This window comes from Astatotilapia calliptera, chromosome 3, assembly GCF_964374335.1.
Source record: "Astatotilapia calliptera chromosome 3, fAstCal68.1, whole genome shotgun sequence".
NCBI lineage: Eukaryota > Metazoa > Chordata > Actinopteri > Cichliformes > Cichlidae > Astatotilapia > Astatotilapia calliptera.
In genome coordinates, this window is record NC_137424.1 from 56,229,442 (window position 1) to 56,370,070 (window position 140,629).

At 40.3% G+C, this 140,629-nt stretch overlaps 16 protein-coding genes and 5 long non-coding RNA genes across 27 annotated transcripts in view; 11 read left to right on the forward strand and 10 right to left on the reverse strand.

The window, feature by feature from the left end:
* Positions 1-7,449: 7,449 nt before the first annotated feature.
* Positions 7,450-12,986, reverse strand: LOC113018206 (uncharacterized). Of its 2 annotated transcripts, XM_080298587.1 has the most exons (4): positions 12,754-12,986; positions 9,540-12,435; positions 9,113-9,395; positions 7,450-8,985 (listed from the first exon to the last, which is right to left on the reverse strand). In XM_080298587.1, exons 2-4 carry the CDS (start codon positions 10,025-10,027, stop codon positions 8,806-8,808), a joined length of 951 nt encoding a protein of 316 aa, XP_080154713.1. In that variant the 5' UTR covers positions 10,028-12,435; positions 12,754-12,986; the 3' UTR covers positions 7,450-8,805. The 2 variants fall into 2 exon arrangements, with proteins under 2 accessions (XP_080154713.1, XP_080154714.1); XM_080298588.1 differs by lacking the exon at positions 12,754-12,986 and having other exon boundaries at positions 9,540-12,742.
* Positions 12,987-31,908: 18,922 nt separating this feature from the next.
* On the reverse strand, positions 31,909-44,196 carry LOC113018198 (polymeric immunoglobulin receptor-like). Its single transcript, XM_026161260.2, has 6 exons — positions 43,578-44,196; positions 36,305-36,419; positions 35,840-36,175; positions 35,047-35,364; positions 33,869-34,134; positions 31,909-33,481 (listed from the first exon to the last, which is right to left on the reverse strand). Exons 2-6 carry the CDS (start codon positions 36,342-36,344, stop codon positions 33,398-33,400), a joined length of 1,044 nt encoding a protein of 347 aa, XP_026017045.2. The 5' UTR covers positions 36,345-36,419; positions 43,578-44,196; the 3' UTR covers positions 31,909-33,397.
* Positions 44,197-46,805: 2,609 nt separating this feature from the next.
* Positions 46,806-50,642, forward strand: LOC113018253 (programmed cell death 1 ligand 1-like). 2 transcript variants are annotated; one of them, XM_080298601.1, is made up of 4 exons: positions 46,806-47,019; positions 48,735-48,790; positions 48,898-49,248; positions 49,368-50,642. In XM_080298601.1, exons 2-4 carry the CDS (start codon positions 48,742-48,744, stop codon positions 49,625-49,627), a joined length of 660 nt encoding a protein of 219 aa, XP_080154727.1. In that variant the 5' UTR covers positions 46,806-47,019; positions 48,735-48,741; the 3' UTR covers positions 49,628-50,642. The 2 variants fall into 2 exon arrangements, with proteins under 2 accessions (XP_080154727.1, XP_080154728.1); XM_080298602.1 differs by having other exon boundaries at positions 46,815-47,019; positions 49,371-50,642.
* Positions 50,643-52,059: 1,417 nt separating this feature from the next.
* On the forward strand, positions 52,060-52,937 carry LOC113018227 (histone H2B 1/2). The gene has a single exon (XM_026161295.2). It carries the CDS (start codon positions 52,518-52,520, stop codon positions 52,890-52,892), a length of 375 nt encoding a protein of 124 aa, XP_026017080.1. The 5' UTR covers positions 52,060-52,517; the 3' UTR covers positions 52,893-52,937.
* A 1,069-nt stretch (positions 52,938-54,006) lies between these two features.
* Positions 54,007-61,515, reverse strand: LOC145425504 (uncharacterized). Of its 2 annotated transcripts, XM_080298608.1 has the most exons (6): positions 61,376-61,514; positions 60,275-60,320; positions 56,963-59,536; positions 56,762-56,876; positions 54,940-55,076; positions 54,007-54,792 (listed from the first exon to the last, which is right to left on the reverse strand). In XM_080298608.1, the coding sequence occupies exons 3-6, from the start codon at positions 57,062-57,064 to the stop codon at positions 54,532-54,534; spliced, it is 615 nt and encodes a 204-aa protein (XP_080154734.1). In that variant the 5' UTR covers positions 57,065-59,536; positions 60,275-60,320; positions 61,376-61,514; the 3' UTR covers positions 54,007-54,531. The 2 variants fall into 2 exon arrangements, with proteins under 2 accessions (XP_080154734.1, XP_080154735.1); XM_080298609.1 differs by lacking the exon at positions 60,275-60,320 and having other exon boundaries at positions 61,376-61,515.
* A 428-nt stretch (positions 61,516-61,943) lies between these two features.
* On the forward strand, positions 61,944-62,978 carry LOC113018228 (histone H4). Its single transcript, XM_026161296.2, has one exon. It carries the CDS (start codon positions 61,944-61,946, stop codon positions 62,253-62,255), a length of 312 nt encoding a protein of 103 aa, XP_026017081.1. The 3' UTR covers positions 62,256-62,978.
* Positions 62,979-64,464: 1,486 nt separating this feature from the next.
* Positions 64,465-65,914, reverse strand: LOC113018219 (histone H3). The gene has a single exon (XM_026161287.2). The coding sequence runs from the start codon at positions 65,794-65,796 to the stop codon at positions 65,386-65,388; it is 411 nt and encodes a 136-aa protein (XP_026017072.1). The 5' UTR covers positions 65,797-65,914; the 3' UTR covers positions 64,465-65,385.
* A 33-nt stretch (positions 65,915-65,947) lies between these two features.
* Positions 65,948-66,731, forward strand: LOC113018225 (histone H2A-like). The gene has a single exon (XM_026161293.2). It carries the CDS (start codon positions 66,122-66,124, stop codon positions 66,506-66,508), a length of 387 nt encoding a protein of 128 aa, XP_026017078.1. The 5' UTR covers positions 65,948-66,121; the 3' UTR covers positions 66,509-66,731.
* Positions 66,732-68,830: 2,099 nt separating this feature from the next.
* Positions 68,831-70,578, reverse strand: LOC113018201 (uncharacterized). Its single transcript, XM_026161265.2, has one exon. The coding sequence runs from the start codon at positions 69,753-69,755 to the stop codon at positions 68,970-68,972; it is 786 nt and encodes a 261-aa protein (XP_026017050.2). The 5' UTR covers positions 69,756-70,578; the 3' UTR covers positions 68,831-68,969.
* Positions 70,579-71,539: 961 nt separating this feature from the next.
* Positions 71,540-72,593, reverse strand: LOC113018226 (histone H2B 1/2). The gene has a single exon (XM_026161294.2). It carries the CDS (start codon positions 72,554-72,556, stop codon positions 72,182-72,184), a length of 375 nt encoding a protein of 124 aa, XP_026017079.1. The 5' UTR covers positions 72,557-72,593; the 3' UTR covers positions 71,540-72,181.
* A 10,520-nt stretch (positions 72,594-83,113) lies between these two features.
* LOC145425526 (uncharacterized) lies at positions 83,114-88,262 on the forward strand. Its single transcript, XR_013906242.1, has 4 exons — positions 83,114-83,236; positions 83,381-83,716; positions 83,966-84,286; positions 87,522-88,262. It is a non-coding gene; the product is annotated as an uncharacterized LOC145425526 (long non-coding RNA).
* Positions 88,263-102,849: 14,587 nt separating this feature from the next.
* LOC113018240 (protein NLRC3-like) lies at positions 102,850-113,577 on the reverse strand. 2 transcript variants are annotated; one of them, XM_080298581.1, is made up of 7 exons: positions 113,094-113,577; positions 107,277-107,328; positions 106,578-106,797; positions 104,817-106,480; positions 104,341-104,535; positions 104,176-104,252; positions 102,850-103,927 (listed from the first exon to the last, which is right to left on the reverse strand). In XM_080298581.1, exons 3-4 carry the CDS (start codon positions 106,795-106,797, stop codon positions 105,585-105,587), a joined length of 1,116 nt encoding a protein of 371 aa, XP_080154707.1. In that variant the 5' UTR covers positions 107,277-107,328; positions 113,094-113,577; the 3' UTR covers positions 102,850-103,927; positions 104,176-104,252; positions 104,341-104,535; positions 104,817-105,584. The 2 variants fall into 2 exon arrangements, 1 of the variants encoding a protein (XP_080154707.1); XR_003271736.2 differs by lacking the exons at positions 107,277-107,328; positions 113,094-113,577 and having other exon boundaries at positions 104,817-105,026; positions 106,578-106,684.
* LOC113018224 (histone H2A-like) lies at positions 107,685-108,439 on the reverse strand. The gene has a single exon (XM_026161292.2). The coding sequence runs from the start codon at positions 108,296-108,298 to the stop codon at positions 107,912-107,914; it is 387 nt and encodes a 128-aa protein (XP_026017077.1). The 5' UTR covers positions 108,299-108,439; the 3' UTR covers positions 107,685-107,911.
* LOC113018223 (histone H3) lies at positions 108,494-109,502 on the forward strand. Its single transcript, XM_026161290.2, has one exon. The coding sequence runs from the start codon at positions 108,624-108,626 to the stop codon at positions 109,032-109,034; it is 411 nt and encodes a 136-aa protein (XP_026017075.1). The 5' UTR covers positions 108,494-108,623; the 3' UTR covers positions 109,035-109,502.
* On the reverse strand, positions 111,415-113,103 carry LOC113018230 (histone H4). Its single transcript, XM_026161297.2, has one exon. It carries the CDS (start codon positions 112,449-112,451, stop codon positions 112,140-112,142), a length of 312 nt encoding a protein of 103 aa, XP_026017082.1. The 5' UTR covers positions 112,452-113,103; the 3' UTR covers positions 111,415-112,139.
* Positions 113,578-113,814: 237 nt separating the features above from the next.
* On the forward strand, positions 113,815-114,452 carry LOC145425525 (uncharacterized). Its single transcript, XR_013906240.1, has 2 exons — positions 113,815-114,018; positions 114,341-114,452. It is a non-coding gene; the product is annotated as an uncharacterized LOC145425525 (long non-coding RNA).
* Positions 114,453-117,399: 2,947 nt separating this feature from the next.
* On the forward strand, positions 117,400-121,101 carry LOC113018239 (uncharacterized). Its single transcript, XR_003271734.2, has 6 exons — positions 117,400-117,506; positions 118,625-118,772; positions 118,878-118,966; positions 119,137-119,444; positions 120,128-120,312; positions 120,406-121,101. It is a non-coding gene; the product is annotated as an uncharacterized LOC113018239 (long non-coding RNA).
* Positions 121,102-121,165: 64 nt separating this feature from the next.
* On the reverse strand, positions 121,166-131,253 carry LOC145425505 (programmed cell death 1 ligand 1-like). Of its 3 annotated transcripts, none has more exons than XM_080298612.1 (4): positions 131,042-131,253; positions 122,428-122,483; positions 121,961-122,320; positions 121,166-121,835 (listed from the first exon to the last, which is right to left on the reverse strand). In XM_080298612.1, coding segments are annotated over exons 1-4 (570 nt in total). In that variant the 5' UTR covers positions 131,044-131,253; the 3' UTR covers positions 121,166-121,683. The 3 variants fall into 3 exon arrangements, with proteins under 3 accessions (XP_080154738.1, XP_080154737.1, XP_080154736.1); XM_080298611.1 differs by lacking the exon at positions 131,042-131,253 and adding an exon at positions 123,072-123,224 and having other exon boundaries at positions 121,166-121,832; XM_080298610.1 differs by lacking the exon at positions 131,042-131,253 and adding an exon at positions 123,072-123,224.
* On the forward strand, positions 125,637-126,516 carry LOC113017488 (uncharacterized). The gene is made up of 2 exons (XR_013906241.1): positions 125,637-125,963; positions 126,145-126,516. It is a non-coding gene; the product is annotated as an uncharacterized LOC113017488 (long non-coding RNA).
* A 328-nt stretch (positions 131,254-131,581) lies between the features above and the next one.
* LOC145425506 (uncharacterized) lies at positions 131,582-134,169 on the forward strand. The gene is made up of 4 exons (XM_080298613.1): positions 131,582-131,828; positions 132,525-132,580; positions 132,688-133,047; positions 133,227-134,169. Exons 1-4 carry the CDS (start codon positions 131,776-131,778, stop codon positions 133,382-133,384), a joined length of 627 nt encoding a protein of 208 aa, XP_080154739.1. The 5' UTR covers positions 131,582-131,775; the 3' UTR covers positions 133,385-134,169.
* A 6,210-nt stretch (positions 134,170-140,379) lies between these two features.
* Positions 140,380-140,629, forward strand: part of LOC113018245 (uncharacterized) — a 3,026-nt gene continuing 2,776 nt past the window's right edge. The window contains exon 1 of the long non-coding RNA XR_013906249.1: positions 140,380-140,629. This exon is cut by the window's right edge and continues 356 nt beyond it. This is a non-coding gene — a long non-coding RNA (uncharacterized LOC113018245).

A 140,629-nucleotide genomic window follows, 5' to 3' on the forward strand; every position in this document is an offset into this window, starting at 1 on the left:
TTTTTACTCCCAGCCTCAAAATTTGGATGTGTTTGGCTGACTTTAACTTTTCATCAGGTTTGTACACACTGTCAAACTAAGCTAGAAGCTGGCACAGCAATAGGTTTTATTTTTTATTAATTTTAAATATATCTACATACAAATGAAAACAATTAATCAAATGTAATCTTTATAAAAGATCAAATTTTCCACTGGTGTGGGGTTTGTATCCTGTAACACTGACATGATGTTTTACTGCGTCTGGAGTTTGGGTGAACCTGCTGCCTGTTGTTTATGAGATATTCACACCTGAAGCATCAGTGAGAATAAAAAAGGGAAAAGAAAAAAACTCATCAAAACCCAGATGTGTTTTTCTATCATTTCTTTTAATAGCGGTGCAGTATTAGAGCAGCAGGTTACAGAGATGTTAATGTCACCTGATGCTGCAAATCACATTTTCGTTTGAAAGTAGAAAAATTACAAAACAGAGGAAGTCTGAGCTAAAAAACTCCTCGAGGTTTACTTCCTCCTTGCTTGCCAAAGTGTGTTAAAATATCTTGATGCATCATTTAAAATGACCACCTTATCATGACCGGATGCCATATCTCTATATCACTATCATAGTTAACTGTACACTGAATGTCCCTTATACATTTTATTTTTATATTTGTTTGTTGTTGTTTGTTTGTTTTTTGTTGTTTTGTAGGGGTTTCCTTGGTTTGTTTGTTTGTTTTCCTTCTCTATTTTTGTTATCTTTTGGGGTATTGTAAATACTGAACAGCAAACTACTGTATGTTCAATGTTTTGTTGTTAACATGCTGCTGTGACTGAAAATAAAATTTTTATATAAAAAAAATGTCTTGATGCATGCTCAATCATCCAGGTATTAAATCTTCAAAAGTTGATTCTGTTCATCTTTATGTAGCGATTAACTCTCTGTGAATGGTACTCATGGCCATTGATTAATGGGTTTTGATCAGTGGTCCTGAGAATTTGAATAATCATGATGGAGTAATTAACCTCCCAGCCCATTGTTCTTTCAGTCGGCTGGTTTCAGTCATTATGCAAATGTACTGTTTATAAGACTGGGGAAACCTGCAGTCAGCTGAGACTGAAGAAGTCACCTGGATGAGTGAAGAAACCTTTCTCCCACAAAACGCTACGTCCAGATGAACAGAATCAACTTTTGGAGGTTCCTTGGGGGTTTTTATTGAGACATTTTAAGGAGGTCACAGCTCAGTGTGCAGCTCTAACTCTACTGATATGAGTGAAAGGAGCGCATCCACCAGCCTGTGTCTCTCCCTTTCTCTCATTAGATATTAATATATTATTTATATCACATTTATTTAATTACACTTTAGGTTCCTGTCATGGTCCTGAGTCTGCCGACTAAGTGTTTTGTGTTTCTTTATGCTTTTGTTTATTCTGAGTATGTATTCTGTTATGATTTGCCATTTGTTAGGTTTCTGTTCTGTGCCTGCCCTGCTCCCACTTCTGTGTTCTGTCTGTCTATGGTGTCACACTGTCTGTTTGTGAATATGTCTGTTTAGTTCAGTGTCTTGTCTGGTTCTCTGTGTCTGAGTTTCCTGTTTTATTCTGAAGGTCCCCGTCTCATGTGAGACGTTTACATTTCCCCTGTCCCGTCAGCTCTGATTTCTCCCAGCTGTGTTGCCCTCCTGTCTCTCATCCCCTGATTACTGCTGTGTGTATTTAAGCCCTGTGTGTTCTCCTGCCTGTTGCTAGCTTGTCTGTGTTCCAGGCTGCTGTTTGCATCTCTCACGCACCCTGCTTCTTATTATTTTAGGTTTGTCATTTAGTTTTCCCACTTTAGGTTTTCCTGTCATTTCCTCACTGCCTCTTCTGTAAATAAATGTCACTCTCATCACCAGTCAGCTGCCTGCATTTTGGGTCCTTTTCCTCCTTCACCACACGGCTCGCCCCGGCAGCCTTGACAGTTCCAGTGTTTAAGTGACTGGATAGTGTAGAGTGGTCGACATCATGATGATGATGCTGATAATACTGAGTGAGGTTTTCGTAAATAGAAACGGTATAAGCTAAAATGATTTCTCCTTTATCGCACAAACATGTGGTCATAAGTATAAGGACGTTGAGTAGATGATGCAGAAAGCTGCATCTGGTATGACAGAAAAATACATCAGCTTAGAAGAGTGGATTTGCAGCACTTTAAGAGGTTTTTACGTCCTCTTTCTGCAACTTAAATCACTGAACTGCATTATGTGGTTTTTTTTGTTTGTTTCGTTTTTAAAAAAAAAAAAGCAATGAAGGGTTAAAGGAAACACACATATATCCAGTAAATGTATAAATCCATGAAGCCTATACAAACACACAGTTACAGGGAGCTTTGAAGTCTCCAGTTCTGTTAAATAATGGAGATCTAGACTGTCAACTTCTGCTTCAAAGATTCAGAGCAGCATGAATATAAAGCTGCAGACATCCAATCTGTCACGGCTGCGGCAGCAGTCGTGTGGTGTTGTGAAGAAGGGCCCAAAATGCTGGCACTGGCTGTGATGTGAGTGAGTTTTATTGCAGAATTTGAACACAACATAAGCGAGGGCAGAGCTAAAACATAACCCAAACTTGGGAAACACTAAAGAACAAACCTGAAACCATACAAACACGGGATGAAGAGCAGATATGGCACAGCTGAACTCAATTAGACACAAGAGACACAGACCTTCAAAGTAAAACAGGAAATTCACAAACACAAACTCAGGGACATGAACAGAGCACTGGGGGAGGACACAGGTAGGTATAACAACATTAAGTTTATCAGGAGTTTATCACTGATGAAGAGTTCACAGAGGATGTTGAGAGTTTTGGTGGATCTGTCAGCTTTGGTGGTGAACGTCCACTCCAGTGTGATGTTGTGGTTCTCCTCTGCCTGATAGCAGGTCTGTGTCACATTGACTACAAATGATCCTGTTGAGGAGACAGAGAGGGAAAGAGAGGAGCAGACACACTGAGAACTGCAACAAATCTGTTGTTGAGCTTTATTTGGAGTTCATAAAGTGAAGCTGTAAACTAACCAGAGACACATGAGGTGAGGATGATGAGCAGCAGGATCCTGCAGATCATCTTCTCCCTGTGAGAGGAGACAGAGGTGAAGAGTCATCAACACATGAGGTCAAAGGTCAGTCCGTACAGCTAGAAGAAGGACAATCTACAGTCTGACTTCATTCACTCATTACAGCATCTGATCCTGTTTGTGATCCCCACCACAACTACATGAACTACAACCACTACAAGGGAAGCAACCAGAAGAAAAGCCTGCACTTTGATTTACTCTGAAAATATTTTAGATTTTTCAAATTTTTCAAATTTTCAGACAAATTGAAATGTTTTTAATTTGACACAAGGTGGCGCCATGTGTCAAATGATAAGGAAATTATGAATACTTAATTATGAATACTTATGAATACTTAAACATTTTTTTACTGAACTTCTCCTACGAAAAGTAACATGTGTTAATGTTCATGTAAAGAGCATTAGTCCAGGGAAAAGTGAAGTCTGTAATTTGTAAATTTCACTCTCATATAATTTTCAGATCTTCAGCAACATTTCAAATGAAGCAGCGTCTCTGACAGATCACTGACAGTAAAACAGAATGAACAGACTGAAAAAGTGCCATTAACTGCTGTCCTTCCCAAAAAGGTGACCTCATGCCTGACATACATGCTGAAGATGTAACACAATTTTTACATTATTTATCACAAAGTCTAAATTTTTATATTCTAAAATTTACAATTGTCTCCCTGTCTGTTTGTTCGTAGTCCAGTGTCCACTGGTATCATTTTCAAATGTTGTGTGATGGCAGAAACCAAGAACAGCTCAGCTGATTTAATTTTGGTGCAAATCAGGTCAAGGTCACCTCAAATATGTAAATCAATAAAACTTTATATTACCCATAATTTTTCAAGAAACTTTAAAACTTTGTTTTAAAGTTTAGAGTAAAATGTCAGTCATAAATATTTCATCTTCTGGGTATTTAAACTGAGCTATTTCTTATATTTTGTAAACTTTGTAACATATTGTGTTACTTAATTTAGTTCAGTCTGTTACTGTTTGTATTTCATAACAGCTGTGTGAGGCAGGCACGAATGGACCCAAAATGCAGAATTCAAAGAGCCTAAAACTAAACCACAAAAGTAGCTTTTTTTTTTTTGCTACAATTAAAGATTACAAAATAAAACTGGGAGACACCAGAAACTAAACAGACTGGAAGAACACACAGAAGTGAGGGAGATGCAGACATTAAATACACACAAGAGCAAACGAGGGAACAGACCTCAGGTGGGAACACAGCAGAGCATGATCTAACTAATGAGACGAGCAAACAAAACACAACATGCTGCACACAAGACAAGTGACTATCAAAGTAAAACAGGAAGTACACAAAACGCACACAGAGACGCAGATGGACTCAGTACAGGTAACAGAGGGAGCGAGACAGGTGATAACACAACATGACCGACTAATTCAAAGGACTAATTAACACGGAGACAAGACTGAGGTCAAAGACAGGTCCTACCACAGGAACTAGACACAAGAGGACAGGCAACGAGAAGAGAAAACCTGAGGCTAGATAAAACAAAAGAGACACCAGGAGACAAACAGATCAAAACTATAATAAAATTCCTCAGGCATTAATAAAGTATTGTGACTATAAAAACAGCAGTAATATGGATGAACCTGCTTTTATCAAAGATGTTTTTAACAAACGTGACATAAAAATAAAGAAGACATAAATAAAGCTGCAGGAAGTAGAAATAGAGTCAAATGACAAAGCACATACATGATGCTGTTGTCTCCTCTTCTTTAGTTGATGGTTTGTTTTCTTCAGCCAGCTGTTTCATCAGGCCTCTCTCTCTCTCTCTCCTTTGACGTGACATCGGCAGTTTTTTTGTTTTAATAATAAAATATTTTGGAAGAGTTGATCATTCACGATCAGCTCAGCAGACAAAAACCAACACGTTCTCACTCCCAACTCGTCAAATGTGTGAAGCATGGTCAGGCTCCCTCTGCTCCACTTATCGACGCGCAGGGTACCCCTCTCGCTTCGAGAATTGATGTGCAGGGTCCTCTCATTGAATACTATAGAGCTCCCTAAACGTTACTTATTGACGACAAGAGATTGCCGCGGAAGAGCCTGTTGTCCATATATTTATACATTTCTGAAATCACATTGTAGTGACGTATATAGAATACAATAAATTATATAATGTAAACAACTACCCGAGAAACAGCATATACAGCAGATAAATTAATTATAGGCTATTACTTTTGTATCGTTTATTGCATTTATGGAGGGAGTGATGTATGCTGGGTAATGGCACAGCTAGCGACTGGGTGACTTTATTCACCCGCTTCGGATGACTGATAACAGACTCCAGAATCCACTCTGGCTGGAATCCGGTGGATATGCAGTGTGTACAGGTAAGACCATTTAATATAACAGCTTTAAGATGCATTTGTAGATATTATTACGTGTTTTACCGTCTTTATGGTGCTAGCTTAAAGTTGCGGTGTAAAATTATTGAGAAATTTAAAGCAGGCTTAGGCTACAAAAAGATTTCCCAAGCCTTGAACATCCCACGGAGCACTGTTTAAGCAATTATTCAGAAATGGAAGGAGTATGGTACAACTGTAAACCTACCAAGACAAGGCTGTCCACCTAAACTCACAGGCCGAACAAGGAGAGCGCTGATCAGAAATGCAGCTGAGAGGCCCATGGTGACTCAGGACGAGCTGCAGAGATCTACAGCTCAGGTGGGGGAATCTGTCCATAGGACAACTATTAGTCGTGCACTGCACAAAGTTGGCCTTTATGGAAGAGTGGCAAGAAGAAAGTTGTTAACAGAAAACCAAAAGAAGTCCCGTTTGCAGTTTGCCACAAGCCATGTGGGGGACACAGCAAACATGTGGAAGAAGGTGCTCTGGTCAGATGAGACCAACATGGAACTTTTTGGCCGAAATGCAAAAGACTGTGTGGCAGAAAACTAACACTGCACATCACTCTGAACACACCATCCCCACTGTCAAATATGGTGGTGGCAGCATCATGCTGTGGGGGTGCTTCTCTTCAGCAGGGACAGGGAAGCTGGTCAGAGTTGATGGGAAGATGGATGGAGCCAAATACAGGGCAATCTTGGAAGAAAACCTCTTGGAGTCTGCAAAAGATTTGAGGCGGAGGTTCACCTTCCAGCAGGACAACGACCCTAAACATAAAGCCAGGGCAACAGTGGAATGGTTTAAAACAAAACATATCCATGTGTTAGAATGGCCCAGTCAAAGTCCAGATCTAAAGCCAATCGAGAATCTGTGGCAAGATCTGAAAACTGCTGTTCACAGACGCTGTCCATCTAATCTGACTGAGCTGGAGCTGTTTTGCAAAGAAGAAGGCAAGGATTTCAGTCTGTAGATGTGCAAAGCTGGTAGAGACAGACCCTAAAAGACTGGCAGCTGTAATTGCAGCAAAAGGTGGTTCTACAAAGTATTGACTCAGGGGGCTGAATAATTACGCACACCCCACTTTGCAGTTATTTATTTGTAAAAAATGTTTGGAATCATGTATGATTTTGGTTCCACTTCTCACGTGTACACCACTTTGTGTTGGTCTTTCACGTGGAATTCCACTAAAATTGATTCATGTTTGTGGCTGTAATGTGAAAAAATGTGGGAAAATTCAAGGGGGGCGAATACTTTTGCAAGCCACTGTACGTTTCTCTGGTGTTTCTATTATATCATATATCATAATGTTCTGCATGATATTTGAAAACTTAACACTTGCTAAATTTGATAACATGATACAATCTTGCAAAAGTGGTTAGTTGCGTGGAAAAAATTTGCAAGATCACATGAGATTTTACATCTGGGGTTATAAGAGAAAGAAAAGCATATACACACCACATGTATGCTATCAATTTTTATTGTGGTGTAACACATCAAGGACAAAAAGTAAAGAAAATTGTGTATTAAGCCTTGCAATCTTGGCTTTCCTACTATTTTAAAAGATAAGCCTTGACAGCTCAGTGGTGCGGTGGTTGGTGCTGTTGCCTCACAGCAAGAAGTTCCTGAGTTTGATTCCATCACATGGCTGGGTCCTTGTTTTGTGGAGTTTTCATGTTCATGTTTGCATGGGTTCTCTTTGGTCCAACCAAAGTTGGAATAACAGAATTGTATAATGATTAATCACCTGGAAATTCTTTCCATCATGTTTTTTTCAGTGCTCATTCAAATGGTTAGGTTTTATAGCGTATATTTGGAGTCTTTCAATTTAAGAGAAAACTGGGTGAACCAAGTACATAAATATTGCTTCACCCTCTTTTGTCATTCAGAATCTGACATGTTTTTTTTATGGTGAGTTTCCAAACTTCAAGTGACATAAATGTGTCCTCGAGTCAACAGAAATAGCCAAATAATGGATTTGTGAATAAATTTAGACTGAATTGACTCTTGAATCTCTCCAACACATTTTTATTTGTATTTGAATAGTATTTGAATATATATGTATGTATGTACTCTCATAGTCTGAGAAATTCTGTAAATCACATGATGAATGAAATTAAGATGCTCCTAATCTATAATGAGAAAAAAATGTTAACAGTTTTATTCATTAAAAACCTGAAAAAATGATAGTTTATAAAATCTATACATGATTAATAAGCTGAAGCTGAACAACCCCAACAACATGATGTCCAGTCTGATGTAAGATAGTATATCCATAAGATGGTTATTCCCTGAAATCATGTTGTCCATTCATTTAACCATTTAGTGTTAATAATGGACCTCAGCCTATGACCCTAAACAGTTAAAGTATGAATTAATAATGTAAATGTAAAACAAGCCTAAAGTTCAAACAGACATATGACACAGGTCTGAAGTATGCATTCTACATGTATGGATTTCTATGATATCAAATATTACAGTTTTTCTCGATTGCTAAAACACATTTCTTGAAACTACGCCTCATATCCTCACAACAGTAAACACAAATCCATAACATCTCACTCAATTTCCCAAACATCCTATTTCCAGGTCAAAATGAAGCTCTACACCCAAAACTATTCACTCCTGCTGAAAAACCAAACTTTGCCCTCAGACATCAAACACAAGCCCTCAAAAACACACACACTACAACAGAGTTTTGCACACTGGTACAATTAATTCAAAACAATAGTTCCAAAACAAATAGGTTGCTTATGGTTCTCCCCTTCAAAACCCTTGTCACATGATAAACACAAAAGACGCAACCAATGTATGTACAGTGGCACATTGTCATTCATGTACTATACAGTACAACACACACCAGAAACATTATCCCACCTCAGCATCTTGTCTTTGGTCTGGGTCAGGCCAGAGAATCTCATCCACATCACAGGCTATATTGGCCCCAGCCAGGCAGCGGGGGTAAAATCCTCTTGCATGCCTGATCCACCCCTGGCATGCATCTACTGATATGTCTAGGCAGGCCTCTTCCATGGCCTGAAGGAGGTGAACACGGACATAAGGTTCTCGGTCATACACTTTCCACCGCCATGCCGAAAATAACTCCTCTATCGGGTTTAGAAAGGGAGAGTATGCAGGCAGAAAGATATTAGAAAACCTTGGGTTATTGGTAAACCAGTCACGAACCAGAGCAGCGCGATGGAAGCTGACGTTATCCCACACAACAACGTAGTGAGGCTGCTCTGGCTGTGCTGGTTCCCTGTAGTCCAGCTGGAACATATGTTGTCTTAAACCATCAAGAAAAGCAAGGAGAAGCATAGTGTTATAGGGTCCTAGTACGGCATGGTGGTGGAGTACCCCTCATTGGCTGATGGCTGCGCACATAGTGACATTCCCCCCACGCTGACCAGGGACATTTACAATAGCCCGATGGCCAATTATGTTCCTCCCCCCTTTCCTTCTTTTGGTCAGGTTAAAACCTGCCTCATCCACAAAGATTATTTCATGGGGAACAGGCCGTCCTTCAATCTCAAAGATTCTCTGCAAAACACATAACACAGTAGAGTCAATCGGTACCCTGAACCACAGTTCAAGAGTGCTGAAATGGCAGCATAAACTGCCATGCTGTGATGGTACACAATACTTTATACAGTATCAAAACTCATACCTGAACATATTCCACACGTTGGTTTTTCACTCTGTCAGAGTTTCGTTCGAAAGGGACTCGGTATGCCTGTTTCATCCGGAATTGATTCTTTCGGAGGATGCGGTCAATTGTGGAGAGGCTGATGGCATTTATGCCTCGAAAAAGATGATCATCCTCAATCACTCTCCTTTGAATCTCTTGCAGGCGGATTACATTATTTGCAATTACCATGTTTACAAGTTCCCTCTCTTGCTCCTCCGACAAAAGCCTTAACCTGCCTCCACCAGGTGGTCGTCTCTGTGTCCTACAAAAATAGAAGCACTCATTACTGTAACTGTCACACATTCTTTTTACAGGAAAATAATGGAAACATACTGAAACTCAAGACACATAAGTTCAGTAACTTAAACGTTACTGTACAAAGCAGTCTTACTGCAAGTACACCTACCTGTTTTCCTCCCTGAAGGTTCTGATGATGGAGGCAACAGTGAAGCGACTCAAATTTGGTTGTACTCGTTGCCCAGCCTCCCTCATAGTCATCCCATGGACAAGGACATGGTCAACTAAAGTGGCTCGAATTTCATCCGAGACTGACTGTCTTCTTGCCCTTGCTCTTCCCCTTCCTTGTCGCCGTCGTTCTCCACCTCCACCTCCTTCACCACGTCCTCCTCCTCCTCCACCTCTCCCTCCTCCTCCACCACCTTCCTGTTGTCCTAGACCACCTCCTCCTCCTCTTCCACCACGTCCTCCTCTTTCACCACACCCTCCTCTTTCACCATGTCCTCTTCCTCCACCACGTCCTCCTCCTTCACCACACCCTCCTCTTTCACCATGTCCTCTTCCTCCACCACGTCCTCCTCCTTCACCATGTCCTCCTCCTTCACCACGTCCTCTTTCTCCATCACGTCCTCTTCCTTTGCATCTCTTTGGATCCATTGTTTCAAACCTGAATGAGCTGACTTTGGCCCTTTTATCTATCCATCGCAGGTTCTGATTGGTGTGTGCTAAATTTTGACTCCTAGTGTTTCCACCTGGTTAATTGTGTGCTAATTGAGCTCAAGCTATGCTGACTTAAGTTACAGTTTTTTCTGATTGCTTAAGCACATTTTTTGTAACTATTGGCTAATTTTGCAAAACTCTTCACACAAATAAGAAAACCTGTCACCCAATAATCAAAACATTGTAGTTCTCTTGCAAAAGCAAACACAGCTAGATTAACTCTTCACACTTTCGTAAAAATGGTGTTTCCGTATCAAACAGTACACACAAGCCATCATCTACTAAGCACACAATGCGCCAACTGCACACTGATGGTATGAATACAAAACACATCTGGCTTTTGCTTTCTCTGTGCACAAGGTAGGCTATGTCAGTTTGAGCTCATACTTCTGTCATAGATCCATAAGCATAGAGGGATCCAAACTTCAAGTACTGGTGTTTATTCAAACACATCAAAACAAACACAAGTGTTCATTTCCAAGTATAGGATTATTTGCAATCGCCATAATGACTATATGGGTTACTTGGTCTGCAGTGAACATGCTTCCTCTGCCCCAGCATCTGGTCATCTAGCAATTCTGTAAAGTAACAATTTCAGTATTTTTACATCAATGGCATTGTTGTGCTTCTCATTGGCATATGGCAGTGCTACAAATCTTAGTGCAAAGTGACTGTGCTAACCGACTCTCATTTCAAAATGTCCTTATGATGCTTGCTACAGTGTAGCGGCTCGAGTTAGGCTGGACCCGTTGGCCAGCTACCCTCAGGGTCACTCCACGGTTGATTACATGGTCCACTATTGTAGCTCTGATGTCATCAGTAATTCTATTTCTTACTCTTCTTACCCTTCCTATCCCCCCTCCTCATCCTCCTCTCCCCCCTCCTCGTCCTCCTCTCCCCCCTCCTCGTCCTCCTGTTGCTCCTCCTTATCCTTGTCGTCCTCTTCATCCTACTTCTTCACCTCCACGTCCTCTTCCTCGGCCTCCTCTACTTCTCACTCTTCCTGCTCCCTCCATTGTACTCCGCACACACAGCTTACCTGTATTATAGTGCTTGGGCTGATTGCAAAGTGAACTAATTATCTAAGAAAGTTTTCACATGTGAAATTGTGCCAGACAGTTGGCAAATTAGTGTTAATGATAGCCATACATGTGTATACTTTTGCTAGGAGTGTGTTGGAAATTTGGTAATTGAGTGTTGTGCAGTGAATTGTGCCTACAGTTTTGCAAAGTGTGTGTTACAAAATTGCAAACTGAGTGCAAAGCAGTTTTTGTGCTTTTAGTTTTGCAAACTCAGTGAGTGGTTTTGCTATAAGTCTGAATAGTTTTAGAGATTGTGCTACAGGAATCACAGATAGGGTTTAAGCATTCAGAAAAAACTGTAACATTATTGCATGCTAGTGCTTTCTAAATGACTACATGGTGTAAGCACTGTAAAATGTAGGGATTTGTGTGTAGAGTTTTGCAGTAACAGTTCACCAAATTTGAGTCATGTGTCAAAGCAGGGAATAGTGTTTATAGTTCAGGGAAATGGGTGAGCTTTTTGAACAATAGCGTTACGGTTTTGAAATTTTAGTTTAGAGGCCTGGTTATAGTATTTAAGCAATCGAGAAAAACTGTAATATCAAAGGTACTGATAAAATGTTGTAACACATTCCTACTGCCGCACCACTCTAAATATTCCCAGTCCCAGTAGACTTACAAGAACACCAATGGTGAAACCGACCATAACATTTCCCAGATTGGGCTCTCTTTGCATCTCATCAGTGTAGTATTGTCCTCCATTTCTCTGAACCAGCATGTGTATCTTCCTCTGCAACTCTAAGACCTGAGTGAGATCCCCATCATTGTTATTTAAAACATGATATCCTCCATGACACTGATGAATGATAGAACGGAGAGATGGATTTTCACGGATTATTTCTTCAATGGAGCGCTCCTGAGCTTCCAGAATGTCTCCATGGGTGAACAAGAGCAAAGAGAAACGTGCTAGGTTTTCTCCAAATATCTGCCGAATGGTTCTCATTATTCTTCTATCATTTTCCGTGAATCTGTTTGGATTGATCACAACCAAGAACACGTGTGGACCCGGAGCAGCAAATGTGATGCAGTTGGTGATGTGCCTCTTCACCTCATCTTGATCTTGATTGGGATGGAGCAGGCCTGGAGTATCAACTAACACCAGTGTTTGTCCATAAAACTCTCCTGTTCTCCTCAGAGTTACTGGTGCCGCTACAGCAGGAAGCCTCATAGTTTCAAAAGCTCTTCTCCTTAAGATGGTGTTTCCTGCTGCACTCTTCCCAACTCTCGTTTTCCCAACAAGCACCATCCTGAGCTCAGCTTCATCTGTTGGAGAACATCACAGAGACATTATTCATGTCTGGTCTCATTAAAAAAAAATAAATTCATAACACTGACACTGTGCCCTCTGATTGTAAATTGGATATTAAGAAGATATAGATTTATCCTTCACCAAGAAGAAAATGTAATATGTCTACACTCCTGTATGCTAGATGTAGTAATAAAAGGTACATTCAGGGAATTAAATATAAGAACAACATTTAAAAAACAAAGTAAAACTGGGTTAGGTTCATATTAAAATCGGATTTATCACAGGGAAATGCATCTGAACATTAAATGAATATAAAAGATGAAAATACTTACTGGCCATGTCTGTCAACAATGAATAAGTTGAAAAGTCGTTACTTATTTGATGCTGCAGAATAATTCCCTTCCCTTATCAGCTTTTTTGTCTCCTCTTTTTCAACACATCACGGTCAGAAAGACATTACATTTATTTGCTGTTGAAAAAGGTGGTGCAGCAGCTTGATGTAGTTTCTGGTTGAATGTTTACAGCCTGACTGAAAGCAGGAAGTATTCCAGTAGGCCTAGAACACCAGAAATGAATTATTTGTAGAGCTCAAGCTCACAGTGACTCCATCAAAGTGACTTCCTCAAACCAACATAAGCCTCTAAATGATGATCATCTAAACAGTGTTGCCAACTCCTCAGTAAGGAAAATCGCTATTGGTTCGTCCTAAAAGTTGCTAGAAGTCAACAAATGACGCAATCGCCTAAATTACATAATTGATAATGCAAATTAAATGTATTTTAGCAATTTTTCTTTTTTAATGTCACAATTCCAACCCTGCTTCTTTACCGGCTTGGACCGGCAAAAGTGACCCGAAATAGACACTCTGGTGGAGTTACTTTGTGCGTGTGTTTATAAGTAGTTTTAAACTTTGTGATCTACAAAACAGCATAAGAGTAAAAAGAATTGAGTAACAGTCAGTGCGGGAGCAGCGGCTTCGCTCATGCGCGATTTATTTGCAGTTTGGACGCATAGGTGTGAACATCTTCTGCCCTGATAGCAGCTGGGGGAGGACTATCCTCCACCCGTGAGCACTTTGGAACGGGCGAGGTGCCCAAGGCAGCACCGCTGCTTATTGAGAGTAAGAGCGATACGCGCTTTCACGTCTAAAAGTCGTCATAAATAAGTCTCCAGTAACACCAAAAAAAGTCGTCAGATTTGTCGCTAGTCGCTTTTTAGAAAAAACGTCGCTAAGGGGGTCTGAAAACTCGCTACATATAGCGACAAAGTCGCTAAGTTGGCCAAATTGCATCTAAACAGCAGCAAAGATAATTTTAAAGGAATGTTACATTTGGTACTGATTGTGCTCATTCAGTCTTGATTGCAACAATATTTCAGGCGGAGAATATGAATTTGTCCCAGACCAATTTAGCTGACAAGTTATCAGACAAATCGTAAGCAAGGTTTTTGTAGGAGACAAAGATTTTGCTTATTACAGAAATCACTCAAAGATATGTAGGAAATCTTTAGGAAAATCTGTTAAAAGTCGTTAACTCTGTGTGTTTTGTCTTTTCTGGACGGAACCAGGATGAAAGAATGAACAAAGCTGGATAACACTTACGGCACTGAGACGAACAGCGGCTGCAGGTGTCAAGGTGTTGGAGCTCCTGACATGAGGGAAACGATGTCTGGAGGAGAACAGGTTTGTGGGTGGGATGTAAACCCAGTCCTCGTGGTCACATGACCAATACCTGACAGACTGGTTCTCTGCCAAAAGCTTTTGTTTTTTAATTAGCCAGTTTCACTTTCTTTATCCGTTCACCCATTCAGTTCACTTATATGTTTGCTTTTGTTTTCAAAGATCAGATCATGTTCACTTTGTATTTTGCTTATTTTGTTCTGTGGTGTTTGATTCAATGTCTTAAGATAAGTAAAACAGATTCTTATCAGGTAAAAAAAACACAAACTACAGACTATTAAATAAAAATTTCGTTCTCTGTAGAAATACTTTTGTTTTGTCTTTCCAGATCATAAAAAATAACCAAACATTGCAAACATTTACAAATATCTTCCTTTATTGAATGGTCTTTTCTCGTTTACTTCCACCTTGACCAGTGTCTGATCTAGAGGTGAATGTACTGTCTTTATGTATTTTAAACTTGTGTTTCAGAGTTAGCTTTCAGAAGTAGTCTATGGTGTCAAAATTCAGATTTACTATTCACCTTTTTTAGATGAAAACTAATTTGATTATAAACCATTTGTTTTATGCTGTGATAAATAAATATGGACTCATCGTGCCTATAGAGTTAGACAGCATCACATTTTCTGCTCCTGTAGCTCAAATTAAATGAATCAAAAGAAGAAAAAAACTATCAAAAACATTTGCTAATCTAAAAGTACCTACTACTAAATAAGTGATGCCAAACTCACTAAAAAACAGAAACAACAGGATAAATGAAGTGAAACCAAAGTAAACACAGAGACACATTGGCTGATGTAAGCTCGCTCCATTCTTAACAGGAAGCCAGGTGGGATAGTTGAGTTTGTTAATGCAACATGAAGAGTTAAACCACACTTAGCTGAGTATAAAAAATTATGAAACCAGAGAGTGAAGGACAGGTATTTTATTTGGTGGTGAAATCGGATAAAGATTTTAGTTAGTGGACATTATCAAGTGAAACTAAAACCAAACTAGCTGATTATAAACTTACCGTAAGTAATAAAAGTGACACTCGAAACTCATTTAACCAGTCCAACAACGTAGGTGTGTCACCCAAAGTCACGAGTATGACTATAGTCAAATTATAGTTGTCCAAGAGAAAAACAAGGCAATGAGCTGCAAAGTGAAACACATTCATGGTAGACATTTGGCAAGCTTTAAATTGGTTTCATTATAGAGAATGAATACAATGAATAAGAAGAAGGAACTTTACATGTAGTTGTTCAGTCTTGTCACTTTGTATATTTCAACTCAGTGGTCGCATTTACCTATTTTACACCCATTTTGCATTTTTTGTGCAAACACTTAAGGTGAGGCTTGGTTTCAAAAATTGTTTTGTTTTGACTGAGAACACCTTTTACCATTTTTAAATCTGAGTATACTTTGATTACTGAGACAGGTAGCAGTATCTGGTTCAGGAGGAAGTACAATAAGATTCTAGAATCATTTTTTTGTCTAAACTTGATGCTATAGAGGAAAAACTGCACCAAGTTGTTTTAGAGCAACATTTATATATTTGATTTTAAGAGCAAGTCTTGCTTATTTTTAAAATGTCAGAACACACTGAGCATATATTAAAACAGTTATAGTATCATGATCCCTGCCTCTTGAGTTTCACTGTGGGTTTGTGATTCCTTTTGTTATGAGAATAATTTGTGTTTAGATTGTGCTCAAACTGAGTACACTGAACACAGGACAAGATAAAATAAAACAGGAAACATGAGACACATGCTGAGACACAGGGACTGTGTACGAATACAAATGAGAACATATGACTGGGGAGAAAGAAAGAGAACATAGAAAACGGACACAGCCAATAAACGAACATAAAGAGAAGGATGACTAGAGGTGACGCATGGAACACAATGACCCAGAGAGAGAGAGGCAACTGGGAAACAGATGAATAAACATTAAGACAGAACTTAACATGACTACACATGGAATGTGAAAAAAATGGTAGGCAAGGAAACACAAGCATGGAAAGTACTAAATCAAATGATATAAATTAACCCAGAAGACACAAACACTGGCTCACAGACAAAGGAACATGACACAGAAGAGTTTTTATTGAGCTATTTTAATGAATTCGAAGCGCATATGCCGCTCTCTCTGCTGATCTGAGTAAATGGAACTCACCATCCAGCCTCTTTTTCTCACTTTCTCTCATCTGTGTAACAGGTATTATATGTTGAGATGACTATATATTATTGTTACGGCCCTGAGCCTTGGAAGTGAGAAATGCCTTTTAATTTTTATGCAAATCCAAGTGTGCTAGGACTCGTGGCTGATTGGTTAGATCACAATCAGAATTTTTCACTGGACAGCTGGACAGGTATGTTTATACAAAATTAGATTAGGCCAATTGTCCTATACATATTTTTGACCTAGGGGTAGGATTGATTGTGAACTAGAAAGGGAAAATGCTTAGGGGGCTGAGTACGGCTGGGTATCGTCACTGATTTGTAGAATCATTTTGATTCGATACAGGATCCGATTCAATTCGATTGGAATCTGGAAAGTTTTGCCTCAGACAGTCAGAATTATCAGTATATATCCATATTTTTGTATCTATTGAAAGAAAGCTGACACTTGTGAGACTTAATCAGAGATGTAAACAGAGAGATAAGAAACCTGCAGCTGCAGAAGCTAGCGAAAAAAAAAAGGCAAACACAGCGCGGACCCGCCGACACATCAAAATCTGATTCTTACGCGTCGGGTCCGCGCTATGTGTTTACATTTGTATGCAGAATCCGTAAACCTGCTCCCATTTACTGTTTTAGCTGTTTGGTGTTTGACGAAATGTTGTGAGGTTTAACCTGAGATGCTGGCGTTTCAGGCAAAATAACGTTTTATTTACAAATCGACTCAAGATTTTAATGAATCAATATCACTTTATTCAATTTAGAATCGATTGTAATCAGAAAATCGATAATCAAAACCCACCCCTAATCATGAACTTGCAAAGTAAAAACATGATTTATGTAAGGTAGCCCTTTTGTTATTTTTATTTAAAAAGAGGATTCGTTTTACTGGTCTGTTTCTTTTCCTAGAAATAATTCCTCCTGCCCTAAGAAAATCCTCTTGCATGGAACAGAAGAGGCTGGAGTGCAGAAACTGCACTGCAAGTTGGTAGATATGCGAGTATATGGTCTTGCGTCCTGCAGACTATCACCTAAAAACAATAAACAAAATGATTTTCTAAAATGTGCAGCAATGTAATTTACGTATAGTGTCAAATACTTTTTTTTTTAGTCTTTATTAGCTTTAATTCACATGGAAGTGTTTCAAAAGTCATATACTGTAATGATATTTACATTATGAAAATATGATTTTGGACATTTCAAGTTTTTCACTTCTGCAGATAAAATGAATTGAGCAAAATCAACTCAAAGTATTCCCACACGCCAGAACGTCTCTTCCTCGCTGGCTCCATATCTGTCAGTGGAATGATCACCTCTTCGCTATCTGTCACCATCAACACACTCCACAAATCCCGTGAATGATTCACTTCCTTATATCCATTTGAATCAGGTACCGAAGCAGTTACGTGCGTAATGAAGCTTCGGACGTCGCTGGTCACGTGACTTTTGCCAAACGAAGCAAGCCTCGACACAGTGCTTCTGAACCAGTGTGTTGTTTTTTTCGACACACGCTCCAGAGCGTCAGCTTCAAGCGGGCCATCACTAGCTAAACCTGTTCGCAGTGTTGCACTTTGTTTGTTAAACCTGGTATAAATCTGAACTTAGTAGTATTAGAGTCTTGTGTTGCTGGCTTGCTATAGGTAACCCTTAGTTTTTATTTTCTGACAATAGCTTACCTTAGTTTACCCTTCGCTTTTACTCTTGACTGTTTTTTGTTTTTTTTTGTTTTTTTTCTTTATCAATTGGTTGCCCGGTGGTCTGTTGAACAGCCCAGTCGGTTTTCTGTTTAAAGTTTGCAATAAAACCTTTTATTTTACTCAGTTTTCGTGTAGTGGGCTTGTGTTAGTGATGTGACGTTCTGTATCGAGGCTTCGGAGCGTGTGTCGAGTACTGGAGGGGGCGTTTCCGCGAAGCGCGTATCGAGGCTTGCTTCATTTATGGGAGGAGCTGAAAATGATGACGTCCGAAGCCTCGCTGCCCGGCTGTACCACGTGACTGGTTCATGAAGTGGTTCGAACTTTGCCGCGAGCTATGACTGCGATATAAACCCCTCAGACCCCATTCAAAATGTGGGTGTTTGATGGAGAGTTGCGGTTAGTGAGAGTTTGGAGACAGTTTGGAGGTTTATGAGAGTGAGGAGAGAAAGTCAGGAGAGAATGGAGCCAGCTAGGGTTGCCAACTCCCTGAAAAATAAATAAGGGACACCTCGTGGCCAGGGCCGGGCGACCCAGTTGTCTTCACCCTTCCCAGTGTGGTGAATTTTCTAGCTCTTTTTTTGTGTGTGAAATTATTTTTTTTTAACCCTTTGACTTGAATTTGATTAGATGTGTATTCTTTGTGATATGAACACATGTGAAACAAATGATCATTTAGCCATTTATTTTTAGCTCAAAATGACAACATTAACACATAAAACAGGTCTCTTTCTTAAACAGAAGCCTGTCATGCTTAACTTTTGAGAATATAAGTAAATCTTTCTTTAAAAGAACTCTGTCCTGCTTAACTTAAAATAATAGAAAACAATAGAAAGAAAAACATTCTTGTAACAGTGCACATTTAGTGCATTTAGTACAATTGGCTTCAGTTGAGGTATTATTTCAGCTTTTCTAATGCTAATCAGCTGCTCCTGTTGGTAAACCCGCTTGTTCCCATGATTACGCATCTTAACTCATCATCATTATTCATCTATGTATTACTTTTATGTATTAGTGATCTATTTGTTGTAATCATCTATCCTTGCAGTTGTTTATTACACAAAATAAATTATATTATCACACTTCTGGCCACATAGCGCTGATATTCACTGCACATGCCCATATTAACTTTTTCCAGCCAGGTGTTTTCCTTTTCCCATTCTTCCCTTTCTCTGATGGGAACAAACATTGCTGCTCTAATGCGGGGCTGACACTGTGCGGTTTTAGGCCCATTTTGAGACGATTTTTGAGTGATCGGACCGATTTTGGCCTTCATCGTGTAGTATACGTGGGGTAACGAGAAGCGATTAACACCTCACGACCAGCTCCCGATCATCAATCGCTCGTGAGCCGCTCACACTGCTCGCGCGCAAACACGTAAACGCCGTGAAAAAGACTGAGCAGCACGGCTGTGCAGCGTGTGATCTGGACACAAGCGATGGAGGCACAACTTGTAGAACTTTGGAAAGCTCATCCGAGCCTTTTCGATGTGGCATCACAAAATGATCACGACCACAACAACCTGAAAATAGTTGGATTTACATGCTGCTCAATTACAGCTGCCTGATCAATGTTTTTCATTAGCAATTTAGCAAAGTTGATGGTGGTGGTGTGTCTGTGTGAGTGAGAGACAGAGAGAGAGCGAGCGACAGATTTTCTGTTATAACCTTCATTTTATGGAGGCACAGTGTGAGCACTCAGGTCGCATCAGAGCATCGGGCGGTATAGTGTGAGACCCTGCATCGTGACCTACCAACTTCTAACCCCTGTGAGTCAATCGTGCAGTTTGAAAATCGCACAGTGTCTGTCCAGCTTTAGGTGTACTGTCGTCCGAGACTTGCACCGCAGTGTCGGCGTTTGTTTCCCTGTTGGCCATGCTTCTTGTTGTGGTCATCTGTTGTCTTCCGGTATTTTCTCCGCAAGCGACCTTTCCTCGACCAATGAGATGAGCGGTAATCTGAATTGTCATACTCGAATTGTCATAAGTGTGCTGTCAGCTCATTGGTCACAAAGCAGGAGAGGGTCTGGGAATTATGTTTTCAAACAAAGCGTTAATTCCATAAACATTTATAGACTACTTTTGATTCTCACTGTATTACGGGACAAAGTGCGTCCCTTATTAGCTCAATACGGGACGTGTACTTTTGTTTCGAAATACAGGACGATTCCGTATTTTAAGGGACGGTTGGCAACCCTAGAGCCAGCTAAGAAGAGGAGGATGTCCTCCCCTGTGTGGGAACATTTTGAGCTTATATCTCCCAACAAGGTATGTAAATTTCCACAGAAGATGTATTTTCATAATACTGATGGTGCAATAAAACCTATGTTAAGCTGTCTGTACTTTTGTACAAGGTGAGGTGTTTGCTATGTGCCAGGGAGCTGGGATATAACAACAACACCTCATCCATGCTTAGGCACTACAGAGCTTTGCATGAGAATAAGGGGGACACCGATTGTGGAGCAAGACCAGGTGAGCCATCAAATGCCATGATAATATAGCATGCAGTAATGTTACTAAATGATATAACCAGTGTTGGTCAAGTTACTTGAAAAAAGTAATCAGTAACTAATTACTGATTACTCCCCCCAAAAAGTAATCCCGTTACTTTACTGATTACTTATTTTCAAAAGTAATTAATTACTTAGTTACTTAGTTACTTAGTTACTTTTTAAAAACACGATTTACAACCTGAAGAGGTGATAAAGTGATAGATCTTTCAGCCCAATTCTACTTTTTCTACATAATCCATCATACAAAATGTAATCAAATGGAAAAGTCTCTTTTTAAAACTTGTTTTATTAGTTTTAATCTTTTAACTTTATGCATCAAGCAAAACATTTAATTATATGCAACATTCTCTGACTTGAATAAATTAGTTTAACATTTAAACCTATTTTCTACACATTCCAGCACATAAAATAAAATATTTTTTGTGTTTTCACTCACTCTTTCAAACAGATGCAAGTAAAACACAGCAGAAAATAAATAAAGTCAAAGACTCAGCGGTCCTTTTGCTCTATTTTCACCTGTAAAGCAGGAGCAGGGTAGGCGGAGGGTTACCCTGGTGTAGGTGTGCTGCGGTCAGTTGAAGAATCCGCGGGAGTGTCTCTGTGAGTTTCCCATCACGTCGTAGCTACTCGGTGCTTGCTCGGAAGTTTAGGGGTTTTTTTCGCTGTAAAAAGAAGTTTTCTTCCCACGCACGATGGACGCTAATGTTTTTGTCACTTTTTATGGAATCAAACTCAAAGTAAGGTCAGTACTTCCACACTTTAAACACTGCACGCTCATACTCTCTCCCGCACTCGATATATTATCCATTGTTGATCTGCACACAGCTGCTGTCACCAACGTCGCACTTGCTTACGTCACTGTCATGAGACATTCTCGCAAAAAAAATTACGGTTTTAGTAATGCAGTAACGCAGCGTTCCTACGGGAAAGTAACGGTAATCTAATTACCGATTTTGCAATAGTAATCCCTTACTTTACTCGTTACTTGAAAAAAGTAATCAGATTACAGTAACGCGTTACAAGTAACGCGTTACTGCCCATCTCTGGATATAACAATATCATACACTGCAATAAGTGACGTGTGTGATATTTATATTTGTGCTTTGTTTTATTGTCTTTACATTCTGCCAGCATAAATATACACAGTATGCTGCCATCACTACAATATAGATGTTTTACACACTCCTTTTGTTGTTGACATTTACAGGCTGTGTGCAAAATGCCACACTCTTCAAATTCATGCCAACTAATATTTTTACGTCCAGTAGGTGTCCTACTAGAGCAAATGAAGCTTCAAGAAGCTTCGCGTTGGGGTGAACCAATTGGATGAAAAGCTTCAGTGCTTCATGAAGCTTCATCTGCCCATCACTAGCTTGTGTATGTTACTCTCCTCCTGTCGCCTAGCAGAGGGGGTCGTAGCATTATTCATAATATATAGGCAGCACAGTGGGGCAGCACTGTTGCCTCACAGCAAGAAGGTCCTGAGTCAGGGGCGGAGCGTGGGGGTGGCTTACTGGGCTTAAGCCCGGGTCTTTTTGTCAGAAGCCCGGGGTCTTTTGGGGTGTAATTTTTTCATAGTTAGATGCTTGGCTGACAACTGTATAAAACAAAAAGTGCAAGCAATATTCGAAGCACATAGTGCACACTGTGGGAATTTACGACTGTGCGTGAATCCCCCCTGATATTGGTATGATCCGAGCTCAGACACTAAGGCTACGTTCACACTGCAGGTCTTAATGCTCAATTCCGATTTTTTGATCAAATCCGATTTTTTTGTCTCCTCGTTCACACTACAAATAAAATGCGACAGCAAACGCGCTCTAGTGTGAACGCTCAAAGCGGCCCGCATGCGCAAAAGAAGATGTCACACACAACGCGCTCTGTTTAGACCAAGAACAAACAGTATTGTTTGACTGATGGCCGTTAATATAAAGACTTCGGACTTTACGTTTCCCAATTTTTGCTTTAAGTTATTTTGTTATTTACATAATAATGTAAATAACCTAATAATGATCCTTATTGCTGTTTAAGAGAGGAGCGGTGCTTCAAAGGATAGCTGCAGATTTCTGTCAGAATCTGCAGATTATACAGTACAAATAAAATGTTTACGTTGTCTTCCCAACAGTTTCACTGACATCTACACTGGATGGCTAGGAAGCGTTCGCGATGTCTTCTCGGGCGCTGATAATTGGCTTCAGTCTTGTGTCGGTGACGTAAAAGGCGGATTTAATGCGACTTGACCGTTCAAACAGCAGTCGCTTTCTAAAACATCGGATATGTATCGGATTCAGTACCACATACGAAAGTGACCCAGATCGGATTTGAAAATATCGGATTTGCGCCGTTCACACTGTCATAGCATGATCGGATATGGGTCGCATAGGGTCAAAAAAATCGGATTTGATGCGCTTTCGCCTGCAGTGTGAACGTAGCCTAAGCGACTGAGCAAGAGGGCGGGGCAGCTGCTGCCTGTGAGTACGCTGTTGAAGAAACGGAGCCAGCCATAAGGAGAGCTTAAGTTTGACCAGGTACCAAAGCAAATCATTCATACCGTACAAATAATGTAAATATGACGGTGCATCACGAAAGATTGATATGAAACTGATCACTTGACCAATATTATTTTACTTGCTCTTCAAGTGAATCAACAAAAGGCGAAATGAAAAGCCGAACAAATGCTATTGTTTTTAGAGAGTCTTAGCTTACATGTGTTTATTTCATATTTTCAGTTCTTACCCTCCCCGACTAAATCGGTTTCAGTTATGTACTGAAATATAAGAATGGACATTAGAGGCTTCTTTCAAAGAAAAAACTCAGGTAAATGTTATTTTATATATTATGCTTTGTATGTTGTTCAGTATATTTCTATGCAAAACAAGAGGGGTTTCAGTACACAGCAGGATATTCACATTTGTAACCAGATATTTAAATACACTTTAGGGAGAAAACATAAAACATTTTTACTGTACAACATCAATTTAGAGTAAACTTTTGTTTTAGATAAATATTGAAACATCTTTTGAATTAGTTAAATGTCAGAATAAAGAGAGACAGAGCTGTCTATTTTTTATCACTTTCATCAAATGTAGGAGTACATGTACACTAAGTTTATTGTTAATTAATAAGAAACTCCAGACAATTCCATTCTGAGCTGAAGAAGCTTCTGACAGGTTAGTAGAGTCCATGTGAGTAAATTGGTGGCACAGCTGTGGATGCATATAAGGCAAAACACTGTTTGTGTGACATGGGAAAATCAAGAGATGTCAACCAAAACACCAGGAAAAGAACTGTGGAGCTCCATAAATGTGGCTCAATTTTGAATACAATTTGGTGCCATTTACAATTAAGAAATACAGATAGTTTCTCTCTTTACTCTTAAAGTTAACAAATATGTTTTTTATATTTATCAATCTAAAAAAATAAACATTTAGTCTGATTTGATGTTACAATTAAAAAAGTGTTTGTGTTTTGATCTGAAGAGTTTGTAAATATCTGGTTTCAACTGTATATTTGATGATTGTCAGCACAAAGAGGGAGAGAGAGGAGCAGAGAGGGAGATGGAGAATGAGGACAGAACAGAGGTGGAACAAGAGCAGGTGAGACACACATGTTAGTCAAATGGTTGTTTACCAAAAGTATCACCGTATCATAGGTCCTCATGTATCTCGTACCTAGTGTTTCTTTTTAGGTTTGCTATTTTTCAAATTCTACATTTAAGTTATGCAGGCTTTTTTGCGCAACAAGGCTAAATAATTATATAAACTTTTCTCAATCTAAATAGTGGACTTTTCTTAGAATTAAAAAAACAAGTGTAGTGCAGGTATATGATGATTTTTAGTACTACTATCATCTAGTTCTGATTCTGTAGTCCTGATTTTGAACTGTTGTAGTCCTGTTTTAATTCAGGATCAGTTCTGGGTCTGGTTGAATTGGGGTTTAGTCCTCGTGTCTTGATACAGCCCCGACTTTGTTCTGCCTTGCTGCTTAATTAAAAAACTAGTTTAAGGTGTCCTGCATATGTGATATATATTTTTCCCTCTGTGAAGTCATTCTTTTTTGAAACTCAAAACAGAGCCTATTAATCTTTCAGTCACTTCTAACACCCCCCCCCCCCCCCCCCCCAAAAAAAAAAAAAAAAAATCCCACATGCGCACTACCCTTTAGGGCTAAGCCCCGGGTGTTTCAAATGTCTGGCTCCGCCTCTGTCCTGAGTTCAATTCCACCATCAGGTCATGGTTTTTCTGTGCATGTTTAAGTCATGTGTTTGCATGGGTTCTCTCTGGGCACTCCAGCTTCCTCCCACAGTCCAAATACATGCAGTTAGTGGGGATAGGTTAATTGGGAACACTAAATTGCCCATAGGTGTGAATGTGAGCACAAATGTGTTGTCTCTGTCTTTCTGTTAGCCCTGCGACAGACTGGGGAACTGTCCAGGGTGTACCTTGCCTCTTGCCCTAAGACAGCTGGGATATGCTCCAGCGCCCCCCGCGACCCTGAAAAGGATAAGCGGAAGCGAATGGATGGATGGACACTTTGGATTAGGGATGGACCGATCTGATATATAGTATCGGTCTGATCCTGACCTGAACTGCTGGGTCAGATATCGGGGAGAAATTAAAAAACTGTAAGCTGATCCTTTAACCCTTTGTGGTCCACACCAAGAAAAAAGCAATGGAAACATTTTTGTTTGCATTTCTTATTGATTTGTGTGAGTAATTACCACAATCAATATTTTTAAAAATATTGATCTCTATCAAAGGGTTGAGATGTCACTTAATTTCATTTAGCATGAAATGTCATGCAAATACAAATACATTAGATAATACAGTTGAGAAAATCAAATAAAGGGCCAAACTATAATTAAATTAATAACAAAAACTATCCAGGGCATTGGATACAGTTTATTTCCAGCAGCATGCCAGTAAACATGTTTGTTCACTGGCATGCTGTTTTCATTCCATCAAAGGAAAGTAATATATGAAACAAGGAAATAATAGTTTTCTAATCTGCAAATGTGAAAAATGTGCTACAGCACAAAATACTCACATTCAGGCCACTTCCGATTTAATGCTACAGTGCAAAATCATTTTTGGTTTTTAAAAAACTAAAACATAAACAATACAAATCAAGCACATCTGCTTGTGGTTTTGGTCATTGGGGTCTTAGGGTGTAGCATTTATTCTGTGGTCTTGGAGAGCTGGATCATGGTTGTCCAACTCTAGATGCTGGCTTGTTAACTTGGTTCAGACACAGCCAGGTGGAAACCTTTTAAGAACCATCGGTTTCTGGTCCGGTAGGGCACAGTCCCTCTTGTAGACCAGTTATTCAAGTCAAGGATTTATCTGAACAGTGGAATATGCCATCTCCGTAACTTATAACTTGTCTTATACAGGTGTAATATCAGAAAGCTTAATTCCTCCCTTATGTTAATTATATACAGGGATGAGTGATGGGCATTGATCTTTGCATTGGACTCTTTGCTCCTCCGTTTCACCGATGAAAGACTCATGAACCCACAGCCGTTGTTTAGAAGGTTGACACATTTAGTGTCAAACCATTTTATTGCAAAATAAAATATCAGCCTGTAATAACAGGCTTCATGGCCCTTCTTCATCAGGTCTTTGTCTGCCATCAGGGGAGCTCCACCGGTGCAGTTTGGTCATACAGTACCAATGCACCTGACACCCAAGGAGGTGTGCAAGTTCTGGACCAAGCTGAAACTTGTGAAGAGCTGAGGTTCTTTTATGGGGTTGCATAGTGTTTTTTTTTTTTTTTAACTTTGGCCATTTAGAGGTAGCTTGGGTTCCTTTTCACTCAGTGGAGCATTGAAGAATGTAGACCCCCCTTGATACAGCAGCAAGTCGTGGATGATGCCAGATGAACTTGCTTGGCAGAACAATTTAAAGCCCCACTCATCTGGTTTGTTGGCAATATACTGGTGGAGAGTGCCAGCCCTGTTGGCTTCATATGAAACCATGACCTCAAACACACTGTGGTTGAAGGTGGATGGTATCATCAGTATCATGCCACAGGACCATGTGATTTTGAGCCATATATGTCATGGTCCCCGTGCCTGCCCAGCCGGCCTCACAAGGCTACACTTGTGTTTTTGCTTTCTCTCTCTCTCCCCTACCTCTCTGCCTGGGCGGAGCTCACAGCTGGCTCCCGCCCTTGGCTCACACAGCTGTTGGCGATCAGCTGATTACCCATCTACTATTTGAGGCTGGGTCACAGATCCTCTCATCGCTGGATGATTGCGCTACTGACGTTAGTCTTTCTTTCCAGCTCCCGTGGTCTTATACCTTTACGCCCTACCTTCGTGATTTGTGAGTGATTTCTCCCTTTCCTGTTCCATTTTATCTTCCCGGACCTGTGACCTCCTCGTGGTACGAACGTGTGTGAGTCGGTTGTGAGGACGTGAGCGAGCGTGAGAGAGAGCCTTCCCCTAATCCCCCGGAACCCTGAATTTTCCCCGTCACTGTATATATTATTGCACTGGTGTGTAAATAAATCGTGTTCTGAGACGTCAACCTGCTCTGCGCTTGAGTCCCTGCTTTCAGTTTGTGACAATATAATTGTTTAGTGTCCATATAGTACTTGTTAAACATGAAATTAAAATTTTTGACAACTTAGTAATATTAATTTACCAGCTACTGTAATTTGGTTAAAAGGTAATCAGTTGTGATATTTGTGATTTCCACGTGTTATTCTTCATTTTTACAATATTTACTAATATTAACTCAGAAAGTTACAAAAATGACTTACTGAGGAAATTATTTCAGCCTATTCTTGCTGTGCTAACACTTAATGTAATTTATCAATAGCAATGGATAAACAAAATGGGTCTAGTGGTCTGATTTTATGGCAAATAGTCAATTTTAATAACATTTAGGTTATGTTAGCATTAGCACCATAAAGGGACAAATAAACCACTTTGACCACTTTTTAAAAAAAATCATTAAACATTTAATTTCACTTTTTTAATGCTGTCAAGTGACATACATCTGTTTAGTGAGTCTTCTAACACTATCATATATCAAAAAAATTTGTCTTCCTGTCTTAGTTTCATCAAAAACACTCAAAATATGTTGGATGGTTTTTGGTTTCTGACTTCCTGGTTGGGAGAGGTATAAGAAGAGCCAACAGTTTCCATTCACAGTGCCTTCTGGTGGATATTTTTGGCATTACAGATGTAAACTAAATAATGTAGGTCGATAACCAATTGGTTCACAAAAGCACCTCACAAAATGTAACCCAGGAGGTGACATTAGTATGTCGGAGAAGTATGCGTCACATGATAGAGCGGCTGTGGTGTGTGAGACCTGTCGGCGGTCTGGAGTTACATCACACTGAAAGCATCTGGAGCCTTGCTAAGTGCTGCCAACCCGGCATTTCATCTCTGAGCTAGCTATCCCAGAGAAGTACAGCAAATGTGTAAGTTCATTTCTGAATGTTTGTAAAGCATTCCTATGTTAAGCTTAACAACTGATATATAACCGACGTGTGTAATAGAAGCAATAGTATCAAAAACATGAATTCAATAATTACAAGAATTACAAAACTGAAATCCTTGCAGCTGGAAAAAAATGTCACCTGCTGAAAACGGGGTGAAGCTCACCAGACAGAACTGTCACATGATATTAAACAAAAGTTGTCAGCTGAGCTCTTTTAAATGGAGAATCATGAAGTATTTCATTTTAATTGGTAGAATCAAGGTACTTTTCATATTTTTGGTCACAGGAGCCTTTTTTGATACAAGCTTAAATGCTTCTGAAGCTTTATTTGGCCATCACCACTCCTCACAAGAATATAGGGCACGTTATTCATTCAGAGCCTGCAGGCCTACATAAACAGTTCCAATATTGTGACTTACATTTCTCTGTAAAATGCTTCACATGTACAAGCAGCAATCGACTGTGAATCAGACCAAGCCTCAAACTGAGAGACCATCAGCATGGCTGACCTGGTTGTAACTGATCCAATATCGCTGGTACAGTGCGTGACTTCTCCCTTGTAGGCGGGCTGTTAAATAACATGTCTACATCTTAAGAGCAATACGTTTGAATTGATCTTATCTTATAATGAGTTTTACCCGCCTGAGAACTGAGTATTTTTGTTTTATTTTGTTCTCATTTTTACAAAGAAATTAATCTTTTATTTTTATATGTTGTCTTATTGAACTAGGAATAATCTTTTTTTGATATTTAGTCATTAACCATTAAATGACTTTATTAGTTGTAATCTTGCTCACTGATGTCATATATTTGTTGTTTTATTATAACCTGAGCCGAATAACTGAAACATAGTGAGCATTAGCGGAAAATATTCTGAGTTGTTACTAAAATTAATTTTACCTGTTACTACATCTGTGTCAAGTCAGTGACTGTTTTCACACACTGAGTGACTGATGAGACTCTTGTGTGTCTGATATGTATTAATGTTAAACATTAACTGTGTATCTTTATAATATATACTGTGTGTATGATGGATTTGTACGTTTTCTCCTCACATGTTGATGAGTCATTATGCAGAGACTTGAAAACCTGCAGATCCTGCAGTTTGGGGGAAATCAAATCCAACAATGACACACTTGTAATCATGCTCAAGTGTCAGTAAACGTGTCATAAATGTTTCCTGTGTTTTCTCTTTTGAGAGCGCTTCATCGATGTGATTTTTTTTTCACCTGAAAACCTAAAAATAATAAATAATAAAATGCACAAAATGCCCGATGTAGCAAATATTATGGGACTACAGATGAAAGTTGCCTTATGGCTGACTCTGGCATATTTACATATGATACATTTACATGATATATTTATTAATATTTATTGTTTCTTTGAAAATAAATAAATAAAAATTTCAAATCATACAATTTAAAAGTTATATTAAAATTGATATCTCATTCTTTTATGAAGAAGAAGAAGATTTAATAAACAAAATAAATAAACAATTTGACAATTGATGGTTCATGTAAGCGGACAGCTAATGTTATCACACACAGGTCTGTTTTTGATGTTGTTCTTTTAAATGTTTCATGGATATACAAGAGTCCACCTTTTGTTTTATGGTTGATACATTTGGTCAGGTGCAACTCATCAACAATCAGTGAATCATTTAAAATGAATAAACTGTCTTTTTTTTCAGTAAGTAGCCTTTGAGCTACAGTGTGGTCCAAAGCTTGTGCCAGTTTGTAATTGCAGATAAATACTCCCTTCTTTTTGGGCAAGTCATTTTCAAACAGGAAGCTCTGAAAGCCCTTTGGAGCTTAACAGGATAATAACATTATACCTAATGATAATGAGAGCAGAGATTTCACTTTAAACACTCTCAGAGACGTTTTGACATAAAAACAGAGTTACAGATAAAATACTTTCTGCTGCTGTCTGCTCTTCTTTAGACTCACATTCTGCACACACAAACATCCACGGACAGATTACAGATACACTGACTGAGCATGAGAGAGACACAGTGCTCAATTTATATTACCAAGCAGAACAAACAGAAACAATTTGTAACATCTTTGTGGTTTTACATGAACAACCACAAAGTTGTTCCGACATCAGTCGTTCATGTCAACCAGAGGCTTCTTCCTCCTCTGAGTCATTCACACTGCTGCAGACAATCACTTCGTTCAGAGCCTGAAAATAAGATCATGTCTGTAACAGAGCAAGAAAAAGTGAGCTTACAGTGCCACCATCTGGACAGACAGGCTCATTTCAGCTCTAACTGTAGCTGAGTGTTGATGTTCAAACTGCAGCATTTCTGTGAGAGTCTTTGAATGTTACTTTGTACATTTGGTGAAGCTGTTGCTGCTGTGATGCTCCTCCTCTATAACACTCATAAGTCAGTATATTACTGTGATATTTACACTGTTTGTACCTGTTCTATTTATTTCCTGTATTTAAACCTGTTCACACAGATGATTCCTGTGATGAGAAGCTGTTATCAAATGATTTATATATTCTATGAACTTTTCTGTGAGAGAAAATGATTCAAACTAAACGAAATAAAACACTTTCTAACTCTGTAAACACAAATGTGAATCTATTATTTCCTACAGTGCTAAAGTTGAATCAATCTTTATTTATATGCAGAAAGAGTTTGTCCTGAATCTGATATGTTTACATTACATTACAGTTTTTTCTGAATGCTTAAACCCTAACTGTGATTCTTATAGCACAATTTCTAAAACTATTAATACTTACAGCAAAACCACTCACTGAGTTTGCAAAACTAAAAACACAAACACTGCTTTGCACTCAGTTTGCCATTTTGTAACACACACTTTGCAAACCTGTAGCTACAATCCACTGCACAGCACTCTTTTTGCAGAACTGTAAACACAACTCACTGCTTTACACTCAATTTCCAAATGATCAACACACTCCTAGCAAAACTATACACATTTATGGCTATTATTTACACTATTTTGCCAACTGTCTGGCACACTTTCACATGTGAAAACTTTTTTAGATAATTAGTTCACTTTGCAATCAGCCTAAGCACTATAATACAGGTAAGCTGTGTGTGCGGAGTACAATGGCGGGAGCAGAAAGAGTGAGAAGTAGAGGAGGCCGAGGAAGAGGACGTGGAGGTGAAGAAGTAGGATGAAGAGGACGACAAGGACAAGGAGGAGCAAGAGGAAGACGAGGAGGGGGGAGAGGAAGATGAGGAGGGGGGAGAGGAAGGGTAGGAAGAGTAAGAAATAGAATTGCTGATGACATCAGAGCTACAATAGTGGACCATGTAATCAACCGTGGAATGACCCTGAGGGTAGCTGGCCAACGGGTCCAGCCTAACTCGAGCTGCTACACTGGAGCAAGCACCATAAGGACATCTTGAAATGAGAATCGGTTAGTACAGTCACTTCGCACAAAGATTTGTAGCACTGCCATTTGCCAATGAGAAACACACCAATACCATTGATGTAAAAATACTGAAATTGTTACTTTACAGAATTGCTAGATGACCAGATGCTGGGGGCAGAGGAAGCATGTTCACTGCAGACCAAGTAACCCATATAGTCATTATGGCGATTGCAAATAATCCTATACTTGGAAATAAACACTTGTGTTTGTTTTGATGTGTTTGAATAAACACCAGTACTTGAAGTTTGGATCCCTCTATGCTTATGGATCTATGACAGAAGTATGAGCTCAAACTGACATAGCCTACCTTGTGCACAGAGGAAGCAAAAGCCAGATGTGTTTTGTATTCATACCATCAGTGTGCAGTTGGCGCATTGTGTGCTTAGTAGATGATGGCTTGTGTGTACTGTTTGATACGGAAACACCATTTTTACGAAGGTGTGAAGAGTTAACCTAGCTGTGTTTGCTTTTGCAAGAGAACTACAATGTTTTGATTATTGGGTGACAGGTTTTCTTATTTGTGTGAAGAGTTTTGCAAAATAGTTACAAAAAATGTGCTTAAGCAATCAGAAAAAACTGTAACAGACGATTTAATCAAAAGGAGCAGCGCCCCCTGGCGTACACACATTCAGCTATAATGATGTATATACATAAACTTGTTTCTCTTATTGAGGCCGGTGTCTGACTGTAATGCATCCAGTCAGCTAAGCAGGAAAACGTCATGCTTCATTCATGAGGTCAAAGGTCAGTCAGCACAGCTAGAAGAAGGAAAATCTACAGTCTGACCTGATTCACTCATTACAGTGTATGCAAAACAAAGAGAATCACAACAACATAAGTCTTCTATATGAAACTTATATTATTTCACATTAATTTTTTTTGTTTCATAGAAAATACCAAATAAACAGAACCTGGAACAAAAATTAGAATCACTTGATTAAAAAAACCTTGGACATTACTTTGTGCTTAGTTTCATATTTAGTTCTGGGCTGTGACTGCCTGCAATACTCCACCTGAATGCCTCCTTTGAATACACACTTCTCAGTCTGTTTCCTTATGCTGAGCAACAACATGTTGTGTTGTGAATGACGTGTGCAGAGGGATCCAGCGGTAATTACAGTGTTTGTGATAAGCATTCAGAGGTTTTGGAGTGAGTCTGCCTTGATGTGCAACTGAGTTCCTCTTACAGAGAATAGATGTGCTGATGCTGAGTGACTGCTGTACTTGAGCCTGTTGAAACCATCATGCACCTGCTCCCATACACTGCACATCTAACCAAGTAAGTGTTTATTTGTTTATTCTGGTTTTCTTTGTTATGGATTCTAAGCAAACTGTGAATTGTCTCACCCACAACCTCCTCCAACTACCAAGTTTTTTTCCGCAACTGCTGAGGCCACAACACTTTGGCCCTCCCGTATCGGTCTGCTGCTTCAGACCAACCAAAGCCTTCTTCTTTAGTTTGACAACCTCCCTCACCACCACAATAAAGAACAGGACAAAGCTCCTCTGAGGGTGATGGTGAGGATGAGGAGAGGTAAAGTTTCTTAAGCTTTAATCAGGCTCAACTTCCTTTTTTTGGCCAGCTTGTGAACCATTTTATTGCATGTTAGAAAAAAGCTTTTGGTTTTCTGTTTCTGTCAATAAAACATATTTCTACTGATCTCTTCTTCAAATGTTTATAATGCAGCGTAATAAGCATGTTCTCAGTGTTACAAAGCTAAGATTGCATATTGAAGCTTTTTTGCTACCATGCTAAATATATGTGAAATGCTAAATAGGTCAATAAAAATGGAAAACATAATGGACTTTTCCTGATCTCCAGTAATTAAAAATCTTAGTACACTTACAGACTTTTCATTATTTTTAAATGTGGTACATGAATGTTTCATTCAGTCAGATTTATGGATAAAGAAAGAAGTCAAGAATACATAGAAAGTAACTGGAAAAAATAAGCTCAGTTCATATATATTTATATGTGTGTGAAACAAATTATATAAGATCTTAAACTTGCCCAAAGAGAAAAAAAAAGCATCAGAACATTAGCATTTTCAGACTTGTGCTTTTTACAAAGCAGAGTAGACGTGATCCTGGTCCTTACTGCCTTTATGTTGGGAGGGTGGACCCCAGTTCTCGTATGTGCCAGACAACTGAAAATAAAACATCAACAACATAAAAGCTGAGGTTTCAAAAACATTATGCATTATCAGTTTCATGCTATTAAAAATGAGAAGTACAGCAGTTTTGCTTCAGAGCAAAATACTGACAGGGCTAAATGTGATTTCACATATTTAGATATGGTGAACTGATGCTTGTCTGGGAAAGAAAAAAACATGCAAATACAGAAGAACCAACCTAATAACAATAACAATAAGAAGTACTAGAACAAAAAGAGAACATGTTTCTGTAACTTGGTCTGTTATTAATTTAAAAAAAATATTCATTTTTCACTACACTTCATTAAGAACATCACAGTGATTAAACTGTGGTCACTGAAACCTGTATAAACAGAAAGTAAACAAGTGACAGAAACTCACCTCCATGTTTTTGTTGCCTGCATTTTCTCTGATGTTCAGTGCAGTGTTCCTCCTTGTCTTATAAATGTAGAGGAGCAGGATGAAAACAGCCATCAGTAAAACACCAATCAGAGAGACACACACAACCAGACCCAAAGAGGAGTGAGGACAATCTGATGAAGACGTAGAAATCTTTGGAGTGAAACTCTGTCTCTGTGCTGTTGTTGTTGGTGGTGTTTGTGTTGTTTTAGTTGTTGCTTGTGGTGTCGAAGTATGTGGATTTGAACCTGTGAACAATACACAAATTTAAAAAAGTAGTGATGCTTGAAAATAAAAACATTTGCCAAATACAAAATGCATCATTAACATTATAATGAAATCTTTAAAGCAGATTAGAAAGTCATGGCCAGCCTCTCACTCAATCTCAGTGTCAATCCACATCACCTGATGAACTCAAACTCTTCAAAACATTAATTTGGAAACTTTTAGTGCACACTGAAAAAGTGAGGTTGGATGTTGGTGTGACAGATGGTTGTTTGGCACATGATTATATTATATTCTGCAGTGTATTGTACATTAACTGTAAAATTAGCAATCAACCGTAGCTTGACTATCACAAATAAAATTCTGTTCAGAATATAACACCATCATGCTTTTACACTAGAACTGATAACGGTCTGATTTTTTGAAATTCAGTTTGATTCATAATTTTCTCAAGCCACATTTGAGACACAGGTTTTGTCTGTCATTTGAACACAATGTCATCACCAACACAACTTGACTGTAACACTTTAATACATTTGGCCTCAGCTAGTGGCTATGCTTTTATATGTATGTGAACAGACATTTTTGAAGAAACAGAGAAAATTTAAAAGAACAACTCCCTCCAACAAAAGATTTAACATAGAGATTGTTTTGCACTTTTGCCAAATGTTCATTCATACAATTATGAGTCACAAATCTTCTGCTCAGGTTTTACTGCAGGATACAGGCATCTCATTAGAACTTAAATAAATTAAGGTGTTATTCAAAATAACAAAAGAAAAGATAATAAAAAAAGACACTGAAAAGAGACAATAGCCCCGACCGTGACAGTGAGTAACAGGAGTCCTCAGTTTTTATGTTATTTTATCCTACTGAATGACAAAGCATGCTATTGTTTTTTTTTTAAATCACATATTTCTTACCATCCTACTTACCAATGACAACAAGACTGGTACTGTAGTATGAATCTGGAGACAGAGGGTTTCCATAACCACACCTGTACCCTCCTGTATCTGACTTGGTCAGCTGTGTGATGGTCGCATGCAGTCCAAACGCAGATCCTGCTGTATATTCAATGCTGTATCTGCCACTCACAGATTTATCATTGCTTGTGTCAATGAGGATCTCCCCTTCATTCTTACACTCATTCTTACAAAAGAACTTCCTCTGTCCGTACACAGTATAGGCACATCCCAATGTGACTGCTTCTCCCTCAGTTTCTGTGCGAGTAAAACCAGAGGTTTTATCCAGATCTGTGAAGCAGAAGAACATGAATTAGTCTGTACTTCCTGTAAGCTGTTGTGTCGCATTTCCTGTAGCATGTAAGCATGATTGATGATATTCTGATTTTTATATAAAATCAGTGAAAATCTCAGAAAACACTCACCTGACCCTGGGCAGGATCAGTGACTACTCTACAATAATATTAGCATATTTAAAGAAGCCATTCAAAATGTTACATTCACATAATGAAGATTTGGAAGTACAGAGGGCTGACCTTTCATCTGCTATATTTAAATTTTCCCATAATATCAAATGTTTAGCCACTGTTCAATTTTGGCAAACAGAGCAAACTTCTTACTTCTATTATTCTTGATCAGAGATGTTAACTTGGGAGGGTTTTGCTGTTAAAACCAAGACACATCTGATAATGTGATGCTTGTAGGTGCAAGTACTTAGGCTAAAACACATGGACAGAAACACACACATACTTTAGTATAAACTCACCATTTGAAACTCTGACCACAAAGTCTGAGTATGAATCCGGAGCAGAAGATTTTCCCAAACCACACCTGTACATTCCTGCGTCAGACTTGATCATGTGTGTGAAGGTCACAGACACAATTCCTTTTCCTGAAGATCCATCTTTATAATTAATGCTGTATCTCCCACTCTGAGCTGTGCTTCCATCTGTTTTAATGAGGATATTTTCTGTTCGCTCACATTTTTCCTTACAGAAGAACTTTGTGCTTCCAGGTAAAGTTAAGTGGCAGTTAAGTGTAGCATTTCCTCCTTCAGCTGCAGAATAGATGTTGAGCCTTGCCATGACGAGCACAGCTGGATCTGTCAGATAAGAATAATAATAGTAAGATGAATATCAAATGCAAATATGTGCATTTTATAAAGTTCCCATAAAAAATAAAAATGAATAAAGAGCAGCATGAAAGAGACAATGAGGTAATCAGTCCTCACCTGACAAGAAAACAAAGAAGAGAAAATGGAGGATTTTCATTTTGGTTTTGATCCTGATGCAGAAAAGTTGTTAAACTTCAGAAGAACAGCGTCTGACACTTCACTCCGTCTGTGTCTGTCAGATTATAAGACAACTGTTTAGTCGCATGTTCCCTTTTTTTCACTTCCTTATATTTGTTCAGTTACACACAAAACATGCTAATGAGGATAGTGATGCGATGATACAGTGTACATGTGTACAAACATCAACATCATTAATCTACCTGTACGCAGTTTGTTCATCATGAAACATCTTTGATGCTGTGATTGTGAATGAACAAATTTCAGATTAAATTTGACTTTGTGACCTTAAAATACTGCTGATGCAGCTTTATGATGAAAGGGGAACAGAAAGCAGATAAAAAAATCTTTCATGCTTCTGGTAAATTAATTTTATTTGAGAGCTTTCCAGAGTTTCACTATAACTTATAAAACTCCTCGTTTCATTTTGGGGGTTTTTGTTTGTTTATTTGTAACTGAAGTTATTCGTACTGAGTCCTAATCAATCCGAGGTTACAAATATCAGTGCAATATCACAGTTAGATTAGGAATATGCAGGGGCCATAAAACAACTTCCTAATCCTTGTTCAATCTGAGGAACTTGTTTACTTTGTAACTAAAGGAGTTTCTGAATTTTGAATAATGCGTCTTGTTGAATATGGAGTTAAGGAGGTGCTTCACAATTGACTTTGACACAGCTGTTCTCTGTCTGACTGTCAGAATGACCCAAAGTACAACTTCCCCCATAACCTTTAATTTCTGAAAAATCCAGAGAGAGTGAAGAAACAGCAGGTCTCTGTCCAAATAATGGGACACAAGCTGAACTCATATCATGGCAGCTGAAAGTGTCCAAGCAGCCATTTGTATCGACAGGAGTGACATTCAAAATCTTTGAAACACTAAAATCAAGTAGCTTTATTAAGTGTGGTTTCAGCTTTACTGAGTCATTGGACAGTAGTTCTCTGCAAGTGATCTGTGAGATAAGCATATCATTTTGAGGAAGTCAGTTTATTTAAAGAACATTTTATGCTACCACAAAGATACTGCACTTTTATGCACAACTAAACTACCCAAAATATCCACTCAGCTATTAGACTGCTGTATGTGACAAGTTTACTCTTTGTAACATCAAAACAACACTTAAAGAAAATGGATACATATGAATTACATGTCATGCCATTGCACATGTGTCGCGAAATCAATCAATGTAAAGCAGTGTCACAAACCACGGAGGCCCCAGAAAAGTGCAATCAAACGATGAGTTTATTAACAGCCCGGAGAAAACATCAACATATGTCTTCTGACCAAAATACATGTTGTGGATACTTATAAAGCAGTGGGGTACACGCCCCCCCATGGCGTCAATGACAGATTAAAATAGGTTCCAGACATTAGTCACAGTTAATCGTACATCTTTAATAGCTATAAGCAGACATAGAACTTCTCTTTTCTATAACACCTTCCATACAAGGTAATAAACTTCAAGCCCTCAGGGTCTCTGAGGCTAATTATTGACTCTGATCGTCTGTTACCATCCATCCATCCATTCGCTTCCGCTTATCCTTTTCAGGGTCGCGGGGGGCGCTGGAGCCTATCCCAGCTGTCATAGGGCGAAAGGCGGGGTACACCCTGGACAGGTCGCCAGTCTGTCGCAGGGCTAACACATAGGGACAGACAACCATTCGCACTCACGTTCACTCGCACATTCACACCTAGTGACAATTTGGATTAATCAATTAACCTATCCCCACAAGCTGCATGTCTTTGGACGGTGGGAGGAAGCCGGAGTACCCGGAGAGAACCCACACAAACACGGGGAGAACATGCAAACTCCACACAGAAAGACCCTGGCCTGATGGTGGAATTGAACTCAGGACCTTCTTGCTGTGCGGCAACAGTGCTAACCACCGTGCCACCGTGCTGCCCTGTCTGTTACCAAGTAGAATAAAATATAGTAAGACACCTGAGTAAGACAAATGAGTTGAGGCCTCAGGCCGGACACATTCCTAGATTATATGTATTATATGTACTGTAAGCATGCATTGCAGTTATCCTTCTATGTTCTAGTTTCCCTCAGCATGTATCACCTGGATAGTCACGCCAGTGAAGCTTAAGACCCTTAATGAACCAAACATCAACTCAAACTAAGCGCAGACATGCAATGTGTATAAAATACTTCTAACCGTACTTGTAATAAAAGTTAACATAATGGAAGGATCCTCAAATGGACATCTTCAATAAATAACTGTAATGCAGTATCAATACTGTCAGAAATATTATTACATGAAATAATGCTGTAAAGAATGTTATTAATGCAGGTATAATGATTCAGATTATATGGCAGCAATAAAAGAATTTCTGTATCTCCACATTCCCTCTTTAGACATTCCAAAAAAGGAATGTCACCACACCTCGTGTTGTATCACTCCTCAGCCCACTCTATGGCATCTAAGTTCCTCGGGTAGATTGAATCCACCCGTCCAGAGTCCGCAACCCTAGCCATCGTTTTACCAAGAATCCTTTGACACAGGGAATGACACAACAACCACAGGTGACCAGTATCCCTAAAAGTGTAGCGAATGAAACCGTTGCTGACATAGCCAAACCTTTCCACCGTCCAAACACGGATACCACCCAGGACTCCACTGGGTTTCCGATACCTGAGTGCTCTTGCATCGTTTTAGACAAATTTTCCGGCCCTCCAGAGCTCGGGTTACTGAGCCATCTGGGGCAGTATTGTTGGGGATAAAGGTGCAGAACATGTCTCCGAACATAGCACAGACGCCCCCTTTTCTCCGCCAACAACATGTCAAGGGCCATTCGATTCTGCACTCCCATCAGCGAAGTCGGATTATTCTGCAAACCCTTCCATGGCGTCCCTGGTAAGGCTAGAGAGTCTCAGCCAGTTGTAATGAACGTAGTTAATGCGGTCATCATTCTTATTAGGCGTTATCCAAAGGAATATACTTTCCAACCCTGAAGCTACTGGGTCTGCCAGCTTATACTTGTTTGTAACTCCCCTGGGCACTCCTATGGAGTCTATCCTAGTCAGAGAGTTTAGCCGGGGGTCATATGCATGTATACCATGGGTCCCTCTTTTTGCCAAAATGTGTCTCTTATGTCTGGCTGCTAAGGTACGTGTGTTGTGTTGCTGAATAGTCTTTACCTGATTTCCAATCAGTATGAGTGGAGCGCCAGTCGCACCATCGCACATGTCCCTACGCTTCCCATTGGGACACGAACCAAAAGGGTGCTTTGCCCACAATAATAATACAACCCACTTCTTGCCCATGTTCCAATTAATGTGCTCGGGTCACTCACATTATTCGTGGTTCTTCCCGTGGGTGTGACGGCACACCAAGTAGGGTCGATTTCTCCCACCTGGTACTTTACATTATCTGTAGAAAACCTGAAACATGTATAGTTATCTTGTTTTGGCATAAATGAACTCGCATTCTCCGCTTGCCCTATCGTGTTTGGTGCCGAGATTATTAGTTTATCAGTTAGATTTGTCATTGAGTTTTTAAGTGTGACTCAGGCTTTGGGGTAAACTAAGTGTACCCTAATTACCCCAAACAAATCTGTTCCTGACATGTCCACCCTGATTACCAGATAGAATACGCCTCCCGGGCTCTCTGCTTTGGGCAGTATGTTCCATGGACCTAAGAAGATAGTGACAGGGTTATGAAAAACAGAATAAACCCTTTGAATTACTATTCCTTGCAGGCCTTCCGGCACATTTGGCTGCCATCCTACTCCTGTCCAACCTACCTCATTTTCCCAGGAGCACCACTGACCTGCTGTGTATGTATGGATGTGTTTGCCCCAGGAGGGGCTCCAATAAGCATAACATCATTCAACTCCTCACACTATCTATATGGACACCCTTTGGTCTTCCTTCTTAAAGATGGGAGCTACGACCGCAGATCTCCACACTATGTTGCAGAAAGGTGCCAACCAATACAACAACATCCAGATTCAACACAACAAAGTAATAATCAGTGTTGGGAAGGTTACTTTTAAAATGTATTCCATTACAGAATACAGAATACATGCCCCAAAATGTATTCTGTAACGTATTCCGTTACGTTACTCAATGACAGTAACGTATTCTGAATACTTTGGATTACTTAATATATTATCGTGCTTTTTACAACAACGTGAATGTACTATTGCTGTGTGATTTATTACTGTTACTGAAGGTCCGCGACTCCGAACTGTAGTAAAGGGACCTCTGACTAATACGGCGGGGTCCCTGTTGGCTTGTAGCCGAAAAATAGCTTTACTTTGTTGTGTGGGTCAACTTTTCTTGCGAGAGACAGAGAGAGGCGTTGAAAGACTGCTCCAACGAAACTTATTGTTTTCGGAGGAAAACACGAACACGGTGTACAGTCGAGTCTTAATACCTTACTTACAACTGGGCTCGTCAGGCACTCTTCTTGGCTGCAGTGGTTATTATTATATTTACATGCTTCCAGCTCCCGTTTTTCCTCGATGACAACTCGTACCTTTCCACTCCCCTTTTTCTCCCTCCTCGCGCTCACAGACACATAACGTGTATGGCAGTCCATTCTCCCTGCAACACGGACTACACTGCCCATGATGCTACATTCTTTAGAGCTATGCTTGTAGCATTCTGCCTGTTAGCTTAGCACAACAACAACAACAACGAAAAGGCGCTCTCTCACCCAGGAAACACACAGTCGCAGAGAGAGAGAGCGTCGCCCTGTAACCATGGCAACCGTAACGCTGCCGCCTGGAACAACAGATCGTAGCTGTCAAACAAAACCCAAACAGTCCTGACCCGCGACAAAATGAAACAGGAAAGTACTGCAGTGTAATCCATTTATTTCAACAAAGTAACTGTATTCTGAATACCACCTTTTTAAACGGTAACTGTAACGGAATACAGTTACTCATATTTTGTATTCTAAATACGTAACGGCGGTACATGTATTCCGTTACTCCCCAACACTGGTAATAATACATCAATTAATTAATCATCAGAGTACCTGATTTCGTGTTTTAGTAGACATAACCACTGCTGCAGATACTGACTCTGGATTTAAGGAAGGAAATGTGAGAAATAACTGACAATGATTCAGACTCTGAATATCCTGACAGCTGCACCTGATCAGAACCTGTTTGTTTAAACATCACGGATCATCGGGCAGTCTATCACTGATTAATGATGATGATGGTGATGACGTCAAAATAATTTGTTTTAAAATGAAACAAACTGTTCACCTCAAGTTCATGTCCTCAGTTTCATTTTTGAGGATTTAAAATTCAAATTCCAAATGTACCTTCTAAAACTAAATAGCTGATGGAACTCTCTACCCCCTGATATAAGAAACATTGCTTTTCTCTCCCAGTTTAAATCTTAACTCAAAACCCATCTGTTCATATTTCCATATTCACTGTGAACCCACTGTTTGTTTATTTTATGTTGTGCTTTTTATTTATTTTTATTGTTCTTTATTTTGTCATTGTCCTATTATGCATTTTATTCTATTGTTAAGTGTCTTTAGGTGTCTTGAAAGGTGCTTCTAAATAAAATGTATTATTAAAATTATTAATTATGTTGCTGTATCATCGCCACCACCACTATCATCATCATCATCATCATCATCACCATCTTCATCATACACATCACATGAACTGGAGATTTCCAACTGCTGAGTTTGTCTTCATTTCAAAAGAGTATCTCCTCTTGGCAGGGCCACAAAACAACAACAACATTGAATACTACTCAAACCGGAAACAACCAGTGCAAACACATGAACAGTGTGTCACATACCCCAGACCTTGACATAATTTAAAATTAATAAACTTGAGTTTTCAAGTTTAGAGTAAAATACAAATAATTATAAGCTTAGAATAAATTGTGAGTAAAAAAAGATAATTAGATTATTTCCAGAAATTCAGAAGTTTGATAACACATCCAAAGCTTTCAAATTACATGAAAACATTTCCCATTGCTTCTTATAACAAAATTTAACACCACATTGATTTAATATAGCTGAACTGATGACACTGAAAACATTCTGCAGTTTTTTTTTCACTTGCAGTAGAGAAGAGAAGCAAACTTATCTTTCTGACACTCAGTGAGATATCTTTAAACTGACACATGGGAATGAACCATGTACATCTACAGGTCGGACAGTTTGGTCGATCTGCTGTGTGCAGCAGGCAGTAACAGCACTTGGTGCCTGCTTACTAGTGATGGGCAAAGTGAGGCTTCGTGAAACACTGAAGCATTTGTGCAGGAATTATATTGAAGTGTCAAAACAATCTGAAACCATCTCCACAGTGACACCTGCTGGCCTCTGGCTATGAATACATCTTGATGACACTTTTCTGTGATACAATGACAAAGACAAGTCCTGCACAACTCCAAACAAAACTACTTTTTATACCAGACTGTCAGTAATCATGATCATCGCATGATTTGGGGAAATTCGCACACAAACAAGAAAAGAAAAACACTGAGACTGTTAAAGACAACAAGCTGTGACTGTAATGATCAGTGTGCCAAAACAAAATTTGCCCCCTGTTCAAATTTGTGTTGCTTACAATAAATCACTTTATGAAAAAATAAATAAATAAAGAGAAAAGACCGCTGTGTTTACTGTAATAACCACACAGGGTTGCAGCTGATTTTGGGCTCAGTCAGATTTGTTTTTTTTACTCCCAGCCTCAAAATTTGGATGTGTTTGGCTGACTTTAAGTTTTCATCAGGTTTGTTCTACACACTGTCAAACTAAGCTAGAAGCTGGCACAGCAAAAGGTTTTATTTTTTTTATTAATTTTAAATATATCTATATATAAACAAAAAAACAATTTGATCAAATGTAATCTTTATAAAAAGTTCAAGCTTCTTGTTTTAATTCTGACCAATGATAACATTTAAATCATCCTCTGCTGAGCGACCTTTGAACTATGAATGGACTTTCTTTAACTTTCCACTGCTGTGGAGTTTGTATCCTGTAACACTGACATGATGTTTTACTGAGTCTGGAGTTTGGGTCATAGTGAACCTGCTGCCTGTTGTTTATGAGATATTCACACCTGAAGCATCAGTGACAATAAAAAAGGGAAAAGAAAAAACTCATCACAACCTGGATGAACATTTCTTTTGACAGTATAACTGTCCGAAAGTCTCCTTATATTTCAGTCGCATAGTTATAACTGCACTGGTAATGTCTGCCGATAAGTTCCACTTTGTTCTTACTGTTTGCTGCGGTGATGACGTCACATGCTTTTACGACGGTCCTGCCGGGGAGCGGCATGTTTTAGTGCAGGGGAATAGCGATCTCCAGCCGTGTGCGTTCCTGCGCAAATGTGAGTCAAAATCCCTCCAGTTCTACGGGTCCATTTCCACTTATAGCACGGGTTGTACTTGTTGACGATAATTACAGGGGTTTAGGCCAGGAGATTTATCGAGCTTGGTAGAAACATGTGACTTACCACCGTAGCCTTTGTTGCGGGTTGGATCTGTGCACCGCAGTTGGGTTATTTAGCCACTAGAGGGCACTGAAGACCATGTAATTGTCGACTTTTCCTAATTTTGGGGCATTAGCTTTTCTGTTGCCTGAGATATGCAGGTATTCTTGTTTCCTGCCTGTTCAAATGGGATTGTGGGACTTTCTTATGTCAGAGCATTCACCTCTGAGCATTATCTGTGTTACAGTTCATTATATTGGTGTGATGTTGGGAAGTGATGATTGTTATATTTACATGTGATAATTGTTTCTCCTTGTTTCTTGTTATTCAGAACCACACGTCTGCCCACACTTGTTAAGTATGCCTACTGCTGTACTGTTGAGCTGCTGTTAACTTCGATTAAAGTATATCCGTGCCCCACTCTCTGACTGGAGTTTAAGTCCTGAGGGAGCTATCATCCCAGCATCCCAGAGATAACTCTCTAACAATAACTATTTTCTTTATGGCGGTGCAGTATTAGAGCAGCAGGTTACAGATATGTTGACGTCACCTGATGCTGCAAATGACATTTTCCTTTGAAAGTAGAAAAACTACAAAACAGAGGAACTCTGAGCTAAAAACTCCTTGAGGTTTACTTCCTCCTTGAGTTTTTTTTATTGAGACTTTTAAGGAGTTCACAGCTCAGTGTGCCGCTCTCTCTCTCTCTGCTGATATGAGTGAAAGGAGCTCGCTCACCAGTGTGTGTCTCTCCCTTTCTCTCATTAGATATTAATATATTATTTATATCACATTTATTTAATTGCACTTAAGGGTCCAGTGTTCAAGTGACTGGAGAGTCTAGATTGGTCTAGATAATAATAATAATGAGAGAGAAGATTATTTTCTTAAATAGAAGTAGTATAAGCTGAAATGATTTCTCCTTTATCGCACAAACATGTTGTGGTCATATGTATAAGAATGTTGAATAGATGATGCAGAGAGCTGCATCTGGTGTGACAAAAAAAGACATCAGCTTAGAAGAGTGGATTTGTAGCACTTTTTCTTTGAGAGATTTTTACGTCCTCTTTCTGTGACTTCAATTACTGAACTGCACTCCAGTGTCTACATTTGATCCTCCATGTTCAATTCTGTCACCTACTGTGTGTGAAAAAACAAACAAACAATGAAGGGTTAAAGAAAACACACATACTGTATCACAGTAATATGCTGACTTATGAGTGTTTCAGAGGAGCATCACAGCACCAACAGTTTCACCAAATGTACAAAGTAACATTCAAAGAATCTCACAGAAATGCTGCAGTTTGAACATCAACACTCAGCTACAGTTAGAGCTGAAATGAGCCTGTCTGTTCAGATGGTGGCGCTATAAACTCACTTTTTCCTGCTCCGTCACAGACACGATCTTATATTCAGAACGGATTATCTGCAGCTGCGACAGTAAGTGAGAATGGATGCGGAAGAAGCTGCTTGTTAGAAATGAATGACTGATCAGAAACACACCAGGTTAAACCAAAAGATGAACGGCTTTGAGTCACACCTAGTAAAGAGTCAATTCATCTCAAACTTTTTTTTTAGTCTGGAAAAGAAAAAAAATGTTAATAAATGACCGAATCGAGTTTTAAGCGAAAGACTGAAGCGTGCTTGTGAACAGAGGTTGAGAGGAGAAAACTCAACTGAACGAAAGTGTTAGATTTTCAGCGCTGTCTTCAGTGACTGTGCTGCAGATAACTGCGATGTTCTGCTTTATCATTGCAACAACTGCACCCTCGCCTGTCAACATTTTTTTTTCATGTTGGAGACAAAGCAATTCGTTCTCAATTGCTGTTGATTTCAGGAGACTTTCCAAACTGTTTTGGTTCAAAAGAGCTAAAGGAAAATCATCATCAATGTTGGCATAAAAACTAGATGCTTTTATTGTATGTGCACTGATAATGCTTACTGTCCTGTCATTGTCAACCAGTCAACATACGTAAATAACACATTGTGATCATGCTGAAGACCACAGACAGCATTCCAGGTGTCCGGTGGGATAAAGGAGCTGGAAACATCACCTGATTAAGAAAAAACAGACAACAGACTGAATAAATGAAAGAGGGCTTCTTCATTGCACATTTTTCACCAATCACAGGCCTCCTCTTTCACTCTAGACTTTGACCAATCACCGATCAGGATGAATTGCACTACTGTACTGTGCATTAGTGATGGTAAATTTGATTATTTTTACTGAATCGGGTGTTAATGAGTCACTCACCAAAGTGAATCGGATTTTTGAGTCATTTGATTCACTGAGTCAGTTGACCAGAGAGTGCAAAAATTTTACATTTTCACTCAAACTTAATTTGTTTCCCTTTTCATGTGAATCCCACTGCTAAGATGAATGATTAAAAAAACAACAACTATTTTATAGAGGAAAAAAAGAGCAAAAACATTTCTAAAATTAAGCAACTTCCTATCAAAATTGCTTAATAAACATTTATTTTGTTTATTTGTATTTTATTAGTATTTTCCTTAAGTGTGTCAAATATATATTTTCTCATCTAAATGTCCACTGCGCTGTGAGCCAGGGGGCGGTAATGCGCCTTAACATTGGTTGCCAACCAAGAAGAAGAAGAAGCTGCGAGCCAGGAGGGAGGGGGTGAGTGAGTGAGTGAGTGATTCGTTCGCTCGCTCTTTGATTCAGCACAGGAGGGAGGGGGTGAGTAGCTCAAATGTTAGCATGTTAGCAGCGCGATGCTACTCTGAACCAAGGAGCTATTTTCTTGATGTGAGCTTCTACTCAGGGTTTTTTCTTCCAGTTCAGAGCAGAAATGCTTTTGTTACGAAACTGGCTGTTGTTCCCCCCCCACAATTTTAATTATAAGCTACATATATTTCTACTAATGGAATTAGTTTGCTAACAGCAACAGGGATGAGTCAGTGAGTCAGTTGGGCTTGTGAATCATGATTCACGAGTCAGTAAAGTGATTCTCGAGTATTGAACGATTCGTTCACGAATCGAACATCACTACTGTGCATCCCCCAGGTGCGTGATTTTCTGTCAGACAGGTTTATCTCCTTGTTCCACTTTTCCCTCTTTCTATCGCTCTCTCTTTCTGCGTCTGTTGTATAAGGACACGCGGGGTTCATTTCCTCATTGATTGCTCCTTCAGCATTTCTGATCGTGGGAATCGGGCGTCAGTGCATTTTTGGGATGAACCAGGCGGTTTTGATCCGACTCTACAAAGTCACAGGTGTGCTTGCCATCCTTTATCCACTTAATTTGTTTAGTAAGTGTTTTAGTGGCTTGTTTGCGGCACTGTTTGCAGACTGCCCGATTCCTTATTTCCAGCTGTTGTGCAGAGGGCAGTTGTATTCCTTCAGGTGGATATAGCTTTCTTTCAATTCTGGGCTAAGCGGCATTTGCGCCATTTTGCCACCAACGGCAAATTACAAAACTAGGAGCTAAAGCTATTTTGTTATTTCTATGACTAGATGGCTGCCATGCAGAACTTCCATTCAGCGGTGAATGTTCAAGTGTATCGGCCCAGCCAGTGGAGGAAAACTGCTGCCTCCGTTTTTGCTCGTCCTTTGAGGATTTGCTCCAGTTGCCACAGAGTGCCGTATGGGCATCTTGTTTTGGAGTGTTTGCTCTATGATAAGTTGTTATAAGGACCATCACCGGCGCATTCACCCGTGGAGTGTATGCATTATGGTTTTATCGTGTCCTTTTAATCTTCTCATGATCCTCAGCCACTGAAGTCCAGCTCAGTATTTCTGTTTACCTAATTTATGGCACTACTACAGCAGGGGCGGAACTAAAGACATCCGATGGAGTGGCAAAGTCAAAGCCATTTCTTTACAAATATGCAGGCTTTATATTTTCTAATATGAATTATTTATAGTTAAAATACAACTAATGCACTAAGTATACACATGTTTTATATAAATATAGTTTATAACTTATTTTGTTAATGGACACATAATTAAACTTTTCAATTACAGAAAACATGTGAATGGCCCTGCAGCATTTAGGAATGTAAAGATAAGCTGGTGGACTTGTTGGGCTTAAAATGGTTAACACTATGAAATGTATTCAGTTTTAGAATTTATATTTAATATAATCTGCGGTTAGCTTCGAAGTGTAAATGCTAGCATATGTTAAACAACTCTTCACCTTTCATCATAACCCCCCCCCCCCCTCACTGAACTGCTGTTCTCTCAGCTCAGTCATGTGTTTGTTAGAGTGTGCAGAATGTGAGTGGGAAGACGAGCAGACACCAGCTGCTGTACTTTATCTCCTCCTTTTCTTCTCTCTCTCTTTAACCCATCGATCATCATTTTTTACAAAGCTAACCACGTGATGATGTGACTTCTAATTTCACTGTAATGTAAGAACTCACACAGGCACATTTTATGAATTACACTCTCAGGGGTGGACAACTCCAGGCCTCATGTTTTAGATGTGTACTTGATCCAACCCATCTGATTTAAATGGCTAAATGACCTCCTCCACATGTCCTGAACTTCTCCAGAGGCCTAACGAACTAATCATGTGATTTAGGTGTGTTGACCCAGAGTGAGATCTAAAACCTGCAGGACGCCGGCCTCCAAAGCCTGGAGTTGCCCACCCCTGCATCCCCAATAAACGGCTTACTCAGCAGAGAAGCAGCATAAAAAAAAAACTTAGAGCCCAGAACTAATCATGAAACTTAACCCAAGTTAATGTCCAACTTTGGAATCTGTCCAGTCTGACTTATAAATATAGAAATCAGATCAAACCAAGAGAAGTCAAATGATTTTGTTTTAATCCGCTTTTATTTGTTCACTCAGCGCACACATTTATTTATAACATGAACACATAAAAATCTACTTTTTTCTCCTGGTGGACAAACTCTGTAACTGCATCACTGCTTCTGACCTTTGACCTCATGTGTTGATGACTCTTCGCCTCTGTCTCCTCTTACAGGGAGAAGATGATCTGCAGGATCCTGCTGCTCATCATCCTCACCTCATGTGTCTCTGGTTAGTTTACAGCTTCACTTTATGAACTCCAAATAAAGCTTAACAACAGATTTGTTCCAGTTCTCAGTGTGTCTGCTCCTCTCTTTCCCTCTCTGTCTCCTCAACAGGATCATTTGTAGTCAATGTGACACAGACCTGCTATCAGGCAGAGGAGAACCACAACATCACACTGGAGTGGACGTTCACCACCAAACCTGACAGCTTCATCACTTCACTGAAGATCCGCTGCAGTCGTCCAGAACTCTCAGTCCTGTATCAGGTTCATGAAGGTGTTGAAGTGTCAGAGTCTCAGGATGCAAAGTTTTCAGGACGAGTCCAGAGTGACAAAGACGCCCTCAGAGAAGGACGAATCAGACTTCAACTGTCCGGACTCAGGACTGATGACTCGGGTCTGTACAGATGTGAAGTGAAGACAAATAGTGGCAGCAGCTTTCAAGATTGTAAACTCAGCGTCACTGGTAAGTTGATTGAGTAGAACTTTAAAAATGAGTGTCATATTTTAGTTGAACTTTAGGATAATAAACTTTGATGAATTGATTGAACTTTCAGGATAAAATAATATTTTCTGTCCTTCCAGCAGCTGCTGATGAGCCCAAACATCAAACTCCAACAATGAACCCACAGACAGAGAGTCGAGGAAGGATCGGCCTCTATGCTGCACTCATACTGACAGCAGCTGCTGCAGCTCTGCTCATCACACTGAGTTTAAAAGCAGAGAAAAGAAAATGTAAACATGTAAACAGTCACAGTCTGAGTAGTGTGGTCACCTCGACTTCTTCTTCTTCTGAGTCTCTTCCTGCTTCTTCATCAGAAGCTCCACCCATTAGCTTAATCTGACTGAGGACCTCACCTCCCTGAACTCTTAGAAGCTTACGTTAAAATGGAAGAAAACATTTCCCAAACTGTTAAAATTATTCAATAAGTCATCCAAAGCTTTCAGATTAAATTCATACATTTCCGGTTCCCTCTTATAGCATTCATATAGCAGAACTGATGACACTGGCAACATCCTGCAGGGTGTTGTTCAGTTTGCAGTATTGAACTTTTGTACCTTAACAGTATGGACTCGACTCAGGGAGAGGAATTGGGCAATGCAGTTTGATCGGTGGTCTGAGCCTGATGACTTTGTAGCCACTGCTGTTTCTCTGGCCTACGTTTAATCTGTGGGCTGTTGCTTTGCCTCGTTGTGTCCTCGTTGCTTTTTGACTTGTTTTCTTGTTTGATCCATCTGCAGAACTTAAAAGTATTTTTTTTTTTAATTTAATAAAGTATTCAGAATAAAAATTGTTAGTCTTATTCAGAGGAAGGCCTAAAGAGGAGGTGATTAGGGGGCCCTGGTGGTGGGTATTTATGTGTGCTGTGATTATTTATGAACCATGGTGTGTGCTTGGGACATCATCATTAGTTCCTTGCTCTTTTCCTCATTATTCCTGAGCACCTCATCCTGCCACACAGTCATAGTGGAGAACTTTCAAAGGGTTTATCCGTTAGTCCCTAATACTTCATTTGTAACTGGATCTGAATTTTCGCTGTTATATTATCAATTTACATTTTAACTAGTTAGGAATGAAGATGTGTCATTACAATGATACTCATTGTAGATTTCATTAGTGTCACAACAGTTAGGACCACATGGTTACAGGGTCATGTACTGCTGTTTTCAGTGTGAGTCACCTGTTAGTTAAAAAGTTACTGTTCAACTCCAGCTTTTAGGCAACAGTCAGTGAATAGATTGTTTATAAAAGGTTTATACACATATTCAATGACAGAAATGCAACATTTTAATAGACACGTTTAAAACACAAAACTGTAAATCGCCCTTTGATCAAAACAATAAAATCAGTCTCACATACTTCGAGTTGAGTTTTGGAGCTGATTCTATTTCTTGTTTTATACTTAGGTTATTCAACATTGTTGACTCACGTGAGAAAAATTCAGCTTTCTGTGTGATTTATTGCCTCATAATTTAAGACAGCTGAAAGCCAGAGCCAAGAGTTCTGCACAATAGTGTTGGGTTCAGTCTGACTGAAATTATCCATTTACAGATAAGTGTTTAAAAACCTCTTCATACATCCATGAATGCATCCTTCACCATTGTGTCCTGATATGTCTGGGTAGATAAGAAAGCTGCTGTATTGTTGTTATATCAGTTTCTCGTTGGTTCATGCCGCATTCCTTCTAAATTGTTTTTTACTACCTGTTCAACAGGTAATAAAGCGAGAAGTGCTTTTGATTTAAGAGAAGCACTTTCACGATGTAAACAAATTTCTTTGAGTTTCTTCCTCATTCACAAGCAGATAAAAGAACTCCAAGAACTTACACAGTTTTCTCCATTGCTGACACAAGCAGCTGTCCATCCATCCATCCACTCTCCTCTGCTTATATCGTAGGGTAAGGCCTGTAAAACTGCTCACTCATTCACTCTTAAACTGGAACAAATCTGTTGTTGAGCTTTGGAGTTCATAAAGTGAAGCTGTAAACTAACCAGAGACACATGAGGTGAGGATGATGAGCAGCAGGATCCTGCAGATCATCTTCTCCTTGTGAGAGGAGACAGAGGTGAAGAGTCATCAACACATGAGGTCAAAGGTCAGTCAGTACAGCTAGAAGAAGGACAATCTACAGTCTGACTTCATTCACTCATTAAAATATCTAAAGACAAAATGAAAGACTGCAGAAATATCAAAGCAAAGTTGTATCCAGACAAACAATAGCATCATTATATTTAAGAATAATTAGACTATTAATGTGTGTTTAAGACACTGATATGTTTTACAGTTTACAGTTCAAGAGTATTAATGCAGGAATCCACTAAGTGGAGTCAAAAATAAACTATTTAGTGCTGCTGGCTGTTTTTCACTGACATTCTGCAGCCATGAAGTAACAGTGTACTGTCACGTACCAACTGGCTATGCTCAGCTTTTTAAAGCTCTTCCTTAGTGTGATTGTCATCTTAAACAACCTGCTCATCGACATGCCTGAGGCGTTTATGATTCATACTGGTTGTACTCGTCCCAATAGCCCCTTGGGATATTCCAACAATCAAAGGCATGTGCTGCCTTTGATTTCCTTTCTTCTCTTAAAGAATTTACAACACTTTTATAATGCAGTTGTTACTAAAATAACTGAGAATAGATTTCACATTTATGAATGTATTTTTAACTGATATCATTAATAAAGGCCAGAGGTTCCCTACATCTTTTAAAAGACAAAGTCATTTTGTGCAAGAGTTTCCAGCAGGTCAACAGATTGCGCTGTTGACCTGCTGGAAAGCAGTGTAAGCAGTGTAAACTTGTGGAAACAGAAAGGAACTACATCGATATCTATTTTAATAATGGAAATCAACGGCTAAAAAAAACATATGAACACCAGATAATAAAAGAGTGAATGGTTCAGTGTCATGTGTGCAGTAGTGAGACATTGAACTTAACTAAAACTGTGCAGAGCCAAAGCGATGTGCTTAGTTGGAAATACATTTACTGCTCATTTAGAACAAATGACTGTCTCAGCAAACGAGGACACAATCACACAGCCCACTGTCTTTGTTAGATGCGCGCCTGTCTCAGCACAGTTCACAAACTCCCTCCAACACAACGTCCGGCCCACTGTGCGGCTCCACCAATGAGATCCGAGGGCCTGCGCAGTGGTATTAGCATACAGCCTGTATAAAAAGCGCTGCTCTCAGCCACGGAGCTCATTCGTTGCTGTAGAGTATTGAAGAGAGAAAATGCCTGAACCTGCGAAGTCGGCGCCCAAGAAGGGCTCCAAGAAAGCCGTGACCAAGACCGCCGGCAAGGGCGGCAAGAAGAAGAGAAAGACCAGGAAGGAGAGCTACGCCATCTACGTGTACAAGGTGCTGAAGCAGGTCCACCCCGACACCGGGATCTCCTCAAAGGCCATGAGCATCATGAACTCGTTTGTCAACGACATCTTCGAGCGCATCGCAGCCGAGGCATCTCGCCTGGCCCATTACAACAAGCGCTCCACCATCACCTCCAGGGAGATCCAGACCGCAGTGCGCCTGCTCCTCCCCGGTGAGCTGGCCAAGCACGCAGTGTCTGAGGGCACCAAGGCTGTGACAAAGTACACGAGCTCCAAATAAACTGGCATCAGACGCCAACACAACGGCTCTTTTCAGAGCCACACACTTTAAACTGACGAGCATACGTCCTATTATTCAACGTACAATTACTTTGTTGCCAACTACTGCACTTGAATCGCAGATGTTCGCCTGTGTCACTGCGTTGTCTCAATCCGCTGCAGTGACAGAGATGACCGAAATGGATTCCCGATTTTTTTTTTTTTTTTTTTAAATTGTAGAGGGATAAACGCAGAGTTACAGCAACTTAGTATCTGACCGTTCAAGCATACTTTTTATTTTATTCCTGATATGCGAAGTTGCGTCTTTTATTGCACTGTCTATATTAGTTAGGTCGTATAGATGACGCTTTATGAAGCTGTGAAGCTTTTCACCCCAGCACAAAGCGTCTTGAAGCTTCATTTGCTCTAGCAGGACACCTACTGGACATAAAAATATTAGTTGGCATGAATTTGAAAAGTGTGGCCTTTTGCACACAGCCTGTAAATGTCAACAACAAAAGGAGTGTGTAAAACATGTATATTGTAGTGATGGCAGCATACTGTGTATATTTATACTGGCAGAATGGAAAATGATTATTTGGAAATGCTTAAAATGGAAATGATCATTTACTGTGAGGTGTGGTTAGGGTGTGGACAGTGGTTGTGCTTTTGTAGCGTTGAGGTGTGGACCGTGATTAGTGTTCAGGGAACACGTCATTGGTTTTTATTTAAAAACAGTTTCTCCACTGTGGCAGGTCGTAGATTTTTTTTTTTTTTTTTTGGACAATAATTCCCCTGCTTTTGAAAATAGTCGGCTCACAGGGCACAGATGAGGCAGGGGTACACAGGTATGTCAGTGTTACCTTATATAAGTGAGGAAAGACATATTTTTGTCTCTCCCAGTATTTAAGGGGGTCCTCCAGCCTTCCAATATTTGGCTCCATCATGTACCGTTGGACCTCAATATCTGTTTATTTTATTAATAAAATATTATTTATTTATTTTTAATATTCAGTAATCATGTCTCACCTCTAGTCTTCTGTCTTAATTTCAGGTTTTCACCGTGTGTTGTAGATAGTTCAGGAGGTTGACTCAACCAAGCAGTCTACTTTCGGGTACAGTTTAGAATGCCAGAATAGGGAGGATGGTGTAGGTTTAAGTTTATTAGATTGATACACATATACCAACAAGACAGTGTACATCACTTGTGACAACAGCATTTGTTTTCATTCAAAGGCTTTATGGTTTTTCCTATAATACCTGGTGGGCCAGTCTCTAGTCAAAATGCCCAGGCCGATTTTTTTTTTTTGTCCCAGTCCAGCCCATGGTCGTTCCTGTATCACTGAAAGCCTCTCCTTACAAAATACAATTTAAAAAAAGCATACATTAGATTGTCAAGGGAGCAGAACTATAATTAATGTAATTAAGCCACTTAAGAAGTTAGTTTTGCAGGGGTACTGCTCCTGAAATATCCCGTGATCTTCCTGGACTTGGCTCGGATGTCAGAGAGCTCAGGATGTGAGAGCTCAGGGGTCTGGTCAAGGGCCTTCTTCACCACTAAGTTCAGGGTGTGAGCTATGCATATGGCATGTTTGAGTCGTAGTTCCCTTGCACAAGCCCTCATATTAGCAGCCCCATCTGTTACTAGGCATGTGACTTTGTCAGTAATTGCCCATTCTGTCATGAGTGAGCCTTTCACTTGTGTTTTCTTCAGTGTGTGCATTAGGAAAATACTGCACTCCTAAAACAACAGTATTTAATGTGCTGGACTCATCAACAAAATGGCAGGTGACTGAAAGATAGGCCTCTGTGTTGGAGGTCCATATATCTGATGTCAGACTCACAGCTGCTGCCTTCTCAATGCTGGCCTTAGCTTTCTCCTTCATCTTCTGGTACCTGGCCTCCACCATGACTTTCAGGGCCTAAAGGAAAGAAAAAAACATTTTGTTTAAAAGTACGACGTGGCTGTGAAGCAGTGTGTAGTGTAGCTACACACTTAGGCTTTGAGGTTCAGTCCTGCCTGTTCACATTTTATTCTGTAAAAACTAAATTTTCACTGCTGTTATGACCTTTTTAGTGGGGCGAACATAGCTAGGATTTAATGATTCAACAAATCTTTTAAATCCTTTGTCCTCCACAATGATAAATGGCTGGGAGTCCTCAATCACCATGCTAACCAGGTCTTCATCTATTTGAGATTGTTCTCCTGAGGAAAGACAATAAAAACAAAGCACAAATATAAATATCACACACGTAACTTATTGCACTTGTATAATATTGTTATATCATTTAGTAACATTACTGCATGCTAGTGATGGCCAAATGAAGCTTTCTGAAGCACTGACGCTTGTATTGAAAAACGGTTCATTACTCGAAGCTTTTCAACACAGTCCTCTCTGGTGACATTTGGTGGCCAAAAATATGAAGTGCAGCTTGAATCCACAAAATAAAACCAACCACTTCATTATGACTGCTCACTCTACAGAGTGGAATCCTGTCTGATATTGGGCCGCCGTTTTGTTGCTTTGAACGTGTATTTTTTGGTGGTTAAAAAAATGTGTTTTATTTGTTTAATAAATAGTTTTGATCAGTAAACTCTCCTTGTTTAAATATGCATCATGGTGTGGTCTGTCTTTGCTTGTGACTTCTTGATGTTGGTAAAATACAATAATTGAAAAATACCACGTTACATATAATATATACATATAATAATGTACAACACATTATGGAGTATGCTTCTGCTCTGAGGTCCTGCCTCCATGCACGTATGCATTTAATCGCCGGAGGGGTATATTTATAAATAATATTATATTAGGGAAATTTTCCCAGACATATTTTTGAGCTGGGGGTAGAATTGATTGTGAAATGGAAAAGGAAAATGCTTATGAACTTGCAAATTAAAAACATGATGCATTGACGGTAACCCTTTTTCATTTTTATTTAAAAAGAGAATTTGTTCTAGTGTGCGATGGCGGAAACTGTTCCTTTTCGTGGAGATAATTTCTCGTGCCTTAAGGAAAATCCCTTCACATGGCCCAGAGGAGGCTGGAGTGCACAGAAACTGGTAGAGATGCAGTTATACAGTCTACCTGGGCCCCACCAACTATCAGCTAAAGAGAATAAATACATTAAATTGCTGCACATTTGGCAGACTAACATTTTCAGATTAATTAAACAATAAAATATATATTTTTACAACATTACATGTAAAGAATCAAGTGGAAGTTTTTCTAAAGTTATTTAATGATATTTATATTATGGAAGCAGATGTTTGACATTTTACCTTTTTCCCGTTTTCAGATATAATAAACACGCACAAAACAAAATTTAAATTCAATTCAATTCAATTTTATTTATATAGCGCCAAATCACAACAAAAGTCGCCTCAAGGCGCTTCATAGATACAGAGAAAAACCCAACAATCATATGACCCCCTATGAGCAAGCACTTTGGCGACAGTGGGAAGGAAAAACTCCCTTTTAACAGGAAGAAACCTCCGGCAAACAACAAGAACACAAAGCTGGAAAACCCACCCGATTGACAAAAATCTACTCAAAATTCTCCCGCACAACAGAACCTCCTCTGTTCCTCGCTGGCTCCAAATCTCTCAGTAGAATGATCAGTGGTTCGCTATCTGTCACCATCAAAACACTCCACAAATCCCGCGAATGATTCACCTGCTTATAAACCATTGAATCAGACACCGAAGCAGTCACACTCTAAATGAAGCTTCGGACGTCACTGATCATGTGACTCTGGCCAAACGAATCAAGCTTCGACACAGTGCTTCTGAAGCAGTGTGTTGATTTTTTTGACACATGCACCGGAGCTTCAGCTTCAAGCGGGCCATCACTACTGCATGCTATATTATCATTGCATTTGATGGCTCACCTGGTCTTGCTCCACAATTGGTGTTCCTATTCTCATGCAAAGCTCTGTAGTGCCTAAGCATGGATGATGTGTTGTTGTTATATCCCAGCTCCCTGGCACATAGCAAACACTTCACCTTGTACAAAAGTAAAGACAGCTTAACATAAATTGTATTGCACGATCAGTATTATGAAAATACATCTTCTGTAGAAATTTACATACCTTGTTGGGAGGAATAGGATCAAAATGTTCCCACACAGGGGAGGACATCCTCCTCTTCTTAGCTGGCTCCATTCTCTCCTGACTTTCTCTCCTCACTCTCATAAACCTCCAAACTGTCTCCAAACTCTCACTAACCGCAACTCTCCATCAAACATCCACATTTTGAATGAAGTCTGAGGGGTTTATATCTCAGTCATAGCTCACGGCAAAGTTCGAACCACTTCCTGAAACAGTCACGTGGTACAGCCGGGCAGCGAGGCTTCAGACGTCATCATTTTCAGCTCCTCCCATGAATGAAGCAAGCCTTGTTATGCGCATCGCGGAAACGCCCCCTCCATTACTCGACAGAAGCTTCGAAGCCTCAATACAGAACGTCACATCACTACGTATATCTATTCGTTTTGTTGTAGTTTCTCCATATATGCAATTTTTGTGATCCTGTGTCTGTTATATGCAGCACTATGGTCTTACTTCACTGTGTACTGTACTGCACATGGTGGAAATGACAAACCCACCTGACTTGATGATGTGCACTTTAACTTTATAAACACACAACTAGACTAACTATAATACAAAAGGCTCATTTGTTGAACTATTATAGGGCAGAAAGTTGGCGACTAGATGCCAAAATTACGGTGGCCCCTAGAGACAAAGCACATACAAACTCCAAAACACTTGCAAACCCCAAAACACATGCAAATTCCAAAACACAACGGAAGTGCTCCAGGACGCTAGGGGCAGTGTTGGGCTTTTGTTACCTAGTAACTACACAAGCCAGGAAGTACCAATGACCAGATTTGGGGTCTGCAGCCTTACCTGCAGCATCACCTCATCCCCCATCACACTGAACACTGGTGCTCCACAGGGGTGTGTACTGAGCCCTCTCCTGTACTCACTCTACATCTACGACTGCACAGCCACTAACAATTCCAACATCAAAGTCAAAAAGTCAAAGTCAAAGTCAACTTTATTTGTCAATTCTGCCTTGTGAAGTTTGCGGACGACACTACAGTGGTGGGTCTTATCACCAACGGCGATGAGACGGCCTACAGGGAGGAAGTCAGCGCCCTGACCCACTGGTGTCAAGACAACCATCTCACCCTCAACGTCGCAAAGACAAAGGAGTTGATAGTGGACTTCCGGAGGTGCAGAGAAGTACACACCCCCATCACCATCAACGGCGCTGCTGTGGAGAGAGTGAGAAGCTTCCGGTTCCTTGGAGTACACCTGGCTGAGGATCTTACGTGGTCAGTACACACAAACAAAACAGTGAAGAAGGCGCAGCAGCGCCTCTTCTTTCTCAGGAGACTGAAAAGATTCGGCATGAGCCCCCGCATCCTCAGGACCTCCTATCACTGTTCCATTGAGAGCATCCTCACTGGATGCATCACCACCTGGTATGGCAACAGCACCGCCTACAACTGCAAAGCTCTCCAGAGAGTAGTGCGGTGCTCTGAACGGATAATTGGAGGTGAGCTTCCCTCCCTCCAAGACATCTACAGGAAGCGCTGCCTGAGGAAAGCGGGGAGGATCATCAAGGACTCCAGTCACCCCAGCCATAAACTGTTCAGACTACTTCCATCAGGAAGGAGGTTCTGCAGCATCTGGTCCCGTACCAGCAGACTGAGAGACAGCTTCTTCCACCAGGCCATCAGACTGCTGAACACGTCATAGACACCTCAGCTTCACTACTGGAACTTTAACATTATGCACTACACACTGTACAGTAATGCCACTGTTCTGCACATGTCTCAACTCTGTATATTTTTATATATTTTATTTTATTGTTTACTCTATTTAATTTGTAAAAATGTGTATACACACACGTAGAAAAACATTTAGTATACACATCCAGAAATGCATATACTATTATATATTGTACATATATTTATTAGTTTCAGATGTAGCCATTCTTGTATTTTGCTTGTTTACATTATTGTATTTTGCACAACTCTGTTGCTTGTGAAGCTCGCACACAAGAATTTCACTCACATGTGCTGTACCAATGTACCTGCACATGTGATGTGACAATAAAAGTGATTTGATTTGATTTGATTAAAGGCCGCATTTTAAGGCCGATTACGTCACAGCGACACGACGAAGGCTGTCCCAATTCAAAGGCTGCTCGAAATGCGGCCCTCAAATGCGTCCTTAATTTCCCTGAATTTTAAGGATGGGTTGGTGTAGCCTTCATAAGTACTGAATATTATGTCACTTATTTATGCACAAATGTTTTTATAATGAAGAACATTAAAACATTACTGTTGGCCACATGTCGGGTAAGTTATGTGACATTAGCGATGTTTGTACTAACTTGGTTTAAAAGCCTTTACTTCAAAATATACGCCGTTCAATAGTTGACTTTAATCTTACAGAGATTGTGATGATTTTATGGATAATTAAAGTCAGTCATATATCCACAAACACAACAAGCTGAAAGTCAGTGATGCTGCTCGGTTTAAATATCACGGCACAAGCCGATGTTTTACCTGATGGGTAAAATGTTGCTGTTGAGGGGTTCCTGCTGCTCCTGCTGCTGATAGTACTGGAGGGCAGGGCTGTGTTGATCTGAGACTGTAGACATTAAAAAGTCCATAGAGATGGTAGCTGATTAAACAAGTATCATGAGATAATAACAAAATGCAAAGATTGGTGACAGCGCTTGGAACCATAAAGCAACAAAAAACTGTAAGAAATAAATTAGGCTCTGCCTGTGAATCACTCTTTGCTTCTCTTCTTAATATAAATATAAATATGAAATAATGTCATTATGATGATTCCATTTGTTTCACTATCCACTCTGTGCAGGGGCAAAGCTTATTACATGTTTAAACTGTAGAGATACAATAATTTTACTGCTGTAAAATGCAAATTTTGTCTTATTTAAAATATAAATCTAATATAATCTGCTTCTTAATGTATGTTCTTTAAAATACAGTGTGTGTTTTTTTTTAAAATATTATAATAATGCATAATTATGTGGACATGCATATTAGATCGTTTTTTAGTGAAATATAATCCCTCCAGAAAGGCAGGAAAAGCCCAGAAACTTACTTTAAAACTAAATATGTTCCCTAAAACGGTGACAGAGCTACAGACCCATGAAAGCCTTACACAGGTAGCCAGCAGCTATGACCAGCACTACCTGTGCAGTTAATAAAAGGACAGGTAATGTTTGTCGCGCTGTTGCACACACAGCACGCTCGTTTGTTTCAGTTCGTCAGTTGCAACAAGACAGCTTACCAACGTGTACGTAATAAGCTAATACTCCTGTGTGCTACACACTACAGTGTACGCTGTACACCTACTTACTGGTTTTGTCGCATCAGTCTGTGTCTCTGAGTTAACTTGTGTTTCTCTATGGAAGAAATATAGTATCATCAGAATTCAAGTATTTTTAGACATTGAATTTATGACACTGAATTTTTATCCTCCAAATTTCCCTGCAAAAATATTCACCTGCAAAAATTCATCTGCAAAAATTCACCTGAAAAAAATTCACCTGCAAAATTTGCAAGCCAGAGCCTTTTATTTAGCAAAACTGTGATTAATAGTTAAATATTATTGTTGAGGGGCACAGACAGGACTCTGCACACACACATAAAAAATAAATAAATAAATAATTCTTTTTTTAAAAGTTGCCTCAACAAAAGGGCACTTTGGGCACCCATCAGGAAAGGTGCTCAAGCCCCTGCCCCTTTGATACCTGATTTATATGGAATATGGCTGAAGTAAACTAAAGTCTAAATTTCTTAGTCAGTCATTTGTTTAATGGTAATTTGACATTATATAATTTACATATAAAACTATGGATTGTAATTTTGAATGTGGTGTGCTGCCCAACATCCAGGCCAAGAAGCATGAGAAAGCTAAATAAAATCCTGCGACTGTCTTAGAGCAACTAACGGCTCTTGTAAGAGCCACTCACCTCTGAGAGTACACTTGGTTAAAGTAATGAAACTAAATCTTTAATCCATAGGTGTCAAACTCATGTTCACACTAGAACTGAAGTGGGACAGCCCTGTTAGTCTATCAGTATGTGCAACACATTTAGTTGTTTTAGTACATGAATAAAAATCTGACTGACTTGAATTGTAAAGTTATTACCCAGACTTTTCTTTTTTATAAACTTAATGTAAAAACAGAAATCTGTGTAGTAAGAACATAAACATTGTCTCATTGTTTGTTCCTTAAAGTACTTGCACTAAAACTTAAAAAAAGACAGCTGAGTAGATTAAAGAGGTTCAGACTTATAATTGTAAATCACTACAAACTCTCATTTAGGTCTAAGATTCATTTAGACCGACAGCAAACCACAGCTGTGAGCTACATGCAAACACTAGTGGTGTGGTGTATTTTCTGTAATTCTGATCCACTCCTTCAAAGGAGCTTTTTTTTTTTTTTTTTTTTTACCTGGAAGCACGTCAATGTAGACAACCTGGCAAAACTTCTTGTTTGCGATGTGGGTCGTTTCATCACAGAGCATTTACAGTTGCCTTTGATACTTACGTTTTAGTAGCCAGATTTTATGCACTTGAAATGCAACATGTCTGTTTAAACTGCAAACAATCTTGCTTGTATGAAGGTTATGTCAGGATTTTGAGAGTTGAAGATGATATTTCAGGCACACATCAGGAAGAGGTTTAAGAGGCTTCATTGGGGGTGGAGTGGCACTGGTTGTCTCCATCGCAGTTTACTGTACACAAGTAAATACACTTGTAGATTTCGAAAAACACTGACATGACATTGTGGGTGCGATTTGTTGTGAGCCTCCATTCGGTTTGATTTGATTTGTCATTAACAAAAGACAACATTTCCACATTTAGAGAAGAGAGGAGTGGGCGGAGCCACTGAGCTTCGAGTCGTCCAGCGAGCCTCGCACCGTCTGTTTCCTTTTACGTCCGCTGAGCACACATAATAAGACGGCTCCGTGGGATTGAACTTCATTCGACTTTGTTTGTTCAAAGAAGAAACTGTAACCATGAGTGGACGGGGCAAGGGTGGCAAAGGACTCGGCAAGGGAGGCGCCAAGCGTCACCGTAAAGTTCTCCGTGATAACATCCAGGGCATCACCAAACCCGCTATCCGTCGTCTGGCTCGCCGTGGCGGAGTGAAGCGTATCTCCGGCCTGATCTACGAGGAGACTCGTGGTGTGCTCAAGGTGTTCCTGGAGAACGTCATCCGTGATGCCGTCACCTACACTGAGCACGCCAAGAGGAAGACTGTGACCGCCATGGATGTGGTGTACGCTCTGAAGAGGCAGGGCCGCACTCTGTACGGCTTCGGCGGTTAAACTCATTCGCCCTAATCCATCAAACGGCTCTTTTAAGAGCCACCCACTTTCACTTTGAGAGTTTTGTTCCCTTATGACAGACTGACATTGCCTACATATTGTAACTGACTGGGTTACAAGTCCGTTGACTGTTGTGTTATCAGTGTATTGTGTTCATAGTTGGACCACATCCGCAGCATGGCGATTTACCGAGTGTCCTTGAATGTGCAGTAGTCGAGAGGCCGGTTAGCCTGTCAATCACATCAGCTACCAATGACAGTCTGGAGGAGAGCAGGTGTGTGGTTGGCTGACAGTGTTCGGGGGCGGGGATTAGAGTGGTTTGTGTGTGGCGGAAGACAGAAGAGTGTCGGGGGTTGTGCTGTTGCTGTAGAGCGCACTTTCCCCGTTGTGTTGGCGTTGGCTACGGCCCACAGTAGCCCGTGTTACTATTCTGAATAAACACCGGTAACCGGAACGCTGATCGTCTGTCGAGGGACGCTACAAGATTATATTGACTCTCCGTTTTGCTATAAGATTCAGCTGTAATGCGTGCTTTTCTCCACAACGTTACAATAACTGTCATGACCACAAACTGAACTTCACAGGTTACAGGCCTATTCAATACCACTGTTTATTAATACTCACTGAACAGTCATAGACCAAACAAAAGAAAAATAATAAATTTCACTTATTCATCAGTTTATTTGTAAATGTCTTCCTGCCATAAATCTGCTTGAAACAGAAGTGCTTGCTTAGTAGATTCTTTTTTTTTAATTTTTTTTTTTTTTTTTAGGTAACTAACCCACCTTTGATCTAGTAAAAAGGTGGACATGAGTGGCTGAAACCCAATGAAGCTTCTTAAACCTCTTCCTGATGTGTGCCTGAAATATCATCTTCACCAATCATATCAATATAACAGTTTTGATGTGATCTCCTTTCTGAAAGGCTTACTCACTCTCACAATCCTGACATAACCTTCATACAAGCAACATTGTCTAACATATGTTTTAGTACGCAGATTTTATGCACTTGAAATGCAACATGTCTGTTTAAACTGCAAACAAAGTATCAAAGGCAACTGTAAATGATCTGTGATGAAACGACCCACATCGCAAACAAGAAGTTTGCCAGGTTGTCTACATTTAGTTGACGTGCGTCCAGGTATAAATAATAATAATAATTTAAAAAAAGCTCCTTTGAAGGAGTGGATCAGAATGACAGAAAATACACCACACCACTAGTGTTTGCATGTAGCTCACAGCTGTGGTTCGCTTTCGGTCTAAATGAATCTTAGACCTAAATGAGAGTTTGTAGTGATTTACAATTATAAGTCTGAACCTCTTTAATCTGTTCAGCTGTCTTGTTTTTAAGTTTTAATGCAAGTACTTTAAGGAACAAACAATGAGACAATGTTTATGCTTCTGACAGCATAAACTCTGACAGCACTGAGCAGCTCCTTTAGTGGCAGGCTGCAGCACCCACGATGTGGGACAGAGAGATTACTCAGGTCTTTCCTCCCCACTGCTGTCAGACTCTACAACAAAGACTTGCAGCTGATCAAACACACACATCCACACAAGTGCAATAAGACTGCTATATGTGCAATTCTTTTTTTTCTGACAAAGTTGTACTTTTCTATTTTCTTACTCAGTTGTATATAGCATTTGTATTCTATTGCATACCAGTGTTTTCTAATTTCCGCTACATAACTTTGCACTTTTGCTGTAACGAAACAAATTTCCCACCTGTGGGACTAATCAAGGTCATCTTATCTTATGCACTTACGACACAGATCTCTGGTTTCAAAGCAAGTTTTTAAAAAGAAAAGTCTGGGTAATAACTTCACAGATTTCAGATTTTTATTCATGTACTAAAACAACTAAATGTGTTGCACATACTGATAGACTAACAGGGCTGTCCCACTTCAGTTCTAGTGTGAACATGAGTTTGACACCTATGGATTAAAGATTTAGTGTCATTACTTTAACCAAGTGTACTCTCAGAGGTGAGTGGCTCTTACAAGAGCTGTTAGTTGGTTGAGGAAAGTGGCTGGATTTTATTCAGCTTTCTCATTCTTCTTGGCCTGGATGTTGTCGGCCCAGCAGCTTGTTCAGCTCTTCGTCGTTGTGGACGGCCAGCTGCAGGTGGTGGGGGATGATCCTGACAAGGGCTTAGATTTGGTTTTGGCATTGGTGGGGATGGATGATTCAACCTCCAAACCCTGCCCTGCTTTTGTCTTTGTTTCTTGATTATTATTATTTATTTTATTTTTTTTAAAAAAGAGGAGAAATATACTTGCCTACATATGCTATTCTTCATGCTTTTAAACCATTTAAAATTACAATTCATAGTTTTATATGTGAATTACTTAATGTTAAATTACCATTAAACAAATGACTGAGTAAGTATTTTAGACTTTTGTTTACTTCAGCCATATTCCATATCAATCAGGTATCATACCAAAAAAAAGGAAGCTTCAAATACAGTCATGATAATAAAAGAATATGACTTTAAGGACTTAACATTACTTCAGTTATAGTACACAAACATCTCTTATATGCATTAGCACTAAGGGAACACTGAATGACCTGGTGGTTTTTGTCCATCTAAGATGACCACAAAGTAAAAGATCTCTCGGCAACATGATGCAACATTTTAGGCACTATTGCCCCGATCAAGTTAGTGAGCTGGGATGTTTTATTCTCAACATGAACTACTGTTACAGCAAAAGACATGGACTACATGCCCCACACAACAACTCACTGTCCACTATGTGAAGGGGCCACACACACATGCCTGCTCCTCTCGTTAAGTGAGATAAACTGCTGGCATATTTGTTTTACATCTATGAACAGAATCAACTTTTTGGAGATTTACTTTCCTGGATGACTGAGAATGCATGAAGACGTAAACAGGTCCGTGAAAGGCCCAGCCAATGACATTGGCCATAGTGAGGCAATTGTGAAAATAAAGTCAGTGAATTCCACGTTGATGCAAACTGTAATTTCTGGTATAGAAACAGCATTAAGATTGAAGTGAGCATAAAACTTGTGTTATAAAAAGAATACTAATAAAAAGAATAAAGGAGCGAGCTCTTGGTGTGAGTGAGGTGGCTCTGAAAAGAGCCGTTGTTTGTAGGAGAGCGTGCAGCTTAAGCTCTCTCTCCGCGGATGCGGCGAGCCAGCTGGATGTCTTTGGGCATGATGGTGACCCTTTTGGCGTGGATGGCGCACAGGTTGGTGTCCTCGAAGAGTCCGACCAGGTAAGCCTCGCTGGCCTCCTGCAGAGCCATGACTGCAGAGCTCTGGAAGCGCAGGTCGGTCTTGAAGTCCTGAGCGATCTCGCGGACCAGACGCTGGAAGGGCAGCTTGCGGATCAGCAGCTCGGTGGATTTCTGGTAACGGCGGATCTCGCGCAGAGCCACGGTACCGGGCCTATAACGGTGAGGCTTCTTGACGCCTCCGGTGGCCGGGGCGCTCTTACGAGCGGCCTTGGTGGCCAGCTGCTTTCTGGGGGCTTTGCCGCCAGTAGACTTGCGAGCAGTCTGCTTGGTTCGTGCCATTCTTCCTCACTTTTCTTTTCTTGTGATACGAGCAGAAAATGTAGCGAACAGAGGAGACTCGCTGCTCTTAAAGTGTGTGACTGGCTGTGACGCGGTGCCGCTCCGGCTCGTGATTGGTGACGGGCTCCACGTGGAGCATCGCCCCGCCTCGGTGTGTGCTGCTCATTGGAGAAAAGTGCATTGATGTTGCGCGCTGCCGCAAGCCTCTCTGCGATTGGTGCGTGACGAAGCTGCGCGCGCTCTGCGGAAATATAAGCGAGGCTTTGAGCTGATCGGACCACATTTTCTCTCAGTCTCGATACTACGAAGAAAAGAACCTGTCAAAATGAGTGGGCGCGGAAAGACCGGAGGCAAAGCCAGAGCTAAGGCCAAGACCCGCTCATCCCGTGCCGGGCTTCAGTTCCCCGTGGGTCGTGTCCACAGACTGCTGCGCAAAGGCAACTATGCCGAGCGTGTAGGAGCCGGCGCCCCCGTTTACCTGGCAGCTGTGCTCGAGTACCTGACCGCTGAGATCCTGGAGCTGGCAGGCAACGCAGCCCGCGACAACAAGAAGACTCGTATCATCCCACGTCACCTGCAGCTGGCTGTGCGCAACGACGAGGAGCTCAACAAGCTCCTGGGGGGAGTCACCATCGCTCAGGGTGGTGTGCTGCCCAACATCCAGGCTGTGCTGCTGCCCAAGAAGACCGAGAAGCCCGCCAAGGCCAAGTAAACGCAAAGCGCTCGGCTTCACCAACAACAAAGGCTCTTTTAAGAGCCACACACTTCTCTCTGAGCAAACATCCTTCTTGCTCTTACTCTGTAACAAGTTGTGTATTGGGAAATGTAGATTATGCATCTTGATTTACTTTGAAATGTACATTTATTCATGTCATCTTACAGAGTCGGGGACTGAAATCCACTTTCAAAGAAAAACTACTTTCATTAACTCCAAAGCTCTGTGTGTTTTTGTCAATGAAACTTACTTTAGGTCTTGATATAAAGCTAAAGCAAAAAGCTCTGCCTCCTGTGGTGTGGGGTCATATTCACCTCATTGCTCATCTTACTAATTAAGAGTGTAAATGCTGTTAAAATGTTATGTGTTGATTTCATGATGTCGATGACTGATTTATAATAAGTTACATAATTTCATGAATATATATAGTTTGCGTTGAAATGTCTTTATTTGAAATGTACATGTGTAAGGTGAGAGCTAGTGTCTCGTGAGAATACCCTTAACGAGAGCACACGAGACCTTTCATGGACTGCGAGGGAGCAGATGTCTCTCATGAAGCGATTTAAGCTAAAGGTTTACTAAAAGAAAGGGCAATACAAGGACTTAAGGACCTCTTTTCTGGACAAGCAGCCAACGAGGTATTTGTCATTTGAGAAATGTTTTTTTTTATTTGTGTTTGGACTTAATATGTGTACTGTAAAGTTGCTAATTGGTTTGTACTGTTCGCTCGTGACCAGTTCTCACGGCGTATCGGCGTACTGGTGATGGTGAAGCTGAGGAGAGAAGGCCCAAGTAATAAACGCCCGTTTCAAAGAACCGACCTGTGTCTGTGTTGTCGTGAAGAGAGCTACAAAGAGTAAATTGGATGTCACTAATTATTAGCTTCATAACTGACTGTGGACACTCATCGTGGTTCGCTTTATAATTAAAACAGTTTCTAAGCTCATGGAAACAGACAACACGCAGTTCAAACCTTGTTAAACACAGGAAAATATAACAACGTGAGGTGGAGAGGGACAGGTGGAGTTCTTTGCTACAGAGGGAGGAAAATGTGCAGCTGTTTGCGACGTGTTCAGCACTGCTGCTGAATTTGGGACATTTTGTCAAGTCACTTACATCTACGCTTAGGGTTTTGTGTCTATTGTGAGTAGAATAAAACTATTACAATAGAGTTTGCTTGGATAATAGGGGGCAGCTGGTGATCAGAAGAACAGGAAATGATTCCTAAGTGTGGCTTTTGTTAGAATGTCTTTGTCAACCCCTGTTTTAAGGACAATAGTGGATTTGTGTTCTCAAAGCATTTCATGCGACCTTAAAGCTCCCAAGAATGACATTAAGTTGCTGACCTCTGACGTGCCAAATCAGTTGGTTCAGCTATAAACTTTGGTGTGTAACTGTATAGTATGAAAAATGCATTGACAGTGGGGGTCTGCCTGTTATAAAGTGAGTGAAAGCTGCCTCAGCCAAGAACAAGAAGCCACAGTTACTAGTCTGGTTAGAGGACAGCCCCCCCAGACTGAACAATAGAATTAGTGGAAAACTGCTGTGGAGGGGGACACAGGGCAGCCCCGGACTCTTCTTCAGCTGGGATATCCAAAGAATGGGTGAGGTCAAGAAGTAAACCTCAAGGCTATATTTTAAAATAACGGATTTTCCTGCACCCTTAATGCTACAGAATTCCATTAGTTCAAATGTACATGAATCAAAATGGTTATAAAATGAGTAATGAAATTAATACATGGTAAAATAAATAGCTGTATGAGTTCAGCTTGGAATTATGTGTCCTTGAAATGACCGAATGTCAGTTCAACTGGCCTAGATTTAGCGAGGTAAGGTTGTAGATTAGAGCATTTTGCCTGGATAATATTATATTATTAGTTATCATTAAAATATACAGTACAACAGCCAGTGTAGGCTTTCAAAAAACAAAAGTAGAAGTGACACATATCTCATATATATATATATATATATATATCTATAGATCGATCTATCTATCTATATATATATATATATATATATATATATATATCTATAGATAGATAGATAGATAGATATAATAACATGCATCTATAAATGTAATATTTTCAGTCACAATTGATGTTTTTTTAATAAAATACTCTAAAAATGTAGGTGAAACTTTTAAAGGTGTATTTCTTGCATGATAGTGTCTCATAGAAAAATGGCAAGTGTCTGTACTATGAAGGTGTGATTGTAAATGTTGAGTTGTTAATATTTGTATTCTTGTAGTTGTAGACTTGCTTAGACAGCACTAATGTGCACCATGATAGTAATCCAAGTTGTAATTGTAATGAGGACAAATGAGGGGGAAAAAAGTGTTTTAATAACATGGACATTATTGTGAATGACAGAGTGGTGAGTGAGTGAGAGGAAGGAGCTCTTGTGTGTTGCTGTGGTGGCTCTGAGAAGAGCCGTTGTTGAGTGTGAGAGCGGTGTCAGCTCACTTCTTCTTGGCTGCTGTGGCCGCCTTCTTGACTTTGGGCTTGGCGGCCTTCTTGGCGGGGGATTTCTTTGTTGCGGGAGCCTTCTTGAGGACCTTCTTGGGGGTCTTTGCTGCTTTCTTGGGGCTTTTGGGCGCTTTCTTGGCCGCCGCTGCGGGCTTCTTGGCCTTCTTGGGCGACTTCTTAGCGGCTGCGGGCTTCTTAGCTGCTGCTGCTGCCTTCTTGGGCGACTTCTTGGCAGCTGCTGCTGCCGGTTTCTTGGCTTTGGCCGCGGCGGGCTTCTTGGCTTTAGGAGCGGCTTTCTTCGCGGGCTTCTTGGCTTTGCTCTCAGTAACCTTCTTGTTCATCTTGAAGGATCCGGAGGCCCCGGCGCCCTTGGTCTGCACCAAAGTGCCCTTCGCTACCAGGCTCTTGATGGCGGTCTTGACGCGGGCCTTGTTCTTGTCCACATCGTAGCCTCCGGCAGCCAGAGCCTTCTTGAGCGCGGCTGCGGACACGCCGCTGCGCTCCTTGGAAGCGGCCACGGTTTTCACAATCAGCTCGCCCACGCTGGGGCCGACCTTCTTGGGCTTAGAAGCCATCGTCTTCTTCTTCTTGGCCGCCTTGGCCGGGACGACAGCAGGTGCGGGAGCTTCCTCGGACATTTTCCTCTTTCGCGTCTGATCGAGATTCACGGTACAGTGATGGCAAGTCGGAAGCGCCACGCTGCACTTAAACGCATCATGAGAACCGTTGAGAGTGAAGGCAGCGCGCGCAGCTCTCGCGCGTGCCTCGCAATGCTTCATTTTGTGTTTCGTGTCTCGGGATCAAAGAGCTTAAAGTGAGTGTGTGAGCAGCACTGCAGGTCGACAGTGGAGCCGTCCACAGCGGGCTTGTGTCTCCTCGTGCAGGCCTCGTGTCGGGCTCTCGTGCTCTCTGCTCTCGGTTCGTGGAGCTCCCAAAGCTCAGTGACTCGGTGCGGAGCTCAGCGCTGCTCGGCGGCTTCTTGGGACTCTTCTCTCTGCTAAAACCGGTGGAGCCGCAGCAGAGCTCCGTAAAAAGCCTTTTCCAGCTGATACACATGTTTGTTCACACACTCAGAGTTAAAAGCAGCATCTGGTGAGCGCAGCTGTGGGACAAAGTGACGCTGCGAGCTCCCAGCAAACACACCGATGCTGCTGGAGGCCCACGGAGCAGCGAGACTTGTGTGACAGCTGCTCGCTTCTAACCAAAGCACAGTTTCACTCACATTGTTGTACATCAGAAGCTTCATTAGTGACCTTACAGCAGCTCGCTTCCACACTTTGGCTCTGATCTCTTAGTCTGCATTGACTCAGTTTCCTTCTACAGTTACTGACTCTACAATAAACAACAGCAGTGAATGAACACGTGACTACACACATCCACAAACTGATCACTGCGTATCTCAATGTGTAATACTCAATACCTGCTAAAAACATCCATCTTATCTCCCTGTTAAACCTTGACTTGTTGACTCTACTAGTCAAACATATTTAATCATTTTATTCATAGTAATATTGTTGTAATTGTTTATTTTATCCTGCTCTGCCCATGTTGGTGAATTTCTCAGCTGTGGGACTAATAAAGCTCATCTCATGTCCTGGATAGCGACCTCAGTTTAATCTAGTGTCTTTAGTTATGCCCAGTATATCTCTGCTCTTCTTTCTGGAGGATTCTGTGATTCTTCCACCTACTGAAAAATGTGTAACCACAATTTTCTGTCCAAGACAAGTAACATGCTTAACAGCAGTTAGATTGAAGATTGCTTTGATGGAAATTCCTCTTCGGACATATCTAGGAAAGCTTGAAGGACACAGCAGAGCCTGCCTGTGGCATAGGAAGTACAGGCAAATGCTAAAGATGTCATCCATCCATCCAACAAAACCCCACACACCACAAAAAGTGTATTAAGTAACGATACTAATTCATGCCTTTTTTAGTATACATTTTGGCACCAAATTAGCCAATTTTGGCGTTCCAATAGTCCAAACCACCCTTTATGTATCATAGTCTAGTTGTGTGTTTATAAAGTTAAAGTGCACATCATCAAGTCAGGTGGGTTTGTCATTTCCACCACGTGCAGTACAGTACACAGTGAAGCGAGAGCATGATGCTGCATGTAACTGAAACAGGACCACAAAAATTGCACGTATGGAGAAACTGCAACAAAACAAATACAGACGATTAAAACGATAGACCGTGCAATAGAAAGCTGCAACATCAATGTTAACAAGTTTTCTGTGCCACAGCATTTCAGTGTAATTAAGATAAGATAAGATAGAACTTTATTAATCTCTCGGGTGGGTTCCTCTGGGAAATTCGATTTCCAAAAAAAGCACAGCAACGACCGAAGTTACAGTTACAGAATTGATATATATATAGATATATACACACACACACACACATACACATATACACACACACACACACACACATATACACACACACATACATACATATACATACACATATATACATACACACACACAAATACAGAAACAAATATAAATAAAATATACAAAGGGGATAAATAGAATAAATAGGAATAAAAAATAAAAATACAAGTGAATTGCACATTTCAAGTATTGAGTCTATTGCACTGTTGACTATTTACAAAAAGTATTGCACAAGGTATTGTACAGTGAGGTGAAGAGGCACTACAGCTTAGTTGTTCCCCCCTCCTTTGTCCTCCTGTTTCCCCTCCCTCTCCCCTCCAGAGAGGAGTTAAACAGTCTGATGGCGTGTGGGACAAAGGAGTTTTTAAGTCTGTTAGTTCTTGTCTTGGGGAGAAGCAACCTGTCACTGAACAGACTCTTCTGGTTGTTAATGGCCGTGTGCAGAGGATGTCTGGCATTGTCCATTATGTCCATCAGTTTCTTTAATGTCCTTTTCTCTGCCACTGTCATTACTCAATTTTGCATATCAGGAACAATAGAGAAAGTGTGCTTGGAACTGTAACACAAGTGTCAAATACAAAGTCGCATTAATTCTGTTTGTAGCTAGTTTGTCTTTCCACAATCTGAAAACTGCAAAACATTTTAGTCGTCACGGTCAATGCAACAGATTAATACCACCCAGTGACACAAAGGTCCATATCCGCGATTCAAGCATTTGGCGACATATTAACTAGCGAGTGTGACAGGGAATTATGCTCGTCAGTTTAAAGTGTGTGGCTCTGAAAAGAGCCGTTGTGTTGGCGTCTGATGCCAGTTTATTTGGAGCTCGTGTACTTTGTCACAGCCTTGGTGCCCTCAGACACTGCGTGCTTGGCCAGCTCACCGGGGAGTAGGAGGCGCACTGCGGTCTGGATCTCCCTGGAAGTGATGGTGGAGCGCTTGTTGTAATGGGCCAGGCGAGATGCCTCGGCTGCGATGCGCTCGAAGATGTCGTTGACAAACGAGTTCATGATGCTCATGGCCTTTGAGGAGATCCCGGTGTCGGGGTGGACCTGCTTCAGCACCTTGTACACGTAGATGGCGTAGCTCTCCTTCCTGGTCTTTCTCTTCTTCTTGCCGCCCTTGCCGGCGGTCTTGGTCACGGCTTTCTTAGAGCCCTTCTTGGGCGCCGACTTCGCAGGTTCAGGCATTTTCTCTCCTCGATACTCTGCAGTAACGAATGAGCTCCGTGGCTGAGAGCAGCGCTTTTTATACAGGCGGTATGCTAATTCCCCTGCGCGGGCCCTCGGATCTCATTGGTGGAGCCGCACAGTGGGCCGGACGTTGTGATGGAGGGAGTTTGTGAACTGTGCTGAAACAGGCGCGCATCTAACAAAGACAGTGGGCTGTGTGATTGTGTCCTCGTTTGCTGAGACAGTCATTTGTTCTAAATGAGCAGTACATGTATTTCCAACTAAGCACATCGCTTTGGCTCTGCACAGTTTTAGTTAAGTTCAATGTCTCACTACTGCACACGTGAGACTGAACCATTCACTTTTTTAATTATCTGGTGTTCATATATTTTTTTAGCCGTTGATTTTGAATTTAAACTAACATTAAAAATCTTAAAAAGGAGGAAAAAGAAGGTGCACTTCCACCGGGAGGATCAGTGTCTGAAGCAGCATGTTGTTCGTGTAGGATCATTTTCTGTGGGAGAACACAGACATGACCCTTGAATTAGATTGGTAGATGACCGTTAGATTAGTTAATGCTGGCAACACTTTCACAACAACGAAATAGTTATGGTGTGACAACACATTCATTTAGTAGCCGAGTGTGTGTAAGTGTTACCGAAATGGTTTATGTATAAAAAAGATTAATATTTGCTTCCAGCAGTTAAAATATTTTTTTCGTTGTAATTTGATGTGGTTCATATTGTGATGCAGGGCTGAGCTGGCCATCGGGCATTTGCCCAGTGGGCTGCTCGTGATTTTTTGTTTTTATGGGCTTTTCTTCCTCATACTCTCAGGGTCTCTGGATTTTCCCATTTCTCTGGATTCTGCCCGATCACTTCTGTGATAAATACAGTATTGTGTGTGTATAGTTTCATTCAGTTTATTCAGTCTGCTTTTGGGTCCTGCCTTCATGCGAACGCTGGCTAATGGAGTTGTCAACGTCATCCTGATGTTTGTCAAGCCTAGAAGTCCATCTGATTTAGAAACTGAGGTAACTTGCACAATCCTTTGTCGTGGAATTTTCAGATAAAATAAAGTCTGCAACACAAAAAGTGCTGTGGTCAAGCTATTTATTACTGCATGCATATTGGAGAGGGAATTCATTGTTGTTCTTATTGTGATGGTGTAGTTTTTGTTGTGTATGAGATGCAATTATCTTGGCACAAAGAACCATTTTTTGTTGCATCGCTATTTTCATGATGTTTAGGTGTGATTATCAGCAGCTGTGAGGCCTGCTTTTGAAAACCACGCTGCTTAAGTCATAGACTGACTGTTATTAAAAATTTTCCCAAATTATATTACAGCGGGGAAAATAAGTATTTGACACATCAGCATTTTTATCAGTAAGGGGATTTCCAAGTGGACTATTGACACAACATTTCCACCAGATGTTGCCATCAAGCCAAATATTGAAGTCATACAATCAAATCAGAACATATAAGTATACAAGTTAAACCACAATAAATAAAGTGAAATGACACAGGGAATAAGTATTGAACACACTTTATTCAATACTTTGTAGAAAAGCCTTTGTTGGTGATTACAGCTTCTAGACGCCTCTTGTATGGATAGACCAGTCGTCTGCATTGCTCAGGAGTGATTCTGGCCCATTCTTCCACACAAACGGTCTTTAAATCTTGAAGGTTCCTTGGGCCTCTTTTATGAACTTTAATCTTCAGTTCTCTCCATAGATTTTCTATGGGATTTAGGTCAGGTGATTGACTGGGCCATTCAAGCAACTTGATTTTCTTTCTTTGAAACCACTTCATTGTTTCCTTGGCCTTGTGTTTGGGATCATTGTCTTGCTGAAATGTCCAACCTCTTTTCATTTTTAGCTTCCTGGTAGATGGCAGCAGATTTTTATCCAGAATGTCCCGGTACATCTCTCCATTCATCCTGCCTTCAATAATATGAAGTCTGCCAGTACCCCTTGCTGAAAAGCAGCCCCAAACCATGATGCTTCCACCCCCAAACTTGACTGTTGGTATGGTGTTTTTGGGGTGGTGAGCAGTGCCATTTCTTCTCCAAACATGGTGTGTAGAATGACTGCCAAAAAGTTCAATTTTGCTTTCATCTGACCATACTATAGTCGTCCAATAATCCACAGGCTTCTCCAAATGCTGTTGCGCAAATTTTAACCGAGCCTTGACATGCTTTTTGTTCAGCAATGGAGTCTTGCGTGGTGAGCGTGCATGGATGCCATGGCGGTTCAGTGCATTGCTTATAGTTTTCTTTGAAACAACAGTACCTGCTGATGCAAGGTCTTCCTGAAGTTCTGTCCGAGTGGTTCTTGGCTCTTGGAGAACCCTCCTGATTATTCTTTGGACTCCTCGGACAGGGATCTTGCGTGGAGCACCTGATCGTGGCAGGTTTATGGTGAACTGATGCACTTTCCATTTCCGGATAATGGCCCCCACAGTGCTCACAGGAACATTCAGCATTCTGGAAATGCACCTATAACCATTCCCATCAAAATGCTTTTCAACGATAAGCTTACGAAGATCTTGAGAGAGTTCTTTGCTTTTACCCATCATGAAGTCTTTCCTGTGTGCCTTCTGGGTAATGAGGAGCCTTTATAGGCCATCAATTAGGACTAAAGCAGCTGATATCAATTAGTACTGATAGGGGACAGGATTTCTCTATCAATACTGACAGATTTCAGGTGATCTCCTAGCTTTCTATGTCATTTTGCCCCTTGTTATCTCCATGTATTCAATACTTATTCCCTGTGTCATTTCACTTTATTTATTGTGGTTTAACTTGTATACTTATATGTTCTGATTTGTTTGTATGACGTCAATATTTGGCTTGATGGCAACATCTGGTGGAAATGTTGTGTCAATGGTCCACTTGGAAATCCCCTTACTGATAAAAATGCTGATGTGTCAAATACTTATTTTCCCCGCTGTATATATATTCAGATTCAGCCTCACTGTCTGAAGAAACATCCCTTCCCGTTATCAGACCCTTACATACTGAGCTGGACTAAAGTGAACTACGCCATTGCACTCCATCACCTTCTTTATGCCACAATGCATATTTGCACACCTGTCAATTAGCTTTCTTAACAGTGTGACAAAACATTACCTGTCCTTTTATTAACTGCACAAGTAGTGCTGGTCTGTAAGGACAAGAAGAGGATACAGTGACAAAAGGAGCTGTGTGAGGCTGCTAAAGGCAGCGGATCCCTCACCAGCTGGATTAAAAAGACCACAGGCAACAATAACACACATACCAGTTGTTGCATTGCAGAGGTATTCAAGTATAAAAACAATAATAAACACAATTGTAATGTTTTATTTTAATAACGTATTTTTATCATTGCTTTATTATGGGTCAGGTGCAAGAGTTTTCAAGTGTGGATAGTTAAATACTAAATTAACGCAACAGCAAATTGTGCCTTTTTCGGACAGACGGACAGGAGAGTGATAGATGAGATGAGGAGATGGAAGAGACGCAAAGACTGATTCACTGGCAGAGCCTAGTTTATTTCCCACAGTTTTTTTTTTAATTTTTTTTATCTGCTGCCTTATAAACACTGTCACCAATCTTTGCATTTTATTATTACCTCGGCACATCATTTTCAACCCCCTGCCTTCAAGGGTGCAGACCCTGAATTGGGATACAGCCAAAGTCTAATGAGTCAACAATGGAAGAAATAATTTCAGAATTGTAACATGGTGCCACCTTGTGACAAAAATAGAACATTTCTTCACCCGTGTACATTTTAAAACATGACATATGTTTTGAGCAAACTACAGTGCAGAGTTTTCTTTGTTTCCATTGCAGTGATTGTAGCTAATTACATTTTTCGGTTGGTTTGTAGTTTTTCAGCCGTCAGTGAGGTGTGAGTTGCATTCCTGGCAGTCAGGTCGAGCCTGCCCTGACTGCTGGAACAAAAGAGTTTAAATAGAAGATAAATGCTCACAGTTTGAGTTGAACTGTTGATCAATGACATGTCTTTGCTTACAGGTGAGGGTCACCATTGGCCTGCAGGATGCACTGTGAGAGCAGATACAGACATGCACACATGCATGCGCTAAAATTAAAAATATATTCTTTGTAAGATTTTTCTTCTGTATTTCCTCAGTATCTGCCATGGCCTCATTACTGTGTGCGCAGATGTTTACAGAGGTGGAAGTACAAATACTTTGTGACTGTGCTTAAGTACAATTTTCAATTGAGGTATGTCTACTCTTATTGAGTAGTTTTTTAATGAGTAATTTTTTACTTTCACTCTCTACATTTAAAAAGAATATATATCTATTATTTCTACTTCTTACATTTACATAACAAAACAGACTCATTACTTTTGCTTTAAAACATTCGAGGGGACCTTTTTCGTGTCACACTAAACCGATTTTAGCTTAAACAGAAACACATAAAAAGGAAATCCTGTTCCTGTATTAATCACTAGCGGATGCCATATAAAAAGAGATGATGTGTGGTAAAGTCAGGGCCTAAAAGTGGAACTTCTTTTTTCTTTTTGCGACAACATCGGAACAACTGCGGGTCTCCGTAACCAAACACAAACTGTTTCTGTGCAGTTTGTCTCACAGTGTATTGTGGCTGAAGGTCGAGCTGCTTGGTGGCGTCTCCACACACCTACTGTTGTTCATTTCTAATTTTAAAGCTCCACATTAGATCTCTTAAGCTTTAAAATGCATATGTTTAAACGTTACAGGTTACTCCGTGTATTCAGCTATGACGCTCAACCACAGCCTGAAAAGGAGACAAGGAAATCACTTTAGTTTGTTGTTAGATCATAGTGGAAATATTTTTTACTGGTTTAATAGAAATTCTTGGTGCTAAATAGCCTGTAAATGCTGCTCCTGCTTTTCCTGCATAAGGTTCCAGCATTACTAGATTTCAAACTACCACACCTACCTTCTTGGGTCTTCCCACACATTTATTCTGTTTTATTCTATTCTATATACTCTATCTCAGATTTAAACTGGGGGTGGGTGTAGTGTAACATAACTTAAGCAGCAAGTAAGGTGATAAGTAAATAACATTAGCAGATGATTGAAGACTCTACCATTGAAACAAATAGGTTGATTGAAGACTCTACCATTGAAACAAATAGGTCAGACCAAACAATACAATTCTAAACAAAGAACAGGAATAAGATTATGCATGAAATGGACAAACTCACTTACTCAGCTAAATGGTTTGTAAAGTAAAACACATACAATATAACTCAAAAGGCTACTTTAAAGAAAATAAACAATACTATACAAAATGAAAAACCCTCCATTTGGTTACACCCAATGATGCAATCATTGACCTCATGACCCTATATAAACAGGAAGTACTGGGCGGCCCTTCTCATATACCTGTCTTAAATATAGGACCTGAATAAACAACATGGACACCATGGTAAGTATAACCAAAGCAACGTGAAGAAACACAATTTACCAGACATTTGCCTGTGAACAGAAGAAAATTCAAATGACCTTATGGTTAGTAGTAGTGATGGCCAAATGAAGCTTTCTGAAGCACTGAAGCTTGTATTGAAAAACGGTTCATTACTCGAAGCTTTTTAACACAGTCCTCTCTGGTGACATTTGGTGGCCAGAAATATGAAGAGCAGCTTGAATCCACAAAATAAAACCAACTGCTTCATTATGACTGCTCACTCTACAGAGTGGAGTTCTGTATGATATTGGGCCGCCGTTGTGTTGCTTTGAACGTGTATTTTGGGGGGTTAAAAAATGTGGTTTATTTGTTTAATAAATAATTATGACCAGCAAATTTTCCTTGTTTAAACATCCACCATGGCGTGGTCTTTCTTTGCTTTTCACTTCTTGATGTTGGTAAATACAATAATTGAAAAATACCACGTTACATATAATATATACATATAATAATGTACAACACATTATGGAGTATGCTTCTGCTGTGAGGTCTTGCCTCCATGCACTTATGAAATTAATCGCAAGATGGGTGTATTTATCAATAATATTATATTAGGGAAACTTTCCTATACATATTTCTGACCTGGGGGTAGAATTGATTGTGAAAGGGAAAATGCTTATGAACTTGCAAATTAAAAACATGATGCATGTAAGGTAGCCCTTTTCCATTTTTATTTAAGAAGAAAATTCGTTCCACTGTGCGATGGCCGAAACTGTTACTTTTCGTGGAGATAATTTCTTCTGCATTAAGGAAAATCCCCTCACATGGCACAGAGGAGGCTGGAGTGCAGAGAAACTGGTAGAGATGCAATTATACAGTCTACCTGGGCCCCACAAACTATCAGCTAAAGAGAATAAATACATTAAATTGCTGCACATTTGGCAGACTAACATTTTCAGATTAATTAAACAATAAAATATATATTTTTACAACATTACATGTAAAGAATCAAGTGGAAATTTTTCTAAAGTTATTTGATGATATTTATATTATGAAAAACAGATTTTTGACATTTTGATTTTTTCCCGTTGTCAAATAAAATAAACACGCACAAAACAAAAGCAAACAACAAGAACACAAAGCTGGAAAACCCACCCGATTGACCAAAATCTACTCAAAATACTCCCGCACAACAGAACCTCCTCTATTCCTCGCTGGCTCCAAATCTCTCAGTAGAATGATCAGTGGTTCGCTATCTGTCACCATCAAAACACTCCACAAATCCCGCGAATGATTCGCTTCCTTATAAACCATTGAATCAGACACCGAAGCAGTCACACTCTAAATGAAGCTTCGGACGTCACTGATCACGTGACTCTGGTCAAACGAATCAAGCTTCGACACAGTGCTTCTGAAGCAGTGTGTTGATTTTTTTGACACACGCACCGGAGCGTCAGCTTCAAGCGGACCATCAGTAGTTAGTAGCGTTTGCTTTAAAACACATGCATGTATGTAATGGATGTAACTACTGCTACCACAAACAAAACCCGGGATAGTGTGAAAAGTTACACCAGCAATGTCTAAATTAAAGCATTATGGCTGACTGTAAAATAACAAAGAAATAAATTATCAATATGGTTAAGGGACAAGTGGTAAATGAGTTTCCACTTTTTTTTTTTCTTTTTTTTTTGTCCCGTTTGGATCTTTAGCCATCAGAATTGTTGTCTTAAGGCCAAGAAAGATGTCAAGCGGATTTATTTTACCAAGTGGATCATCATGGCCTTGCCATATTGGTCCATTTGATTGACCTTTATTATAATTATGAATTTATTTTATTTTCAGTTCCTACAAACGGGACAGACATGACTGTGGGATAGGACAGGGGGAAAGAATGAAAGAAAGAGAGGGAGAGAAAGAAAGAAAACCAAAGGGGAGAAGAGACGGTGAGAAGGGGGGGAAGAAAGAAAAAAACAAACAAACAAAAAAAAACAAAACTCCAGGGTCACCTGTATGGAGAAAAAAAAAACAGAGGAGAAAGCAAACAACAAAGAGCAACATAATAAGAAAAAAAAAAGCACCATCACAATAAACTAGCTAGCAGTAGATATCAATAGTTACGAAATAATAAACGATATTGTGCAGCACGCAAGATAGACAGCGCACAATGTGCTTTGAGGCAGCAGCCAAGAAAGCTGTAGTCCGCGTCTGTGAATACCCGTGTGTACACCTGTGTGCATACCTGTGTGGATCAGCATGCTTGCATTCCAAAGGTTCCTTCATGTAATGATCTGCTAGGGAGTGTGGGGAGCCACAGCCCCGTCCTCCAGGGTATGAAGCAGGTATGGAGGAGATCAAAACTCCAGACATCCAGAGGCCCCCAGAACACAAGAGACCAAGGAAGACCAACAGAGGGGCAGCCGCGCCACTGTCCCAGTAAGAGCTGAGGAGAGTCCCAGATGAGGGCTCATTCAGCAGCCGTGGAGCAGAAGCCAGGGGGAGTTGCAGTGACGCGCCCGTGAGCTCCGCCGGCAGCCAGCTGTGCCTGAGTGACCGAGCCCCAGGCCGAGAGGCCGGGGGCACCCCAAAGTGGCCCAAGCGAGCCCCAATAAGCGGCCGCCAAGGAGTGAGCCGGTGTGTACCCGGACGCCCATCCCCAGATACAAAGAACCACCAACGCACCGACACCTGAGGGAGTCCGCCACCGGCAGAGGAAGTGGTGATGGGTGGAGATAGGCCTCCAAACCTTGGAGGGCCCGAGATGTCCCCAGAGAGGTGGCGTCTGATACCCAACCTGACATATAGACACAGACATACAGGCACACACAGATACAAACATCCATTCCCACCCTCATGCTCTCATATGCACTTCACACTCAACCGACGTGGAGACAGACATAAAGAGACGCTGTACACACGATCACACTCCCCAAGCGTACTCTACAGGTGGTGTTACCCTTTTCCCTGCGGTGGGGAGAGGCAGACCGCCCCGACTCCGCAGGAGCAAGGAGGCCCCACACTCCAGACCGCAGTCGGACGGCCAACTCCTCCTAGCCCCCCCCGCTCCAGCAGGCCGCAGAGAATGGGGGTGAGAGAAGACTCCAAACCTCCCTCCACCCGCTCATTGTAGTGTTGATGCATGTGTGTTCTAAGGTGCAATTAAAACCCAGGAGGGCATGGAGCTACCTGCCAGAGAGCAGCAGGTAAGCGCATAGTCCCTCCTGCTAGCCCACAATGAGTTTCCACTTTGTCACAGTGGGAACACAGCAAATAGATGGCTCTAGCTGCATGGGTTCTTATGGGTCCTGGGTCTGTGACCCAGCATTTTGAGTTTATTTTGTATTTTTGATTTCTTATGTTAAATTGGAATTCTATTAAGTTCTTCTGTTGTTATCATTAGTTAGGATTTAGTTGATTGAGTCTCCTCGTTTATGAGTTTCTTCTGTTTGTTGTGTTATTTCCTCATCTATGTAGGTTCTCCTTGTGTCTCTCTCCTCTGTGTCCGTCTCCCTCTCTATGTCTCTTGTGTCGAGTTGCCTGTCTTAGTTCATGTCCCTCCGTGTTTTATTTTGAAGAGTCTCATGTTTCCATCTTCAGTGTGTTTAGTTTTATTTCTCCTTGTGGTGTCATGATCATTTGTGTCAGCTGTGTCTCCCTAGGTGATCCACCTCTGTGTCTTACTGTTCTTTGCCAGGTTCTCTGTTTGGTTTCATGTCTAGTCACAGCAAGTCTCAGAGTTCTTCCTTCTGTTCAGGTTCATGGTTGTTTTAGTTCAGTTCATAGTTCCATAGTTGCATGTTCCTGTTCATTTTCATGTTCTTGTCCATCGTCATTGTTTAGTTAGTTTAGTTCTGTCCCAGTTTAGGTTTCAGTTTAGTTTCACCCTTGTTTCATCTTGCATTATTCTCCTATTTTGTATCAGCTGCAATAAAGGCTTGCTTTTTGTTAAACTTTAGTTCGTTTCTCCCGTGTCTGTGTTCTGGGTCAGTTTCCTAAATACACTCGCGTATGATATTTTATTAATCAAGCTGGCAGTGATTTTTGAACATGTGGTGATTTTTTGTGTTTTAGATAGCAGAGTGCAGACAGTAGACAGGAGTTTGGGGAGAGTGTAAGGGGAAATGACACACAAGCAGTCAAGGCAGATTCAAAACCAGGCCCTGCAGCAAGGACTCTAGCCTAACATACATGTGTAACCTGCTCAACCAGGTTAAACATAACAACACTGTAAATTAAGTCTGGCAGTGAGTTAGTGAGAGTTAGTGACAGTGAGTCAAACCCACTCCTTCCTCCTCCAACTAGAGAAAGGCTTTGTGTACGCTTCTTTAGAGTTCTTAGACATTCTAAAGGTTCTGGTGAGTCGTTCCTACTTTATTAACCGGTAAATTTCACTGAAGTCCAAAACAACTCTCAAGCCACTGGGAAGGAGACAACAGATGTATTTTATTTAATACTGTATTGGAATAATCTCAAAATGCACATCAAAATTACAATTAATATTAATGAATTCATTTACAAATAAATAAATGAATTCATTAATATTCCTCTTAATTTCTAAGAAAACAGTCAGCTTTGGCATGTGGTGTTTTTTGTGGGTTTTAGATAGCACAGTGCAGAAAGTAGACAGAAGGGTGGGGAAAGTGTGAGTGGAAATGATGCAGGAAATGTGTCATTTCCTTTTTGTTCCTTCTCTCAAGCTCAGGAAATGGTCTGAGGCATATTCAAACCCAAGACCTGCAGTAAGGACTCTAATTTTTTCCATCTCCTAAGTTGCTGAGAGGTTGTTGCTGCTTATAAATTCAGTTTGTAAGATTTCTACGTGGTTTTATATCAACTGTGCCATTTCTTTCTGTATTTAGTATTGCATAATTTCAAAATGCAACAACACAATAATGAAGGTGATTTATAAATAAATAACTAAATAAATATTTCGTTATTTTTATTTTAATATTTTTAAAAATTTTCAGATGAGATGAAAATGCCAGGAATATTTTCAGTCAAATTTGGTCTGAAACTCTTTTCAAACAGGCAGATTCATAATTTTAGATATGCAATGTTTTGCACACATATATCTTTCATTATCACGCCATCAACCTTATTAGGGTGTGATGAATGCATCTAAAACATGTTGAAGGAAGTGATAAAACGGAAACAACTGATTAAGTAACTGCTGTTTTCTGATGATCTGACAGATGGAGTGAAGTGTCAGACGCTGTTCTTCTCAAGTTTAACAATTTTTCTGCATCAAGATCAAAGTCAGAATGAAAATTCTTCATTTTCTTTTCTTCTGCTTCTTGTCAGGTGAGGACTGATGATGTGATTTTTTTCCTTAATGCTGCTTTTTAATTTTGAAAACGTACCTTTGTAAAACACATATATTTACATAGAATAGATAATGTTGTGATTGTCTATCTTTATTTTACTTCACTTTTTTTCATCTGATAGACACAGCTGTGCTTGTCAAAGCAATACACAATATTTGGTCTGCAGCTGAAGGAGCAAATGGCACACTTAACTGCAACTTATATTTGTCTGGAAGCACAAAGTTCTTCTGTAGGGAAAAATGTGAGCGAGCAGAAGATATCCTCATTAAAACAGATGGAAGCTCAGCTCAGAATGGGAGATTCAGCACGAAGTATAAAGAAAGATTTTCAGGAAAAGGAACTCTATTTTTGTTCTTCACACACATGATCAAGTCTGACTCAGGAATGTACAGGTGTGGTTTGGGAAGCTCTTCTGTTCCAGATTCATACTATGACTTTGAGGTCAGAGTTTCAAATGGTGAGTTTGTAGTGAAGGTGACTGAAATTCAAAATGTGGAGATTTTCATAGTATGAAGGTAAAATTTTGCATGGCTTAATTTGTTATACAACAAAAAACTGTTGATTCTGAGAGGATCAGATCTTTTTCTACATTTGACTTATTTAATATGAAATGATAACTCTGTTTATATCTGATCTAGGAAATAAAAACATAATATCACAGCTTACAGGTCCAGTTTAGACTAATTAATGTTCTTCTATTTCACAGGTCTGAGTAAAATGGTTGGTTTTTATCACACAGAAACTGAAGGAAAAGAAATCACATTGGCATGTTCCAATAACACATATGGACACAGGAAGTTCTTTTGTAAGAATCAGTGTAAGAATGAAGGGGAGATTCTCATTGACACAACTAATAACAAATCTGAGAGTGGCAGATACAGCATTGAATACAGACCAGGATCTACATTTGGACTGTATGCAACCATCACACAGCTGACCAAGTCAGACACAGGAGAGTACATCTGTGGGTATGGAAACCCTCTGTCTCCAGATTCATACGGCGGTGATGATATTCTTGTCAATGATGGCAAGTATTTTTTTCAAAATGGCAAAAACATTTTTCAGATTTCATGTGCCTTAAATACTACTACTAATATTAATAGACGATTACAACTCGGAAAGTAAAATAAACGCAATAAATAAACAACACGACAACAATACATAAAATCATGAAACTTTTGGTGAGTTTGACAATATGAGTGTTTGACAACTACTCTTTCAAGGATTTTTGATATGAAAGGAAGGTTGGAGATTGGCCTATAATTAGCTAAGACTGCTGGGTCTAGAGATGGCTTTTTGAGTAAAGGTTTAACTACAGCCAGCTTGAAGGCCTGTGGTACATAGCCGATTATTAGAGATAGGTTGATCATATTTAAGATCGAAGAATTAATTAATGGCCGGACTTCTTTGAGCAGTTTTGTAGGAATGGGGTCTAAAAGACACGTTGATGTTTTGGAGGAAGTAATTATTGAAGTTAACTCAGAAAGATCAATTGGAGAAAAAGAGTCTAACTTAACATCAATGGTACTAAGAGCAGCTGTAGATAATATTACATCTGTGGGATGATTACTGGTAATTTTTTCTCTAATGATAAAAATTTTATTTGTGAAGAAGTTCATGAAGTCATTTCTAGTTAACGTTAAAGGGATTGTTGGCTCAAAAGAGCTCTGACTGTTTGTCAGCCTGGCTACAGTGCTGAAGAGAAACCTGGGGTTGTTCTTATTTACTTCAATCAGTGATGAATAGTAAGATGTTCTGGCTTTGCGGAGGGCTTTCTTATAAAGCAGCAAACTATTTCTCCAGGCTAAATGATGATCCTCTAGATTTGTGACACGCCATTTCCTCTCCAGATTACGAGTCATCTGCTTTAGGGTACGTGTTTGAGAATTATACCATGGAGTCAGGTACTTCTGATTTGAGGCCTTAGTTTTCACAGGAGCTACAGTATCCAGAGTCGTACATAGTGAGGAGGTGAAATTATTAACAAGATAATCGACCTCTGTTGGGGTAGCGTTCAGATAGCTGCTCTGCTCTATGTTGGTACAGGGCATTGGAGATGATAACAGTGGGTGGATTATATTCTTAAACTTAGTTACAGCGCTTTCAGAAAGACATCTACTTTGATAAAGTCTACTCTCCACCGCTGTGTAATCAATAATTGTAAAAGTAAATGTTATCAGGAAATGATCAGACAGGAGAGGGTTTTCAGGAAACACTGTTAAATGTTCAGGTTCGATGCCATATGTTAAAACAAGATCTAGAGTGTGATTAAAGTGGTGGGTGGGTTCTTTTACATTTTGAGAGAAACCAATTGAGTCTAATAACAGATTAAATGCCATGTTGAGGCTGTCATTTTTAGCATCTACATGGATGTTAAAATCACCCACAATAATTATTTTATCTGAGCTCAGAACTAAATTAGATATAAAGTTTAAGAAATCAGACAGAAACTCTGTGTAAGGCCCAGGTGGACGATAGATGATAACAAATAAGACTGGTTTCTAAAATTTTTCAGCTGGGGTGGACAATGCTAAGCATCAGGCTTTCAAATGAATTAAAAGTCTGTCTTGGTCTTTCATTAATTAATAGGCTGGTGTGAAAAATTGCTGCCACACCGCCCCCTCGGCCTGTGCTTCGAGATTTCTGGTAGTTAGAATGACTCGGGGGTGTTGATTCATTTAAACTAACATAATCATCCTGCTAAAACCAGGTTTCTGTAAGGCAGAGTAAATCGATTTGTTGATCAATTATTAAGTCATGTACTAACAGAGACTTGGAGGAGAGAGACCTAATATTTAATAATCCACATTTCACTGTTTTACTCTTTGGTTCAGATGTGGATACTGTATTGTTCTTTCTTTGTGATTGTTTATGTTTAAGTTGTTTGTTGCTGGTTTTTAGTTTGTTTTTTGTCTTTTTGGAAGCTGTGGAGATGGGTTTTTGGGGGGGTAGCAGGAGGAGAGAAGCTGCAGAGAGGCGTGTAACACTGCAACTCTGCTTCCTGGTCCCAACTCTGGATAGTCATATTTTGGGGGATTTAATAAATTTGTCCATATTTCTAGAAATGAGAGCTGCTCCATCCAAAGCGGGATGGATGCCGTCTCTCCTAACAAGACCAGGTTTCCTCCAGAAGGTTTGCCAATTATCTATGAAGCCCACATCGTTTCTGGGACACCACTCAGACAGCCAGCAATTTAAGGAGAACATGCGGCTAAACATGTCACTACTGGTCTGATTGGGGAGGGGACCAGAGAAAACTACATAGTCCGACATTGTTTTCGCAAAGTTGCACACCGATTCAATATTGATTTTAGTGACCTCCGATTGGTGTAACCGGGTGTCATTACTGCCGACGTGAATTATGATTTTACTGAATTTACGTTTACCCTTAGCCAGCAGTTTTAAATTTCCTTCAATGTCGCCTGCTCTGGCCCCTGGAAGACAATTGACTATGGTTGCCGGTGTCTCTAGCTTCACATGTCTGAGAACAGAATCGCCAATTACCAGAGTTTGACCCCCGGCGGGTGTGTCACCGAGTGGGAAAAAAACGGTTACACACATAAACAGGTTGGTGGTGTACCTTGGGATTCTGTTTAAGACTATGCTTCCTCCTCACCGTCACCCAGCTGCCCTCTTTCCCCAGCTGCTTGGGGTCTGCCGGGGAACAGCTAGAGGGGCCTGCGGTATCTTCGGCTGCACCAGCTACAGGGTCCTGGCTAGCTACGGGTGAATGAAGGGTGCGAAGCCGAGTCTCCAATTCAGCAATCCAGAGCTGCAAATATGCTACATTTGTTACAGATATCATTACTGCTAAAGGAGGCCGAGGAGTAACTAAACATCTGACACAATGAGCAAGAAAGTGCAGGACGGACAGGTGAAGTAGCCATGGTGCTAATGAGTCGGCTACGAGCTAAGCTAAGCTAGCAAGACAGTACAGAGACAGTGAGTGAATACTTTAGCTATAAATTAGGTAGTGAGTACACAGAAAGTGTGCTTCGGATGAAGCACGTGAAGATTATACTATGAAAGAAGAATGTATTTAAAAGTTGTTATTTAAATTGCTAAGCAAATAAGCTACTCAGAAACACCACTGTGTTTGAGCAGGAACAGGAAGTGATACTCTACCACAGAGCGAGCAAACACTAAGTGACAGCGCCACCAAGAGCGCCACCAAGTATTTGACAGTATGAGAGTATTTTAAATTATCATACTGTATTTGTCTGTATATTGATAACTTTTGTGTATGTGTTTATTGTTCACAGATTCAAACACACCTGTTTCCACACCACAAACAGCAACCCAAAGTAGAAGTGTCACTGCAGGAGTCTCTATACATTGTCCTGACTGCTCCTGGCTTCTGGTTGTGCGTGCGTCCTTGGCTGGTGTTTTGCTAATGGCTATTTTCCTCATGCTCTTCTACATTAGTAAGACAAGAGGAACTTTGGACTGAACACCAGAGAAAATGACACAAACATTTTCAAAGTGTAGATTGCATGAAACTGTGATGTTGCACGAGCTTATTGAAAATGAATTTTGCATCTCAAGTTTTAAGTTTTTCTGATCACTTTTAAAAATACCTTTGTAACTTGAGTAGCTGTATGTTAAATGTTAGCAATTGAGAGTGATTTTTTCATAAAGAACTGAGCTGATGTACTAGGTCACCTCCTTATCCACCATTGTTTAATTTTCATATTTTTAGCATATTTCTGTAATTTTATGATCATCTCCCATGTAATTTACATCCCTGTGTTCCTAGCTCAATAGTAGCTTAATATTAAATGTGGCAAGTAAAGCCATGACAGCAGCCTCGATCCAGAGGGGATTAAGTCAGGTGTAAAAACATGAACATGACTGAACATGTCACTGTCAAATAGCAGCCGATAGTGATTTATTACCCAGGCTGGTCTCATAGCAGGGCTTTTACATAAGAGCTTCTTTGTTGCTTCTTTGTTTTGTTTTTTTTGTTTTTTTGTTTTTTAATAAATGATTGTTATGTTCAGGTGTCCAATCAATCTGTATTCATTAAGGTAGCTGGTAATAAACTGTTCACACACCACATTTAGACCAGATTAAAAAAAATCTGAAATTAATTTGTGATTAATCGCAAGTTAATTATGGACAATCATGTTCTTAATTGCGATAAATAAATAATAGTCACATTTCTGTTTACTGTTTCAGCATTAAGTCTCACATAAATGCTGCATTTTTAACATCAACACTCAGCTACCAGTTAGAGCTGAAATGAGTCTGCCTGTCCAGATGGTGGCGCAGTATGACTTTTTCCTGCTCTGTTACAGAGAATACAAAACTCAAAAAGCTGTAGATCATCTTCTTCCTGTGATAAGAAACAGCTTCATTACTGGAAGAGTTGGAGGAAGAGTTGGAGGAACACAGCAAATCTTCATTTGCACACCGTTATTTATTTACTTGTGTGTGTGTGTGTGTGTGGGGGGGGGGTGTAAGGCATCAGCATTGTATAAAAAATGGTAAGAAACCAAGTAATATTTTGGCGACTCAGGCACAGAAAACACAAGAAACACTAGAAAAAAAAAAAACTAGAAGTCAACTAAGGGTTTAAATGCACAAAGGGCAAAAAAAAAGAGACAAAAATAAAACAGAGAACAAACACAGAGAAAGAGACACACAAACTTGACAGGGACAAAAAAGGAAAACAAACATGAAGATGAAACTGACTAAACATATGAGGGTACATAAGAACAACAGGCAAATTTTTACTCTAACACAGAGACATTCATGGCTCACCACAAAACAAATCATCCAGGTGAAGGACAAGGAGCCCAAAACAGTTAGCAGTTCATGTGTAATTCTGTTATTAGGCTATGTATTCCTTTATCCTTCTGTAGAGGTGAAGGGGCTGCTCTTGCGGCGACCAGCAGGCTGTCTCTGTCTGTCAGTGTCAGTGTTTTAACTTATTTTTCTTCATTCTTTTATTCTTTTATTTTTTGAGCCTGAGGAAATCCTATAGCATTGGCTTGTGCTTTGTGGAACTTCTTTTAACAAAGATGGGTTTTTTATTTCGCATGGTTTTACTAGCAATCCTGATGGTTGTTTGGAGTCATACTCTCAAACAATTACATACTCACGGGAGTTTCTTCTGGATCTTCGGTGGACAGGCCCGTCTCTGGACTCTTTTCACCCTCCAGTGTTTTCCAGCTCTGGATTATCCAGTAACCACAGGGGCACTTTTGTTTTTAACAGAGTCAAAGCTAGGAAGTGGGTTAAGAAGGGAGGCTTACGTCAGCGATTGCAGAAGCAAATGCGATACAGTCGTATTCCTTTACCATCAATAATCCGCGCTAATGTGCCGTCTCTGAGAAGTAAATTGGACGAACTGCATTTGAATGTCACACACTTACGTGACTACAGGGATACATGTCTAATGGCATTCACAGAGACTTGGCTCAAGGATTCTGACCCTGATTGTTCTCTGGAACAAAATGGCTTCGGGTTTCCCATATGTTTGGATAGAGATCCCGGAGCTACCCAGAAATCTCAAGGAGGAGGGGTGTGTTTGTATATAAATCAGAAATGGTGTAAAAACATGACCGTTCGTAGACAAGTGTGTCTGCCTGACATTGAGCTCCTCTCTGTGTCTTTGAGGCCGTTTTATCTGCTGAGGGAATAAAATACAAGGATAAGATAGAGGCGGAGATGGGTAGCAATAACTTAAGAGTGGCCTGGGCAGGCATGAAACACATGACTGGTCACTGTTACAGTGACTGTAATAAGATAAGTCTCCCTGGTTTTAGTTCAGAGGTATGGAAAAAAATCTTTTTCTTCAGCTTTTAATATAATCCAAACTAAACTTCTTAACCAGTTTAAACTCGATTTTAATCTCGTTGGTTGGATTTTAGACTTTTTAACTGACAGATCTCAGTGTGTGAGAGTAAACGGCTGTTTCTCCAAACAGCTGAACTCTTCTACTGGCTCACCACAAGGTTGTTGTCTCTCTCCTTTACTTTATATTTTGTACACTAATGACTGTCGAAGTACATAGGCCAACAGGCATTTCATTAAATATGCAGATGACACAGTGAAGAGGATTCACATGGGCCTGTTGTGGATGAGTTTGTTTTGGGCTGTGATCAGTCCTTCTTAATGATTAACACCTTGAAAACCAAGGACATGGTTATTGACTTCAGGAAGTCACCCCCCCCATCCTGCACTAACGGTGGTAAATGGTGCAGCCATTGAACTGGTGGACAGTCATAAGTATTTGGGGGTTGTTCTTGATCAGACTACCGTAATTGTCGGGCTATAAGCCGCTACTTTTTGCACAAGCTTTGAACCCTGCGGCTTTTAGTCAGGTGCGGCTTTTCTATGGATTTTCCATGATTTTTGTGATATCGTAAGACGATTTGTTTTGTTTGTTCGGCTGTTGTACGGCACTACGTTGCCTGGCGGAAGGATCGGGGTTCAAGAGTGGTATGTTAGTCACATATCCGTCCGCCAGGCAACGTAGTGCCGTACGAAGTAGCACGAAAAACAAACTTCAAAGTAGCGCTACGCATTCAGCGGGAGGCGTGGATGACGAGCGGCGATAAACTTGCGAAAAGCAAGTTATGCCCAACTCCACCGGTGGATTCTGACAGCGTGGAAAAGTGCGAAAACATCCACGATCACCAATGGATTTTGAAGGGCTGGACTGCTGCATGATGGAGAGGAGGACACCACCACAGCCCTTCTGAGGGTGTTCGACTCTGACACTGACAACGAGGATTTCTTTGGTTTTGAAAGTGACAACGAAGGAGAGAAGAAGAGTGGATGACGAAGCCATCCTGAGCCAGTTCGTTTCCGACATTGGAGAAGAGGACTTTGGTGGTTTTAGAGCGCAGGAAGAAGAGAAAGATGGTGAATGACTGACTTTTCTTCTTGTTAAAGCCGTGTCACTGCACCTGAGCCTAAAAGGTAGTCCGAATCTATTTTTCTGGTGTGCTGTAGGTTACTGTTATGTACTACATGTGCAAATATGTACCCATAACTTGTTTTTCAAAATATTAATAAAAGTGATGTCTCCAAACAGCCATCTCTTTCCTGACAATTCCCTTTGTGCATATTCTCTTACATATGATAAGTCAACATTGAAACACCTGCGGCTTTTAGTCAGGTGCGGCTAATGTATGTACAAAACAGGATTTTCCCCTGATTTTAGCTTGTGCGGCTAATATTCAGGTGCGCTTTGTAGTCCGGGAAATACGGTATGTCCTTTGAGTCACATCTTGCTGCTACAGTGAAAAAGGTTCAACAAAGACTGTACTTTTTAAGGAGGTTGAGAGGTTTTAATGTTTCATCTGAAATGATGACTCTTTTTTATAAAAGTTTTATTGAATCTGTTTTAACTTTCTGTATCTTTGCTTGGTACGGTAATATGTCCCTGAATAATAAGACCAGAATTAGCAACCTGGTTAAAGTGACTGGTCAGATTTCAGGGAGGTCTCAGGTCCAGCTTGTGGACTTTTATAACAGGCAGGTGCTTAAGAAGGCAACTTCTGTCCTGTTGTGCTCAGGTCATCCTCTCTTTAATGATTTTCTTCTTCCATCAGGTCGTCATTATAAAGTGCCTGCAGTAAAGACAAAGAGACATAGATTGCCTTTTGTACCTACTGCAATTATCATAGTTAATAACACTAAACCATAAGTGTTGTTGGCATTGCACATTGCGCTTTTTTGATGATAAATTCTAGGTTGTTTTCTCAGGCTTATATTATATTATATTATATTATATTATATTATATTATATTATATTATATTATATTATATTATATTATATTATATTATATTATTTTTGTGTGTGTATGTGATGTGTTGTTTGTTTGTTTGTTTGTTTGTTTGTTTGTTTGTTTGTTTGTTTGTTTGTTTGTTTGTTTGTTTGTTTGTTTGTTTGTTTGTTTGTTTGTATGGACATACTGCAAATCAATTTCCCGTTAGGGACAATAAAGTTACCATTGACCATTGATTAAGGTCTAGTAAGGCTTCTGATTCTAGTAAGGCTATAATTAGGTTTAATGTTCTTATTCTTATGAAATAGGCCTGATACAGTTTGTCTGCCCTGTCTGCAGTTTAAAAAGAAGAAGCATCAGAAACTAACAGAGATCACTGTAATTGTTTCCTCTTCACACAAATCAACTGACCTTCACTAGATGTAACTCAGATTTAAAAGCTTTGTGAGCTCCTGATGTCATTTCAATGTTAGAATTCATAGACACTGTTGCGTCTAACATTTTATTTTCAGGCTGAATAAACTTTTTGTATTTCCCATCAGTTTCACTGCAGTGTTTTCACACGTAAAGAACAACACGAGAATTTCTGTAATTCTCCAGCAGACATGTCTGATCAGATTACTGGAATAAAGAAATATTTATGGCTTTTTAATTTATTCCATTTATCTTTGGTTAGAAAAAATAAAACCATTTAATTGTAAACTGGTTTGGTTACTACATATTTGTGTATGAACATATAAACTCTGTTGATTCTTTCATGGTGAACTTCACCATCATTATGTGAGTTGGATGTAGCCAAGCCTCATGTAGAGGCACAGGACTCCCTTGAGGAGGAAAAAAAAACTGACACCAGAGCTTTTCACCAAGACTCAATCCAACAACAGACTGTAAGATTATCTTACTGTAACATCTGTTTTATTGCCAGAAAATAAATTATATATCAGGTAATGAAGCCACATCTAAGGAAGGTTATATACATATGTGGATAGATACAGTGTTGACAGTGACAGTTGACAGTGTTGCAAATACTTTACTTTAAATTCTGTTTCCACCGGCATGTAAGCTACAAGATCTACAAAGCCCTGTTTTTACTTATTATTACTTTCTTTTGGTCGTGTGAAGGGAACCTGCAAAGTAAGAATTTCATTGCTCTGTGTAACCATTTGTGTTTTGCGGTGTACATGACAATAAACCTCTTGAATCTTGAATACTTTATTAATTCCAGGTGGGAGATAGTTCTGTTTTAGATGATCAGTTAAATTATGAAAGCTAGAAAATGTAAACATTGGAAATATAAACAAAATAAGTAAAAATAAGTAAAATAAAGTGAAATCATAAATTAAATATTTCAAAGTTAAAATAACACCATGGGGAGCGTAAGACTCATCATGAAGATCGATCACTCCACAGAGCTGGGAAACAAGCTCTGAGGACTGGGGTTCACGCCATCAGGAAGTTTTCTTCTGATTGGTCAGCAATCAAGGTGAGTGTGTGACAGTTCATGTAATCAAAGTTGGGGTAACAGTCAGGTCTCTCTCCTGAAACATAAGATTGATGCGGATGAAAGCTTTACCCTTGAAATACACGAAAACTTTACAAAGGATGTAAACATATTACAGTGATTATCACACCAAACATTAAATTAAACAAACCCCAAAATCACAGTTTTGTTTTCCAATCCAATGAAAGAAATAAACGATGGTAATTATGAGAAAACAAACAAGTGTACAGTGTAAATTGCTCGTTTTGGAAAAATTGTGTAACAGAGGGCTGAATATGGATGTTTACTTATTGTCTCCAGTGTGTTTACTGGTTCTATGACCTGCAACTCTGGCACTCTCCCCAACTTCACACCACATGATTTATATCATTATGTTATCAACAAGGCCTCAAGTTAAAGTTCATGTATCAACACATAGACAATATTAGTCATTAGTCATTGACTTGTGTAAAGATACACCAACATATTACTCCAGTGCTTGCTTCCCTACATTGGCTTCCAGTGCATTTTGGAATTTAATTTAATTTTTTACCTTTGACTTATAAAGTGCTAAATGGTCAGACACCAGACTATTTGTCTGAACTTTTGCACCTTTATACGCCCTCAAGAGCCCTTCGATCAAGTGATCATTTACTCCTTACCTTACACAAGTCTAAAATGGTTCACAGAGGGGATCGGGTGTTTGCGGTTGTGGCGCCAAAAATGTGGAACAATCTACCTCTCTACATTAGAAAGGCCCCAACTGTCACTCTTTTTAAATTCCATCTTAAAACATATTTTTTTCTCTTTGGCTTACTTTCCTAAATGAGAGTTACCAATTCTTTTATCCAATTTACTTTTAATTTTCTTACCTGTTGTTGATCTTAATGTCACTGTTTAATTATTACTTTGTACAGCCCTTCGGTCAACTCTCTGTTGTTATTAAATGTGCTTTATAAATAAATAAATGAAATGAAAATTAAATAATAATTCACGTAGTTCATCGCTCGTGTTCGGTTCAATTTAGTCCAAGAAATAAATAAATACAAAGTGGAAAATAATCCAGTCTGTGTTTTATCGCCAATCCAATCCAGAGAAAATAATTTAAAAATTAAAAATTAAAAAAAAATCATAGGAAGAAAACTCCACTGTGTTTTCCAATCCAATGAAGGGAATAAACTATGGTAACTATGAGCAAACAAACAAGGGTACTATTGTTTGTGTTGGAGGAATTGTGTAACGGAGGGCTGAATATGGATGTTTACTTACTTATTTACTCCAGTGTGTTTACTGGTTCTATGACCTGCAACCCTGCCACTCTCCCCAACTTCACACCACACGATTTATATCATTTTGTTATCAACAAGGCCTCAAATTATATTGGATGAGATCTGAGGGCCTACAAAAGTTTGCGTGCTTCTCAGTATTTTTTGCCATGATGAGAAACACGCTGCAGCCACGGTCTCAGTCAATGCTCAGGTATTTATGTGATGAGAGGAGAAACTGACAGAATGAAAGCTGGAATGAGTCTTTTTGCTTCTTCTCCTAAAAACAATTCATAATGTAACGTTTCATACCTGGAGCATAACACACCTCTGTCCTATAAATGTTTACAAAGACACTTATAAATCATCTTCCTGCCTGTTTTTTCCTCTGTTCCTCTTCTTTGTTTTTAACTCTCTGAACACAGTGCACAGTTTGTCCACATATAAACGCTTTCATTTTAGTGTTTTATATAAACAGTGCAACACAGTAACAGACCTTTTTTTTATTTATTTAAAAAACAGCTGTTTTTAAATTCAATTGGAGAATATTTAAACAACAAAGGTTTAAAGTTAATTAAACACATGTTTGTTTGCACATGGGAGAAGTAAAGAATAGAATAGAATCGAATAGAATAGAATACTATTATTTGTCAATTTCTTCAAATGTACTTGCCATACAAAGGAATTGAAATTACGTTTCACACTGTCCCATGCGTAGACATTGACAACAATAAGGTGCAGATGCACAACAAAAACAAAAACAGCCCTAACAATAAGGTAATAAATAGTAATATAATAATATAAATAGTGCTAAAAGAATACTAAATATATATATATAGCAGCAGGTGTGTGCAATTGCAATACAAGTCAGGAATGTTTTCAGTTCTTGGTTCAGAGAGTGTTTCCTTGTTGGAGAGTGTGCGTGGGTGGGGGGGGTAGAGTCCAATCTGTCTACTATACTTCTGCCAATCTGGTGATTCTGCTGGCTGGGAGCCGGGAGGGAAGAGAGTTCAGCAGTCTCACAGCCTGGTGGATGAAGCTGTTGGTGAGCCTGGTAGTGCGGGAGTGGAGACTTCTGTATCTCTTTCCAGAGGGCAGGAGGCTGAACAGACAGTGCGCGGGGTGGGTTGCATCGTTGACAATTGTGATGGCTTTGCGGGTGAGGCGAGTGGTGTAAATGTCTTGCAGGGAGGGGAGTGGTACACCAACTATCCTCTCAGCTGTTCTCACAATGCGTTGTAGAGCTTTTCTGTTATAGTCAGTGCAGCTACCGCCCCACACAGTGATGCAGCTGGAGAGGATACTTTCAATAGTTCCTCTGTGGAATGTAGTCAGGATGGGTGGTGGAGCACTTGCCCGCTTGAGTTTGCGCAGGAAGTAGAGGCGCTGTTGTGCTTTCTTGGCCAGTGATGCTGTGTTGGTGGTCCAAGAGAGGTCCTCACTGATGTGCACCCCCAGGAACTTGGTGCTGCTCACCCTCTCCACCGCAGCGCCGTCGATGGTCAATTGGGGGGTGACAGGTGTGGCCTCTCTGGAAGTTGACAATAATCTCCTTGGTCTTACTGACATTTAGCAGGAGGTTGTTGTCTCTGCACCACGTGGTCAGGAGCTCAACCTCTTTCCTGTAGTGGGTCTCATCGCCCTTGGTGATGAGCCCCACCAGCGTTGTGTCGTCCGCAAACTTCACAAGGTGGTTGGAGCTGTAGGTTGGTGTGCAGTCATGTGTCAACAGGGTGAAGAGCAGAGGACTGAGCACACAGCCTTGTGGAGCCCCCGTGCTCAGGGTGATGCTGTTTGAGACCTTGTTGCCCACTCGCACCGCTTGAGGCCTCTGGCTGAGGAAATCCAGCAGCCAGTTGCAGAGGGAGGTGCTGAGGCCCAGTCTGTCCAGTTTACAGATGAGTTGTTGTGGTATTATGGTGTTGAATGCTGAGCTAAAGTCTATGAACAGCATTCTCACATATGAGTCTTTCTTGTCCAGATGAGTTAGGGCTGGGTGGAGGGCAGAGCAGATTGCATCCTCTGTGGATCGTTTCGCTCTGTATGCGAACTGGTGTGGGTCCAGGGTGGGAGGTAGGGTGGATTTGATGTGTGACATGACTAGTTGTTCAAAGCACTTCATAATAATGGGTGTCAGTGCCACGGGGCGGTAGTCATTGAAACAGGCTGGGGATGGTTTCTTTGGCACAGGTATGATGGTGGCAGTCTTGAAGCATGATGGGACAGTGGCTTGCCTCAGGGAGGTGTTAAAGATGTCTGTGAAGACATTCTTCAGCTCCTCTGCGCAGTCTTTCAGCACACTACCAGGGATGTTATCTGGACCCGCTGCTTTCCGGGCGTTGATGGTGATGAGTGTCCTCTTCACGCTGGCAGCAGACAGGCACAGAGGCTGGTCGTGTGGAGGTGGTGGTGTTTTCTGTGGGCGTGTGTTGTTCTGTGCTTCAAATCGTGCAAAGAAGCTGTTCAGGTTGTTGAGCAGAGTGGTGTCGCTCTCACAGCTACGCGCTACAGGCTTGTAGTCTGTAATAGCCTGGATGCCTTGCCATAGGCTTCTTGCATCCTTGCTATCATTGAAGTGCGAGGTTATCTTGTGTGTGTAGTCCTGTTTCGCTTTCCTGATGCCACGGGACAGGTTGGCTCTCGCTGTTCTCAGGCCTATTTCATCCCCAGCTCTGAAGGCCTTGTCTCTGGCCTTCAGCAGCATGTGGACATCTCCTGTTAGCCATGGCTTCCGGTTGGCTCGAGTTGTGATACTTTTCACCTGTGTTACATCATCAATGCATTTGGTGATGTATGAGCTCACCGTGTCTGTGTACTCCTCGATGTCTATGATGTTATTGTAGGTGGCTGCTTCCTTGAATATGTCCCAATCAGTTGACCCAAAGCAGTCTTGAAGAGCAGAGGTGGCCTCCTGTGGCCACACTCTTACCTCTTTCATAACAGGTTTGATGACCTTCACTCTCTGTCTGTATGCTGGCATTAGCATAACAGTGAGGTGATCAGAGGTGCCGATGTGGGGGAGGGGGATGGCTTTGTATGCTCCTTTTTCCTGTGTGTAGACCAAGTCCAATATGTTGTCTCCCCTTGTTGGAAAATGTACATGCTGATGAAACTTTGGGAGAACAGTTTTAAGATCAGCATGATTAAAGTCTCCTGCGAGGATGATGAAACCGTCTGGGTGTGCTGTTTGTTGTTCACTGATGGCCTGATACAGTTCGTTCAGCGCCGCATTTCTATCGCTGTTGTTGCTAGATGGAGGTCTATAGGTAGCGACCAACAAGATCGAGCTTACCTCCCAGGGCAAATAGAAAGGGCGACACTTCACGATCATGAACTCCGCCAGTGATGAGCAGTGTTTGCGTACTACAGTGGCATCCCGACACCACTCGTCACGGATGTAAACACAGACCCCGCCACCTCGGGTCTTGCCTCCGTCTATGAGAGCCCTGTCGGCTCTGTAGCATGCTAGCTGCTCCAGTTGTATGGCCGAGTCCGGAATGTTGTCATTAAGCCATGTCTCGGTGAAAACTAGCACACAACAGTCACTTACTTTGCGATTCGCTGATCTCAGAAGTCGTATGTTGTCCATTTTATTGTCCAGAGATCGAACGTTGGCTAAGAGGATCGATGGTATGGCTGGGCGAGTTGGCTTAGCCTCAAGCCTGACTCGGACTCCTCCGCGCTTGCCCCGCTTCCTTGTCCTAGCGCACCGCTTTCGACGCCTCCTTGCCCGGGGAGGGTTAGCAGGCGAGTCCGGTGAGTTGCTAGGCCAGCTAGCAGGCTGTCGCAGAAGTCCTATCTCCCTTAGCATCTCAACGTTAGTGTTCAAAACTTGGCAAATCTTGCTTCTCCGAATGTGTAAGAGAGCCTGACGACTGTACACATATTCCGACGTGGACTGGCGAGAAACACTTGCAGAAAGACACTTACTTGACGAACAAAACATCGCATTTTCGGGAGAGCGTGAGGTCGCTGCGTCTACACGCGCCGCCATTTTACAACACCTTATGCACTGACACTGTCTCAGTGTTTGTTTCATATGCAACAAGTCAACAAGAAAAAAAAAAAACACTGTTTACATCTATTTTTTTTTCTTCTTCACCTTCACATTTCTGTTACAACTCAGGATTGTGTTTTTTAACATAACCAATCACATAATGTCTGTGAAGGTCATCGTAGTCTAAAGAGCTTGGAAAGAAAAACGTCTGGACTTTTTTAAGTAACTTGAAGAAGTCCAGACGCTTTCCTTAGATCAGTCAAGAAACACAGACTGGAGGTCATCTATAAATCAGACTGTTTTTACTGTGGTCCTGTGGGTATTTAAAATGTAACATATTAATAGAAACTGATAACTGCTCTTAAAAAAGGCACCGAAGACAATAAGATGATAAAAGACATGTTTTAAGGAGAATCAGTCTCATCCAACAACTCTGGACTGCAAATCAAACTAATATATGCACAATTTATGAATTCAATTCAATTCAATTCTTTATTTATTTGTCACATGTAGTTATAGCTAGTACAACATACAGTGAAATGTTTTTCCTGGCTAAAAAATACTCCCCCCGACTGTGAGAAACATACTAGAAAAAAAACTTTTACCTAAACTAAGAGAAAGAAAAAACTATAAATGAGACAATTTACCTGATATATTTAACATTCACAATATTTAACTAAGAAAAAGTATGAAACACCAATGTGAGAATATTTCTCTGCACAGTAAGTTCATTATTGTGAGTCAGCACAGAGGTGGATACTAGAGTCAGGCTTCACTCTAAACCCAGCATATACAGGTTCAGTGAAGGTGGTGTTGAAGGTGTGCAGGTGGATCAGTTTATCAGAGGAGACGCTGTAGAAGGACACAGTTCCTGCAGAACAGTCCACATACACTGCTACTTTGTGAGAGAGAGCTGAGGGGAGAAGAGGGATGGCTCTTCCTATGTAATCATGATTTCCATAGTAACCCCTTTTCTCACTGCGGTAGAGACTCCAGGATTGATTAGTCCTCCCAAACCTGCTTTCATCGCCGTCTCCTTTCCGTCTGATTCCTCCATAAGCAGTGTTGGGAAGGTTACTTTTAAAATGTATTCCATTACAGAATACAGAATACATGCCCCAAAATGTATTCTGTAAGGTATTCCGTTACATTACTCAGTGACAGTAACGTATTCTGAATACTTTGGATTACTTAATATATTATCATGCTTTTTACAACAAATCAAATCAAATCAAATCACTTTTATTGTCACATCACATGTGCAGGTACACTGGTACAGCACATGTGAGTGAAATTCTTTTGTGCGAGCTTCACAAGCAACAGAGTTGTGCAAAATACAATAATGTAAACAAGCAAAATACAAGAATGGCTACATCTGAAACTAATAAATATATGTACAATATATAATAGTATATGCATTTCTGGATGTGTATACTAAATATTTTTCTACGTGTGTGTGTGTGTGTGTGTGTGTGTGTGTGTGTGTGTGTGTGTGTGTGTGTGTGTATACACATTTTTACAAATTAAATAGTTAAAAAAATAAATAAATAATAATAATAATAATAATAATAATAAAATATATAAAAATATACAGAGTTGAATATGTGCAAAACAGTGGCATTACTGTACAGTGTGGAGTGCATAATGTTGAAGTTCCAGTAGTGAAGCTGAGGTGTCTATGACGTGTTCAGCAGTCTGATGGCCTGATGGAAGAAGCTGTCTCTCAGTCTGCTGGTTCGGGACCAGATGCTGCAGAACCTCCTTCCTGATGGAAGCAGTCTGAACAGTTTATGGCTGGGGTGACTGGAGTCCTTGATGATCCTCCCCGTTTTCCTCAGGCACCGCTTCCTGTAGATGTCTTGGAGGGAGGGAAGCTCACCTCCAATTATCCGTTCAGAGAACCGCACTACTCGCTGGAGAGCTTTGCAGTTGTAGGCGGTGCTGTTGCCATACCAGGTGGTGATGCATCCAGTGAGGATGCTCTCAATGGCACAGTGATAGAAGGTGAATGTACTATTGCTGTGTGATTTATTACCAGTGTTGGGAAGGTTACTTTTAAAATGTATTCCATTACAGAATACAGAATACATGCCCCAAAATGTATTCTGTAACGTATTCCGTTACGTTACTCAATGACAGTAACGTATTCTGAATACTTTGGATTACTTAATATATTATCATGCTTTTTACAACAACGTGAATGTACTATTGCTGTGTGATTTATTACTATTACTGAAGGTCCGCTACTCCGAACTGTAGTAAAGGGACCTCTGACTAATACGGCGGGGTCCCTGTCGGCTTGTAGCCGAAAAATAGCTCTACTTTGTTGTGTGGGTCAACTTTTCTTGCGAGAGACAGAGAGAGGCGTTGAAAGGCTGCTCCAACGGAACTTATTGTTTTCGGAGGAAAACACGAACACGGTGTACAGTCGAGTCTTAATAGCTTACTTACAACTGGGCTCGTCAGGCACTCTTCTTGGCTGAAGTGGTTATTATTACATTTACATGCTTCCAGCTCCCGTTTTTCCTCGATGACAACTCGTACCTTTCCACTCCCCTTTTTCTCCCTCCTCACGCTCACAGACCCATAACGTGTATGGCAGTCCATTCTCCCTGCAACACGGACTACACTGCCCATGATGCTACATTCTTTAGAGCTATGCTTGTAGCATTCTGCCTGTTAGCTTAGCACAACAACAACGAAAAGGCGCTCTCTCACCCAGGAAACACGCAGTCGCAGAGAGAGAGAGCGTCGCCCTGTAACCATGGCAACCGTAACGCTGCCGCCTGCAACAACAGAACGTAGCTGTCAAAGAAAACCCAAACAGTCCTGACCCGTAACAATATCAAACAGGAAAGTACCGCAGTGTAATCCGTTTATTTCAACAAAGTAACTGTATTCTGAATACCACCTTTTTAAACGGTAACTGTAACGGAATACAGTTACTCATATTTTGTATTTTAAATACGTAACGGCGGTACATGTATTCCGTTACTCCCCAACACTGTCCATAAGTTACTGCAACATGAACCTCTCCACTCGACCTCCCAGTAACAGCGACCACTTAGACTGTTGGTACACAGTAGCTGAGGCTGATCAAACCTAAAATCATGATCAGGATACAGCTGGTCTTCTTCCACATGTGTCACCTCCTTGTTGTTGTCAGTTTGAGGTTCCTGTGTGCTGTGTTTGGATCCAGCGTCAGATCAAAGAAATCTAAAAGGGCCAATAAGACACAGTGCATAAACACTTAACTCTAACAACTCATTAGCAAATTATTAATTAGAGCCAATGTGTAACAGTAAATGTGGACCTCATATTTTGTGGTCTGTAGCTTAAAAATTCAATAATGCAGGCAGTGTGATGATGAGTGTTAATGAGAAAAAAATAAATCTTAAAAAACAAAATTATCAACAATACTTATTTGAAAGGGAAGTGACTAAAGCTATAATTAAACAGGCTTTGTATTTACATTCACTTCACATGCATTAATAAATACAGCTAATAAATCAAAAACACACTTACATATTTTTAGACCTGGTCTTATCCACCGACCAACCAACTGTTTGCGGTAGCATGTATGCTGTCAAATTACCAGAACACAGCATTAGTTTAAAAAAATGGGTTAAGTGAGACAAGATGGATTTTTCCCAAGACACCAGTGCCAGTAAGTAACTTATGGAAAAAGACCTGCAGCTGAGGCCACTACAGTTGCATTTCTTCCTTCTCAGCTGACAATACTTGATTACAGAACTGGTACTTGGGTGCTGATAGTTGAGTTCCAGTTATTGATAATTCTACTTCATTGCAAATGTTGAATGTTAATAATACTGTTTAATTATAATACTATATTACTATTCAGATTCAACAAAATTGTTTATCAAAATTATAAAGTAAATCACTAAATCATTTTAAAATTATAAGTGACATTGAGCTTTTGTAACATCAAAAATACCATTTGTCATTTTCTTCATTCAGTTGTCTTATTGTCTAAATGTATATCAGTATGCTAGGCATGGACTTTAAAATACTTACCATGTAAATAAGTTCTGGCCAAATTCAATGTTTTAATGTGTGTTTTTTTTTTTAAAAAAGAAATTGATGCCATTGCTTAAATAACAGTTTATTGATTTGACAACAAAAAATTCATGAAATACATTGCAAATAAAACATCAGTTATTTTGTTCCAGCCAGCCTGAAGGATCTGTTTTTCTGTTCATTTTTCCAAACACAGGTATCTTGGCATATATATGTACAAAAATAAGTAGTCAGCCTTTTCTCTGATTGCATTGTGCACATCTGTATCCATGTATATTCTTTGCACTAGGTAGTCCCACACAACAAAGTCACACCACTGCATCCCACTGATGAGCAGTTGCCCCTGCACTTGCCAGTAATATGTGTGGCTCTTTTTTTAGTTTAGGGGTACCACGTTAAATTTGAACATATTTGCAGTCAATAAAGTTTTGTACATTGGGACATTTGAATTCAATGAGGCCAAACTGGGGGTATTCATTGGGGTCAAAAACAACACCATCAGGAGATGCAGCAAGCCAGGGGGCAATGGGGTGAATGACCAGACCACAGGGTGAGTAGTTAACATTCATTAGCCTACTATACTCTGGTGCTATTGCATGCTCCATCTCAGTTCCTCTCCTCATGTCTGCTGTCTGCCTTGTTCCCTTCAATATACGCTCTGCTAGTGACTCTGCCGAGCTCTGGCCTCTGACATGACACACCTCCCGAAACCTAAAGGCAGTCACTCTGGGCCTGCGGAGCTGATGCCACTCAGACAAAGAGCTTTGCTCACATGTAGCTTCCTCTATTTTGTGAGCCATTTCCAGAGTTACAGACAAGTTTTTCAGATGCAGAAGCTCTTCTTCTGAGCACACAAACACACAATCTGATGGCAAGATGTCGTACCCCTCCAGAGGCAAGTGCGATGTTGGTGGTGCATCACGTTGTAGTGTGATGTACCGGGTTGTCAAAACCGGCTGCTGATATGACAGAAGACTGCCCCCCTGCACCAGCCCAAAGGCACTTTCCACAAGGGGCTTGTCAGGTCTCATGTTCATTGTGTCTCACAAGTGGCCTGTCCTCAATATTAAATTTTGCATATGCTTCCGTTATTCTGAACAAGCAGGGATCTGGTAACGGACCCACCATGCCTCTTTAGAAGCCACTCCTAAAGAAAACATCAATGACAATAATGTAAGGAAGAAGGTTATTATACTGAACAACAACTAAACTAAAAGGTGTAAAACAGTGGTGCATAAGTTAGAGACTGGGATGTATATGTACATGACTGAGTTAGCCGTCTTCAGAAAGTGTAATGTTGTATGTAAATTAATACCTATTCTGACACATGTATGTATGAACAAATAGCAACATGCATTTGTAACACAGGAAACCAAATTTTACAAATCTAATTACCATACTCCAGTCTGGGCCATCCTATTTGGTACCGGCTTAGTGAAGATCATGGAGTTGATGGGTCCTGGTCTCACACCCTAACAGAAGACACATTTACTATGGATGGTGTTGCTGTTCATATGTAAACATGGACTAATTCAAAAACTTTAACCTCATTTAAATTACCACTGTCCGTGGCTTGTGCCATTGCTGTTCAGATTCCGTGCAGCTATGCACAGGGGGGACGACCGGCACTCTGAGTTGTGAGTAGTGTGCTGTTTGGAAGAGCAATGCCACTGTGTGATTGCACATAACAGCGCCTGCCACACAGGAGCACTGGCTATGTGTCAGTATCACCAGCGATGAATCCAGAAGCTTAATCTAAGAAGAAAGAACAAAAATTTAAAAATGTAACATCTTCGTGGAAGAGCCAAACAGGAACATAGTTCAGTGTTATGGTTACTGACCCCTACAGGCTTACCCTCCTGAATGCTTAGTGTTTCCTTCTCTCCCTATTAAAACAACTTAACTATCCTTGAAAACTGTAATAATTGTGTATATTTGCAGTATTAACTGTGATTGGTTCTGAGTCGTTCACCCACACAGCTGCCCACTTAACTGGACATACAGACTGTATTACTGGCAATCAGGTCAGTGGTTACCTTACAATATGCTGGAGAAAAAAAACAGCTTTATTTCCTCTTTTGTCCAGTTTCACATGTGGATCCTCCCTTAGAGCAAACAAAAGCTTCATTCCTGAGTCTCCTGGGTGATTATAGCTCAAGTCCAACTCTTTCAAATAGGAGGGATTGCAGTGCAGAGCTGTGGCCAGAGAGGTGAAGCCTGGTCCTGTGATCTGATAGCCTGACAACCTACAAACACACACAACACAATCATTGTAAGGAACTGCTTTGAATTTGATGATGTACCATGGTGGCCATTTAGAAGTTGCCCATCTTGGATACATCTTTTGTTTTTTTCAATAGGGAGAGGGCCATGTGACACATCAAACTCATTGGTAATGTCACAAGAAAAACAATGGTGTGCTTGGTTTGGTTTCAAGGTAACTTTCAACATAACAAGTCCAGATGTCCATTTGGACTCTTCAAGGCCTTGTCCACAGCACTCTGGTAGAAATTTTGTACTAAAGACTCTCCAGTCTTCACTGATGCCATTTGTTCCTCTTCCAGCAGGTTGATACCAGAGTTGGCGAATGTCAGATGGACATAAAGAGCAGCTAAAAACTCCCGAATGTTCAGATGGACAAAACAGTAAAACTTGTCCTGGTATACTCCTCTCTCGTCTTTAAAAATCTGTGTGAACACTCCTGAGTACACTGAGGCTTCTCTGACCCACACTCTGTCAGGTCTGTTTCATAGAAGATCAGGTTTCCTTTCTGCAGCTGCTAAAAAGCCAGTTTCCCCAGTGCTTCAATCATCTTCCTGCTCTCTAGAACTGTAGCAGTGATCCAGCAGAAGACTGGGATGTGACACATGATGTGGAGGCTTCGTGATGTCTTGATATGAGAGATTATGGTGTTGGCCTCTTCCTTGACTCTGTCTCTTCCTGAAGTACTCCTCTTTCTTTGGGTCAGTGAACCCTCTGACCTCTGTAACCATGTCTATATACTCAGCAGGGATCTGGTTGGCTGCTGCAGGTCGTGTGGTTATCCAGATGTGAGCAGAAGGAAGCAACTTTCCCCCGATGAGGTTTGTCAGCAGCACATCCACTGATGTGGACTCTGTAACATCAGTGAGGATCTCAGTGATGTGGAAGTTCAGAGGAAGTCGACACTCATCCAGACCATCAAAGATGAACACAACTTTGAACTTTTTAAAGTTACAGATTCCTGCTTCTTTGATTTCAGTGAAGAAGTGATGAATAAGTCCCACTAAGCTGAACTTTTTATCCCTCAGTAAATTCAGCTCTCTGAATGGGAATGGAAAAATGAACTGGATGTCCTGGTTGGTCTTGTCTTCAGTCCAGTCCAAAGTGAACTTTTGTGTCAGGAATGTTTTCCCGATGCCAGCCACTCCTTTGGTCAGAACTGTTCTGATTGGTTTGTCTCTTTCAGTCGAAGCTTTAAAGATGTCTTCACACCTGATTGTTGTTTCTGGTCTGTTTGGTTTCCAGGAAAACATTTCAATCTGTCTGACCTCATGTTCAGTGTTGACCTCTCCAGTCCCTCCCTCTGTGATGCAGAGCTCTGTGTAGATCTCATTTAGAGTGGTTCGGGGTCCTGGTTTAGCAATCCCCTCAGAGACACACTGGAACTTCTTCTTTAGGTTACATTTAAATGTGTTCTCACAAAGTGGATCAGGATTTTCTACAGGAAAGAACCAGAAACATGGGTGTTATGATTATAGAAAATGTGACAATTTCACTCCTGTAAAGACTGAATTTATGAAGAGAAATCCTCTCACTGCTCTGCAGACAGTCAGCCAGCTCCTCCTGTTTCATTATTCTCAGGAAGTTAACTGCAAGTTTCAGAAATGCCTCTCTGCTGCTCCTTCTCTGCTTCTCTTCCTCACTGTCCAACACCTCCTCTTCATCCCTCTGACACTCTGAATAATCTGGATTCAGATCATTCTGCAGCTTCTTTAGTTCGTTCTTCACAAAAGTAATAATGTTGTCTTCCAGCATCTGGAAAATAAATGACACAATCAAAATTAATGAAAATTCAGATCTTCATAGTAAAAACAAATTTTCACAGATTTGCTTAGTGTTTGTTTTCAATTTAACAAAAATTAAGTTTTAAATTTTATGCAAGTAACTTTTTAAAATAAAACTCCTGCCAGACAACATTATCATTACTGGATAGTTTTTGCGGACTATCAGTTTGGTTCTTATTCATATAAGAACATAGATTATTAACATTAATTTGCTTTTCTGAAAAAAATGTGTTATAAAAATACATATGTATTTTAAAAAAAGCCTGTTTTGATCCATCGATTTTAAGTAGTGTTATCTCCACGCTACGCCTTTTATCCACAATATAAAAAATAAAGTGAAACTAATTCACTGTCTAATTATTTGTGGAATTTTGCCATTATTTTATGATGAATATTGGACTGTGCAACATAAAAACAATTTAAAAAGGAGGTTGGTGTACATGTACAAACCTTAAATACTGAGTCCAGATCAGTTTGATGCTGCAGACTCTCCTGATCAGCTCTGTGGAGACATCATGAAGACATTTGAAGCATTTAGCACATAAATACAAGCCACAGATTTCTTCTACTGTTTCGTGATCATCTTAAATAAAACAAATACTGTGCTGTAGCAAACCTATTATGTTTATTTACAGACTTATTTATTTATTATTTGGAGTGTGTTCTTGTAATGACCATATTATGGATATGCCCTGCACATTGCATGAACATCAAGATTAAAGAGAATTTTATAAAAAGGGGAAAAAAATAACAGATTTTGTGTTGAAGTGTTTTATTTAAAATGTTGCCCTTGTGTCTAAAAATACCAGCAGCAAGGAAGAGGAAAGGAAAAACAAGAATAGACCAAACGCAAAGAGCTTTGGAGTTAATGAAAGTAGTTTTTATTTGAAGGTGGATTTCAGTCCCCGATTCTGTAAGATGACATGAATAAATGTACATTTCAAAGTAAATCAAGATGCATAATCTACATTTCCCAGTACACAACTTGTTACAAACACCATAACAGCAAGAAGGATGTTTGCTCAGAGAGAAGTGTGTGGCTCTTAAAAGAGCCTTTGTTGTTGGTGAAGCCGAGCGCTTTGCGTTTACTTGGCCTTGGCGGGCTTCTCGGTCTTCTTGGGCAGCAGCACAGCCTGGATGTTGGGCAGCACACCACCCTGAGCGATGGTGACTCCCCCCAGGAGCTTGTTGAGCTCCTCGTCGTTGCGCACAGCCAGCTGCAGGTGACGTGGGATGATACGAGTCTTCTTGTTGTCGCGGGCTGCGTTGCCAGCCAGCTCCAGGATCTCAGCGGTCAGGTACTCGAGCACAGCTGCCAGGTAAACGGGGGCGCCGGCTCCTACACGCTCGGCATAGTTGCCTTTGCGCAGCAGTCTGTGGACACGACCCACGGGGAACTGAAGCCCGGCACGGGATGAGCGGGTCTTGGCCTTAGCTCTGGCTTTGCCTCCGGTCTTTCCGCGCCCACTCATTTTGACAGGTTCTTTTCTTCGTAGTATCGAGACTGAGAGAAAATGTGGTCCGATCAGCTCAAAACCTCGCTTATATTTCCGCAGAGCGCGCGCAGCTTCGTCACGCACCAATCGCAGAGAGGCTTGCGGCAGCGCGCAACATCAATGCACTTTTCTCCAATGAGCAGCACACACCGAGGCGGGGCGATGCTCCACGTGGAGCCCGTCACCAATCACGAGCCGGAGCGGCACCGCGTCACAGCCAGTCACACACTTTAAGAGCAGCGAGTCTCCTCTGTTCGCTACATTTTCTGCTCGTATCACAAGAAAAGAAAAGTGAGGAAGAATGGCAAGAACCAAGCAGACCGCTCGCAAGTCTACTGGCGGCAAAGCCCCCAGGAAGCAGCTGGCCACCAAGGCCGCTCGTAAGAGCGCCCCGGCCACCGGAGGCGTCAAGAAGCCCCACCGTTATAGGCCTGGTACCGTGGCTCTGCGTGAGATCCGCCGTTACCAGAAATCCACCGAGCTGCTGATCCGCAAGCTGCCCTTCCAGCGTCTGGTCCGCGAGATCGCTCAGGATTTCAAGACCGACCTGCGCTTCCAGAGCTCTGCAGTCATGGCTCTGCAGGAGGCCAGCGAGGCTTACCTGGTCGGACTCTTCGAGGACACCAACCTGTGCGCCATCCACGCCAAAAGGGTCACCATCATGCCCAAAGACATCCAGCTGGCTCGCCGCATCCGCGGAGAGAGAGCTTAAGCTGCACGCTCTCCTACAAACAACGGCTCTTTTCAGAGCCACCTCACTCACACCAAGAGCTCGCTCCTTTATTCTTTTTATTAGTATTCTTTTTATAACACAAGTTTTATGCTCACTTCAATCTTAATGCTGTTTCTATACCAGAAATTACAGTTTGCATCAACGTGGAATTCACTGACTTTATTTTCACAATTGCCTCACTATGGCCAATGTCATTGGCTGAGCCTTTCACGGACCTGTTTACGTCTTCATGCATTCTCAGTCATCCAGGAAAGTAAATCTCCAAAAAGTTGATTCTGTTCATAGATGTAAAACAAACATGCCAGCAGTTTATCTCACTTAACGAGAGGAGCAGGCATGTGTGTGGCCCCTTCACATAGTGGACAGTGAGTTGTTGTGTGGGGCATGTAGTCCATGTCTTTTGCTGTAACAGTAGTTCATGTTGAGAATAAAACATCCCAGCTCACTGATTTGATCGGGGCAATAGTGCCTAAAATCTTGCATCATTTTGCCGAGAGATCTTTTACTTTGTGGTCATCTTAGATGGACAAAAACCACCAGGTCATTCAGTGTTCCCTTAGTGCTAATGCATATAAGAGATGTTGGTGTACTATAACTGAACTAATGTTGTTAAGTCCTTAAAGTCATATTCTTTTATTATCATGACTGTATTTGAAGCTATTTTTATGTTTGTATGATACCTGATTGATATGGAATATGGCTGAAGTAAACAAAAGTCTAAAATACTTACTCAGTCATTTGTTTAATGGTAATTTAACATTAAGTAATTCACATATAAAACTATGAATTGTAATTTTAAATGGTTTAAAAGCATGAAGAATAGCATATGTAGGCAAGTATATTTCTCCTCTTTAAAAAAAATAAAATAAATAATAATAATCAAGAAACAAAGACAAAAGCAGGGCAGGGTTTGGAGGTTGAATCATCCATCCCCACCAATGCCAAAACCAAATCTAAGCCCTTGTCAGGATCATCCCCCACCACCTGCAGCTGGCCGTCCACAACGACGAAGAGCTGAACAAGCTGCTGGGCCGACAACATCCAGGCCAAGAAGAATGAGAAAGCTGAATAAAATCCAGCCACTTTCCTCAACCAACTAACAGCTCTTGTAAGAGCCACTCACCTCTGAGAGTACACTTGGTTAAAGTAATGACACTAAATCTTTAATCCATAGGTGTCAAACTCATGTTCACACTAGAACTGAAGTGGGACAGCCCTGTTAGTCTATCAGTATGTGCAACACATTTAGTTGTTTTAGTACATGAATAAAAATCTGAAATCTGTGAAGTTATTACCCAGACTTTTCTTTTTAAAAACTTGCTTTGAAACCAGAGATCTGTGTCGTAAGTGCATAAGATAAGATGACCTTTATTAGTCCCACAGGTGGGAAATTTGTTTCGTTACAGCAAAAGTGCAAAGTTATGTAGCAGAAATTAGAAAACACTGGTATGCAATAGAATACAAATGGTATATAAAACTTTGTCAGAAAAAAAGAATTGCACATATAGCAGTCTTATTGCACTTGTGTGGATGTGTGTGTTTGATCAGCTGCAAGTCTTTGTTGTAGAGTCTGACAGCAGTGGGGAGGAAAGACCTGAGTAATCTCTCTGTCCCACATCGTGGGTGCTGCAGCCTGCCACTAAAGGAGCTGCTCAGTGCTGTCAGAGTTTATGCTGTCAGAAGCATAAACATTGTCTCATTGTTTGTTCCTTAAAGTACTTGCATTAAAACTTAAAAACAAGACAGCTGAACAGATTAAAGAGGTTCAGACTTATAATTGTAAATCACTACAAACTCTCATTTAGGTCTAAGATTCATTTAGACCGACAGCAAACCACAGCTGTGAGCTACATGCAAACACACTTTGTGTGTGGTGTATTTTCTGTCATTCTGATCCACTCCTTCAAAGGAGCTTTTTTTTAATTATTATTATTTATACCTGGACGCACGTCAACTAAATGTAGACAACCTGGCAAAACTTCTTGTTTGCGATGTGGGTCGTTTCATCACAGATCATTTACAGTTGCCTTTGATACTTTGTTTGCAGTTTAAACAGACATGTTGCATTTCAAGTGCATAAAATCTGCGTACTAAAACATATGTTAGACAATGTTGCTTGTATGAAGGTTATGTCAGGATTGTGAGAGTGAGTAAGCCTTTCAGAAAGGAAGATCACATCAAAACTGTTATATTGATATGATTGGTGAAGATGATATTTCAGGCACACATCAGGAAGAGGTTTAAGAAGCTTCATTGGGTTTCAGCCACTCATGTCCACCTTTTAGTAGATCAAAGGTGGGTTAGTTACCTAAAAAAAATAAATTAAAAAAAAAAAAAAAAGAATCTACTAAGCAAGCACTTCTGCATCAAGCAGATTTATGGCAGGAAGACATTTACAAATAAACTGATGAATGAGTGAAATTTATTATTTTTCTTTTGTTTGGTCTATGACTGTTCAGTGAGTATTAATAAACAGTGGTATTGAATAGGCCTGTAACCTGTGAAGTTCAGTTTGTGGTCATGTCAGTTATTGTAACGTTGTGAAGAAAAGCACGCATTACAGCTGAATCTTATAGCAAAACGGAGAGTCAATATAATCTTGTAGCGTCCCTCGACAGACGATCAGCGTTCCGGTTACCGGTGTTTATTCAGAATAGTAACACGGGCTACTGTGGGCCGTAGCCAACGCCAACACAACGGGGAAAGTGCGCTCTACAGCAACAGCACAACCCCCGACACTCTTCTGTCTTCCGCCACACACAAACTACTCTAATCCCCGCCCCCGAACACTGTCAGCCAACCACACACACCTGCTCTCCTCCAGACTGTCATTGGTAGCTGATGTGATTGACAGACTAACCGGCCTCTCGACTACTGCACATTCAAGGACACTCGGTAAATCGCCATGCTGCGGATGTGGTCCAACTATGAACACAATACACTGATAACGCAACAGTCAACTGACTTGTAACCCAGTCAGTTACAATATGTAGGCAATGTCAGTCTGTCATAAGGGAACAAAACTCTCAAAGTGAAAGTGGGTGGCTCTTAAAAGAGCCGTTTGATGGATTAGGGCGAATGAGTTTAACCGCCGAAGCCGTACAGAGTGCGGCCCTGCCTCTTCAGAGCGTACACCACATCCATGGCGGTCACAGTCTTCCTCTTGGCGTGCTCAGTGTAGGTGACGGCATCACGGATGACGTTCTCCAGGAACACCTTGAGCACACCACGAGTCTCCTCGTAGATCAGGCCGGAGATACGCTTCACTCCGCCACGGCGAGCCAGACGACGGATAGCGGGTTTGGTGATACCCTGGATGTTATCACGGAGAACTTTACGGTGACGCTTGGCGCCTCCCTTGCCGAGTCCTTTGCCACCCTTGCCCCGTCCACTCATGGTTACAGTTTCTTCTTTGAACAAGCAAAGTCGAATGAAGCTCAACCCGACTGAGCAGTCTTTTTATGTGTGCTCAGCGGACGTAAAGGAAAACAGCCGGGCGGCTCGGAGCTCAGTGGCTCCACCCTCTCTTCTATTCTCTATGTGGAAATCGTGTCTTTTTTTTAATGACAAATTAAGTCTAACCAAAGGGAGGCTCTCACCAAATTGCACCCACAATGCCCGAGTCGAGTTCATATTTTTATTTCACATAATTAATCAATTGAAACTAAAACCAAGTGTCCACATTAGTAACAAAAACCAGACACCCTCTTAACGTTTTACCCAGAGTCTAGTGTGACCTCTGTGTAGTGTCTTCTCTGGTCTGCATTCACAACAAAAAGGCAATGGTTAGAATGCTCTCTTTTTAATGTCGTGGGCAATCAGCACAAAATATCGCAGGAATCCTCCATTATTCTCAGGATTACATTTCCACTCGCAGTGTGATCGTATAGTGGTAAATTTATACAACCAAAATAGAAAAACTTCAACACCATTAACATTGCATGTTAAATTTCCCAAATGAAAGGAATATAGAAATATATTTTAAAGCTGTACATGAAACAATGTAAATTCTCTAAACAGTGTGGCACAGTCACATACCTGCATTCACAACAAAAAGGCAATGGTTAGAATGCTCTCTTTTTTATGTCGTGGGCAATCAGCACAAAATCTAAACGGGAAAGCAACAACAGAGTTAGCTAACTATGCTCCCATTTTGTTTCCTCTCCTCCCAATAAATAAATCTCACATAAACGTGCACTCAGTTCAACATAAAGACTGGAGAAATGACCCGCAACAAATGATGTATACACAACAAAATTAATCGGGTCTGTATTACTTTAACAGCCTGCGATATGATTTTTCCTCCACACGACATTTGCGCATCCCTTACCTCGCAGGAATCCTCCATTATTCTGAGAATTACCCAGAATCCTCTGCCCTTTGTGAATATTGCAGGGTGACTTTTTCAACAGTAGGTGGCGCCAATGTCCCATTTAGTGGGATTTAACTTCAAATCTATTTAACTATGTTACACTAGCATAACTTTTCAAGCTAAATTAAAATGTATTATTAATATTAAACATGAAACTAAAGGCTAAAAGTACAAAAACAAATCCCGTTTATTTATTGTATTTGTAAGCCTGTCCTTTACAGTCAGAATTGTAATGTGAAGCCAAATATTTGCTTCACCAGGGTGAGCACTATAAGCTCTTCTTCACATGTCATTTTATTTCTGAGAAATCTACAAGTGTATTTATTCAGTGTACAGTACAGCGATGGGGACAACCAGAGCTACTCCACCCGCAGTCACAGTCATTGTACAAAAGGCCCCGTAGTTATGGGTTTATTCTGTTCAGTTGTTAGTTCACCTGTAGTTTTTAGAGTGGCCAGTAGAGGTCACCCCACCGCTTTGTATGAGAGACTATGTCCAGGGAGAGACGTGGGCAAAGCACCTGAGCTTTTCTGCTCCAGATTACTGGCAGAGAATTGGTTATCCCGTGAGAAGTGTGCGTTAATGAGCAACGTAAGTTGGTGATGTGTGAGGATGTGATAATAAGATGTGTTTGGGACTGTAACCAAGGTTAGGGGGGAAATGATTATGTTTCTGTCTGTGCCGCTAGCGGGTGCTAAGCTAAGCTAAGCTAACTTTCCTGCCGTGTGGTTGGGTATAGCTGTGTACCTGGTTAGCTCTCTCAGGGGGTCTACGTGTGAGTCGTGGGTAATATATGGCCTATGGTATTAAAGGGGATGTTGGTTTATTTCCTGCCTGTGTTTATGTTGATGTACTCTGGAGATATTGTTGTGAACACTTTAGTAATGTAGCATTTTCTTTCTGTTCCGTTCAGAGACCACACACACACACCCATGCCCACGCACCTAAACCTGTATGCAATACCTGCTCCTCTGACAATCCCTGTTACCTTCAACTGTGTGAAGTCAATACAAGAGTCTGCACTATCCTCGGTGTCTTCATTGTCTCCCTTCTGAACATTCATCCGGGCCTTGAGCAGTGTTCTGGCCGACACTCCGGGGAGTGGTAGCTGCAAACCTGAACTAGCACCTTACAGTCCTTCCAGTACAAGCTATCTACCCAACAGTCATGCTGTTCCTCATTTCCGCCAAAGGCCAGTAGATGGCGGTAGTTTTAGCCGCTCCTGTTTTCTTTTATATCTTCTTTTAAATGAGATGTAAATTTAGGAGTCCATCAAGCAACCCTTCAGATTAATTTCCTAACAGCAAAAGTGAGTGGAAGAGTTAAGTCTTTTGTTCACAATGACATAGCTGACAGGCACTTTTGACTTTTTGTACACAGTTAATTTTGTAAAGCCCCTCGCATTGCATTCATAATCAAGTTCACTGATTGACTGTCCCGCAGTGTTGTTTTGTGTATTTCTGTTTCATCCACTTTAATAAAGTGTCCTGTGTTAAAGTAACTGTGAGTTGTGGATTCACTTAATGAATGCCTAAGTTGGGCTTTAATCGGCCTTAGACTTACTGATGTAACGGGTGTAGAGCCAGAGAGCAGCACGGCTCCTCCCGAAAACCCTCAGTGTCTATATGCATTTAAAATTGAGGGTAGGGCACCAGCGCCAGAGGTGGATTGGAATACACCAACCATCCAAGGGCACCAGGTATCTATACTTTTGTTGTTAAAATATTACATCTCAACCAAGTACTGTATGCTTTCTATATTTTTGCAGTGTATCACACACACAAAAAAGACAATATACTGTACCAAATATTGTCAAAAAAGTAAGAAATCTTTTGGGGTGCTTTAATTCATTTTGGGCTAAAACACCCCTGAACTCAACACAAGATTTCTCCATGAACCATGATGATAGTTAAATCCAGAAAGTAATCTTTGTTTTTATATAGCAGTGAGCCTGAGAGGAGGTTTTAAAATCAGCTAAGTGAAACACAAACCTGGTCTCTGGCTCATTTGACACACCTCATAAAAAGTTTGCACTCACACATATTTGTGTCCTGGATAAATAAGAAGTGCCAGGGCGCAAATCCCTGTGTGGAGCCAGTCAAGGAGCAGGCCTGATCAAACAGGACTGAAAAACCACAACGTTTTGACTTCTGTTAGTGGAAAAGATGCTCAGGAACAGACTAGAATTCTTGGAACTGAGTTTAATGCACTGAATCATATGAAAAACAAGAAAGTAGATACACATAACAGCAAGACAACACATAATAAAGCAAGCAAAGCAAACCCCAGGATGTAGAGCCGTAAGCACAGACAGCAGAGCCACTCAGAGACAGTTAGAAAGAGAAGAGCCCCGGTCTCCTCTTTATAGGGGCCAGTAACCCCGCCCCTGCTGCTGGGTAACTTCCCACTTGTTCTCCAACATCTCCGTTATAATGTTACTGTTTTTTAAGAGACAAGTTTTGGCTGTGCGTGAAAGACGTTGAGTGTGTATTGGGGGGGGGGGGGGGGGGGGAGTTATTCACACTCTTAGAAAGGATGTGTTAAAAAATGACACAAAAAATGTGTTGTTACACTATTAACACATTTTGTGTAAATTTTAACATAACATGTGTAAGAAAATGTGTAAACATTGAAAAAATGTGTAAAACGCTTAACACACTTGATGTGTTGCACAGTTTAACACATTTTGTGTGTTATTTTCAGAATCTAACAACAGGACCTAAAATTAGCAGCTCAGTAATTTGATGCTAGCCCTGTGTTTAGTGAAATAAATTGTAGATTAACAATGTATTATAACTATATTAACTGAATAAATAAAATGTTTAGTTATTGTTTGTTTTCCTTAATCCTTTCCTCATTACTTTCAACAAATAAAACATTTTATAATGTAATGTGGACCAAGGTGTGTATGGTGTACTAAAATTCTGAAAGAGGATTAATTTTTTATTTCTCAATATGTATGGCATACCAATTAATGGCCATGGCTATACAATCCGGTTGTTCAGTGATGACGCGACGAATCCTACTTCCGGGTCTAAAGTAGTCTGCGTTTAATATGGCTTTTGTGTTGTTAACATGTTTAATGTTATGTATTTTCTTCTATTTGATCTCAAAAAGCTCCTAAAACAGTCAGTGATCACTGTTGACCTCCCTCGGCTTTTATTACCGCTAATCATTTATTTAAGCTCAGTTTTTAAAACCTTACGATGTAACTACAGCCCAGCCCATGCAGCAGTATATGAATGACTAACCTCGTATTGTGGATGGATTATCTCAGTTGTTCTCCTGGCTGAAGTTTGGTCCTTTTACAGCATCCTGCCATGCGATTACATTTGTTCCTGACCACCGAGAACACTCACATTAACTTTTATCGAGTGGAAAAAAAGTTAGCTTGTTTATATTATGCTAACATAGCTGTGTCGCTAGCGGTCACGTAGCACATCATTATATACCAGCTAGCCCAACTTCAGTAACCCTACAAACGTCACTGCTGTTTAGTTTTCTGTCTTCATTTATGCTGGAAGTGATAGCAGAGCTGTACGTTTTAATTTGTTTCCAAAACCCCGCAGTCAGGACATGCTATATTGTATTTAGATAGAAGCTAGCGAGCTAACTCCCTGCTAACTTCTAACTCCGTTAAATGTCATAAATTCCGTTTTCATGGATGCCTGGATGTTAAACTCAATTGTTACACCTGGTAGAGCAGAACGCTGATCATTTTATTAAAGATGAAAGACTTTAGACAGTTTTTCAACTCTCAGTAATCCCATAGTGATCGTTTGATATATGGACCTGCAGCGGAGTTTAGACCCAGACACGGCTAGTGACGTCAGACTGAACAACCGGATAAGCATAAGTATCCACAAAGAACAGGCTTAATTTTGACCGTAACATGTGAATATAATTGAAGCAAAAGTAGAAAATGAAATGAGTAAGAACACACATGCTTAAAATTGAAACAAATTCTGCCCAGCAACATGACATACCGGCGGCGGGAAGGGGGCGCTATCTTTCGCGCCACTGAGACAAAGGAGACAAAGATGGAGGTTACGTCGCCTAGTATGTTGTCAGACCTTACAGTAAGTATCATTTACCAGTTTATCTTAATGTACTGAAAATATGCCGGGTTTCTGGAAGAATGTGAATTTATATAAAATATAGGAGTTATGTAGGAGTTTAGAGTTTAAGTTAATTACTGCTTAACTATACCTAGCTAACCTTAATGTAACAGTCTTGCTAACATATCCTACTCTTAATTTTATTATTAGTTCTTGGATTTCGTGCCATACTCCATTAGAGTTAATGTGTTTTGGTAGTATTTTTATGTATTACTTTATTCATGTATTTATCTATTTACTTTATTTATGTATTAGAGTATTCAGAAATTGCTCTTAGAACCAGTGTGGTAGTTGGCTAGCGGCTCCGACAGGCATTATGTTGTCTATGAGCAACGCCAGAGTCAGCACCTAACCGTAGCAGTGTTGAGTAAAATGACAATATTGTCCTTAGCTCTGAATATAGCAAATGTAGTTATCACCGCGACCATTCGTTTACTAGCAGAGAATAGGAATAAAGACTGAGTAACTTTAACATGAAATATACCTCATATTGACAGAGATGATTATTTTTTCAAGCAGTTAAAGCAGTTTTTGCATCTAGTATGATTAACTAAAGTATGTGCACATTCTTTTTTAAGGCTTATTGCTGGAAACATGCTCTGATATAGTTTCTTTTTTATGCAGAACTTCTGAGGAAGTAATAGTCAGTGTTATTTAAAAAACCAAACAACAGCAACTTGACCATGCAAATTATCTTACTTATTTAGCCATGTGTTTCATTTTTTCAGCACACATATGACAACTTAGAATCTGTCAAAGTCCTTGTAACCACTTTTATAGATGAGAAAGAAATTTGTAAAAAAAAAAAATTCTTATTGTCAGCAGTGCCACAGACATCAGACATCACTATTAGTCAGGATCAGATTTATTCACCAAGTAGCAACTAGAAGATAAAATCAATTTATTTATTATTCAGAATTTCTTTTAGTCATTGCGTTATAATCACGTAGTTAAGAAACCGCCTTCTTCTGCTGCAGCTTTTTGAGTAAACTCGTGCTTTTATGCTCTGTGGAAATTTGCTGTCATGACTTTGAAGATTATTGCAGAGAGGTAAAGTGTCTGGTGTTGCCTTTACACAGTCTACCATTACCACAGAAGAACAAAGTCAACCCCTGAAGTCACTCAGGAAAGCCCCACAGATTCTTAAGGAGTATGAAACCTGTCGGTGCCATCGAGGAGGCTCCTTGTGAAGACTTGCATTGGGGATTTGGTGGAGAGGTGTGGTTAGTAAGTATAGCACTTTACTGTACTTTGTTAAAATTTTGCAATGAATGTTTTCCTTTAAAAATGTTGAAGTGCACAGAAGTAAAAAAGTTTACCTTTGTTTTCCAGTTACCCTCTTAGTGCAGAGAAGCTAACTGTAGCAAAAAGCATCCTCACCACTTTTCCACCCTTAAGTGGCAGGACAGGGGGAAGGATTTGTAAGTAAATTTAGCATTTTAATAATGTAAATTCCACTACATACTGTAAATTGCACTTGTTCCCACTTACTGTGTATCGTTTAACCTTTATCTAATTATTTATTAGAGCTTTTTTTCTCAGTTAAAATTGCTCAGCTGTTACCCATATACCTCTGTCCTTTCTTCCTCAGGAGCATTATTATGATCCAGTCTCTCATTGTGGATTCCTAGAGACTAAACTGCGCAACCTTAGACGGAATCTCGACCAGGGGCAGAGACATTATAAGAAGCGAAAAGTGACAGATGACTGTGGTGAAGACAAGAAGCTCAGGCGAGAGGATGGGAATACCAGCAGCACAGATGAGTGGGTCACCCAAGTTATTGCGGCCCTCAGCTGAGAACCTTCCAATTATCATGTCAGGCATGGAGGAAACATACACCAGTCTCAGAGCCTGGAATATTCTGAGAGTACCCACGGTTTTTGGACATGCCAAGTCTGGTAAGTTGCTTGGTTCTCTGGTAATGGTTTATGTACTCCTTCTCCACTCAGTTGTGTTTTGCATACAAAGTATGTAACAGGAGTCGATACATTGGAGGTATGTTTATGAGCTCCTAGTGAATATTTTGAAAGTTTTATAACTTCAGAGTTTGATCATTACTCCCTGCGCACTGATTACAATGAGCATCACTTTTCACATGGTCCAAAATCTTAGTCGTACCACCAAATGACTATCTAATAGTAGGGACATCAAATGACAATGCAGAAAGTGCTGCTCGTGGAAGTGAAAACCCTACAAAAAATCACCTAAATCTGTATGAAACTCTGCTTTCAGCAGCACTATTTTCAACAAAAAAGCTCTACAGGACAAACCGCAGACAGACAACATAAGAAATTGTCTGCTAGAAAGTTGAACATCAGCTAAAAAGTCCTAATTTTTTCTCAGGGTCTGATGGGACCCAAATCATAGCTAAAATTAAGGAATAATGGACTTGTATTCAAATACCACTCCAAGTAAATTGTTGTTTCACTGTGTAGGTAAGCTTGATGTGGAATGGGTAACAGAAATGTGATACTGTAAAGTTTGATTTTAGCCATACAGCTACCAAATGGACAGAATGTACTTTTGATTTAATGTATTTAATGCTTCATTTTAAACTTAAACACTTCTTTTATTTCCGTAGGCTGGACTTGGAGTTTGGCAATCTTACAGGAGGAAAGGTGGACCTCTTTTTGCGAAAATGGGAAGCCAGTATCATTCCGAAGCTCAAATCAGTAGCTGCCCTGGAAACAAGAAACCCCCCCCGCCATGTGTTAACACACCTACTCCCACCAGTTGGTGCCAGTCGTTGCAGCCTTTTTTGCACTGGTATGTATTCAGTAAAGTTCTCACGGTATTTACCTGAGGAAAGCATTTGTCTACACCTCACTGAATACTATCTTTATCTTCCCCATCTCCAAGCCTGGAACAAGTATTGCATCGCTTTGCAGTGATCCTGAAGCATCATCCACAACACACCAACCCCAGCTGATATGCATCGGTGATCTAAAGAGGGCAACCAGGCAGTACATCATTGTTGCTAAGAATGACAGAGTAACCATTTCTCTGAATGATGGCCTGACGTGTGCTGTGGATAAGCTTTTCAAACTGTACTGGGTATGTAACTTGTCCTATCCAGCACCACTTGGCTCCGTCTTCACCTTCTTTGAGTTTGTCTATGACCTGCCGCTGTCCACCCAAAGGAAAACCAAAGTACTGGAGCTGATTGCACAGATTAAAGGATGCAAGTAAAATGTTCACCTGTCCAAAATGTAGAGAGTCTCTGTTCACAGAGGTGAGAAACCTCATTTGGCATCTTTGTCAAATACACTGCTTATCAGGACTGACCATTTTTATGCCTATGCAGTGGAAAGGTCAGACAATATGAACTGATTGGCTGAAATTTTTGATTTTCGTATTTAAACCCAAGGTACAAAATTGTATAACCTGGATGCTATATTCGCCAAAATGTATGTTTTTCTGTTTGCATGCAACTGCACATTTGTTAAATGTTGACAATTTGTTGAAGATGACAATTGTTACCTTTAAAAATTTTAATTCATGTATTGTCTGGATTATATCAGAACATTATATATATATATATATTGAAAAAAATGAAAAATTGAAAAAAGGGCAATCATATATATGATTGCCCTTTTTTCAAATTCTTTTTGACATTTTAATGATCTAGAGAGATAGAAAGCTAGTCAGATATGAATTTTGTTTGATTTTGTAAAGTAAAAATTGTGATATAGCTTTGGCTAAAATTGAATTTAAAACATTTTAATTGAAAAGATTCTGACAGCTGTTGTTCATTCATTTTGTAATGATTTATAATATGCCAAATAAAAAATGGAATTCAATAAATGTATAATATATACCCATCTTTTTTCTCCTTTTTTAAAAAAAATTGAAATGTACACATTTTAACACATCTTTGTGTCAAAATAACACATCTTTGTGTTTACATTTTTTAACACAGAAGATGTGTTAAAGGAGCAGACACATTAATTGTGTTAAAACTGACACATCATGTGTTGTCCCTAATCTGATGCAGCACATGTGTTAAAATTTAACACATGATGTGTCAATTTTAACACATCCCTTCTAAGAGTGTGGGAGAACTCTCCCCAGCATTAACTGCCCTTTTACTGTGCCACCTAAACCCTGGTGAAGGCAAAACAGCTTGTTCTTTAGAGTCTACATGAAGATTACAGTATATATCTTCAGTGCAGATAGATATATAGGTACATAGGTGTACATGTCACCCAGAAACCCACAACAGATGCTTCCTCGACTCTCTGTCTGTGGGTTCATTGTTGGAGTTTGATGTTTGGTCTCAGCAGCAGCTGCTGGAAAGGACAGAAAATATTATTTTATCCTGAAAGTTCATAAAATCTATTCACCAAAGTTCATTATCCTAAAGATAAACTAAAATATGACCTATCCTCACGTTTTAAAGTTTCACTCATCTTACCAGTAACGTTGAGTCGACATCTTCCAACACTGAAGCCATAATCAGTGTTGACCTCACACAGGTACAGACCCGAGTCATCAGTCCTGAGTCTGGACAGTTGAAGTCTGATTCGTCCTTCTCTGAGGGCGTCTTTGTCACTCTGGACTCGTCCTGAAAACTTTGCATCCTGAGACTCTGACACCTCAACACCTTCATGGACATGATGCAGGACTGAGACTTTATCATTGATGAAGAGTTCACAGAGGATGTTGAGAGTTTTGGTGGATCTGTCAGGTTTGGTGGTGAACGTCCACTCCAGTGTGATGTTGTGGTTCTCCTCTGCCTGATAGCAGGTCTGTGTCACATTGACTACAAATGATCCTGTTGAGGAGACAGAGAGGGAAAGAGAGGAGCAGACACACTGAGAACTGGAACAAATCTGTTGTTGAGCTTTATTTGGAGTTCATAAAGTGAAGCTGTAAACGAACCAGAGACACATGAGGTGAGGATGATGAGCAGCAGGATCCTGCAGGTCATCTTCTCCCTGTGAGAGGAGACAGAGGTGATGAGTCATCAACACATGGGATCAAAGGTCAGTCAGTACAGCTAGAAGAAGGAAAATCTACAGTCTGACTTGATTCACTCATCACAACATCAGATCCTGTTTGTGATCCCCACCCACAACTACATGAACTAAAACCACTACAAGGGAAGCAACCAGAAGAAAAGCCTGCACTTTGATTTACTCTGAAAATATTTTAGATTTTTTAAATTTTCCGACAAATTGAAATGTTTTTAATTTGACACAAGGTGGCGCCATGTGTCAAATGACAAGGAAATTATGAATACTTAAACATTTTTTTACTGAACTTCTCCTACAAACAGGAACATTTGTTAATGTTCATGTAAAGAGCATCAATCCAGGGAAAAGTGAAGTCTGTAATTTGGTTCTTTTTTAAAATTTCACTCTCATATAATTTTCACGTCTCTGCAGCTGAGAAACTAAATACTTTTGAGTAAATGTAAATCTTCAGAAGAAGCAACATTTCAAATGAAGCAGCGTCTCTGACAGATCACTGACAGTAAAACAGAATGAACAGACTGAAAAAGTGCCATTAACTGCTGTCCTTACCAAAAAGGTGACCTCATGCCTGACATACATGCTGAAGATGTAACACAATTTTTACATTATTTATCACAAAGTCTAAATTTTTATATTCTAAAATTTACAATTGTCTCCCTGTCTGTTTGTTCGTAGTCCAGTGTCCACTGGTATCATTTTCAAATGTTGTGTGATGGCAGAAACCAAGAACAGCTCAGCTGATTTAATTTTGGTGAAAATCAGGTCAAGGTCACCTCAAATATGTAAATCAATAAAACTTTATATTACCCATAATTTTTCAAGAAACTTTAAAACTTTGTTTATGACTGACATTTTACTCTAAACTTTAAAACTTTGTTTATGACTGACATTTTACTCTAAACTTTAAAACTTTGTTTATGACTGACATTTTACTCTAAACTTTAAAACTTTGTTTTAAAGTTTAGAGTAAAATGTCAGTCATAAATATTTCACCTTCTGGGTATTTAAACTGAGCTATTTCTTATATTTTGTAAACTTTGTAACATATTGTGTTACTTAATTTAGTTCATTCTGTTACTGTTTGTATTTCATAACAGCTGTGTGAGGCAGGCACGAATGGACCCAAAATGCAGAATTCAAAGAGCCTAAAACTAAACCACAAAAGTAGCTTTTTTTTTTGCTACAATTAAAGATTACAAAATAAAACTGGGAAACACCAGAAACTAAACAGACTGGAAGAACACACAGAAGTGAGGGAGATGCAGACATTACAGTTTTTTCTGATTGCTTAAGCACATTTTTTGTAACTATTGGCTAATTTTGCAAAACTCTTCACACAAATAAGAAAACCTGTCACCCAATAATCAAAACATTGTAGTTCTCTTGCAAAAGCAAACACAGCTAGATTAACTCTTCACACCTTCGTAAAAATGGTGTTTCCGTATCAAACAGTACACACAAGCCATCATCTACTAAGCACACAATGCGCCAACTGCACACTGATGGTATGAATACAAAACACATCTGGCTTTTGCTTTCTCTGTGCACAAGGTAGGCTATGTCAGTTTGAGCTCATACTTCTGTCATAGATCCATAAGCATAGAGGGATCCAAACTTCAAGTACTGGTGTTTATTCAAACACATCAAAACAAACACAAGTGTTTATTTCCAAGTATAGGATTATTTGCAATCGCCATAATGACTATATGGGTTACTTGGTCTGCAGTGAACATGCTTCCTCTGCCCCAGCATCTGGTCATCTAGCAATTCTGTAAAGTAACAATTTCAGTATTTTTACATCAATGGTATTGGTGTGTTTCTCATTGGCATATGGCAGTGCTACAAATCTTTGTGCGAAGTGACTGTACTAACCGATTCTCATTTCAAAATGTCCTTATGGTACTTGCTACAGTGTAGCGGCTCGAGTTAGGCTGGACCCGTTGGCCAGCTACCCTCAGGGTCATTCCACGGTTGATTACATGGTCCACTATTGTAGCTCTGATGTCATCAGCAATTCTATTTCTTACTCTTCCTACCCTTCCTCTCCCCCCTCCTCATCTTCCTCTCCCCCCTCCTCGTCTTCCTCTTGCTCCTCCTTGTCCTTGTCATCCTCTTCATCCTACTTCTTCACCTCCACGTCCTCTTCCTCGGCTTCCTCTACTTCTCACTCTTTCTGCTCCCTCCATTGTACTCCGCACACACAGCTTACCTGTATTATAGTGCTTAGGCTGATTGCAAAGTGAACTAATTATCTAAAAAAGTTTTCACATGTGAAAGTGTGCCAGACAGTTGGCAAATTAGTGTTACAGTTTTTGCTCGTTGCTTGAACACTATAAACCCATGCTTAGACTAAAGTAACACAACTTGAAGCTTTTGTTACCATACCCCAAACACATGTACCCATACCTTAAACAAAAGTGCTGCTTTGCACTCTGGTTGCAATTATGCAACACACTTACTCCTTTATGCAACACACATGGTCCTGCATACTACACTCTATTTCATACATAAGACACTTCGTTCAAAAATGAAATTTCAGGGTGCCATTTGGAAAACACATGTATCCAAAATACAAAACACATCGGGTAATTGCAACCACTCAAATATACACCTGAAGGCACTTACTTGCAAAACTGAACACCAATTAGCCAGCCACAAAAAGCCCTCAGTTTAGCCAATTCAAGAACTTTGCAAGCATGGATGGAGGGAGAGCAAGAGGAAGAGGAGGAGGAGGTCAAAGAGGCCATGCACGGACCCATATTTCTGATGATATAAGAGCAACTTTGGTGGACCATGTCATCAACCACGGCCTGACTATGAGGGAAGCTGGGCAGAGAGTCCACCCACATCTAAGCCGCTTCACAGTGGCATCTGTAATAAGAAAATTCCGACTAGAAAACAGGTCTGTCTTCATCTCACTGCCTTCTACTCTACTCAGATGGTTTTCATAGTACTGTTCTACAGTTACCATATCAAGTGTACAGGGTATTGCAGGGTGCTAATGCTCCTTTTGCAGCCAAAGTGGTAGTTTCTGTGAAACATACCATGATTACTCATATTGAAGTACAGTGTTGTACAGTGGATGATACAGTATATACAGTGAAGTACTGTAAGAAAAATAAGGAAACCGATGACAATATGTGGTTGTATTTCTCCAGAATGACTCGAAGACCTTCTGGGGGAGGACGCCAACGCCTGTTCACACAACGGCAGGAACTTGCTGTTGTGGACCTAGTGAGGGCAGACAATGCCATCCGTCTCCACCAGCTACGACGGAAAATACTTGCAGACAGGCGAGTGTTCAGCAACATAGACCATGTGAGCATCACCACCATCAGACGCATCTTGGGTAAACACAGCATCACCATGAAGCAGCTCTACAGAGTCCCATTCGAGAGGAACAGTGACAGGGTCAAAGGACTTCGAGCTGAATATGTACGGGTACGTGTAACTGTCCCTTACATTTACAATAGAGTATTGGTGAAGTCCAGTAGCAGCTGAATATGTACCATATCAGTACCACATGGATCCATTCTGAGAGCTACACAGGTACCTGTGTGATGGGGTGAGGGTGCTGTATGTGTAGCACTGTAGTACAGTGATATGTTCCCCTTTTTTCCAGAGAATCTTGGCCATGGATGGAGCTGCACAGCCTCATGAATACATTTTCATTGATGAAGCTGGATTCGACCTGAGCAAAACAAGACGACGGGGTCGTAATGTAATTGGCCAAAGGGCAATTGTGCACGTCCCAGGGCAGCGCGGGGGAAACATCACATTATGTGCCGCCATATGCCTTCGAAGGCTTCTGCACCATCATGCAATACTAGGTCCATACAATAGCCAACACATACTCACATTTCTAGATGCTCTCCATGATATAGTTGTACAGAACAGACCAGATCAGCCCAGGTTTGTGGTGATATGGGATAATGTCAGTTTCCATCGGGCTGCTCTGGTCCAGGCCTGGTTCTCCAACCAAAGTCAACTTGAAGTGGTATGCTTGCCCCCTTACTCACCATTTTTAAACCCTATAGAGGAATTTTTTTCGGCTTGGAGATGGCGTGTATATGACCGCCAACTACATGCCTGCATGCCTCTTCTGCAGGCAATGGAACAGGCCTGCGGCGACATTCAGGTGACAGCAATCCATGGATGGTTTTGACATGGAAGAGGATATTTTCCCCGGTGCCCAGCGGGAGAGGACATTGCTTGCGATGTTGATGAGGTCCTGTGGCCAGACCCCAACAGACGGCGGGATCCATGAGCCCACGTATGCACAATTGTCATGATTTTTTGTTTACAGTATAGTGTTTTTTCTATTACTGTATTATGGGGGTTTTTTTGTTTTGGTTTTTTTTGCTTTATCTGAATTCATGGTACTGCAATGTACAATATTGAGTAGGTCTATTTGCTTTTTTGGTTGTTTGCAAATGTGTCTCCTGAAAATATGCCTTCTGAATGAACAATGGAAATCAAAGACTGCAGTGCTTTATATAAAGTAGACTAGTGTGTTCCTCCTGCTCTGTAAGTGTTTGCATATGATGCAAGTATGTGTCATTTTGTCAACAGAGTTACATTTTGACAAAGGAATGTTAGGTTTTGATAGCAGAGTTTAGGTTTTGAGAGTAGAGTTTCAATTTGGTGCAGATGTGAATGGTATATTTCCCAGTGTTGTGTCATGTTTACTTGTGTTTAGGGTTTTGGCACAATGAGCAAAGTTTTGCAAAATGTGTTCAGGCAACGGGCAAAAACTGTAATGATAGCCATACATGTGTATACTTTTGCTAGGAGTGTGTTGGAAATTTGGTAATTGAGTGTTGTGCAGTGAATTGTGCCTACAGTTTTGCAAAGTGTGTGTTACAAAATTGCAAACTGAGTGCAAAGCAGTTTTTGTGCTTTTAGTTTTGCAAACTCAGTGAGTGGTTTTGCTATAAGTCTGAATAGAGATTGTGCTACAGGAATCACAGTTAGGGTTTAAGCATTCAGAAAAAACTGTAAATACACCCAAGAGCAAACGAGGGAACAGACCTCAGGTGGGAACGCAGCAGAGCAGGATCTAATTAATGAGACGACCAAACAAAACACAACATGCTGCACACGAGACAAGTGACTATCAAAGTAAAACAGGAAGTACACAAAACGCACACAGAGACGCAGATTGACTAAATACAGAGAACAGAGGGAATGAGAGAAACACAGACCTGAAAAGGAAATAGGCGAAAAAACAACATGACCGAAGATACGGACTAATTAACACGGAGACAAGACTGAGGTCAAAGACAGGTCCTACCACAGGAAACTAGAAACAAGAGGACAGGCAAAGAGAAGAGAAAACTTGAGGCTAGATAAAACAAAAGGGACATCAGGAGACAAACAGATCAAAACTATAATAAAATTCCTCAGGCATTAATAAAGTATTGTGATTATAAAAACAGCAGTAATATGGATGAACCTGCTTTTATCAAAGATGTTTTTAACAAACGTGACATAAAAATAAAGAAGACATAAATCAAGGGCGTAGATTTGGCATGGAAGGAAGGGACATGTCCCCACCAATATTCAGCGATTATTGAATTGTCCCCACCAATAATTTGATCTCTTCGAGTAAAGAAAAACAAACCCGACAGAAAGAGAAAAAAAAAACATGTCAGCGTCTCATTCAACCAGCGGTGCAGAAAGAGTTAAATTAGTTCTCTACTGGAGTCCTACTCATGTGACAAATATGGCCAATGTGATTGGCTGTGCCTTTCAGGGAGCTCTGTTTAGTTTTAGCAGCGGCAAGCCTGCGCTGCGAGGAGGAGAGGAGGACGGCAGCAAAGAGGAAGAATCTGGATATAACAAAGTGTTTTTCAAAGAAACCTGTTAGTCACTTAAAGCCAAGTTCACTCATAAAATGTGTCCGTCATAATAACGTTACAGGCTATGCTAGGCTTTGGCCCACATCAGTCTAAAATTGTATGTAACCATGAATAACGTGTTTTGGAAACTAACTGCACAACAGGCAGCACTATTAGTTCTCTCAGTCTCAGAGCAGCATTTCTAATCTTGATTGAAACTGTCAGAGAAAACGGCAGCCTCGAGCAAGCCAGGATATTAGTTTACAGAGGCTGTTACTGACATATTCATAGGGTTAATTTTTGAGACAAAATATCATGAGGTAGTCATGATTGCGCAAATATTCCACCTTGTAGTGCAGTTTGCACAAATTGTTGTAAAAATGCAGTCAAGATCTGCACAAACTGACAGAAACACTGAAGCAGCTTCACATTTTATTCTTATTGTCATGTACGTCCTATTTGTCAGGTGACAGAAGAACCAACACAAAGCTCAGAGAGTAATGGTGACACAAGATCACAGGTGAAGTTGGATGATGACTTGGTGGTTCATGACTGTAGTTGAAGCACATGTGTGACTGCATGTATGTGGAATGGCTCACTGTTATTCATCAGGTGACAGAGGCAGCTCTGCCATGTTGTAGCTCGGACAGAGGTGAAGAGGCGAGGTCACGGGTGACTGACTGATGATTTGGTGCTATAGATTAACTAGTATTTATTATCATCATCCCAGTATCCTCGGCTGAGGCTAAAAGAAGCTTCAGTGCTCTCACAAGACTAAAAACATGGCTAAGGTTAACAATGACTCAAATGAGATTAAACAATGCTGCTCTATGCCATGTCCACCAGGAGAGACTGGACAGTATAGATGTAAAACCAAATGTAAAATGTAAGATGTAAAACAAACATGCCAGCAGTTTATCTCAGTTAACGAGAGGAGAATCAGAATCAGAATCAGAATGGGGTTTATTGCCAGATGTTGAGGTTTACAACATTAGGAAATTGCTGCGGTGCTTCAGTGCAAACAATAAGAATTAAAGTGCTATGTAGAAAGAAAGATATGTGCATGAGATATACATGAGATATATACATGAGAATAAGAATTAAAAGTGCTAAGTAGATAGATATATACATGATATATACATGAGTGCAGGTGGTGATCAGTGCCAAACATGAAATGATGCAGTGACACAGCGTAGGGTCATGTGTTAGTGGTGGGGACAGTCATACGGTTATTGTTCATGTGTCCAACAGCAGAGGGGAAGAAACTGTTCTTATGGCGAGAGGTTCTGGTGCGAATGGACCGGAGCCTCCTGCCTGAGGGGAGCAGGTCAAACAGACTGTGTCCAGGGTGAGATGGGTCAGCTGAGATCCGAGCTGCACGCCGCCGTGTCCTGGAGGTGTACAGGTCCTGCAGAGATGGGAGTCTGCAGCCAATCACCTTCTCAGCAGAGCGCACAACACGCTGCAGTCTCTGTTTGTCCCTGATAGTGGCTCCAGCGTACCACACGGTGATGGAGGAGGTGAGGATGGACTCGATGATTGCAGTGTAGAATTGCATCATCGTCCGTGTTGGCAGGTTGAATTTCTTCAGCTGCCTCAGGAAGTACATCCTCTGCTGGGCTTTCTTGATGACGGAGGTAATGTTGGGCTCCCACTTCAGGTCCTGGGTGATGTTGGTACCCAGGAAGCGGAATGAGTCCACAGAGGTGATGGGGGTGTCAGTCAGGATGATGGGGGGGAGTGGGGCTGTGTGCTTCCTGAAGTCCACAATAATCTCCACTGTCTTCTGGGCATTCAGCACCAGGTTGTTGTGGCTGCACCAGGTCACCAGACGTTCAACCTCCCTCCTGTAGGCAGACTCATCCCCGTCCGAGATGAGCCCAATAACGGTGGTGTCATCTGCGAACTTGATTAGCTTGACAGACTGGTGGGTGGAGGTGCAGCAGTTGGTGTACAGGGAGAAGAGCAGAGGAGAAAGAACACAGCCCTGAGGCTGTGTTCTTTCTCCTCTGCATGTGTGTGGCCCCTTCACATAGTGGACATTGAGTTGTTGTGTGGGGCATGTAGTCCATGTCTGTTGCTGTAACAGTAGTTCATGTTTAGAATAAAACATCCCAGCTCACTAACTTGATCGGGGCAATAGTGCCTAAAATGTTGCATAATTTTGCCGAGAGATCTTTTACTTTGTGGTCATCTTAGATGGACAAAAACCACCAGGTCATTCAGTGTTCCCTTAGTGCAAATGCATATAAGAGATGTTGGTGCACTATAACTGAACTAATGTTGTTAAGTCCTTAAAGTCATATTCTTTTATTATCATGACTGTATTTGAAGCTATTTTTATGTTTGTATGATACCTGATTTATATGGAATATGGCTGAAGTAAACTAAAGCCTAAAATACTTAGTCAGTCATTTGTTTAATGGTAATTTAACAAATTTAACAAAACTATGTCTTTTAAGTTTAAATGGTTTAAAAGCATGTATAATAGCATATGCAGGGAAGTATATTTCTCCTTTTTTATCAAGAAACAAAGACAAAAAGGAAAAAAAAAAAACAGGGCAGGGTTCGGTGGTTGAATCATTCGTCCCCACCAATGCCAAAACCAAATCTACGCCCTCGACATAAATAAAGCAGCAGGAAGTAGAAATAGAGTCAAATATATGACAAAGCACATACATGCTGCTGTTGTCTCCTCTTCTTTAGTTGGTGGTTTGTTTTCTTCAGCCAGCTGTTTCATCAGGTCTCTCTCTCTCTCCTTTGACGTGACATCAGCATTTTTGTTTTGTTTTAATAATAAAATAGTTTGGAAGAGTTGATCATTCACGATCAGCTCAGCAGACAAAACCAGTTCAAAGCTGCTTATACAAAGAGAGAAGGATGATTATTGCTTCAGTCCTGTTGCATCACAGCAGATTTTGAAACCTCCTGTAGAACAGTATTTGTTTTAATAACAGATCGTTTTTGTTAAAGAATGAAAAGTCAGTAAAGTTTAATCTGTAAATCATTTTAAAGGAACAAATTATAACTTTGTCAAAGTCATCACAAAGTGAAATGCAAAGTGTTGCAGAGGTGTAAAACATGCCGTCACTGTTTTTGTTCTGTGGTTTGCACTGAAACAGCTTCTGCCATGTTGTTCTGGCTGTAAATGTCTCTGTAATGGGAGTGTTTCTGTGTGAGAGACTCTAACAGGATATTACTGAACTGTGAAAGTCTTCTGGAGCAGTTTGGGCTAAATGGTCTCTGCATCAGCCAGACTGTGAACTCCACATTTATACTTCACGATATTAACTGTACAGTTTTGAGATTACATAACAGCTCAGCTGTTAAACACATCTTGAAAGAGGAAGAAATGCATGAAACGTTAAACCCACTGACAGGTCTGCGTCGTATCTGACGTTTGTGTCCACACTATGAGGAAAGCAGCCCCACCAAACATCATCCTAACGAGAATGAACCAACAACAGTAAGTATTTCATCTTTATCTCTGTGTCCTTCCTGATGCTCTGTGTTTGTAAGCAAACTCAAACTGTCTCTGGCACATTTACTCAGACTGAGTTCAAAAAGAAGAAGAGTTTAAGTTTTACTGTCAGGAGAAACTTTGTGTCAGTGTCTCTGTTGGTAATTATGACAATCTGAGAAAACTGCTTCATCTAAAAAGTTCAAGTGGGGAAAAATCTGACTTTTTCAATCAAAACTTTTTTTTCTTTTTGAATTAAAATATTATCATAGGACAGGACTCAGGGGGGAGTTCAGAGAGTGATCTCAACCGCTTTCACAGCCGGTCTCAAACTTCGTGTGTGTACAACTGTTTCTTATTTCAATTGTTTGTATAGACAGCTATATATATTCTAAATATCATGTTACTTTGGACCTCTGACCTCTTCTTCAAGGTCAAATTTTCATAATGTCGCTTTTATCTTTGAAACTATATTGAAAATTGTGCTGCTTTAATTTCATGATCTTTTCCTTGATTATTTTCTGAACATTCACATGAAACAAATCTTGTTTTTCCCTCTAGAGAATAAAAAACCTCTGTAACTACAAAACTGTTTCAAAAATTCGTTTAAATCTAATTTAACAGATTTTCCTTCTTCTAGCTGTATTGACTGACCTTTGACCTCATGTGTTGATGACTCTTCACCTCTGTCTCCTCTCACAGGGAGAAGATGATCTGCAGGATCCTGCTGCTCATCATCCTCACCTCATGTGTCTCTGGTTAGTTTACAGCTTCACTTTATGAACTCCAAATAAAGCTCAACAACAGATTTGTTCCAGTTCTCAGTGTGTCTGCTCCTCTCTTTCCCTCTCTGTCTCCTCAACAGGATCATTTGTAGTCAATGTGACACAGACCTGCTATCAGGCAGAGGAGAACCACAACATCACACTGGAGTGGACGTTCACCACCAAACCTGACAGATCCACCCAAACTCTCAACGTCCTCTGTGAACTCTTCATTAGTGATAAATCGTCAGTCCTGTATCAGGTTCATGAAGGTGTTGAGGTGTCAGAGTCTCAGGATGCAAAGTTTTCAGGACGATTCCAGAGTGACAAAGACGCCCTCAGAGAAGGACGAATCAGACTTCAGCTGTCCAGACTCAGGACTGATGACTCGGGTCTGTACCTGTGTGAGGTCAACACTGATTATGGCTTCAGTGTTGGAAGATGTCGACTCAACGTCACTGGTGAGATGATTAAGTAGAAAAATAATAGTAATGTTTTGTACATCTGTATCACTGCTGTAGTGACTGAGCTGTTGAACAACAGATTGTATGAAGCTTTAACTGTATGATTCATTTATAACTGTAATATTTAATATTATTAAAGTCCAGATGGCTGACATTTCCATTCTGGTCTTTAACAGCTGCTGATCAGGTCCAACCTCAGAGATCAACTTTGAGTGGAGAAGTAAAGAGTTGCGGAAAAACCATGCTGAGCACTATACAGGGTCTAACAGCACTAACAGCTCCTCTGTCTGCCATGCTGGCTGCTTTCATTTGGTTTATTGTAGGAAGGAAATAAAAGAGCAAAATCAAAAAACAACAAGTTACCCTCAACCTAAAGACTACACGACTCTCTTCCTTTGACTAATGGCGGAAAAAAAGTTGTAGAATAAAATGTTAAATTTCCTGGTGCTGAATTTAAGTTAATGCAGCTGAAATAATCTGCAATCTTATAAATAACATTTCTATTGTAATAATTGTTCATAAAAAAGTTTCTTAAATCACTTTGGATAATTTCCACATAGTGATAGAATGTTTCCCCACACAGGGTGGTGTAGTGTTTGGGTCAGCTGGACCTGTAGGACACACATGTTTGTCATACTTTGCGAACACATCACATCACAGGACTTTCTTCCACATGACTTCCTCAGACGTGATCTCAAACCATTTTTACATCTCTGCTCCTCGGCTCACTTCCTCCATTCAGGCTGTTTGTCTTTTCATTTCCTCACAAAGACACAGATAAATATAAAGAAGCATGTGAATCATTCAGAGTTACTCTTGTAGACTCACAGAATACAAACTCAGAGCTGGAAATGATCAGAATATTTTTACTTCATGTTCAGATGTTGAAAAGCTCAGCTCAGCAACTTGAACTCATGAAAAAATTTAAAACATGTCAGTATAAATTTGAAGTGATATAAATGTGATCTGAGGTTTTCAACAGTTACCTACAAACACCTACATTATACATCAGTAACAGAGAAAAAGAGCAGCATGTTGTGAGCAGTGATGCCTCAAAGGAACAAGGAAAAAATGTTTTCATGTCTATTGAAGTTCCAATAAATACTGCAATTTTCTCCATTTGGTGAAGCTGTTGCTGCTGTGGTCATCCTCTCCCATAATACATATGAAACTGTGGATGTTTTATCTTTATTCAGGAACATCCCCCAGCCTCCATTTTTTATTTCGTTGACCTCAGAATCTCCACCGATGATTTGTGTCCTGCAGGCAGCAGGTCTCAGAGTTGTGTCATCATGTAGTTCAAAGTTCAGCCTGGATTTAAAACAAAAATAAAAGTGAAGCATCAGGAACAAACGTGAGATTCATCCAGTTCAAGAACTCTGCTGTAGAAATCTACACTTTGGATCAGACTGTAGCTGAGAGGAGCTTCAATAACACCAATACTGGACATCTTTATTTGCTGATAGTTGTTCATGATCAGAAATGTGTGAGTGTAAGTTCTCTAACAAAGGTTTCAGTATTATCACAATTATTTATTGTGGCAATAAGCAGATTAAACATGTGACCCTGGTGTCTCCAGACAGCTGAGTCAACAACAACAGCTGGTTAAAAACATTATGACAGGTAACGTTAGTTATTGTTGCGAAACATGGCAGCACTTCTTTATCAGTTTTGAAAATCACTTCCAGTTCATTTCTTTGTAAGAGAACTGAAGCTTTTATTTGTATTTTATATTTTTACTGACTCATCTATGTCCTAGTCTACTCATCTGAGATGTAAAACAGTGGCATGAATGTTTCTGTTGTATTTTAGCATCTTATATGAGCTCTGTCGTCACATCTGTTTTCCACCGGTTATCTGACCTCAGAACAGATTTAAATAAGTTAAATACAGGAAATAAATAGAACAGGTACAAACAGTGTATATATCACAGTAATATGCTGACTTATGAGTGTTATAGAGGAGGAGCATCACAGCAGCAACAGCTTCACCAAATGTACAAAGTAACATTCAAAGAATCTCACAGAAATGCTGCAGTTTGAACATCAACACTCAGCTACAGTTAGAGCTTATATGAGCCTGTCTGTCCAGATGGTGGCGCTGTAAGCTCACTTTTCCTGCTCTGTTACAGACATGATCTTATATTCTGATCAGAAACAAAAGAACAGAAAAGATGAGCAGCTTTGATTCATGAACAGTAAAAGGAGGAAACACAAGAGTCGATTCATCTGGAATCAAACATTTTCAAACAAGTCTGGAAAAATGACAAGAAATGTTTCTTTGTTTGTGAATACATTTCTGTATTTACTCCGTGAAAATCTCTCCTCTGTCTGTGAGCTCTGCAGGGAACACTGTGAGTCAGTAACACAACTAACAACACAAATACAACCAGAAGACAATGTTCTATTTTTCTGGAGATCCCAGAAAAGTTGGAAGATGGACCAAGCACAGGGCCTTACTTAAAATGGAGAGCAGCTCAGAGTCAAATAGATATTGCTGTAGTTCCCTTCTGTTCTTGTGTGTTTACACTGCTTTGTTCCCTATTCTCACTTTGAGCAATAGTGAACATCTCACAGATGTTTCTGTTTAGTTCAGGATTATCTGTAAGCTGGAGATATATATTGGACTGTCAACCTTCTGTACAATGTATTTCTGTCTCTACTCGTCAACCTCACAGTTTCTGTATTTTATTTCTTTTCTTTTTTTGAGCAGTATAGAATCAGGATACAGTACTTACCTCTGAACCACTGTGCCACTTAACACCGGGTCCATAGATGGTCATGATCTGGCACCATTTCAAGCCATTTATCAGAATGAATCGCCTCTTCCAACTTCACCTCTTTAGCTATTAAAAGCTTCCACTGGAAAAAGATCAAACACCTGCTGATCAAACTGATCCTCTGAGTCACATCAAACCTGCTGTAGAGCAGAGAACAAGAAAACAGACATCATGCAAAGGTAACCACCATGTCGACTTAAATCTTTATTAAAGTGCAGCCTGAAACTGTTCCTGTGTGATAGAGAGATTCAGGAGTCCTCGCAGTATTCACTCTGAAGTCATGTTGAGCTGCATTTAACAAATCTACTGTGTTCAACACGTTTTTGCTTCATTAAATGCAGAAGCCCAAGCACAGAAAACCAGAAGTAGTCTTTGAGAGATCCCCGTGTTTTCAGTTTTGATTTGTTTTTTTGGAAGACATTTCCAAAAATGAGTGAAGAGAGGTGAAGGAAGTCTGTGTTCATAACTGTGCTTGGAATTTTTTTCAAGTGTTTATGTTGTTTGAAAATACTAAAATCTCCATTTGTCACTACAGGCCTGTATACAGTCAGTGTTGGTAAATTTGATGAGCTGGATATTTAAATAGTTCAGAAAGAGATGCAGCCCTGTGGATTTGGGAGGAACTGTGACTTTAGTGAAGTCAAAAGTCCAACGACACAATAATATTCCCCCAAATAATTGTTCACAAGAATACCCAATGATATGTTTTGGTAGTTCCAGATGTTTATAGAAGTCACTTTTTTCATGGTGAGCATCAGTTTACCTAATAATGAGTCCATGATCACTGGTGAAGGCAATGACTCCTGATTTAAGGAAAGAAACGTGAGAAATAACTGAAAATGATTCTGACTCCAGATATCCTGACAGCTGCACCTGATCACACCTGTTTGCTTTAACATCACTGATCAAGTTCAATGATCAGGACATCAGATAATGTTCCTGAGCTCACTGAGCAGTCCATCACTGAGTGTGATTAAAACTGAATGACTGATGGAGACTCTGAATCTGGTACAAACTAAACTACAGCTCATCAATATCGGATTTTTGCAAATTTCCTTTTTCAAGTCATAATCAATAAAAACAATCTGATTTATACATGAAATCTATTTTTTGTTTCTCAGGTGATCAGAAACAGTTTAGCTGCTGTGGCTGCAAACATTTGTCTGTGCAGAAAACACAAACACGACAATAACAAAAGAGAAGTTATAGAAGATATTTTGGGATGTTGGGGTTACAGGTCTGAATAAAGTCTTCTGTCAGAAAGATGGCAGCAGTCCAGGAACGGTACATGAACTTATTGCTTTACAATATACGTGTGACTATGATTATGGTCATAGATAACTAGAAACACAATCATAATAACAGTATTTACTTGACACAAATAATATCTCAAAATATCCACAAGGGGTCACTGTCAACCAACAATTTACTTCATAGCGCATCACAAAGTTTGCTAATAGTAAAAACAATAGAAACGTCGTTTAACTTAAGTCCTAATATAGATGGATGTAATTAGTGCTAAATAATCTTACCAACATAGCATCAAAGTACTGAGACATAAAATCAACTCAGTCCTATGAAACTGTTCCTTTGGGGAAATCCACTAGGACTGGCCGCTGATGCAAAATGATTCTTTTCCCTAGACATCCTGAGGCCAAGTCAGAGCAGGGAAATCTGAACAAAGTGAAAGTGGGAACACTGGACTTTGTTGTGCTGGTTACCTGATCACTCACAACATTTAAACTTGAAACCACAGAGTGGTGTTTCCATCAGCTGCAGGACAGAGTCATGGACAACAAGGATGCAGCGAATGTTTGAAAAGAATAAACATTTACCAGCTGAAACAAGAGGAGATGGCAGGAATAAGAATTTTATATTTTACTGTATCATTGTGTCCACTTCCGCTCTTTATTTGTGCACAACTTATTTGACACTTTTGTCTGTTTAAAGCATTTAAAAGCAGCGAGGCTCTCAGGCTGTTATGGTCTGTTACACTGCAGCTATAAAACTGTCATACTGTGGATGGTAGCAGGTTAGGAGCCAAATGCAAAGCTGCAGAGTTCACAAAGAAAGCACGAGCCATTGATATGAATCTAAATCAGAGTGCAAATTATAAAAATTAACACAAATCCAGGAAGTCAAGGAAGCCAAGCATACAGGCAGGTAAACAGTATAACACAACAAAGAACACATAAAAGAGCACACTGAGCTAACAAAGCGAGGATGTAAAACAACACCACAACCAGTAAACCAAGAACTAACTGAGAACATCTTTACAAAGACCCACAACAACAGATGACCTAAAATACAAAACTCCAGAATCACATTTACAGAGGACGCAAAAAAAACTATAAAAAATAACAAATAACAAAAAGTATTTAAAAGTAAAAATTAAAATGCCAGGATACACTTAATAAACCTTTTGTTTCAATCATCAGTTGAAGCTGGTAGTTCATGTAGTTTTGTGTAGTCAGTGTAATAATCATCATTTAATGATCAACACCCACACAGCAACAGGCTAACAGTCCAGTTTAACATTTATAAACCTGCTGCTTTTGGTCACACTGACAGTTTGATCTATATGTCAGACTGTTTTTACTGATTATGAAAGATGAACAATAAAGTTAAAGACCCAAAACAACACTGATGAGCTGCAGGCTGTCTTACAGACCATCCACCTCACTTCACCCATATTTAGACACTAAACCTTGACTTGGACCATCCTGTCTCACCACGTGTTCCTGGGATCTGTACTATGAAGATACCCAGGACATCTTTCTGTTTTGTGTCTTTACTTCTCCAGCACTGACGACAACATTTGTTCTAATTTTGTCCCGATTGCCACCAAAATCAAATCAGCTGCAACTGTGTTTTTATGCACCATCACGCAAACTTTAAAAACGACATCTTTCAAAAATGTGGAACTAGAGGATGCAGCATGTAAAGCACAAAAGTGACTGCACTGAAGATTTTCCACACTCAGTTTTACTTTTAAATTCAGCAGACAGCGAAAGCGCTCCCTCAGCAGGGTCATAGCGAAACAACACCTGGGAAGGTGAGTGTTGGGTGTGTCTTATATAACCTAACAGCACTCTACTCTCCAGCTCAGTGAGTGAAATCTGTCCGTGGATGTTGGTGTGTGCAGAATGTGAGTGGAAAGAAGAGCAGACAGCAACAGTAAGTATTTGTATCTGTAACTCTGTTTTTATGTCAAACGTCTCTGAAAGTGTTTAAAGTGAAATCTCTGCTCTCATTATCATTAAAAATAATGTTATTATTTTACCAGCTGATGTTACAGTGAAATACAGACGCTGTCTCTGTCTGATGTCATTTCTGATTTTTTTTTCCTGCCTCGAGGGATTTAAGAGGAAACCCTCTAAAATCAGGTTTGTCTGTATTCTCAAATTCCATTTGTTTTCTCAAGTTCCCAGAGTCCAGATGAACATCTCACACCCCATGTCAGCTCTTTATGCATTTTTTCCTGATTTGTTTTCTTTTTAAGGACTTTTACTTCTTTTGTCCTCCATGTATCCAGTTTCTTCTTTTAAGGACACACTACACACCAACTTTCTAGCCAATAGCTCTTTGGGAAACCTTCTTGCTGGCGCCTCATGTCTGTCAGACTATTTAAGCTTTTGGCAAATGAAACTACAGAAATAAGACGGGTTGACAAGGTTCTAAAAACAAAGTACCTAAAGATAGATTTTAAAACTGGTTCCTTGACAAGTTTCAGTCAGGTGCGTTTGTTTGAATTATTGAAAAAATTCTGCTTCCGTCGAAGATAAATTTAAAGAAGTAAGAGCTGGCTCAAGACTTTTGCACACTACTGTAGCTACCAACAAACATGTGTTGGATAATATTTGATATATTCTAAAACACAGAGCACAATTGTTTTTATACTTTCTTTTAAAGAGCTGTTTGATCAGCTTAAAGCTGAGAGCACATCCAAAACCTGATTTTTTTTGTCTGTCTACTGATGGTGAAGATGCCAGTGAGATTATAGAGAGATAACTCAGTTATAGCAAAAAACAAAAAACGATTGTGATCCCCAAATGTGGGGGCTTATCTCCCCACCACCACACTCCCTGCCATTGGCTGATGCCCTCTGACGTCAGTGCGTAGGTGGTTCTCGGTGTGCGAGGCTGGGTGCTCAGGTATGTACTGGCACACTCCCAGTGGCTGCTCGGTGGGGCCTGGCACCCATGGCATGGCCAGGCCCCTTGCAGAGAGTGGAGGGTCCCCGGCTCTCAGGTCTCTGAATCCGGGGACTCAGTCTGTTCTGGCCAGCTGCTGGTGGAGCCTGTGGGCATGTCTCCCCAGCCCCCTGTGGATTCTGCACCATGGCTGCTGGGTGGCCCCCCACTCCCCACGCTGTCAGGGGCTCTCCTCAGCTCTTTTCTAGGAGGGTGGTGAGGCTGCCTCTCCAGTGCTCCTCCTTTGGCTCTCATCATTTCTGATTTCACTATATTTTGCTGTCAGCTTGGATAAACCTCTGCACACTTCATCCATAATAGAACATGCTGCTCTACAGTAGAGGATATATTGAACACTGTAGATTTTCCTTCTTCTAGCTGTACTGACTGACCTTTGACCTCATGTGTTGAGGACTCTTCACCTCTGTCTCCTCTCACATGGAGAAGATGATCTGCAGGATCCTGCTGCTCATCATCCTCACCTCATGTGTCTCTGGTTAGTTTACAGCTTCACTTTATGAACTCCAAATAAAGCTCAACAACAGATTTGTTCCAGTTCTCAGTGTGTCTGCTCCTCTCTTTCCCTCTCTGTCTCCTCAACAGGATC

Bases quoted from the DNA above. Each gene is read 5' to 3' on its own strand.
- LOC113018225 (XM_026161293.2), top strand. From the start codon at position 66,122: ATGAGTGGGCGCGGAAAGACCGGAGGCAAAGCCAGAGCTAAGGCCAAG.
- LOC113018206 (XM_080298587.1), bottom strand. From the start codon at position 10,027: ATGGATCCAAAGAGATGCAAAGGAAGAGGACGTGATGGAGAAAGAGGA. The intron at 9,396-9,539 runs GTAGGTGTACTT...CTATTTTTGTAG, and splicing joins ACCTTCAGGGAGGAAAACAG to GACACAGAGACGACCACCTG. The intron at 8,986-9,112 runs GTATGAGTTTTG...TGTGTTTTGCAG, and splicing joins AACGTGTGGAATATGTTCAG to AGAATCTTTGAGATTGAAGG.
- LOC113018219 (XM_026161287.2), bottom strand. From the start codon at position 65,796: ATGGCACGAACCAAGCAGACTGCTCGCAAGTCTACTGGCGGCAAAGCC.
- LOC113018223 (XM_026161290.2), top strand. From the start codon at position 108,624: ATGGCAAGAACCAAGCAGACCGCTCGCAAGTCTACTGGCGGCAAAGCC.
- LOC113018198 (XM_026161260.2), bottom strand. From the start codon at position 36,344: ATGAAAATCCTCCATTTTCTCTTCTTTGTTTTCTTGTCAG. The intron at 36,176-36,304 runs GTGAGGACTGAT...CTTATCTGACAG, and splicing joins CTTCTTTGTTTTCTTGTCAG to ATCCAGCTGTGCTCGTCATG. The intron at 33,482-33,868 runs GTGAGTTTCTGT...TTTTATTTTCAG, and splicing joins CAGGCAACAAAAACATGGAG to TTGTCTGGCACATACGAGAA.
- LOC113018226 (XM_026161294.2), bottom strand. From the start codon at position 72,556: ATGCCTGAACCTGCGAAGTCGGCGCCCAAGAAGGGCTCTAAGAAAGCC.
- LOC145425506 (XM_080298613.1), top strand. From the start codon at position 131,776: ATGAGGAAAGCAGCCCCACCAAACATCATCCTAACGAGAATGAACCAA. The intron at 132,581-132,687 runs GTTAGTTTACAG...TCTCCTCAACAG, and splicing joins CCTCACCTCATGTGTCTCTG to GATCATTTGTAGTCAATGTG. The intron at 133,048-133,226 runs GTGAGATGATTA...GGTCTTTAACAG, and splicing joins ATGTCGACTCAACGTCACTG to CTGCTGATCAGGTCCAACCT.
- LOC113018224 (XM_026161292.2), bottom strand. From the start codon at position 108,298: ATGAGTGGGCGCGGAAAGACCGGAGGCAAAGCCAGAGCTAAGGCCAAG.
- LOC145425504 (XM_080298609.1), bottom strand. From the start codon at position 57,064: ATGAGAGTGAGGAGAGAAAGTCAGGAGAGAATGGAGCCAGCTAAGAAG. The intron at 55,077-56,761 runs GTGAGCCATCAA...GTCTTTCCTCAG, and splicing joins CAATTGTGGAGCAAGACCAG to GAGAACAATCTCAAATAGAT. The intron at 54,793-54,939 runs GTCATAACAGCA...TCTTTCCTTTAG, and splicing joins ATGTTCGCCCCACTAAAAAG to GCCCTGAAAGTCATGGTGGA.
- LOC113018240 (XM_080298581.1), bottom strand. From the start codon at position 106,797: ATGCTGGAAGACAACATTATTACTTTTGTGAAGAACGAACTAAAGAAG. The intron at 106,481-106,577 runs GTGAGAGGATTT...TCTTTCCTGTAG, and splicing joins GGCTGACTGTCTGCAGAGCA to AAAATCCTGATCCACTTTGT.
- LOC113018201 (XM_026161265.2), bottom strand. From the start codon at position 69,755: ATGAAGCATTGCGAGGCACGCGCGAGAGCTGCGCGCGCTGCCTTCACT.
- LOC145425505 (XM_080298610.1), bottom strand. From the start codon at position 123,097: ATGTCAGGCATGAGGTCACCTTTTTG. The intron at 122,484-123,071 runs GTAAGGACAGCA...CTCCTCTCACAG, and splicing joins GGCATGAGGTCACCTTTTTG to GGAGAAGATGACCTGCAGGA. The intron at 121,836-121,960 runs GTAAGATGAGTG...TGTCCTTTCCAG, and splicing joins ATGTCGACTCAACGTTACTG to CAGCTGCTGCTGAGACCAAA.
- LOC113018230 (XM_026161297.2), bottom strand. From the start codon at position 112,451: ATGAGTGGACGGGGCAAGGGTGGCAAAGGACTCGGCAAGGGAGGCGCC.
- LOC113018227 (XM_026161295.2), top strand. From the start codon at position 52,518: ATGCCTGAACCTGCGAAGTCGGCGCCCAAGAAGGGCTCCAAGAAAGCC.
- LOC113018228 (XM_026161296.2), top strand. From the start codon at position 61,944: ATGAGTGGACGGGGCAAGGGTGGCAAAGGACTCGGCAAGGGAGGCGCC.
- LOC113018253 (XM_080298601.1), top strand. From the start codon at position 48,742: ATGATCTGCAGGATCCTGCTGCTCATCATCCTCACCTCATGTGTCTCT. The intron at 48,791-48,897 runs GTTAGTTTACAG...TCTCCTCAACAG, and splicing joins CCTCACCTCATGTGTCTCTG to GATCATTTGTAGTCAATGTG. The intron at 49,249-49,367 runs GTAAGTTGATTG...CTGTCCTTCCAG, and splicing joins TTGTAAACTCAGCGTCACTG to CAGCTGCTGATGAGCCCAAA.